This window comes from Neodiprion fabricii, chromosome 5 (genome assembly GCF_021155785.1).
Source record: "Neodiprion fabricii isolate iyNeoFabr1 chromosome 5, iyNeoFabr1.1, whole genome shotgun sequence".
Lineage (NCBI taxonomy): Eukaryota > Metazoa > Arthropoda > Insecta > Hymenoptera > Diprionidae > Neodiprion > Neodiprion fabricii.
The window spans coordinates 22,739,654-22,870,496 of NC_060243.1; the positions used below are offsets into that span (position 1 = coordinate 22,739,654).

The following is a 130,843-nucleotide window of genomic DNA, read 5'->3' on the forward strand; positions in this document are numbered from 1 at the left end:
TTTCATTCTAACATGTAATACACATTCATTTGACATACGTATGCATACATATGTCCACTCTGTGTACAATCATGTGTTACATGTACTGTTAGCGTTTGCAATTTGTGAGTATGTGCCTCTGTGTGTGTGTGTGTGTGTGTGTGTGTGTGTGCGTGTGTGTGCGCGTGCGTGTGCGTGTATGTGTGCATAGTGCAGTCAAACTTTGGGGGTGGGCATGTTACAATAATAAAGGTATACAGACCGGTTACGTACATCTTCCTAATAATACAAATGCATCATGACTATACAACGGAGCTCGATCAGAATCGAGTGTGTTATTTATTTATTTAAAGTTTTTATTATTTTTTTTTTTATTCAAATTTTATTCCTCTTATATATAAATATTTATATATTCAATTTCAATAAATTTTCATTAAAACGGTATCAGGACAACGGCTGGCGCGTTGTGTTTGGTAAACCTAAGCACATCAGACCTCCTCCTGTTTTGGGAAAAAGAAAAAAAACAATTACAATTAGTCATCAGATGCAAAATCAGACCGGAAAGGATGTTGAAATAAATGTGTGAGTACATACCGGCGCCTCTTACGAAAAGTAGCACGTTTCAGATACCTTAAGATGACTGGCATGTTGAGGTTTTCACCGTGAAAACAGGCACCTTTTGTTTTTCACCGCGTGAACTGGCACGTTTTGGTATACATATACTGTGAAAACTAGTACGTTCGTAGAATTAAAACGAATAATATTTCTATCTTGCGAAGTTTTATCATTCTTTGACTGTGTACTGTAAGATTTACAAATTACGTATTAAAGATATTTCGACGACGGGAAACCGTACAAATCTTCAGAAAATCCTTATTGCATTAATCGAAACATGACAGTTTCGTGGGGATAACCGAAACGTGCTAGTTTTCGCGGCAACAATTTGAACCTAGTATAGTTTTCAGGGTGAAAATCGAATCATCCTGGTTTTTCGTAAAAAGCCGAAACGTGCTGGTTTTTGTAAGAGAGGCATCGTCACGTGGATAAATGGTGAGAATGAAACTGCAACTTACCGATAAGAAGTGCGGCGACGATAAAGGTGGGCGCTGGACAATACGTGTCCAGCAGCTGAGCAATGACTATGTTACCGATTATCCCACCCAGACGGGCTGCCACCATTGAAATTGCCACGCCGGTGGCGCGGAGGTTTGTGGGAAATACCTCAGTGATCAGACAATCGAGGGCGGCGTTACCGCAGCTTATCACACCGCTGAAGAACGCTGATACGATCAAGTTGTGTGTTTTGTTCGTCACGAAGTATAATCCGGTGGAACAAAGACCGGCGGAGAAGGTACTGAAGACTGGAAGAACCAAAAAAATTTAAACAGATCAGTTGAATTCGTTCGTGCAGTTTTTGCCGAACAGAGGTTACTCGGTTCCTCGAGAATTCAACATTTTTTGACATTAAACTTATTTTTTCACCCAACACTGAGCTATTATAATTTTTGAGATTGAAATGACATCGAGACATCCAAATTTTTCGCGAAGAATGTTGTGAATCTGTTGGATAATTTGTATTCATGGGGTTCATTGTTCACCGATTTAACATGGAATCGTTCCAATTTGACATCTTAGATTCTAGATTTCAGATATTTCGTATGAACTTTTCATCCGATTAGACTGAGTTTTTCTAAATAATTATATCATGTTGGTCTGAGTATTTTTTAGCCCAAAATTTGGATCTTAAATTTGCAACCATACGAGCTGGTATTGATAACGATGCATGTTAAGTAGGAGAAAAAGACTAGGATCGAAACTCTACTCTATTCAAGTATTTTGTGCTGAGAACTATGACGTCACGGAGTTTAATAGAGGAAGGAACGGAACAGAGCTGAGGCTAGTTGTTGTATCTGCACCGAAAGATTTGTCCTGCGAATGAACGTATCGCTGAAAAAACGGAACAATCGGCCCTCGGCGCGTAATGAAGTGTATAATTCTTACCGAGGAAGAACTTGCGACCAAGACGGTCCATTCCAACAACAGCCAGGATATTAGCAGGTATTGCAGATGCGACGGTAATGAGAGACTCTTGGAACACTTGGGCAGAGATTTCGTTCGTACAAGTAACGTTTGATTCCTGTGTTTTATTATTGACAACGAAGTCCGTAACCTCGCAGATGCCTATCGAGGTGACATTTGGGTGGGCCGTTTGGTACTTGTCGAAACGGTTGAACAGTTCAGGGAACCACATCATGAGCCCGTAGTACCCGATGTGGAAGGTGAAGTTAATTATGATGGATATTAAAGTGAAACGGAGGATCGGTGAAATGAACAGCTGTTTAGTGTTTCCCAATATGTCACCGAAGAGCATTTTGCATTTGCTCTGCGGCTTGGTGCTCGCCTTTTCTGACCGATGCCTCGAGTCGTCGAATATCAGCTTTTTCACTGGGTACATTGTTCGCGATTGACCGGTGTTTATCGCGTATATGCCACGGAATATTTCCAGAGCCTCCTTCTCTCGTCCACGGATGAGTAAATACTTGGGGGATTCGGGCAGGAGCAGCAGAAGCCCTGCCACTAAAAAGGACGGTGCAGCGCAGATCAGCAGGAAGATTCGCCATGAGTTATACTTGAATGCGAGGCTGTCGAAACCGATCCCGGAAGGGATAATGAGCCATGCCAGTCCTGTAACCAAATTGAATAAAATTAGCGCTTGGCCATCATCTGAAAGAAAGCCAGTAGCTACTGGCATATCGGTTGTTTGCAACTATAAATAATCACGCGAGTATCGATTGGACTCGAAAAACGTCACCTTCTGGTACGAATAGAACCCCACTTTGTTCAACCATAGTGATACAACAAAAGGTACATTCGCATAAAGTTCAGCTGAAGTGACTTTACTTCTCTGCTGAAATGAGCAGAAGAATTGCCAACTACCATTAAAAATTGGCGATGATTTGAAAGTGGTTTGTTGGAAACTGCGGCGTACATCTAGGCAGACGGGCAGAGGGTATACACTTACCAGCAACAAAGAGGTTCCCAAGGGTCCAAAATGCCGCCATAAACGACAACATGGAACCTCTTTTCGCCTTCGGCTGGAATTCAGCAAAGTAGGACCAGATCACAGGTCCACTGCCTCCAAGGCTGCAGGAATGAAAAGGCTCATGATAATTACAGGATATCAAGCTTGCAATGACATGGCGGAGAATAAATCCACCAGGTGATAATCGATCTTGATGGATAACCTCCTTGGATATCTCTAGGATTGTTCGCCGCTTATTTCATGTACTCGGCTGCAATTTAAGTAATTCAGTGACTTACGCAGCACCGTTGAGAAATCTGAACAACAAGAAGTATTCATATCTCTGGGTGAAGCTGGAGGCGACTATGCAGACGGCGTTCATGATGGAGATGACGATCAGAACCTTGCGGCGGCCCAGGGCGTCTGCCACTGAGCCCCACGCGTAGGCACCGACCATCATCCCTATGAATATGATGGAGCTCATCCATCCCTTCCTGTGGGTATCGAGATCCAGGTCACATTGTGCACTCGGCAAAATGTAGGACATGGAAATTACATCCATCTCCTCGCTCGTACTGACCAACCCGCATACTGCGAGCAGGAAGTAGTGGAACTTGCCATATCCTGTGGACGATTGAAACAACCCCATCAGTTTCGTTTATTCATCCTCTATACATGGTATAGTTGTATTGTCAACGTTTATTGTTAGAGATAAAATGTCTTTGAGAAGATATTGGACTGCGATCAAACCATGAATTTATTTTTCGCTCATTCTTGCTCGCTTTAGGGTTATGGAATGCTATTGTGTGGTTATATATTCCATATATTTTTCACACTTTTTCATTGATTATTTTTACGAACTTCATATCAGTGACTATTGCAGAAGTACGGTCATAAACCTGATAATTTCTCAAAGAGACGAAGCGAAACTGCTCGTTAAAAATTTTCCACACCTTTTCTATATTTTTAGAAAATAAAAATTGGCTAATCAAGATCGCGGCGAAACGTAGTATGAATTTGCGAATGTTGCTTGTGGTGTTTATCCTTATTCAAAATTGTAAGGCTTCAATTACCTGAACCGATAAAAGAACCCCAACCAAACATTGAGCGTGTTGATACAAGTGTTAGGTATCGTAATGCGAGATCGGAACACCATTTCAGACATTGGCAATCATTTTTCTATAATACGCCTCAATTAAGTACAACATTTCAGCGCAACATGTGTACAAATGAACGGTATGTATGACTTAGTATGTACATAGTTGTGCGTACAAAAGAATGTTTATTGAAAACGTTGAAATACGATGGAACACGAAAAGCGTGCCACGTGTGTGGATACCATCTAATGCCTCGTCTTCGATACACGTGCACCGGTATGATAAACTTTGAGGAATTTACGTGGTACTAGTGCAGTTATCATATACATGTATATACCGGGTCATTTCGAGTACGCGTCCCGTAAGATTGATAGGACCAAGTTGACCGAATTGCCTAAATGCAGGCGGGTACGTAGCTGAGCGTATCTTCGGTTGCCTATATGCGGGCGGAATCGTCGTGTTGAATCTCCTATGACGCGCATACTCGAAATGACTCAGTATATATTTATGCGGATTATTTTTGACGACTGATTATAGTTGCGCAATTATCGAATTCATAAGATGGAATATTTGTATTGGTTTTTAAACGTGACGGCTAATTGACCTTATGTAAATGTTCAACCATTGGCCTTGCGTTCTTATTAGGTACAGAAGCTCAATTTTCAGTTGTTTTTTTCCCAAATAAATAGAGAAAGAAAAAGAGGGAAGTCAAAGGAACCCATTAAATCTGATAAATAATACATTTTGCTATTTATTAGTCTTGAAATTATAACCTCCGTATTTCAAATTTTTATGTAATTATAAAACTTTTTCACCAAATATGAACCGCGCACGGATAAATTTCTTTCATTCAACATAAGATTAATCACAGCTGTGTCTCACAAATATTTTTCTTTCAGGTTTGTACGAAACGTTGAAGAAAGTAAGAATTTCTCGACGACTACGATCAAATGTTTACGTATAACGTTGTGAAGAAATCAATTATATCCTCGACGTATCGATTTAGTCAAGTATGAGCGTTATTACACAAGTAAAAAATGACTGCTCAACCGCATGCAATTGTGCAACCACGGTGGTTATGACAAAACTAAATATATTGATCAAAACAGGTACTCACCGGTAAGTTCGATAGCCTTTTCGAAATCAGCTTTTTCAAAGGATCCTTTCTCGGGATCGAGAGTCTTGCCCTTTGTCCCTAAACCTGCGTGAGAAGAAATAAGTTAATCACTTTTATGGTTGTAAAGAATAAACAGCAACGGATTACGTATGTTTAAGAATGGTAAATAATTACAACACAGTTCTTCAATATCGTTAATACTGTACATTAAACGCGTGTCAAGAGATGAAAGAAACGGTAAATCGGATGCTGTGGTAACATTCAGCTTTAATAACTTCGTCATTTCTAATTATCGCTCTCTGACAGAACACCGTAAATATACGAGTTTTTTTTCATCCACAAGCAGCAGAACAATTACTTCATGGTGAAAATATACACTTGAGTTGACGGAGGCATATGTAACGGGACATTTCTGTGTTTTCTTGCCAAGAAACGGAGGTGTTTTTTTTTTTTTTTTTTTTTCTCAAATATCATTGAATCAAGAACAAAATTCATTCAACAGATTCTATACTGCTGGACTGATTCTATTTTTACGCGAGTGACACACTTTGTGTAAAAAAATGTCATCTTCCTTATTCCGCGGGGGACCAAGGGTAAAATGATTTTCAAGCCCCGCTACAAAGGAGAGAGATAGAGAGAGAGAAAGAAAAGGAAAAAACGATTCATTTTTAACCATTGGAAAACGCATAAGTAGGTATAACTTAACGCCAGTGACTTCAAGACTTTTGATTTTGAAACTTACGTGCGAGCTCTAGGTCTTTTGAACCACAGCCGTTTGGGCGATCGTCCTTTACATCACTCTCTGAAAAATAAAGTTAACGGTAAAGTTATAGAAAAAGAAGACGAGTATATGGGAAATGCAAACACAGATAAAGTTTGGTCAAAGTCGCCGAACTTGGTCCAAATTGAAAGGCTGCAAAGAGAAAAAATTGTTTGCTCTCACGTTTTAAAAGCTAATAACACATCTCGCCACGTTCCAAAAACGTACGCGTATCATCATATATATGCGTATATATACCAATATTAATAGTTTATTACCACGCATTCGGCGGATGTCTCGAGTTAAAAATATACACACAGAAATATCATCATATTTGACGTCAAGACTCGGCCACAAGAACTTTATATTCTTTTTTTTTAGGTGTATTTTTTGACAATATTATTATTATGAACGTGTTACACGTGTATGTATTGGGGCCGATTGCAGATCAAGTTCAGCAGAGGATAAAATTGAAGCAAATTGTTGCAAAAATGCCTGACGCATTTAAGTCAGATTATCTGCCAAGCTATGCGTAAGAAATTTACAAGGGAAATATTTTTTTATACATTATTCTCGAAAATAGACATTTGCGATTTTCTTTTTTTGTCAATCAAAGGTAAGAATCTTCCGATACGTTTCGCAGTGATGTTCTGTCAATTTTAATTGACAGTCTAAAGAGTATTTTCGATTTTGAATTCGAATTCAAATTCCTTGAGTAACCTTCGCCGCAACGCTCGCTGATTGTCTCGTGATACGTGAAATAGTCTGCGACTTATTGGATTGCGTTTGAGCGATGCATGAAAACTATAAAATTGCGATGTAGTTTGTTCCAGTTTTAAAACGAAACAAATGACGAATATATCGAACTATCGATGAGACAAGATACATCGCGACCACAGTTCAAAGATCAATTATTTCTCGGAGAGTACATAAATATCAATCACGCAGGCGAGCAAAGTACGAAAACGTTTAACTCCTAAGGTGTATCTTTGATTCATGTTAAAACATCGTGCGTATCTGGCAGGTGTTACGGATACGGTGTATCGGAGTAAAAAAGAAAAAAAGAAAAAAAAGAAAAAAAAAGAAGGAAAAGAAGAAGAGCAGCTGTGCAGAGTCTCGAAGGCTCCGAGCAATGTGCCCCGTTGTATAACGGTCGCGTCAAAACATTCGAAAACCGAAAATAATCACCGGCTAGAAAATAGTTCCAGTGCGGCATTCGCCGTCAATGATTTTTATTTAAAAATACTACTCGACAGCGCGACTTATACCTACAAGCGAAACATTCCCGATTATAAATTTAGTTTTTGCTCTACATCTTCGCGTAACCGGCCATCGTAGGTGTAAATGAATGTTTAAAGGTCCCGACGTTACTTTCTTTTATTATGCATCGTGTCACGGGTTAGTAATATACAGAGTGAATTCCTAACGACTGCACGTTCCATACTCTGTTGAAATTTAACGCGCATGCGCTAAAATCCGAGAGTGGCTATTTGCCAGGCTGACCAACCGTCTCTAACCTCAAACATTGACCACCGATACAACATTCGTGACATCTTCGTAATTCGCGTTTTATAGCGAAGGCTTCTTCTTTGATATACAGGGTAGGCGACAAAAAATTGAAACGATTTAAAACGTGATTTTCAGAAACTTTTTCGAGCTTCATATTAGGAGAATAAAACTTTTGTTTCGCGTTTGAAAATCCGAAGAATCTTTATTCCTTGCTGAGATATACGATGTTGAAAAACGGGATTTGAAAAAGTCACTGGGAGTATGAAAAAAGACTGATATTAAGGAATGATTAACTTAATTTTCATCCTTAATTGTGTTTCGAAGTTTGATTCTGGGGTAATATTAAAGTTCAAATTAGCACATTGAGGTTAAAACTCTGTTTTCGGGACATTGTCAAGAAAGTTCAGTATCAAAAAAGTCCGCTGTATACAATATCACCAAGTTAATCAAAATTGACAAGCATGAAGTAAGCGATCTGAATACTTCAGCCAACGGGCAATAAGAATTCTTTCATGTTGCAAGAAACGTTTCGCGTCATGTGAATAAAATTGATGAAAATTGCTAAGATGCCAGAATCAAACTACGAATCGCGATTCGAGATGAAAATTAAGTTGAACAATCCTTAACATATTTTTTTTTTCCTGCTCCCAGCGATTTTTACCAAAACCTGTTTTTGGCGAGCGTTTATCTCAGCACGGAATAAAGATTCTTTGAATTTTCAAACGAGAAACAAATGGTTTATTCTTCTCGATTCGATCAAAAAAAAAAAGTTTCTGAAAATCGGTCAACGCGTTCGCATTTCATTAACGTTTCAAATCGTTCCGGTTTTTTTTAATCCCACCCTGTATATCCATAAGCTATTAAATTGTTTTCGTTTTTTTTTTTTTTTTTTTTTTTTTATCGACAGCTACATAAAAATCCTCTCAATTACAATTTCTTATTTTCGGAATGATAAGATTGAAAAATGCACGAAGGCGATTATCGAAATTATTCTTCTTTTCACACCGAATAAATGTGATTATTGTGCCGTTTTCTACACGAATGATTATTAAACATTTACACAATACTTGATACATTTTCTCCAGAGCTCTTCTTGGTCCGTTTTAATATTTACCGTGCTGATATAACCGACTTGAGAGATATTTTTAACTGCGGTAGACTTTTGGAGGACACTTTTAATTTCAAGGTTCCCAGCAGAGCTGATTCTCAATCCTCAAGGTATGCGAAATATTAAATGCCACAGGTCTGAAAGGTATGCAAGTCAGGTTTACTGGTGCGCGGTACAATTTACACGATTTATCACCGTAATCGTAAAGCGATTTATAATTTATGCTGCGTATAAAAATACAATAACATAACGGGACGTGGTTGAAAGACCGTATCGCAGTATGAGAACATTACTGAATTGATTACCGTTCTGTATTGTCCATTATTTTACATAATGCGTGTACGTATTGTCTGAGGTTACACATTGCCATTGATCATTTTTAATTAATTTTTCTTTTACGAAGCACATTCCAATATGCTTTTAGAGAATACATACACATGCCTGTATCACTCATACGTGTATATATTATTATACGTGTATATATGGTATATGTTATATGCGTAACATGCTTGCAAATGTAAGCAATAAGGAGAAAATGGATAAAAATTGAAGATGTTTGTAATTTATGAAACATTGATTTCTGTCATTTTCGAGGCAGTCTTGAAACGGTTTGATAAGATATGGAATACCGATGCCTAAATGACTTATGGAATTACGTGTGTGAATATTTTCTATTTTAAAATAATTTGGACTTCGAAGTAACGAAAAATGTATTAAAAAAAAAAAGAACCGCACAATTGCTCTGGAAAATTTTTAACCCGAGAAGCGCAAATCTGTGACTGATCAAGTTATAAACTAACTTTTTGATGCCTCAGCTTTACAAAAAAAAGGAACAAAAGTATCGGTTAACCGTGATTACAATTGTGTGCGAATGTAATTATATTTATTAAAAATCGACCTTATTGTGAGGCGATTAGCAGATACAGCAGTCGTTTGTTAATAAAATGAACCGTCATTGATCCAATGGGTAGTGTTTTATGATTGCAAAGAGGAAAAAAGATAAAAATTCGTCGCTTGATAATGAAGTAATTTACTCTGTTGAAGTTACTGGTTTGAAAATTTTTCAATTAATCAAAGAACATGTTTCTGCAATTAAATTTCAACCAGGTTTGAACGATCTATAAATTATAATATGTTATTTAAAACCATTTTACGACAACGTACGTATTTGGTTCAACACTTTTCACCATCGAAGATATATTTCACGCATTGTTATAGTAATTTGTCAGCGACGATAAGAAAATTTGATCAGTGAATCTATGCGGCGAGTTCTGCACGGTTTCTTCCATCAGCCGTTCGCCGATAATCGTATCGACAGTGGAAAACTATTTAAACATTTGTTCTTCAATGCATGGTCTGTGGCATAATTTCCAGCGTCGATAAGTTTCACACATTTACTGACGTAAGTAGGTTTCGTTGCTGTTAAAAATATACGTGCGTATAACAGACTCGTAAAATTAACCTTAAAATATTGAAAAGAGGACGAGAACGCATTCGATAATAAAAATGAAATCAAGGACGTTGGAAGAGAAGACAGTTTCTGTAAATGATTACGTTCACACCTCTTCAGCCACCCTGAATCAACTTTTGGAAAATGTTTTTAATTCAAGGTTCGTGACAAAAAAAAAAAAAAAAAAACAAGCAGAATTTAACAAATTTTTACCAATACGAAAGGAGAGAGAGAGAGAGAGAAAAGAAAAGACTTCATCTTCCAGATTATTTCTGAATCGTCGCGGGAGTTTTTCGGACAGACCGAGAGACCGAAATTTTTCTAAAAACGTGTTTCTCCGATTCTAGTGTTTCGAAAACGTAAAGATTAGCAAAGTTTGTTCGCGTGTAATGAAAATCGAACGATTCGACGGCATACCAGCTTGTACGTCTCGCAATTAAAGGATTATATTTGTACTCACTACGATTGTGCTTTGAGTCGGGTTCACCTTCTACCATCCTACGATGTCGGCGCGGTGTTTAAATCTGGCTGCGGTAAGCGAGCTAAAAGAAATTACTCCGGTTAAGATAAGCTGGGAAACGGTTGGCTATGATCTGGCGTAGTCTTCCTGCTGATCCTGCGCTGCACTGCTTTTTGTGGGAGGGATTGGGTTCTGAACTCGCTGCCAAGCTGAAACATCACCGTGAATACAAACCGATAAGAAACTGTGACAATTGCGAAGGCAAGGGAATACGGGGCTTTCATTGTAAAGTTGACAAGTGATTTTCTTTCCAACCGCTAATTTGTTGGGATCATTCAGACGCGTCTTAAAACAGGTCTTTTTTAAAAATCTCAACGAGTTATAAAAAATTTTGTTTTTTATTTCGATCATTTTGACACCCGCCGCATCATGGTATTTTTTTGAGAATTTTCAAAACTTTGAAACACGGTGTTTTGTTTGTTCAAACTGCAAGTGCTAAAAAGGATAGAAAACAAAAAATCGTCCCATCGTGGGACCGGTATCAAAATGATCGGAATGAAAAATAAGATTTTTAAGAAATTTTCCAAACTTTCGAAAAAGGTCAGTTTCGAGATGATTCTGGATGATCGTAAAAAATGAACGATTGAAGAAAAAAATCTGAAATAATTCAGGAGTAAAATTATTGATCGGGTTAACAAGGAAAGCTCCATATACATGAAACGAGAGAAAAGTTAATAGATGTAACACACAGGTATAACAAATCACGAATCAGAAAACGTTAGTTTGAAATAAATTCCCTACGCATAAATAGACGACGTTGATTAAGAGAGAAAACATTTATTTTATTTTTTTTTAGCCATCAACAGCACGTATCCGTACTTTTTATTTTTCACACCCGTTATATCGTTCACATGAAAAGATGCTGCTGATCGAACTACGGACTTACCAATATCTGATCTACTAGTCGCCACTTTTCTTTGTGGACTTCTTTTACGTAATATTATTTTTCCCCGTTGTTTGGTTTTTTTTTTTTTTTATTTCAAATTTCTGACAGTGAATTGCTCGGCGATTGTAACGCGGTGCAGGGCTTGAGATAATTTGCGAAAATGAAACGAGGATGTAAACTGTGAACGAGGTTTTGGAACCCGCGGTCTTCTGGTCAGCTCATTCCCGAATAACAATTCAATTTCTTTATACAAAACATTAAATACATTTGAACTTTGTTGTACAAGCCCTGATTCTTGAAGCAGTTTCGTACGCGGGAGCGCAACGTGGACTATATTTCACTACACCGGGCTTGAGAAAATGATAAGGAGAACACTGAGCAAACCACGGGCTAGCAGCGTTGCCGAAATATTGACGCTCAAAGTTCAGTGCGCCTCGTTATATATAGGTATCCGTGTGTCGTACGTACGGAAGGTAAGATCGGTAACCACAATCCAGGCACGTGAAAAACATTGATATAAATATCTAAAACTGACACATCATCAAATGTTTTCTATTATTCGCATATTTTTTTACTTCCCTCTCAGGTGATCGTTGCTAATTTTAAGTATCTTTATTACGTTTAGATACACTTGTTTCAACAGAACCCGAACACGTACCGCATACACTTGAAAACCATAATTGTATAATCGAAGTGAACGTTATCTATTACATTCGCAGGCCGTGAAAAGACTGGTATAATTTCGGAGCTCGCGAAACGGAAAGAATGAAAAAAAAATATCATCCACGACCGTGACAGGACTCGAACCTGCAATCTTCGGATCCGAAGTCCGACGCCTTATCCGTTAGGCCACACGGTCTGTTGGGGGTGTTTCCATACCAGTAAATTTCACCCCTTACTAGCCTACTAAATTCCGTATGGATCGATACCTTTGGAGCGGATGTTTTCCGGACTGAGATTGCTTTAGTCTCTCGTACCGGTACAGCAGGGATTTATCGGAATAAAAATCTCGACATATTTCGAAAATCTAAGTTCAGTCAGATCGGAATTTAGTTTAGTTTCGACGGTAAAAATTCTTTCGTACCGGAATGAAACGACGGCTGACGATGAACAGAAGAACAGCAAATAACTGTGCGTCAGTAAAGCGACCGGACTGCAATAAACTATGTTGATAGGGAAAATAAAGTTCGACGTCAAGCGCAATGCACTAAAAGTTTTCCACGAGGATGGAGGTTGAAACGGAACGTAATTATTGACGACAATGACGAGATATAGTTTATTTCATTGCACTGCGAGCGACGCACACGCGCTTGTCTGTACCTTGTGTAAATATACTTATTACTATACTTGTAAGCGGGGTACTTGGAAACTACTTTTTGCGGAGGAGGCAGAGAGCTTCCGCTATTGCGGCATTACGTGCAGTGCCTAACGTGAGCTGCGAAAGCTCAATGACATAATGATAGGAAGGCTGACGGTACTGGATTTTGAGCTTGTTCCAGAAAACTGCGTTAAAAGAGACATCCGGCGGTAAATTTGCGCTAACCGAGTATCGTCACGCTGATCTTCGGTATGTCAGGTATTGCGACTTATACGGTATGTATACATTACACACATAGTATAACCTTACAGGTTCTTTCAGGCTAGCAGAGGATGCTCAAAGTTAAATGCCACTTTTAATGTCAGTTTTTTCACGCATGCGTGCGAGTGGTTTGTTCGAAATTCATGAACCTTACGTTTCCATTCTGCTAATTGAAATCGGTATTCTATTCCTCCTGCGCATTACGAAATTGCTCTTCCCCGTTGTAAGAATCTAATCACTTACAGAGTCAAAAAACGCGTTGATTCTTGATATAAACGTAGTGAAGAGTCTAATGGGAGTCACTCGGTTTTGTAATTTCATACTCAATCCTGGTATTGAAAATCTAAGAAGGGATAAAGATTGAGCAATCTGAACCTACTTGACGTATCATCGTGTATTCGAATACCTGCTCAGGCATCGCCGATCAGTGTGTTGTTTTTTTTTTTATTCTTATTCATTACCTTGCACCCGCCCTTGACCCGAGCGCAAACTCTTAGTATTAAATAAACAAGATTTTCCCCGCCTTTATTTTCCAAACTTCCAATAACAAGAGGCGCCGGCTAGGTGCCGCGATTATAGGTATATGGAGTTTGCGCATGAGTTCCTACACACTTGAGGTGATGGTAGTACGAGGCCTTGAAACTCAACCGAGCATATTACTACACACGCCTTAGCGTCTCGCGGAGAGACCCGTTATATTGAGCACAATTAAGACGTCTCTCCCGAATCAATCACAACTACTATAGTCATGGCTTGTTACTACGAGTCGGCAGGAAGAAAAAAAAAAAAAAAAAAAACTTTGAATGCCGCACGATGAGACTTGTGTGGTAAAAAAAAAAGAACAAGGAAAGAAAATATTCATAGAATGTGTGTGCGTGTGTGTAACTAGACAACATTTTTTCTGCCGATGCAAATATACATGTATGTACGTAGCAGGCGTGTACGACTGGTGGTCGAATCTAATCCAATATTCGAGAAATTCGAATTAATCGAAAAAATCAAATTACTCGACAAAAACCGAATTACTAGTGATTTCAAACGATTCGCACGCCTCTGGTACGCGAGTAGGTAACGGATACACGGAGAAGAATCGAAGCGATGACAAGGAATGAAAGAAGAAAGAAAAAAAAAAAGAAAAGAAAATAAAGTAAAGGAATGGAAAAGATGAAACTACGGTCATGTTTCCATATAAAATGCCACGTGAATTCTCGACCCCGAAATATTATAGAACGGTGCATTCGATGAGCGCGTTTGCTGTTGTGTAAACGAAATGATTCAGCTACGATCCAGGGTTCAATGATCAATTTATTAATGCTAAGGCCACGCCTGTGACTGTACATTATTCCGACAGTCGCGGTTATCTTATAGAGATTTTAGAATGCGTCGATTCGTGTTTATAATGCCGTTCAAAACGTGGCACGAGAAAGCGCCACTCGTGTTCTGAAATCCTGCTGTGAAATTACGTCACGAATGATGCGTGCGCAGCAGTCTTCGAGGCCGAGGTTCACCTGCGTGGACTCGAAACGTCGTCGCTCTGAATAATGGACCGAGAACAAGAATCGTTCTATCGGAAGATTAGAATAAAAGAGAGAAAACGGCTCTGGAGTAATGCGATGACTCTTGGTCGACGATTGAAACTACTCCGATTACACAGTTTTTGGAACCTTTAGCGTCTATTAGTACCATGTGTTTGATTGGAGGAAGCAATTTACATTGTGTTAATTGAGAACATTTGATTCACATCAAGTCACGTTGTGCCCGATACAACGTCAAATGCAAAAACAAGAACTCATTTAGTGCTGCGGTTTTCAAGTTATTCAAAAAGTCGTAGTCTCGGTTACTGATTGATGATCGAGCAATCCTTGATAAGTATGACATCTCCAAACGGTAATCACGCTACTTTAGGCAACGAAACGACAAGAACTCAAACATAAAATTCATAGGCCTAGTAGGTACAGACAATAATACATCAGTGACTAGAATCGCAATATAAATCAAACTCCTCGTTCCAATAATATCTTTTAATCAATTCTGACCCGAAAACGAAATTCTGCTGCAAAGAAACAGGTTCTTTTGCATTCTTCCCGTCCTAATCAATCGTCAGTAGTATTCATTCAGATTATGTGCATGCACGAAATATCTAATATTTGTATGTAAACTAGAGCGTTACTAAATAAATATAATCAGATACGTGTGAACTTGCACTGCACAACAAAGTCTCGTGATCATATTACGCCGGCAAATGCAACGGCACATTATTTAGATGCTTATCGCTCCGGGTTCTCGAACATCGTGACGAGGCCGAGAGTAGATTGAAATTATACCCGAGATTCTAACTAGCAATGACGTATCTGGCGCTTCGCTGATAACTTGGCTGTTACGAGCATCACAAGACGCATGGTGTTCCATGAACATAAATGTTGGAAATTTTGCTGGTCTTACCGACGATCCCAACCGTCCATGAAACGATAAGTATGTGCGTGGAGCTGAAACTTATTAAAGGATAGTCGAGTAACGCCAGGGCGCCACCATCCGCCATGTTTATTTTTCTGCTTTTAGCTTCAAGAGCACGCGATTGACGTTTTGCCAAAATGAAAATTTGCCAATTTTTCTATCCGTCGCTGGGCTGCTGCCGTGTTCAAGAAAACTGGGGTATTTACTCGGGAAAGGGTCGAAAATAATGTTGCAAAACGCGAGGTGGTAGACGGGGCGTTCCGTCGGCCCGCCATGCCTTTCATCGTCATGCAGAATTCATTACCAAGCTATTTTTACGATCCAGCCATAATTTTTCACTCGCGAGAATTATTATCAGCCGTTATATAAATCTTGTTAACTTAAGTTGTGTGTTGAACGCTACTTGAAAATTATTTTTCAACAATTTATTGCACTAAACACGCAGTGTGACTTCAATAACTTCGTATTACATATTCTCAGAGTTGATTATACGTCGAAAGGTAGACTACACAACAAGAAGGTTACTACAAAGAAACTTCGGGAGACGAAGATATTTTTAGAATTTGCTGTACAGAAATGGTACCTTGTTTTCCGTGATAAATATTTGAAATAAAACAAAGTAGGTCACGTGAAAGTTTGCAGGTCACGGCCGTGAAAAAAATATCCGTCAAATATTAGCCACTCGCATTCTAGCCGTACGGCATCGGTGGAAAATCAATATCGCATTGATCGTCGCAAAATAGCGGTTGAGTTTCAAATATTATACAACTATTTCCAGCATTCAACAATATCACTACGTTTTCAAAGCCAATATTCACGCATGAATGATTCAGTTACCATTTCAACTTCGATTGGAAAAACCTTAATAGTGAGAATACATCTAACGAGATCCATTGGTACCCAGTTACTGTTGGGCCTATCTGTGTAAGCGTTGAATTTTTTTTCTCGAAATTAACACCTTTTCGGAGCTTATTTTACGTCTCTTGTTTACAAAAACAATTCGCAGAAAATTGTTAAGCCGTAGGTTCAACAGATATTCGCAAACTTCATCTCCGTCAAGGTGTCAACAGGTCTTCGCAGATAAAAACACATCAAATGTGAGTCACCACCAGATGTTACCGAGGTCTGAGCACTCTTGTGACGCAATGAAGTGGAACTCCGCGATAACTACTGCAATCCCAAACCCCCAAAAATCGTTCGTAAATATCCGGTACCTTGTGGTTATTTTCAGTGCAAAATCGTTGTCAATGAAACGTTAAACTAGAAGTATTCATTTTGTACAAATTTCAAACTGTTGCGCTACGTGTAATTCGTACCAGTTGCGAATCGACGCTATATTTACTACGTCTACTGTTCCAGGTACGGTGAGTAGTCGAATCAGAGTTGTAGATATGCATCTGCGAATTGGTCGTTCACATCAGAGTGCAGTGAGTTCAATTAGCTGGTAGAAGTAACCCAAGTGGCCCGAGTGTAACTTGTAAGCCAGCTCTCTGCGCAGCACGCTTGGATCTACTGCGCATGTGAACTCTCGCACGTGAACAATTGTCCACCGCATCAGAGAATCGTTCGTTCGGATCGTGTGTATATATATATTTATTACGCCGCATCGCGAGAGATGTCAGATGCAAGGCTAAGCGAATTTTACACGCCTGTGAAAGGGCAGCCACTCGGTCCGCAGTCTCTTCTCGGCCGATTGATTGTAGCGTACCAATTTACAGTCCCACACTCGACACACATACACTTGCGCAAGTGAATATTCTTTCCTGCCTTAGCACAACATCGCCGGCTCCCAGAGTGCGATAGGTATGTATTGAATATCCGTTTACGTGGTACCAAATCTCCCGGTGTTGACTTACAGATGTCAGCCTGTTGGACCGACCGGCATACCTTGAATCGGATAGCCCTCGAATATGAGGTTGTTGAGATAAGAATCCCTGGTACATTAAGCTGATTCGAAAAGACATAACGAAACGTGGGAGACTGGGAACAGTTTCATTACTTGCATACCAGCCAAGTTCTGCTTCGAGGATTGTTCGATTCGAAACCTTTCGCCGCATTTTTTTTTACACGTATTTCACAGACTCAAAATCCGTACGCTATAGGTATTCGTGATATTTCGATAGTGTTTGTCCGCGTTGTTCGATCAAAGATTGCATTCAAAAATTGGTAATCGAATGGCTGTGAATTCGTAACAATAAGTCGAATTTTTTCAATACGACTGATGACCGAGATGCGAGTTGCGGAATTGCAGTGCTCGGTAGTTGGAACGCCGGAAGCTCGGATATTCTGCAAAGCGGACGGCAAATGGTGAATTGCGCAGCGTTCCTGTTCTGCTTATAAAGAAGTACTTGCTAATCTCGTCGAGAATTTATACCGCGAATTAAGGTTAGCTCATTCTACGTAGTACGAGATCAGCTGTCCTTCGCGCGGTGAATTGGATACTTGTACGAGATTCGCATTCGTCAACTCTCGAGTCTCGTGTTACATCGAATTCCAACATTCATCGCTCATCGTAGAACGAAAATCTTGCTTGATACAATTAACAAATCAAATTTTAATCGCTCGGATCCACGTTTTACTAGAAAATTGTGTTTCGACATGTTTTTCAAGTGGATTTTGAAGTACAAATAAACGATAAAGATGCTTTCGGAAGAGGCAGAAATTGACCGGTTCATCGCGTACGAACTAAATGTGGATAAATTCAACGAAGAAAGTTTGGTTATCGGAAAAACAATTCGATTTTCAGATGAAATGCGAACAGAGCAGTACTTCAATTGATATTCCTGACGTTGCCGAGATGTGTAAAGCTTTTAATTTTTCATTTTCCTCGCGCAATAAAAATTCAAGCTACGTTATCAAATTTGTCACTTTTCAACTGCGGTTAGCGAATCAAAAAAGTTCAAGTATCGTTAATCACTCATTGGTAAGCAAGAACGGATTCCTATTACGAATTTTAAGTCCAAGCTGAAAGTCCAACCTGCGTCTCATTCTATCATAACTTATCCCATACGTCATGAATCTATTGTCAAAGCGGTCAAGACTTGCCACCATAATAAAAGGAATGAAAAAAAAAAAAAAAACACTTCTAACCTTTTCTCTTCACTATTTACGTTATTAGTAAAGTATAATAAGAGGGACACTAACAAAAAGACATTGCATGTCAGTCATAACAATAAAATATATGCGACACGTATAGTGACATACATTATAGATTCAGCAAAACAAATATAAGTAAAAAATATGTACAGGCATAACGTTTGACATAAATGTAAAAAATTTATGTAGCACACGATATTAGAAACGTGGAAAAAGTGTGCAGTTCTTGGTAAATGTGACAGCAAATAACAATAGGTAGTCTATAAGTAACATATCTTTAGTGTCTATTTCGCTTGTTTTATGCTTCCGTTTGTATATATATGTCGGATACAATACACGACTCAATTATACGTCGAATGCTGCTCAAATACTTTCGTGACAGACGCAGGCACGATATCCTTCTTTTATCACGCACACGAACGTCGTACGAATGTCCAAACGCGAATACCGCGCCCTGATTTATGTCAACAAATACCACGCGCATACAGAGAAACGGGCAAACAACTTGTCGTGAGGTTCGTCCGATAGAAAGAGAGAGAGGGGACGTTGGCCTTGCCGCGACACGATAATTTTTTATCATCCCTGAATATTTGTATAAAACTTACTGTTAGTCGTGTTTACGGTAATATTAATATTTTTACCGATTCTGTCGCAGGTCTGCGTACGTGTGTATTTTTACGGTGATCGTGTCGAATGCATGCGTGTAAAATCGAAATTCTTTGGCGATCGTGCTTTGCGGACGGTCGAAATGAATGAAACCGGAAGTAACGTCGAGCCGCTTGGCTGCGACACGTCCTTGCATTAAACTGCTTGGGCTATTCGAATGAGGACATTTTTAAACGGTACGTATTCGAACATCGATGTATAGATTCAAGTATAGGCACTGGACACTTTCAAATTCAGGATGCAATTTTTTTGTTTTTTCATTACTCTTTCTTCCGGTCGAACTAGATCCGAAAAACAGCATGTGCCTTGCAAAAATTACTCCGGAAATATGGGATTTTTGGCGTACGTCTAAGAAGTGCCTCATAGTACGTGTGACTTTTACCTATTCGAATGACATCTTAAAAAAACATGCTTATTTCGAAAAGAGAAAAAAAAAATCGTAATAATCTTGACTGCCATCTCATGTGAATCTAATAGTCATGGAGATGATTGAATTACCTTCAAAAATTATGAGATCCTTTTTTTAAATTCGGGCAACCATGGAAACCAGATACGTATTACAGAATCAAGAATTTTCGTATCTTCTGTGCGGAATTGCGGAGAAAAGCTGACTTTCGGTGAAAATGTGGTCAGTGCAACTGTAGAACCGTACTGTGCACAGACGATCAGGCACCTCTAAGACTTGAGCTAAAAATCTTACACTTCGGTAGGATTTAATGTTCTGTAAAAACAATCGTTCAAATACTGTTCACGCAAAAAACAAGTAAAAGAACATCGCCTCAATTTTAAACAGTCTAATAACTCTCTTACCGAGTTCTTTATTCGATTTATTTTATTACTATTGTTTGTTTTTTTCAGTGTGCAGAGGGATTTTGCTGTAAGACACAAGCTAACAGATCGACAGAATAACAGAAACGTACAGAAACGGAGAACTGGTATTGCATATATTCTATATTTTGTTGGAAACGCCGTTACCGACAGGGTAATCCTTTAAACACGTAGACACAATAGTTAGACATAGAGCGCTATTGAGAACCATGCCTTGTGCTTTTTTTTTTTTTTTTTTTTTTTTTAAGGTCACAGAGCCGAGCGTCGATACTTGAGAGAAGCCAAGCCAATCCGTTTGCAACAATCTATCCTACAGTGAATACCACAGAATTAATGTTAAAAAGTACTTGACGTTTTTTCTGCTTCCAATCTCTAACGTATTTTGCCAGGGTAGCAAAACGCGAACGACAGATGAACTCGCGGGTCTCTGAGTGTAATTAATTTTGGATAAGAATATAAGATTTGCACTGCAGATTCGAATTCCGCAACGGCCGTTACCCCGTAACCATTTAACGCCCGAATTGTACGAGGGGATCGGGTGGCTTGACTTGATTATGTTAACCAGGCAGCGGTTACCTGACACTATAATTGAACTTACCTAACACGCTAAACGCGCGGTATATACGCGAGCGCATTACTGGGTAAGCGGTGTACAAGTATCGTATGCACCTTGATGCGATATGCCTTAAGTCTACAAAATTGTATCATTTAAGGAGGCTTAGCTAACGCAAAACACAATTTTTTAATGAAAACTCAGATCTGGCCACACCGGAACCCAAGCGGATTATTATATATATGTATTATATGTATATAAAAAAACAAACGAGCAAAAGAAACGTGTTTTCAACAAAATTCAGTATTCTGGATTAGCGTTATCGACTAAGAATACGTATATATTGTATTTACGTTTAGCATGTATTGTAAGGATGTGTTTGTGAATAAACTTTGACGTGATTTTCTTTATTTCTTCGTCGACGAATAAAATTCACCCCTTCAGCGGTAGAAGTTCTGGTCAATTCACAATCGTCAAATTTTTTTAGGTTAGAGACGGTTGGTCACCCTGGCAAAGAGCCAATATCGGATTGTAGCGCGTGCGCATTAAATTTCACCAGATGACGTACCATGCAGTCGTTAAGAATTCACTCTACGTGTATAACTATGTACGAATAAGCTTTGCCACAAACTGTAATAACTTGAAAATTGTAGATTTTATACCTGTGGTATAAAAATTACGAAAATGTATTGATACAATCGGAGCTTTGTACACAAAACAAGAACGGCTTGAATTTGATAGGATAAAGGAAAAGAGGAAATAAAATAAAAACCGACAAGCACTCGAAAATTAAGGATTTATGTTCATCTAATTGCACGTTCACCTACTTACGATTCGAATAGCGAGCCGTGCGTTCTTGTGATACCTATTATACCCATTACTAGATGCGTTGTGACCAAACGTAGGCCCGCGCGGTCGTTTCAATATGCTAAAAAACGCGTTCTTGTAAGATAAAAATACTTGACCCAAAACGCAACGCACTCTATATAACTACATAAACCACAGAGCGCGCGATCAGTTTACCCAACGGCTATGACACCGTGCAGCCGTTGGTGAGAAATATAAAAATAAATTCATTTCAAAATACGTCTGTACGTATACACGTATGATCGATTCAATGAGAAATTCGCAGCAACCAAAAAAAAAAAAAAAACGAACATAAAATCCATGAAATTTCATACCAATTACGATCCACCGACACGATAGACGCATAAAGATCAGCGTTCATGGAACATCAGGTCAGATACGTATTCCTGCCGAGATGCTCATGCAAGATGATTAAAACTTCTCACTAATTGAATAGTTAAATACCTCTAAGTGTACTGCATAAACATTCCCGACCATAATTCCGTGACACCATTTAGAAGCTGCTGCGGTGTTAACGCGCGTTTGCGGAAATCTATAGTAAGGCGTGACGATGGTTGCAGCAGAGAAAAAACGGAATAAGATATATGTATATATATATATATATGTGCATATGAAAACAACAACAAAAAAATTTACAATAAAAATTGATACGCCGTAGGATATATACACACACATACATACATTTCAACGGTTGTTATGTAACTCGTCTGATACGGTGTATTATACGAGAAACCGTTCCACCAGTGTAAAATAATCACGTGACATTAACAGTCAGTATCGCGGACTATCCATTGTCCTATTTTATTATTGTTTTACCAGTTGTGTTTTTTATTTGTTTTTATTTTTCTCGCCTTTGCAATTATTTTTTGTGCTACATAATATATGTTACGTAGGATTACGTATATAGATATATATATATATATATATATATATATATACATGCACGTGTTATTACACACGGAAAGATAGGTATTATAGATTAGTGGGTAATGTGTTCTACGTGCGGAGATAACTGTACAGGTATATTCATTTGAATAACCATTGTGATTATGGGCCGTTTTACGCACCTAGATCTTAATATTTATTTGTCTCATTATACACGATCTGTCATACGTTAAGTTATAGGTATGTATATTAATGCGTAACCGACCGCTATACGTAGGTATTATACATATGTATATGGGACGGGCGGCAATGGTTTTCTAAACGCACGTATTGATTTCGATCGATGAATAAAATCAATAAATCGGTAATTTATTAATCGTACGGTGAAACCGCGAAAGATCGGAGATATGCATGATGAAAATAATCGGCTGTGTCAACTATTCAAGCTCTTATCTGACGTAAAAAATGTTAAATCAACACCTACAATATTCATTTTATTCCATTTGGTTTCACTGATTGAACGGCAGAGACTTTACCGATTCAAAATTTTATTCGACACTTCTTTGTGTATAATAATCGCTAATTTTTTTCCCAACAATTTTGTTCGTTTGATATTTCACGCGACGTTCTCACAATCACACAGAATTAAATTATATCTATAATCACCTTAGGTTTTGATCGATTGAGAAATTTCGATCGATTAATATTGTAACAAATAAAGTTTTCGTCGTTTAATTATGCTTGTAATGTAGGAATTTAAAATCATCAAGCACGAATTATCTACCGGTTGGATTACTCACGAGTGAAAATCATCACGGGTTTCACGTTTAGTTTCATCTCCCGCATCCCTAACCAATTCTATTTGTTTACCAGTCTGGCCGATTATTACGGATAACATTCGCTTGGCTTACGATATTTTTTCTCCTTATAATTTAAAATATTTGCGGAGAAAACGCGAGGAAAATGTTCGGGACCCAAATATTTGACCACTGGAACTCGATTAGCGTGATTGTTTTTTCCGCCCGTGTACCGGAAATCCGGTATCGGATTCTCCGGTTCGTTATTTACACTCGAGATAAACGCGGAGGTTGTAATCGAGTATCCTTGACTCGTGAACTTTATCTACTCGATAATGGCGGTTGAGATTGCATTACGGATGAACAATGACGTTGATTCGAGAGCCTGCGTGAACGGCGCCGAATTCGTTGACCGACTAATCAATTACGCGTTTGCAAGCTCACCTTGTGAATGTTCCGAAATTAAAGTTTACAACAACGCGTCGATTGAATTTTCACGAACGTAGATCGAGATGTCGAATATTGCGTGATCGGTTGGGACGATTCTTTGGCGTCGAACAACTCGACTTTATTTCAATGTTTATATCGGAATAAAATCCACGATCTTGTCTAATAACTATCGTTTTATTTGGCACGAGAGTTTAAGGACGTATAAATTGATGATGTAACGAAGTAGGCCTCGCGAGGATTGTAATAATTCATAGATAGATCGCACGTATAGATCAAGTCTATAATATGTATATTATACGAAATTGACGCGTTTTACGGATATTATAACTATTCTAGACTTTTAGACTTTTAGACACTTAGATTTTATCTGGGAAGTTGACCGAACGCCGAATTTCATTCGTCACTTGAATTTGAAGATCCACTATCGTGTTGCAATACGTGTCAAGCATGCTGCGAAGATTATGCAATTTATACGTTATTTTTGCTAAGTCGTTTCATTTCAATCAAGACACATAAATATTCGTACATTATAGGTAACCGTGTATCTGCGATATTTTGAAATTGCCGAGATTTGCATCGGCAATTATGTCGCACGGGTATATTTAAAAATGTCGCTAAAAAGGAATAAATCAATGAAAAATTTGCACAATAACGAGTATCGAATAAAACGAGTATGAAGAAAGAAAGAAAGAATGAAAGAAAAAAAAAAAAAAAAACTTTTCCGCCTCAAATAACAACCTTTACCCAAAAACTGGGACTCGACGATTCTCAATTCAACGCATAAAAATATATTTAAAATAAATCCATCGTCCTTCCATGCGATCGAATTTGCGGTAAAATTCAAGTCGCAATAAAGAACGTCAACCGTATCAATGAATCTGATAAAAACATTGGAATTACTCGTACTAACAATTATCACCGCATACTCACCGCAGTGCGGTCGGAAGTTGTGCCTTTGGATCGGAAACTCAGTAGTAAGTCCTAATCCTTGGTGCGACGGTGTTGGGAGAGTTGAAGAAGGATAAGAAGAGAAGGTAAAGAAGTAAAAGAGACAGAGAGAAAGTGTTACTCTTGCTCGTTGAGCAAAGGCTTGAATAGAATCGGCGATCAAGGAAGGGATCAACAAACGATTTTTACACTCGACGTTCTCTTCTCCGTTATCACTTTGACGATCACAAACTGCAGCACTTTTCACCGAATAATTTGCCGCAGCTGGTTTCGGTCAGTTTGACGTTTGAAGTAGTGAAATTTTTAGCAAACATGTGAACTTCGTTTATACAAATCTTTTTTACGTTAAAAAACAACTTTATTTCTTTATTTATTTATTTATCCTCTCGTCGCGAATTATTTAATAACGAAGTTGCCTCGTCGCGTTACAACAGCGAACTTTAATCCCCGGATTATTTACACCGTAAAATCCGCCGTTAGCTGTACATGTACAAATACATGAACATGCCTTTAAATTGTTTATTAATTATAACAACAAAGGGCTCATTATCAGCTGCGACGAACGAGTCTGTGGTACAATATTTTTGCTTATTCGTATAAATAATGTGCGCGTGTAAAAGAGAGAGAGAGAGAGAGACAGAGACAGAGAGAGAGAGAGAGAGAGAGAGAGAGAGAAAGAGAGGGATTGTTTATATACACCAGCCGAGTGAGAGGAATTACTGTTTCATTCACAATTTGCGTTTATTATTTCCTTCGGTTCATCCGTAATTCAACGTTCGATTGTCTTCCGTTAATTTGTTTATACGTATATATTAGATATATATATATATATATGTATTCAATTGACGCGATCGTTTTTTCTTCCTCGGTGTACGACACAAGGTCTTATATTTTCAATTAAATTGTGTATTTATTGCGTGGAGTAAACGCGGTGTCGGATATCGCAAAGAGATTATTGGCGCTGCTGGTGATCCGTGAGAGACAGCGAGTCGAGATGAAGTGAGTGTCGTTTCGAATACTGCACACGTTTGTTCAACCAGCTAAATGCTGCCTACCTGAGCCGCACCTCCCCCACTATAATATCACGGTTATACCGATGTTGTGTACTCGTGCACGCCTTTATCGTACATACGTAGGTACGTAACTACACGTAACGCATACTCGAAGAGTGGTAGGAAACGTGTGTCGGAGAAGCCGCCTGCAACCCGCGGCTAGAGCACGATTTCCAGCGTGATTAACGCTCCGAATTCTAGCCTCCTTTACGCCCAGGAATAATTGCCCGAGGCTATCGCTACCAGCCGGCCAAAAACGCGAACCGGTATAACGTTCGTTACTCGTTTACTTCATTTTTTACACAGCCGTGTCGGAGCTCTTGTATCAGTTATTCTGTAATTCGCAGATAACGCGGGTCGACCCCGCAAAAAAAAAAAAAAAAAAAGAAACAATTATTTTCATCGAGTTTGTTTCATTGAGTTGAATAAATTTTGATTTTATATCGAATGATAAACAAAATCTTCGTTTAGCACTTCATGTAAAAGTTTGCGTTTCTCTTTTTTACCTTAATAAATAGTCTTGAAGTTTTCGGTTCATAGCTGTGAGAAAAAGATTCGAGACTTCTTTATCAACGTAAAAAAGACAGAAGCAAAATTTATAAGTAATAAACCAAGATTTTCGTTATTACTCGATGCGTAGAATTGTAATTTGTTTGTGTAAATATAAACTTCCGAAAAAAAGAAATCAGTTGACCTCCGATTAATTTTTAATTTTGAATATTAAATCCAAGTTTGTTTAGCTGTTGTTTACAGTAAATTTTTGAGAAGATGGGTTAATTTTCTTAAAATTCCAAATATCATTCCGGTTTCTGCAGAAGCAAACTTTATCTAATGAAACCGTTTTTTTATTTTATTAATCACGTGGAAGAAATGAAAATTTTGTCACGTAGAACCCAGACTCAAAATTCCCGTCGAAAAAATTAGTAATTAAAAAAATGAATTATTCCAATGACTAATTGACATTTCGCTACATTTAGTTCCGACAAATTGGTGTACGAAAGATTCGTCTACCAAGCACAAGAATAAATCGCAAATGACCCCAAAAGTTCGTTACAAACGAACCCGTAATTTTCTCTTCCATATTGCTTGGAAATATTGTTATACAATATTCGATGGAATCAATACACAAACGCATCATTAATCTGATTCATTTTGATTGCATCAATTAAATCATGAATCGATCAAATTATGTGACATAATTGAATCTAAACAAATTCGACTATAAGCCGAGATGTGGAGAATTTGTGACACGGTTTCACGACGAGGATGTTAGAAATGATCGAACCTGATGGTTTCGATATAATTCTACCGTTTTTCGACTTGTCTTGTTTACTTATCGATATCCAGCGACCGCGTGAAAAAAATTTAACAATTCAAAATTTCGTTTCGAGACATTGATTAATAGCGTTCCTAATTTTTTTCACATAGGTTTTCCTCCCCGCAATGCGGTTTCCCAGCAGTGTTTCCATGTTTCGCGCTTATAACGTCTGGTCTATTCATTCGTTTGTTTATTTCATTTTTTTTTCTCTTTATTTATTATTCAGATTGATGCACAATTTACACGCAGACACAGTGCGGCTGGTTTCGCAACCGCGTGAGCGATCTGTTTCTAAAAAAAGCATTTGGAGACTTCAGTTACGAAATGAAATTCGTCCGTGAATATGTAGCGCCATGAAATTGTGCTACGTTCGAGTCTCCGATATTTCGTATGTTACGGTACATAAAGTTCGATTTATGTATCTATTTGCTGCTTTTTTTCGCGCAATACTGTCTCAACATATTCAGAGGTCATTTCATTGATGTTTCTATTTCTGCGCCATTTTTTTTTTTTTTTTTTTCTTGTCACACCATTTCGCAATTCGGACATAGTTACCGATTTATGTCGAATTCTCAAACCGTCACGGTAATTGTCTAATTTTCAAACGGATTTTCTTTACAACCTGAAACTATGCGAGTTGGGAAATTTTCAATTTCCAACGCCTTCAAGTTTCCTCCTGTAGCACTTGGACTACATTTTGCTATAATTGCACGCGGTCCGAACCATGAATATCAAGAGAATTGTGAAATTCCAGTGAAAGAAAGTTGCAAAGTTTTATGTATCGCAATAACGAGGAAGAGAAGATTTCAATTTTCTTCGTCAAAAATATATATATATAAAAAAATAGACGACTTGCAGGCAAACGAGTACCCGGGACGAAGTAACGATACTGTAAATAGTGAAATTTTTGTTCTATTTTTTACTTCGTCCTAGAGCGAAAGAAGGTGAAATTTTTCAAACGATTTGAAAAAATCGCTTTCGAATCCGGAGAAGGAAGATGAGACCTATAAAATTTTCTCGAATCCCGAGGTTAACGACTGCATTTAATCGACGAAATCTGTTTACCGCGGCATATTCGCGACCTCCGAAGCCGTAAATTTGCACTCTCGTAACCTCGGCGAGATAAGATGTAGAGGACTGGGTGGCTGTCGGATGTGTACGGAGGTGAGTAGGCAGCGGTGTGGAGGGTATACAAGTTGCACGATCGTGACTGGCGCGAATTGTCGCAACTATTAAGGTCAGAAGACCATTTGCGCCTTACTCGGAGCGATGTTCGAGATCTCGGGAGCTCGCGAGGACGGCGTTCGCGATCAGTAAAGGCTAAATTTACGTCGTGACGCAGCCGCGGACCAAAGTCTGCAATAAACAAAAATATTTTCCTTCAATACCGTAGGCAAAAGTACCGGACGTAGGCGGATGATCGGTATTTACCGAAATCATCGAACCGCTTAGCGCTGCTCGAATCTACAAGTTCCGACCCTATTCACGTTTTGCGGAGTGTCGGGAATGATTATCGTTAGGAAACGGTACTGAGTTTTACCGGTTTTTCAGTCACGTTGGGTGTCGTGTATCTGACCCTTGATTTTTCCGATTTAGCTCACCGATTTTTTGTATTATTGCTTTCACTCTCGAAGGCGACAAGTTTTTACATCCATATTTTTTTAATCGATTTTAATTAGCTACAATTTTTCGAAGCGACGATATTGATCGACGCGATTATGAATATCTGAAATAATTCTGAAGAATTCTGTGTCGTGTATTCAAATTTTTCAGCACCGAGCCGGTCGACCGACTTTCTCATCGAATTTGAATGAAAATAAAATTTCTCGAAAAAACGTCAAGAATATATACCGAATTATTTTTCAAATCAGAAGGAAAGTCGGTTCATTTTAGCTTAATGCTCGAAAATTTTTACGTCTGATGTACAGTTTTTTTTATAATTATGTCAGATTTTCAAAACGTGTCGATCGGTATGGTTTTTTTCAAAAAATGATAGTTAATTCAAACCGATTCGGAAAATGTCGAAAGAAAACTTAGTACCTTCGAGAGTCAAAACATTCGTACAAAAAAATTGCAAGCCAAATTGGAGAGGTCAAGAGTCAGACCCAGGTCGATTTGTGATGGAATGCCCCTTACATTTCACCAAAATCAATTTATATTGACCATCGGCACTGTACTTTTATCATAGTACAAGGAATCACTGTCACGGTGTTTCGCAGAAAGTCAAAAGTAATTTTTTCTTTTATCAATCAAATACCTTCTCTTTCTCCATTGATATTTTTCCTTGTTTATCGTTATAATGAAAAAAATTAATAGCCGTGCGTGCGATTTGACGCCCGCGATATGTGCCTAGATATCGTGAATTGGTACGGACAATTCCTGCATTGACGATGCAGCTTCCACTTTCAAATAACTTATCCGCTTCGTATAATTTTATACAGCAGATTTTTTTACAATGCTGAATCAGCTTTCACAAGTAAACTGTAACAGCGATATTCCATAATTTATTAAAGTTTCGTTGATAACGCATAAGATTCCGGTAACTTATACTTGGATCGAAAAAAAAATCGCTGCCGCTTAAAATCAAATAATGCGGAAAACAGAAACCACGACAGTAAAAACTTGACTTTTAATTTTTATTTGAAAATCAGCGTACTTGATAATCACTTTTTTTATCTCTTTCTCTCTCTCTTTCTCTCGCGATATCTCGGGAACGTATCGCTCTCTCGATAGAACTCGAAAAAACAGATAATTATCGTTTATCTACAGCTGGTGCATGCACGAAATTCCAGTGTTCGCTCGATCTCGGTACGTATGAAAAACAATGCAATCACGATTCTATCACGTCTATTAGAATGGTGTATGCAAATTTTACGACTGCACAAAAATTACAATACACATACGTAAACCGAGAACGAAGAAACAGATATAAACAGAAAAATTGGTACATAAATATCGGGATTATTGTAGCACTTATTCGCGATAATGCATGCGCGCAGTGCGGAAAAGAGGCCTTTTCAGCACTCCGCGCATGCGCATCGGCAGACTCACTCGACCGTCGTAGAAACGGTTACTTTGTCTACGGAAAACACGTATGGAGAACCGCGTAAGACATTCTCGGGTTGTGTGAAAAAGTAAACAGGTATCGCGTAAAAACCCTCTATTAAAATTTATTTATCGTAGGCGAAAGTGATGAAGAAATGTAAAAAATGGAAGATAAAAAAAGAAAAAAAAAACAAAGTTAACAATTAATTACGATTCCCGTATACTTGCGTTTCAAAATCGATTGACGACCAGATGACGATGATCACGCATCGTTGATGATTATCGACACGCCGGTGATTTGATGAACGTGAACAGAGTCCTACGACTCTCTCTCTCTCTCTCTCTCTCTCTCTCTGAAATCTTTGCTTTCCAGCATGCGAGTGAATATCGCATGCGTCTACACGCAGTAAATATAAACGATAGAAAAATGGATTTGAAACAGCCTGGCAGACAGCTGCAGAGGTCGAGAGAGGAGACCTACGCAGGTCGGCCCTCGCCTCCTCGGCGGAAAATGATTCTTTTTTAAAAATAGGCATCGACCTTGAATACGCCAAGATAGGTATGTGTAACGCGGCTTCGGTCGGTCCAGACATAACAGTTTGTCAAATTCTTCCTCTCTTGTTCTCAAACTTATTTGTTACGCGTAGATGGACAAAAATTTATCGATTTTAGATACACAATTTCAATAACTACATGTCAAACTATTTGCCTGGGATAATATTTTTCAGTAGGATTTACCGTAATTGGACCGACTCGGTAATCAATGATAGTTGTCCTCCTTTATTATTTATTTTCAATAATTTTCATTGATTAATTATCGCTCATTTATACAATTTAAAGATGCGTCGGGATTAGTTATCAAGATTTTTAGAAACTTTGTCATACTTTTGAAATTGTGTAAACGCGTTCTTAAAATTGCATCAATCAGAGTTTGAATTCTCGCCTACAAAAAGGTGGAGAAGAATACGATCAACAAAAAATTCGAATTTGTAACGTTGGATGCGGTAGGTAAGGAAAAAAGTAAAATTTTAAAAAACGTAGCCAAAAAATATGAGTCGGTAAATGCGAATTGTTCTTCGAATTGTGAGTGTTCAGCGTAAAGTGAGGTTATGAAAATATCGAATGAAGTAAAGACAGAGAGTAACGCGGAAGAGTAAATAGCACATAAATTTTACAATGTCGACACGGAATATTATTATAAACAAGTTTCTCGCAAGCTGCCAATGTGCAGCATGTGGTAGCAAGTGATTAAATGAAACGAATTGTTGCCGAGGGGGGTCAACCGGGCATCGCAAGCAGCCATCTTTAATTGATATATGAGCTGCGAAGAAGCGGATCTAACCAGCTAGTCCCGATCTCTTTGACTTGACTGTATGAACGTATCAGTGTGATGTACTTATAAAATGATCGTCTACATAAGTGAGTGTATTGAATGGAGCAGAGAGCGCTAATAGCGAAGGAAAGTTACAATTAACCGTGCGTCGGGTATATTTTTCTCCAATAGCACAAGTACATACGAATCAATTACCAAAACGCAGCTAAAACTGAATTCTTGACACGATAAGGGCGATTGAAAAATGTCTACAGTTTTTATCGTTAAATATTTCTGCCGCGAGTCGAGACGCTAGGTCAAAGTCAACATGGCCGCCGTTTACACGCTTGCGATTATTTTTCGGTTTGGCGGAAGTTTTGAGATCTCATTGTGTATCGCATTTTATTTAACGTTGAACCAAATCGTGGCAGAAATAGTTCAGTTGCGTAAGAATATGTGTGAACCGTGAGAATAATTGAGACAAATTTTATAACCTGATCATAGGTACTTCTTCCCGTTCAAAAAATTTAGCTCTACGAGTGTCTGTACGATGCAAATTTTTCCGGTAACTGGTAGATAATTAGAAATAGTAAGTTCCAGCTTGTTTACTTAAACATAACGCAGTAATAGTTCGTCACTTATTACGCTTTACAAATTATTCAAAGTACATATTATCACCAGAAATGTGTGCTTAGAAGTATGCAAATATTGAAAATCGTAGGACCCTATAATGTATGATTATAAAATCTCGAAGGTCAGCGAAGTTGCGTTGCTAACAAAAATTCCGTCGCGTTGTTTTCGCCTTGAGAAACTTTTCACATCAAGGATTTTCATACTGACTCGTAATTTCTTGAAATCTCGTACATTTCGACGATATTTCTTAGTGAGAACAGAAAAAGCTAGTATTTTTATATTTACCGGTCAATTCGGAATTCACATACGTGAATTCCTGTTTCGAAAAGTTTCTCCATGGGTGGTAAACATGATTTAAGAAAGCTCGGGATACATTTTAATACAGGTGATTTTAGTGGTGTGTGTTACATTATCTGGTGGCGTTATGGAATTCTTCAGAAATAAAAGTAGATACATTTTTTTTTCTTGTAATAAAGTGCAAATATTTTTCAGTTAATTAACTTCTTGAATTATTTCGCAATTTTAAGGACTGTCGTTCTACGAGTTTTTCGATGAATCGTGCATAGCTCTAAATACATCTTATCAGAGCAAAAGTTATAGGAAAAAACCGTCGATTTGGACAAAGAAAGATTGTTTATATTTTTTTCAAATATCATTCGGGCTGACATTATAATTACCGCATAAATATAATATATTGCGTTCTGTTCGCGACAAGCTATAATTTTTTTCTTCATATTTTTTTATACTCATGGTAGGAAACGTGAACCGGTCGCAGAATGACGTATGGCAATATTCATTGAGCTCTGAATTCAGCATTATCATAATTTTGATAAAACCTCCGCTTGTGTTGTTGTTAGTCATCGTGGTGTAGTGATATTTCGTACTGCCGATGGTGTGCGCGTTGAAAGGAGATGTATGAAAACAGAATAACAATGTAAGCGTAAAAAAAAAAATAAAGTGCTATGTACGGATCGTGAAACTTGTTCAAAATAAGTGAGAATAAACATATCACCTCGTAAAAACGGGAATAAAAATACTTGAGAAATTAGGTAAATCGATTATACATAATTTACGCGTTGAATTATAAGCACAGTTAATTGTGTACGTAATACTCGTTCGACAAATAAAATTTCGCCTGTGGTATGCGGGCGTGAGTAGGGTAAGCTTAGGCGATTGTCTAAACTGCATAAAAACTAGTATAAATACGTGCACCGCAAGTAAAAATACCGCATAATATTAATATTTGACATTTAAATAGATGTAAATTATGCGCTGTGAAAGAGTGTATTCTACAAAATAACATTTGCCAGTGCAGTAATGTCACGCGTAAATAATTCATAAGCTTGTAAGATTCACGACTGTCTTGAAGCCTATCCGATAATTATATTAACCGATGGTCAATCGCGTTTCGTATATATTACTTGGAGTAATTTATTACTTCATTGACACTCGATTTCTGTGAACTTGTATCCGCAGAACGTGACGCTGCGAGTCGTTGGATATGAGTTTGTTGGGAAATAATCATGTACGAACGTTGTTCTAAGGCCTTATCACTCCGTGGTATCGTCATTAAACGCGTAACCACTTTACACCCATACTCCCGATTCCAGACAGAAGGATATTAATATTTACACAGTTGACTTCCGAGCTTGCAGCGAGACCACAAATTTGTCAGTCTTACATTTACGCTCTATAAACAAAACGTGCGGTTAATCAACGCCAGCTAACATCCTGCACAACGAGTCGTAAATGGCGCACACAGATAGTAGCCCAATTTGTACACATGATTTTGAAATTTTCCGTTCGTTTCAAAATTTGTTTTTTGCTAATAATAGTTACATAATTTTCTAAACCAACGCGAACGCTTCGTTCTCAAATGATTTATTAATATTTTATTCTAGCATCAGTTTGTAGATGAGATCGTGACGAATCCAACGATATGCCACAAAGCCCTATTTGAGTCACTTGATCAGGAGTTATCTTGTTTTTAACAATAAGCGCCAGAGCGGTGAAGCAGACACGCTTACCGTAGCACGCCCGTTCTGCGGACCATCATGCACTGGTCGAACGCTGCGCTGGCTGCGCTCTTACGCATTGGTACGCAATATTTCGGTATTTAGGCACCGGGATGGTACTTTGTTGGGTATCGTTGGATTCGGCTCAATCCCCGTTTCAACGCTGCTGGCAAGAAATTCGCCTATTTCAACTTTGATTCCTTTCGTTACACTTCTCCTCTCACCGAGTTTTAAAAATAATTGTAAGGTCAGTTTGGTGACATCTGACGAATTCCAGCGTTTTTATAGCCGCTTTGTGTCTGTGTACTTTTTTCTCTCGTGCTGTACAATTTACGGATGCATACGCAAGCGATCAACATGTTTTGTACGGATATCTCAAGTATCACCGGAGTTTAGTATAGCCTGTATACTTGGCCCATTCGAAGGAAGATTGATCGAGGATTTAACAAGCGGAAAAGATCACCGCACAATGCCCGTAAAATGAAATCATGCCAAGGTTTGATTGCCCATGTCGGTGCGAGACCCCGAGTATGCCTTGAATGAACTTCTATAATCGGCGGTTATTATATACGCTCGCGTAAACAAAGACAGCCAGGCTATCTCTCGCGGCGGCTCCGCCCTCGAGAAGGCTGCTCTGCAAGTTCAGAAGTGTAAACGAAAATATACGTAATAAATAACGGAAAATTTACAGGTGGAAAGAAAACCAAAGAAAAGTAAAATAAAATAATCGCGAAGACAGAAAAGGACGAGGTTATAGATACGTTATTTACGGTACCGGTTAAAAACGGGTAAATGTGAACGATAAAATGACAACGATGATGGTAATAGTATGAGAAGGGAATAAATTATTCTAAATGAAGCGGAATACAGGGAAAAATAAACATTGTGTAAAAATGTGAAAAAATTGAAGTTTGGAAGGAAATTTTTTTCGTTTTTATATACGGTCGTGAGAAAAAAGAAAAACTTACAGTGGTTCCGGCGTTTGCCAAGTCTCGGGAAAGTTGCCCGTAGGGGAACAACCAAAGTCTGAGAGAATGATCAAAGCTTTATATACAGGGAGGCGGCGCGCTGAATGTCGATGCGCCCCCACCACCGCGGCTAGCTGTGACCGGCTAACGTCAGCGTTGTTCTTCATCTTCGTCTCGGTACACGTTTTGTCGCCGATATCGCAATCCGGGGTTTAAGGGGTGCCACAAATCACTGCCGAGATATGGACGGCAGTTTGATTGCCGAAGGAGGCGTATCGCCGTTCTCCGTACGAAAGTCTCGAAATTTTAACGAAAAATCAAATTCCGTTATCGCGATAAGAGCGGACGCCATTTGCGCGCACACATCGCTGGGACGCGGAAGAACGTGCCTCACACACTCGCGCGGCTAAAATCGAACGAGCGAAAGTCGAAGCTGCCCGCAGCTGCAGCTACTCGCGCGCGCAGCTGCGCAAATCGTCGCCGTGCGCCAACGCGAGTTGCAGTTGATTGCGCCGACCTGCTGCAGCAGCGGCTGCAGTCCTCGAACTCGCAAGCGAACCGGACAAACTTATTGTGAATAACCCGTGGTGGGGGGGGGGAATCCGAGGGGCGGTAGGTATGCAGAATGCCCGCGCTCATCGCGGAACTGTCGTTTTCCACGCTATTTGGGAAATGCAGAAGCTCCGAGAGTCGGCGATCGGACGCGATCGCCTCGCTCTCGAGTGCAGAATTCCAAAATGGCCGCGCGTAGTTGACCGCCTCTTTCACGCCTGGCATGATTACGTGATTCTTGCCTCTCGTCACTGGTTCCGAAGAATTGTTGAATCAGCCGACTGGCTTCCGAGGAACTGGAGGATGACGGCTGTGGAAACCCTGGTGAACGGGGGACGCTGAAACCGCGGAATAAAACTGTGCCAATTATTGACCACGCGCCGTCTCTCTTCCTCCTTCTAAATACATTTCGCATTTGGTACGCGAGTCTCTGCTCTGTATCGCCCGTCTCGCTCTAAAGTTTCATCTCATTCTACATCTCGTTCTTCCCGCCGACCGAGATATATACATGTTTCTCCACTAAATATAGATCGAACGAGACTGCAGAATTGACTTCGTCGGAGTTATTCCGCCCGTTGGGAGGAAAAAATATGACGATGAGAAAAAAATTTCCATTCTCGATTCCTCTATCCTGCTCTTACTTTAGCGATAATCAAATAAGTATGATACTGATTGTAGTACTAATTAGGAAAATCGAACGAGAATATCTGACGCCTTAGCTTTACTGTGTGTGAAACACGTTTTCCGGTCCCTTCGATATTACTGTTCAGATTTACCATACATAATATGTTACGGAATATGTGTATCCTGAGTAATTAAGACTGATGACAATTCGGAATTTCAGCTGATCAATGAACTCGCAATGTTATGACGTTTTTTTTAGATGATTTCGAAACGGGAATGAAGCATGGGTTTTATATTTATTTTCATAGAATTGCAAAAATGATCCCATATCCCACATGGGTAAGCGATACGGGACATCACATTTTTAGCAAAAATCATCAATGTCGCAATTGATTACCGCACTTGACGAAAGAAAAAGACTCGATGAGCATTGACGACGTTTCAACTAGACACTCACGCATCGTTTTTTAAGAAGAAGAAGAAATAAATTTTCATAATTTGTGTGACGTTATGTTATCTGTTTTCATTTTTTACGAGCGTGAGTCAATTTCATGAGCAGTATTTCTGAATCCGCGGTACGTTAAAACTTGAATGTTTCCGCACAGTCCGCAAAATTATGAGGCACTCCTTCTATAATGATTCTTTCGATTCCTGATTTCTCTTTTGTTTTCATTTCCCGTAAAATTGGTCGGAGGAATTTTTAAACAAAGTCTAATTCTCCGGACCGGTGTTTATGGCATTTTTTGACAATATTCTGTCAAACCTTGGACTTCGATTTACGCGGATCATTATATTGTCTTCTGCATTTTATATCTACACCATCTTCGATCTACAGATGCTATGATACAATTTTTTCGTTCGAACTTCTCGGCGTCTCTGCAATCGTGTTTCAATCTCCACTCGACTGCGACCATGGTTCTGATTCCGCGATGCAAAAATCTTATTCAGCATTGAACTTGAATAAAAATATTTGCGCAAACAGAATTATATCAGAATGCAGTCAAATTGAGAATTAATCAAAAATCGTGATAGCAATTGCGTGTTTATACTAAACTGCGAAAATTCATTCCAAAATCGTTGAATTTGATTATTTCCATTTCATGTGCTTCTAGCTTTGCAATTTCTACTCCATCGTAGAAATTCACCGATACATGAATGAAAACGTGCTCAATTCATATTTATAATCCTGGATGGCATAAAAAAGGGTGAAATTAATTAAGATGTTTACCGTCTCAACAATTAACGGACTTGCGTAATTATACATCAATTAACCTAGCTAGCCAGCTACCACAATCGCAAGCAAAGTCCCTCGACGAAAGAACGACTCGTTAACGCCTTGTTTTTCAAGCCAATCTCTTTAAGTACATATTATTGCGCCTTACATATATTCGACTGTAAAAACTACTAGTGTATGCGTCCTATTCGAGAGCGCAAGGAACAACTGGAACATGGCATGTCTGGGTTTTTTCCAACCCTTACCGGACTACGCATGGAAGCACAGAAATCAATTTTCGTCGAGTGTTCGGCTGGTAATACATTTTTTAACGATGCGATTCATTGGGAACAATTTTACTCTCTTACACGAATGGAAAGGAATATTTGAGTCAAGTGATATATTCGTTTTATTTAACTAAAGGCTTCATAGTCAAATGCGCCGCACACAATGCTTACTTAATTCTGCAAAATACTTTTGTCGGACGAAACACTTGTACCGACTTTAGATAGAATTGAATCAAGCCTTTGAGTGTTCATGCTGACTGTCAATTTATTCAAGATAAGACGGCGCGAGTTCCTTGCAATAATATGAATTTTTTATCAAGACAATGTGTGATGGAAATGACTAAGGATTTGATTGAACGCACCTCAATCGTTTTGTTTAAAAAATATGATATTGTTGTAACAAAACAAATTGAGCTTGGTTTAAATTCACGTTTTGTTAAGTTACGCGTGTTCGATGGTTGAAACAGGCGATGAAACTTGTTGTTACAAAAGTCTTTTGCGTAGACTGAACATTAGAATCATTCAAGCGTAGAAAACTGAATTCTCCAAATGATATTTGATAATTTTTCTGTCTTAATATTTTGTGGGATTCACCCGAGATTAGTTGGGTTAAACGCGGAAAGTTGTCGTTGTTTACGCGGAAGTATAACATTCAACGGGTGTCGCGACTAGTTTTTGCTTATTTGTACTCCATATCAACTTCGATTACTCGAAACATGGCATAACGTATTCGTCGTGCGTATTTGATCTGACGCAAAACTTATCGTACAATGTCCGTAACCGGTTTTTCGGTCGACTACCCAGTCTTACAAGTATCTCTGAAGCTACTTCCGTGGCGAGAAAGTTCGCCGCCTAGCGTCAGTTTATAGTACTAGTGAGACGGCTGTAAGAAGGTTCACTGGTAGGGGTTTAACAGAGCTGACATAGCTGGGCGTTTAAAAGGGCGAACGTTACATGCCTCGTTTATCCCTGCCCAGTTTGCCGAATCGACACCCTGATTAAACCGAGGCAACTGTTCAATGCCCGAATTGGACCCACAACCGTACTAAATATCTATTCTGGGCGACAATTGGCGTAACGATTTTTAAAGACAGTTTGTTGTTTCAAGAAGTTGTCACAGCTGTTAGGCACGCTTTACGTATAAGACGCGTGACGAACAAGGCCTGTTTTACGTACGAGGAAAAACGAGGAATTGCGAATCTCGGACACGCACAGCGAGCCGGTAAAATTGAGTGAGTCATTGACAGGCTTGACGTCACAAGATGATGAGGAGCAATCAAGTGATGATTAGAGCGCATAAATACTTTTATGTGTGAGTATAATTGTTGTATTTGCGCGTCGGTTTTATTAAGATTACAGTGGCGATGAGAGTAGTCAGATATTTCCTGATATTCCAGGTATCACAGAAGCTTCTTGATTTTGTAGGTTTTGTTTTCGGGTTGATGGAAATTCGCCTATCAGAACAACACGAATTTGGTCACACCTTAATTATTTCATAATCAATTGTGTTCTTTTTTCTTGGACTAGTAAGAAAAATTTTTCACCAAAACGAGCGAAATTTTTATGCTTTTTCTGACGTTCTATTAAAAGAGCTTGTTTTTCAGACGCTTCTCCTTCTTTTTACAAACCATCAGTTCGGAAGTTCTGAAACATTTAGCAAGTTTTTTGAAAAACTTGTTTGCTTGATGTATCATCGTTTTTCAAACAACCGCTGCACCTTTCATTCCAAATTTTAGCACAAAAAAAATTTGCAGAACGATTCTTGTATAATTCTGTGATATGTTTTCCTTGAAATTCAAAAATTGAACCGGCATTGAGTCGTAATATTTCATTAAAAGAAAAAAACATTCATTCTGAAAAACGTGGCCATGATTGTTCTTATCAATTGACTTTGATTCGGTGCCATATATAATACGGAGAGGTGTTTCACGAAACCCAAGTCTAATCTCGCTTCGCTGGCTTTGTTAATTGGTCCGAAAAACCAATTTTTTCATAAAATAACAAGGACCCAAATGAATCTGTACTTCAAAAACACGTCCTTGTTCCCCCAAGCGAGCTAAATCTATTTCGATGTATTTTTTTTGGAACGAAGACGCGACAGTGACGAGTCGAATGTTATACGCTGATAATGATAAGGACGCTTACGCACGTTTATTCCATAAATCGGTCCATCAGTAAAATGAGGAGAGAGAGAAGAGAAATAAAAAACATCGAACAATAGTGCAAACAGTAGGATCTTAACAGCAAACCGTTATTGTTTATTTATGCATTTGCAGATAGCGAGCTGCGATAACGTCGCCGCAGTTATACATTCTAAAAACAAGTGCGCCTAACTTCGCGTTTCTCTGCTGTTCCCAGCTATTCGTATGGCTTGTACATAAAAATTTTCGTGTAACTGCGGCTAAGGCTCTTGAGTGAAACGTTGTAAAGAGTAGTTAGCCAATTAATACCAGTTATATTTGTACAATTTTCTGCGTACTTTATGGCCTTGGATACAGACCGGCTGAACTAAATTAGGCAGACTTATATATACCGAATAAGATTTCGCAATAATCCTTTGGCACACTCACCCGTGTGTATTACATGTATATAAATAATATGTGTGTGTATTCTTCCTTAATTTAAACAATCTCGCGATAAATTGTCACCCGTGGAATTAATTGATCTAATCTTCTATTTCGTTTTCGTTTTTTCAAGATTTTTCTAAAAACTTTTTAAATCGTAGCAAGTTCTTATTCGCGAAAAATGCGTTATTGTCGGATTCTTAGATTTGTTTTTTTTTTTTTCTTCTAATCACGTTGAGTGAAACAATACCAGTTTTATATTTTAGAGGTTGTAAAAAATTTTACTTGAATGATTTCGGGTGGACAAATCTGGGGATAACATTAACGCGTTGACCTAGAAATTTTGAACCCATGTTTCGATGACCGGTGTTGCGATGGATTTGTGTATCGTGATTCTAAGATACCCGTTTTGTTCATGGTCATTCTCGATTATGTAACGATGTAAACGGGGTTAAAAATATGATTGGGATCGAAAGAGTGATACGAAAAACGTGAGGACGACTCGTGATAAAATCTGACGTCATCATCATTTGCGGTGACGCAAATACATTGGGAGGAGAAAATGTTTCTTTCACAGTTATACGAAACAGACAAGAATCTTGTCTACGTATTCAAATTTTTCACTCGGTCTGTGATACAATTTTATCAGTAGAATTACTCGTCCGATCGTGACGTACATACGAGTAACTGTCACTAGAACCTAAATGGCGATTTTATATTCTATCCACTTAAAAATCACCAATTATTCCAGAAACTGTAGTTTTTCAAATTTTGAAACTTTGAAGATTCTATTATATGTTTCAAAAAATTTACTTCATTTTGTTCTCATGTCATTTAATTGGGTTTCACGGATTACACAGGATTTAAAGAAATTCAGCAAGATGTTAATAGAGTTTAGACGGACTTAGCAACAATTCGCCAAATTATGGAACATTTCATGGATTTCAAAATATTTTGGCAGCTTTCGGACTGAGTCTATAAGAGTTCCTGTGGTTTTCGAGAGAAAATCACATGTATAATTTTACGGAATTTCACAGAATTCCATGTGATTTTATGACTTTCGGAAAAACGTCAGAAGATTTCACAGATTTCGTCAAACTTTAACTTTTGTAGATAGTCTCAAATGAAGCATTAAAAAATGTATTGGTCGTCGCATATCAAATTTGAAAATTCTTTTCAATGTTTCTGCAAACATCGTATGTGTGAAAATTGGAACATAAATGAAAAATTTTCACCATTTTCCACGATAAGGGCAACCTTTGTCAATAAGTATGTTACATCAAGTTTAGTTCAAGAAACATATTTAGGAACGGGCTGAGTTTCTATAAGGCGTTGTAAAAAAGATTCTGAGAAAATTTGAGGGTCAGGTTACGTTTTCAGTCATGCAAATAGTGCCAGCTGATTTTCTTATTTTAAACACTTCATTTAACAGTTAATAATAAATTATTGATTATAAAAATAGATGGGTTATTTTACAACGACTCTGTATATCTAAGAAGCCCGACACATTTTCTATCGGTTATAAATTGCAGACACTAATTGTACGGAGATTGAGTAGCCATTTTAAATATTCCGATCAAGAATGTATAATTTTAATCATCGACGAACACTTGTGCTACTCTTTAAATAGATATTGAACATCTGCGGAATGTGTGACGTAAAAATTTGAACATTTTTCACATATTGTGTCAGTATCAATTTCATATATTATTCATACCAACGTTTATCTGGGCTTCAAACCTTCCAATCATAGCTTTCGCAAATATTGTGTGAAATTAAGTTGCGTATTTTTCCATCGACTAACAGACAGCTGTGTGAGAATGAGCTATGTCTCGATGGAGCTGAAAAAACTCTGTGCTGTAAGCTCTCGCCGCGATGCATGTACGTACATAAGTGTGCGAAGATAAGTGGTTACTAATGCTATTTATAGAAAACAGACCTGCTAAACACCGTCGTTAACAGTTTAAGTTTCCCTGATAATTGCAGAACAGCCCAACCTCGGTAAGCGTGATTATACCGCCCTGTACCTACTCTTCACGACTCGTCGTCAAACACATATGTATACATATAGAAAATTATGTTCACATTTTTGACGTGCAACGTACATTCCGTGTATAATATTCTATTTTCTCTCTCTTTAAATGGGGGAAAAAAAACAAAAAAAAAACAAGAAAACAAAAGACGGTCAGAGATGTTTGACGTTTAAGTAATTTATACTGAAAGTTTCATTTTTCATGTTTTCCAAAAGCTTTAAGGCATAAGTAATTTTTCGAAAAGAACATCAAAATTATTACCTTTTTTTATTTCTCACTACTGTCGTTATATTCGAAACCTTGTGCCACATAAGTGTGTATATTCGATATGGTAACGAATTATTTAAAATACACTTGTGCACCGATATTTCATCCACGTATAAACAATACTTTCAATCCGCCAGCGTTCAACGGCCTACAGCATATACATACATACATACCTCTAGGTGTATTTTCTGTAACGAGCTAGAAATACACATTGATTGCGATAGTGAGAAAACATCTCTCTGATTTAACCCCTTAGCACCAGCGACTTCTAGTCACCGTCGACAAATACAGTTCGATAATACTTATCACGTATAGCTACAGTGAAGTATACTTGATTCATTCACCACCCCGATCCACATTTTATTCCCACAATAATAAATGACAGTATAATTATAGTGCCTCAAATATAACTGCGGATAGTGCATATCGTATTTGCTGAAGCGAAGAATGAGGCTTCAATTTTTAGGAAAAATGTATGACTTAAAAAAAGTTCGAGAAACTGGTAAAAGCATGAAACGGAAAAAGAATATGTGGTAAAAAAATTCTTTTTTTCGGACTAATAATCATCTGCTCGATTCCTTGTATTGACGGAATAAGTCTTCGCGCGTGTAAAAACTAACCAGGCGATTAAACCTGACGAGAGAAAACGATGAAAGTTAGCAGCTGATTGTGAGTGACCTCTAACGTGCATGCGTAAGATAATTGAAATCTATCGGTGGGCGAGTTCATGCCGCGGCAATATTTTCATCCGCATGAGAGATATACCAACTTACACTTAGTCAAAACGAGGTATGAGCTGTCAAACTCTTGGGCGTAAAGCAGCGAATTGAGGTTATGTTGTTACGATGACTCGTAGCGGTCATCGGATGATTATGCCTGATTGCTCAGTTAGCAATAAAACTTTGCAAAGCACTGATCTCTGTACTAACTTGATGACTGACTCCTATGCTTTCAGCGCACGGCATCTTATGTCGATTAGAAACTCCAAAAACCGACACTAGCGCCGCAATACCTGAAGTTGAACTAACGAGTCACGTGGGTAATAGCCCGTCATAAACAGACTTAGTCACATGGTGCAACGTGGGAAAGTTTGAATTCATGCGCCTCGTCTACAAAATGACAATGTCTTTCCTCTTTTCATTAGATACTTACTTGAAAAAATGCATTGACCAATGTATTTTCTCGATTTTCATACAAAACCAACAAGACCCCGTTTCTGCAGGAACGTTTACGTGCTGTCAGTTCTGGCGAGTCACGTGACTCGTTAGTTCCATTTAAGCTATTGAAGCGCTGGTGTCGATTTCCTCTGCTTCTAACCGACTCAGGACGAGGAGGCTAGTTTAACATCCAGTTGTTACAGAGACCAGTGTCGCGAAGCCTCCTCTAGTCACTGCATCGATTACTTGAGAAATTTTTACTCCGAAGAAATTTGCAACGTCTTTTAAATAACCTTTGTACGACGAGTGTGGTAGTTGAAGTTTGCGTTGGCCAGCCTGCATGACCAGACGACAAAACCTGCGCGCGCACATCCAATCGCTCAGCTTGTTTGACTTTCACCATTTATATTACATAACCGCGCATAACCGGAATGCAATTCGACAGAATTATTATTATTATAAATATGAATATTGTTGTATTGTTGTTGCTGTTGTAATAAATTATTGCCATTTTTTTACCCCCTGGTAGTTTTTCTTTGTTTAGGCTTTTTCTTTACTTCGGTTGTATAATTCTCCCGCAGCCTTGACCCGTTCCTTGACAACAGATGTGGTCCACAGTTTTAACGTCAGGTTATCATACGCTAGTATAATACATACCGTTATGCAAATAAATGAGAAATTTACATAGCATGGCTCAATAGAACACAGATGATATAGATAGAATTCTCGAAGAATATGTTGCAAGCATCAGGTAGCGGCCAATCGCTCGGTATTACAAGGTATAATATATTGTATGTGTACATTGAACGTCGGCTGATCTGAGGCATTCGGCATATACCTACCTACATATATGGGTAAAACCGTTATGGTTGTGATATGAATGATTCTCTTCTTTTTAATACTGCAAATGGGAACAAGAATGGTCGCTGAAAAGAAAGAATTTTAACATTGTAATGCGATAAACTTGAAGGATGAGCCTCGTCTTCTGATTTCCAAATTTTCCAACATTTTTGGACATTCTTCTTACCATCCTTAATATAATTTTTGTTACATCTCTACCATTCGATCATTTCCGTCGAAATAATTGATGATTACCGTTGTTGTCTTGTTTCACGTCATTTCCTTCATTCATTCTTGCCCTTAACAGTAAACTTTTTATCCTTTGCATTTTTTCACCATTTCAAAATTGTTCATGTAGATTGTATTTATTATACCTTCTCGAATCCTATTTTTACAAGCTTTACGAAAATTCATTTCACACAACAGTTGAAAATTTTGTACTTTAAATATCATCAATAACATCATCGTGGACCAATTTGCGATTGCTAACGTTATTCGCATTCAAGTTAATTAACATGTGATATATGTGAGTATGTAGCTATCTATATTAGGAACGAGTTGTCATCACTCATATGCCACGCATTAAACCGGGCATTAGACTAATCCAGTCAAAATAGGTCTGTATTAAAAATATTCGGGATATAACTGCAAAACAGCAAAGCTTGACGTTTTTTGTGTTTTCCTCAAGAATTGCTATTCATAGATGAAAAATGATTTGACGATCGTGCAGAGTGGAAAATTCTACATCGAATTATGTCCTCACATATCGGAAATGGAGTCGGATTAAAAAGTTAAGAAAAATGACATTCTATTTATCGACGGTATCTCGGGAATTTTGGTGAAATAATTTTTTTTTTCTCAATTTCTTATCCAACTTCATTTCCGACATATAAGAATATAATTCGTTGTAGAATTTTTCGCTCTACGCGACGGTCAAATCATTTTTCGTCTACGAATAGCAATTTTTGCGAAAAACGCAAAAAACTTTAAATCTTGCCGTTTTCTCTAACGCCGGCTATGCAGCTCAAAAACCCTTGTACTCAAAAACGCAGCGACATCCGGAATATTTTTAATTCATATCTATTTTGATCGGACTAAGATTCTGCGAGCGTCGCTTGAGAAATTACTATTTTTGTCAACGGATGAGTCAGTACTTGACACATGGATTCTTCCCTACCCGTTATCTCTCCGTCGATTCCATCGTATTTTTTAGAATCTCATAATCACGTTGTCATCTGATGCAAACCTCTCCGCGCAGTTCTGCAGAATCGAGTCTCTCTTATCTTCCAGACTTCGAAGCTAACCGCGATCTCTACACCCAGAGTAAACGTCCTCGTGCGCGAGATTCACGTCGCGTGTTTGTACAGCGGATGTAAAACATACATACTTAGGTGTTAGGTGAAATGTACGAAAAAAGAACGGAAAACAACCCAAGCATCAAACTGTTACGACGTAGTAGAAAGTATCACCTAATATGCCGGTACGCGTAGTATCACTGATATTATACAGCTGGTTCGCAACTGTTGCACAATTTCTCAGTAGGTACCCAGTTACTCCAACATCTGGCAGTTGCAAGGTATTATTATATCTGCTATCGCAAAGCTGGTATTCAATAGGTCTTTGCACTGTTTATAACACAGCTCGCGAAGAAAAAAGAATTTTTTTACTGCCTTAATTTTGGTGTTCGAGAACGTAGAGTTTATTAATAATATCATGATTATATCAGATTGGCTCTAGCTTTTATCTCATTGCAGAATTATAAGAATAGGGGGAGATGGGATAGTTTCGGTAGGTTTTGCAAATGAACACGGAAGGTAGATGTTGAAGCTTTCGCCAGGATTTGAGAGTGATGTAGGAATGATTTGCTTCAGGGTCGGTGGGATAGTCACGTGACGGGGGATTACTGCTGGACTCTGTAAAGTTATAGGTCCCAAAAATTTTATAAATCAAAAGCTTATAAGAGAAGTTTCTGAAAAGCGTTATATTGTTTATATTCTCTTCACTTTTGTATGAATAAATTCAGTACGACAAAAGTCATTGATAGTATTTTGTTCGTAAACTTTAGACATTAAGAAAGATCATCAAATTTTGCATCTAAATATCGCTTTTTCGCGTCATGTACGAAAATGTCGATAAAATAAATAAGTAGAGCGAATTTCGAAAAATTACTCTTACTATCGGGGTCGATGACATTAAATCTGTTTAAGACCACTCAATATCGAAGCCAATGAAACCACTGTTGATCGGTATACCTAATATATTATAAATTGCAGCGGTATAGAGACTTGAAGAGTCGGAGATGAATTGGGCGTAATTTGGTCCAATATTTCACATTGAACCAATCGGATTTTTCTACCTTTACTTAAGAATGGCGCAACTTTCGCGTCACAGCATTTTCCACCCTTGAATATATTACAACGGTTCTCGATGCTAAGGGTACGCATTTTTGCAATTTAAAAAAAATATCTAGCAACTAGACGTTTTGAAAAATTACGTCGAAAAATGTAACCACTTATGTTGAACCTCAAATTTGCAGGTTTGAAAATTGCAACTTTTGCGCAAGACCGTGCAAAATCTTAAAAAAATATTGATGGAATTTTTAAAACGCGATGTATAGTTTCATCTGCGTTCTCTTGGCTATCGTGATGCGTTATACGAGGCCAAGCGCGGTCGCAAGCTCTTCACTTTCAATACCAATTCGCCCCTGACACTCTGGCCCTAACACGCACGTTTCAACTGTCCATCTAGATTTAAATCCTGAATTACTTGATTACTGCGGGGCAGTTGGTGACGGCGAGTAAAGAAAAGGAGCAAGAAAGAGAGAGAGAGAGAGAGAGAGAGAGAGAGTGAGAGTGAGAGAGAGAGAGGTGGAAAAAATGACCCAAGAATGGTTTTATCACGTTTTGTCTCCCAAGTTGATAATCTTCCGGTGACAACTTGTGTGTGCCCTTTAATGAGAATTCACGTGACTATCAACCGGGCTTTTAAGCAGTGATGAACAGGTTGGAATGAGTTAAGGTTTTGAGCGAGAGGAACTGCTAAATTGATAAGGTGATCACGTAGATTTATACGTTCAGCTTTTTGACACTTGAGACGAATAACCGACTCGGATCACATTTCGTACGTGTAAAAAATGCACAAAATTTAGTCATCAAACCGTCTTCTCGAACGTTGAAAAGATTTTCACCTCCGAAATGATTCCAATTTGTAACAAGAAAAATCTGTGCGAAATAACAGTTCTCCATTTCAATAGAAAATCGTGGTTGCTAGCACAAGATGAATTTTTTCCCCCAACATTCACGTTTTCGATTTCATCATTTTTCGAAACAGTCTATTTGAAGTTGAAAAAAAAAATCAGATCTAGTGCACAAAAAGTGCGATCAATTGTGTATTTAAAAATTTATGTTTTAGTACTTGAATTCTGATCATAATTTAGAAATTTTGCTATCGCGAAAAAAGAATTTCCTTCAAGGCGATTTTGTTCGTTGGGATTCCGAAGCAGTAAAAATCGAAATATTCTACGAAAAATATATTTTCACACGATTTCGTTCTGAACGTACGAAGTTTATTCCTCGGATACGCGTAAGTTGCGAATCATCATGATTGGGAATGAACAATTTTGTTTAGATGTTTCATGATTTGAAGCCAGTAAGATATTTCAAAAACGTTTCAAGTCTTGCAATTTCCTGTTAAAAACCTGCACCCGTCAGGGTGAGTTTGATAAAAAAATTGTTTTTCTAATTATACGAGAGAAGTAAAGTCAGGCAAAGGATCGCGTTATTCTGCTGAAGACTAAGTATCGCCACTTCCAAGAAATCGTCGCTAATTTTTTATAATCAGAGGCCTCGTCAAAATTTTCGTTGATCGAATTGTAGTTCGATTTCACGAGAAAAAAAAGAAGCATTCGTTCGACTAAATGACTGAATAGATAACGTGTCTCGATATGTGTTTTCCCCTATTTTCCAAAGAAAATTTAATTTCTTCCGGCTTCCAATTAAATTCAGAGAATTGATTAAAATTAGAGGACCGACGTATAAGAAATGAAAACGTATAAAAAGGAGATAAATTGACAAGGTGAAGCTAACAGCCAGAATTAGCAGCGAAACGTCCTAATATGCATTCACGTAAGGTAATGAAGTACGAAAGTCAAAATCTTGCGAGAAACCTTGAACCCTCGACACTGATGTAGAATTATGATGATAAAACCGAACTGCATCGGTCTATTTCCAAAAAGTTTAACACGTTTGGCTGTTAACTCTGGCTGCAAGCTTCAGCCTCGTGTGTAAAGCGGCTGTTTAAACGGGGCTCGAGGCTACTCACCTAATCATAATATCTTGCCTTGAAGGGATAGTACTGTAGCAGAAGCTCACTCATAGAGGACAAAGGGTGCCTCGATAGGTAGATTTCCGTTATAGAGCACACTTTCCCGACGTGGACAGCCTGCGACCTGGCAAAGCGTCGATAGGTACCGTACGTGGTGACTAAATAACTGAAGGGGTTCGGTCGGTTCGCGACAAGAGCGTCTGTCAATCTGGTGGCCGAAGCCACCTCTCGAGGACGTCAGACAGGGCCGGCGGCTTGTCGGCCCTTCGAAAAGCCCGCGCGGCGTTTGAATTGCGTTCCGAAATCCCGCGCGGTCTCCTCAAGTGGCGGCGTCGAGCCTCGAGTGACTTCGGAGGGTGTTTTCTCACCGCCCGATTCCCGCGCTTTTTCCGTTTCCGCCGTCTCAGGAAGGAGAGAGGCAGGGCTCCCATAGGCGCAGCCCTGAGCCCCGCTCGATTTAAACTAGTGGCACTGTAAAGGCTTTATCCACTTTAGTCACTGCCCGCCGCGGGCAATCATTCTATTGCTGCATTATCGTATCATGAATGAGACGGTAAGAAAAGTAGCCCGAATCCAGTGTCATGAGCTCCCCTTAAATATATCGAACGCTGTTTACGCCCGGATGACGATACTTTTGATTATGCGTATCCCTTATAGGTACCCCTCTACGACTGGAACATCGACGCCCGTTTTTCACATCGCCCTAAGGACTCTCTCGTAATCGCTGATGATCCCTGGGTTGTCTGTCGGCCTCAGGTAAGGCGACCGCTCACGATGCGTGGGTGGTTACAGTTTGGCCGGAAATCTAGCCGACTTCAGAGATGCAACCGACGCAACCGGGCCCAATTTTGGCGACACATAATACCTGTATCTAGAAGAATATTGGAAAATCATGAATCTTAATTACGGTGGCGCAGTGATGAGTAATTAATTAAAAGAATTCATCAGATTTTTTTAAACGATCAAGTATTCTCGTCGTTGTTATCTGGAATGAATTGACGGATCGTGCTTTTTATGCCGTCAAGTGAGATTTAGGTGTATCAAAGCAGTGTTGGAACTTCGTTTCAGTAATATTTTTCTCAGTGTACAATATCACGTTGTAAGCATAAAGGAAAAGTAATTTCTGATTGATTTGATTGCAAAATTTTGACGTAGTGTGGATGATAAATGTAACACCAAATGAATCCAAACGCGATACTGTTTTCAATACAGTCTTAAGCATGTGTTTAATGGTTTGACGAGCTTATTCGTTAAAATTTATTCTAGATAAAATTTCTTTTTCAGTGAATTTAGTACCTGCTATTCCACAGGCTGATGAAATGGACATTTTTTTCTTGGAATCGAGAAATTATTTTTATCGTCGGTCTCGTAGGAGACTTGCATCCAAAATTCATAGACGTCTGTAAAAGAAGTTAAAAATTTACCGGAACAAATAAACTTAAAGTCTCCTGAATTTTCAGACTTTCCCCACAAATGACAAAGTCCAACATTTCGAAACTGCAAAATTGGTTAAATTAATCAGGCCGTCTGTAGGAAGAAATGAGGTTCCACAAGGAGGAACCGGGGAAAGCTCATTTCAGAAGAATCCGGATTTGGCACAAGAAGTAAGTCATTGCCGTTACCTCGGTTGAACGATTTGTCGAGTAAACAAAAAATGATGTTTTTTTTTTTCTTTCTCAATACATTACCACGAAAACATTCGTGTCTCGTGGGTATGATTTATTTCTGAACAAATTTCCCGAACGGTTTTGCCAAAATATCTGCGATGTGAGATTTGCAGAAAAAATTTTCACACAGGTGTATAATATATGCGACCATAACAGCACCGTGAAATTCCAATTTGTTTTAGGTACGTACGCGATGACACGTCGCACGAGTTGACTTTAAGCACTTAAATATTGCTTTGTAAATTATCACTGTGAATCCGGCGTGGTTCAACTGTGAGTTAGTTAATAAGCCAATTATATGTCATTTACACGTTAGTGACTCATTTCATCAATTTATCCATGTCCGGTGGTGAGACTGCAGATACGAATACGTACCTATAGGTATCCCGAAGAGACAGACTTGGGTATGACGACTCGGCTTTCCGCCCGCCCCATTCCGCATGCGTTGCCATGTTTGCGTTGTAGTTGAAATAACAAGTAATGTTAGACGCATTGTTGCATCGACGGATTGAATATTGTCGAGAATATGCAAAAATTGGATGCTGGTAACCGTTTAATTTGACTATAGTTTTCGTAACTAAATTTTCTGGACACGGTAAGGTTAAAGTGTCTGATTCGGTGCATTTTTTTCACGCAAATAAACCCTCGAGATTAATTTGCTGTCGCACCAACGTGAAGTTATCGCAATAGTTACAAGAAAGTTTGGTACGAATTGCCATAATCAAGAAGATTAGTCATGTAAATACGTATGTTGATTTTCCGATTACGATTGTACTGAGAGAAATTTGTTGGTTTCGGTTACCGCTCGGTCCTCAACTTTTTTCATTTTTTACTGTAATCGACAAATATAGTTTTAGGTACGAAATGAAAATTATATGCTATTCTTTCTCATTACGATCACTGTTGCTATATTTTCTTGTAACTGTTGCGAAAATTTAATGCTTGTGCAACGATAAATTGACGTTAAAGCCTCGTTTAACTAAAAAAGTAGAGTAAACCTCACAAACTGATTTTGCGTTGCAATTACCAAAAAAGGATCGACAATAGCGCAAAATGGTTACGTGTACCTCGTTTTTTGTAATTCGAATAACATTCAAACAGTTTGTTTTTTTTAACGATACCTGTTTTACTGAATTTTTCTAGTTACTGTAAGAAATGAAATTTTTTTCAGTGTGCAAAACTAATTTTCATTTTGTACTCGGAACTATATTTTTCAGCTGTGGTGGAAAATGAAAATACTTGACTGAATATATAATAACTTTCAAATGATTCTTCAGTTTACATTGCTAAACGAATTTTCGATAGCAATTATCGTTTTTCCGTAAGTAAGCATAAGTCGATTGTTATTTGCTACCTTTTAAGTAGTAAACTAATTACATTTCATTGATTTTGTGCAAATCGTATGCATTTGCCGTTGAGAACATCGTAAAATACTGCAGTTTCTTAAAATTTTTTTAACAATAAGACATCGCGGTTGGAATATTGCAATTAAATACTTTTTCACCTGAATTAATTTTATCTCTAGTAATTTCATTTGACCTTTCGAACATTGTTTTATCTTGTTTTGTGCCGGCCGAGTAATAATACGTGCAGTTAATTCGGCAATTCCAGCATAAACTGGCCAATTTGCGTAAGCGGATATTCACTGACAATCAGGTTTGTAGCCATTGGTACACGATTGCCTTGCGAGCAACGCGGACAAATTATCTCGAATGAAATTACATTTAACCATTGCAACAAGCTCTATTTCGCGTTATTTTCCACGCAGAGCTCTATATCTAAGAGGCTGTATTGTTTAGTGCTTTTCCTGAAATAATTATCTTTTCATTACTAGTATGCAAACAAGGCAATTTGCCTTGAGTTTCAATAAATTGCAGGATCTCATTCACATACGCCTGCACTTCCAGTATTGGTGTACATAATTATTATTCACATATGACCCGCGGGCAAGAAGTTGAAGTGAATCGTGCAGTTCTCTGTCTAAACATGTCGTGCGTATAATGGCGTAAGGTCGTAAGCGTCACTTTACGATCCTTTGCTTCTGAGAAAAGGCAAAGGGGCGTATATGTTTCGTTTGATCGTATCTGGACTTAAACCATGAAAATATGATTAGAGACGTTGACATTGAATAATAGTTTAATGAGGAACAAAAGGTCTTATGTACTGGTAGATACGACCTTCTGCTACTGATTCAACTTAAGAAATCTATGTCGACCAATTCTGTAAGGTCGTATGTGTGACAAAGATCATTTTTTTTTTCACCTTTCTAGGGTTCAAGTATAAATTCATCGACTCAAAGCAAAAGGTCGTATGTGCTGGTAGATACGACTTTTCGGTTCCGATGAAAATTGAAAAAATTATCTACTACGATAATTACGTAAGAGTGTAACCGGCACAAATTATTGTTGTTATCGTTATCTCTCCGATACTTGACGATTTGAATAATCGACATTCAGAAAATCGAACAATTCATTTGTTTTTTCAAGGGTATTCAGCATTATTTACGATTTCAGAATTTTTTTTTCTAAAGATGTCTGAAAATTCGTGGCTTCCAATTCATTTATGCGTTTCAATGAATTTTAGAACGGTTTCAGAAAAACAAAAGTGACGGTTACGACCTTCTGTTTTGACCTTTTTTTCCACCTATGAATGGAAAAAGGTTGTATCTGCCGAACCTACGACCTCTCGCTTTTATATTTTCAAACGCTTGATTTCAATCAAACTATAAGTTTTCATCATTTTCAGAGTGAATGGTGAAAAATAAAATTATACGCCCTTTTGCCACTAAAATCGCATTTTTGGTGGTTACAACCTTATGCCATTAGACACGCGATATTTTAACATATATCCACATATTCCGCACCAAAAAAACGAAACGTTGGCGTATTCGAGCCAGCCTGTTCAAAGTTAACCGTCGAAACTTGATACACAGACCCTTTTTTGCAAAAGCCTTGGATATTTACAATTTTACCTTTGATTGAGAAGTTTTGCGTTGCCAGTTTTGTATGCTTCGAAGTCGCCAACGATTCAATGGTGTGATACTGTTCTTCTTACGATACTCCTATTACTTACTATTACTCACGTGTTTTTGTAATACCTACGCATGACTCAGGTTCTAGTTAACGCGATCAACTTGTTTCACACACGAATGAAAACTGCTTGGAGCACTCTTGAGTATGATGCAAAATTCTCGTTTAACTTGTTTTAGTTCTGTAGTGCCTGAAAGTTGTTAAACTACATTTGTTAAAAAATAAATAAATGATAAATAAGAAAAACCCTAATCTACATCTGAATCATTCCCTCTGAGATACGAGAACTGATGTTCAGTTGAACTCTTCTTTGATTTTAATCTACGGTTGATTTCACGCATGAAAATTACATTTCATTAAAATTTTTTCTATCTCAAATGCTGAAACTACAGTTATATAACCACTGAAACATTCGACTATAAAGTCCATGACCACGAATCACTTGCATGATTAGTATTAACATTTTATGGTTGAGAACTTCCAATTTCATCAATCAATCATCTTTATTAGCATAGAATTGCTACAAATAAGTTGTTTCGTTGTTCCAGTGTATATATGATGCTGCAACCATAGCCACCGTTGTATATTTTAACAATTTCCGATAACAGCACCGTTAATAAAAATTTCCTGCCAAACAACGGTTGGCAACTCGGATGTCGGTAAGATATAAAACATGGACCGGATATAAGACGACACTCGCAATGTCTCTGATCTTTTGCTGCTGTTCTCACAGTTACCGCCAGTCGCAAAAAGCAAACTATTTCAACGTCGCGGTTTTCATAAGCTCGCGAGCTTTATAAGTCGGTATTGCCATTAGTCGATGTGTGTTCAATTTACTGAGATTAGCGAAACACAAAGGCAAGTGGAGAGTTCTTTACGAACTGCTCACTTATCGTGCAAGTGAAAATTTTCTGACGATCCGTAAGCGAGCAGCCTGGCAGTCGCTAACGTCTTGTCTGCTGGTAAGGCTTCTCTGCAGATCCCTGCAAAGTTTCGAGGCATAAGCAACTGCCTGAGGTTCTTTCTCGGTCGACTGAAATTCCCTTCATTGGAGTTTTACCTGCAACCATTACACGTCGAACAGACGTGGAATCGACTTTTTTTTTACCGCATCAGATTTTTTATAAATAAAAATAGAATCGATTCAGGCAAAATTTTCGGAAGAACATCAGTGTACTTTGGAAAGAGTGTAAGTTTCCGGTATTGACGATACGGAAAAAATAGTTCACTTCTCGTTTCAATGAATGGCTCAGCTTCGGCGCACTTTTTACGAATAATAAGATATCAGCAAAAAAAGTGTCACGAGATTTCGCGAGCTATTCCTTCCGCAATCAACTGTGGTCTCGAGCTATCAATGATTCGTATCTAACGAGTAGAAGGTCGCGTTAAGCTGCCGCGCAGCTTTCGCATTCGGGCTTGGTTACACGATAAAATTGTAACGTAAGCTTAGACCTGGATTCCCATCCGAGTTAATAATGCCGTCGCTCTTCTACCTCCGTGCCCAGCTTTGACTGATCCAATACCTGCTTTCGACAAATCTAATTCTAATGTTGGTATCTATGACAATGAAACCTCAGTTATACGTTTCGGACTTGTATGTTTTTCTCGTTTATAAGTTAAGATTTATTGGTTCTAAAAGTTTCTACCTATAAACCGTATGAAAATATTTCACATTTACGTTTCTCGTTTACACGTTTTTTGTACTTATACGTTAATACTGCCAGATCCCTTGAAAAATATATAACTGAAGTTTTACTGTATCTATTCTGTTTGTGGCAGTTATTGAAGCAAAGAATGAAAGGTACTATTTATCAAAATTGTGATAAAGTTAAATTGAGCGTGGTACTAAAACTTTGCAAATACGAAGCCCTTTGCTCCTAACATTTTATCTTACAACCTTACCACATCAAAATTTGCAGGACATTACAGGTCCGGAAATTCAAGTAACACCTCACAGATTTGTGGTTTGAAAGAATCAATTTCTAGTCAAACGTGCGTATACAATTGTTTATAATTCACACGCGCATCGTCTACGAGAAAATTGAGAAAAGAAATGTCAGTTTGCTTTCTGTCGTGAGTAAAGAGACGGTGAATTAAGAACTTACCCTTGGATCATCCATGTCCATTCTCCTGGTCACTTGGGAGTCCATCTCTGCGTGGAAAATGCGTCCAGAAAAATTATCCGCATCACCACGTGGATACCTCGACACGTTCTTACTCGACTTTTATTATGGAAGGCCTGTATTCGCCTACAATCGAGATGTGGTCAACGTCTTCGAAGCGTCTTAAATGCTAGTGAAAGCGTCGTGCGGTGGTGAAATATTACGTTCATTAGTTCCAACGGTACGATCGATCGACAAAAGGGTCAGTTACGTTCGGAGAGCGAAAGGTTGGCTTGTCTATCGGTATTGACCGATTCGCAAATTTTCTTCCCTCGTTTATTTGCAATCAATTGCGAATGGAAAAATAAACGTAAGCGCACTGGTTCGTTACGCACGTTCATTGTAGATTTATCAGCGACTCAACGATCGCACTTTTGCGATGCAACTTTTTACAAACGTTTATTTCATCGTCGCATCTTGCCAAAATGATATATATTTGTTGGAAATTCGTTATTCTGCTCTTAAAAAACTTGTGCTTTTAATATCTTGAAAATTGACCGTCGAGTTTAAGTATATAAAAGTAAATTTTTTACTTCGGAACCTTGCTTGGCTGGTTGGTTCATCACGAGTACGATGACGGTTGTTATTCATTTCTGGTGTTTTGAAGATGATGAATTTTCACCACAACGAAGACGCAGCCTTCTCCTCCGAGAGGTCGGTACAAGAACTTTTGAAAAACAGGATCGACTGTATCGCCAATAACACGTAATTAACGCTGTCGTCACAGATTCCATGAATAATTCCCGGAGCTAGGCGACTAAACAACCCTGCGGTATCCCTCACATCACAGGCCATATTGAGCATGCATGAATTTCTTATGAAACCGAACGGGCAGGTGAAAATTAAGGATCGAGCTTTGACGACGTCCCTTGCGAAGCCTTCGGCTTCGTTGTTCTCGGCAGAGGTTGAACCCGATCCCCGGGGATACGATGCTCGACTGTTGCTTCGTTAGGGTAAAAGCACATCGCACTGGCCGTCTATTGAACGGTCTCTTGCTTACGGCACGATCCTGACCACCTTATTCCGCATAGATGGTAAGGCGTGGGTAATTGCCAATATTGGTGGGTCGGTTTACCCACTTTAACGTCTCTGCAGAAACGAATATCGTACTTGCTCAAATACTCAATACGGTATGCTCTGTGATAAATATTTACTCAACGACAGTCTCAGTTTCGTGAAATTACGATTTTAGTGAATACGTCTACATTGTGCAGCAAACAAATTCTGAAAGAAGTTAACCTAGGCCAAGAGAAACATGGAATATTGATAAATAGCTCGCTGCTGCTGCTGCTGCTGCCAAAAAAAGAATATCTCTGTTTCTTTACGCGGCCATTCTGATACTCGTGGAATTCTTTCCATCGATTTACACCATCGTATTTTATAGATATGATACGAATATACGGTATAGCGATGTAAGCAATGTGCCTGTACAGCAAACGAAGAAAACAAATCGAATAAAATTGTCGAAGACGATTGATTAACTTGCGTGAAAAAATCTGCCTACGTAGAATTCAAGCTGAGAAACCGAGTTCGGATGTTTTTCGCGGTATATTCCTGAGTTATACATTATACGTGCATGCGAGAGAGACGCATGCACGATTTTCGCGCTTTGCTGGCCCATTAAGCGTTTTTTATTTGTTTCAAATATGTTTGTTTTCCTGGTAAAACTGATGAAAAAATATTTACTCAATCCTTTTCTCTCAAATAAGCGAAATTATTTCAAATAATCTAATAAATATGTGGCTACTGTGTCAGAAAACATACATATCAGCTCCGCTTAATATGCCAAATAAACGCGAAATTCTGTACGTGCGTTACAAAATATATTGTTTCATCATACGAAGCTGAAAACCGGATTTTACGCCTGCTTAGGATAAAAAATATTGTTCGCATTACGGGCATGATAATTTACGCCCTTGGTACGAAAATAGCTGATTCCTTCATATTTCATATATCTATTTGCGGGCGCAAAGCTGAACTTTACGCCCAGTAGGCATAGAGTAATGAATTGTTAAAATGCGTGATTTAACGTGAAAAAAATGATTCAAAGAAATAATTTCAAATTCAAATGAACACGACACGATCCTGACGCGCGTCGTACGATAAAACGACCGTTCGTGTGTTGCGCATTTCGCGTCACAGAGGCATAGCATTAGCTTTTAATTAGTCATTTTCGCGATTCAAAATAGTCATTATGAAAGATCAAAGTGTAGACAGCGATGACGTCGTCCCTCCGAAATCACTCGTGGCTGTCGATAAAAATATGATTATATTCAACAAAATATATTTTCGTTCGATACATGTATATTAAACATTTTTATTTGACTTATTTTTATTCACTCGTTACTTCTTTCTCCAATGTTGCACAGAGTATTTTCGTCCAGGTGCGTTAAACAACCACGTGCACCACGTCGAACAACGTGGCTGATTATATCCCAAATCTTCGAAATCGATATCAAAACCCATCGGATTCATCGGAACGCCAATAACACATGGTAGCTGCTGCCGTATTCGAAGCATACGGATGAGTTATTTTCGATTTATTACCGATTTTTTAATTCTTCCCGATGTCAAAAATAAGAAAAAACGTAATATTCCGACGCTTATCCCGACGTACCAAACTTGATTCTCACTTACGTGTTATATGTGATAAATTCTGCGGATGTCACAGCGTACTTTGATGCGTGTACGATTATGCGACGTATGAATGTACGAACGTATAATTTTGACTTTCATGAATACTACCGATTGAATTAATGCGCGAGTCTATTTTCGTCGAATATTCCCGATAGATATTGCCAATTGTGAATTAACGAAACAAATATACTGATTGTGTAAATATACAGGGTGTCCCAGAACTAGGTGACCAAACTGATAGGGTTGATCTGAGTAAATTCGCGTTCGCGAGATACGACTGGTTGAAAAATCGTCTCGTAAAGACTGATTACAGTAATGATATTTGATTTAGGAAATACTTTCGTTCGGAATTCTTAAATCTGAAACCGTTATCCATTTCCATCGTACGTCCTCGTCGTTGTGTTTGGCAAAAAGTCAATGTCAAGAGTGTTTTCGTTTGAAATTCGTAAATTTGAATTCATTTATCAACCGAACGAATCGAATCAAATTTGAGAATTTCAAACGGAAGCATTTTCCAATATCAAATTTTATCACAAAAACCAGTCGTTACAAGACGAGTTTTTAAACCAGTCGTATCTGGCGAATTTGATTTCGAAGAACATGTGTTCTTCAGATGTATTTACTCACTTCGATACCTTCTGTAACTCCTGTCAGTTTGGTCACTTGGTTCTAGGACACCCTGTATATGACTGACGAAAGTGAAAACTTGATATCGAATCGAATGACTGATAAATAAATAAAATGCACACGTTAACGGTTGAAGCGACTATTCTGACATTCGCTGCATAGAATGCTGGCACATTTGACCGGGAGTTGAAAGTGATCGCAGTTTCAGTAGACGCTGAGTTCTCATGGCATGGCACGATGGTTTTTTACCAACGTGCTAGGTGTACAAAAGTTAACGAATCCAGTTTCTTTGATTCACAAATCGTAGGAAAAGGATTCCATCACCTGGAGTTGTGCAGTGGAGGTTTCACGCGAACTCGATTCATGATTTACTGGATGGGTGAGGGAAGTGGCTTTGAGAAACTAATTGACGGGAATCATAGTAAAAGTAATAAAAATCAGTCATTTTCAGCGTTTGATCACTCGCGAGCAGAAATACGCACGTATCACAAATTTCCTCTCCACGCAGAAAGATGTTTGATCCGACTACAGAATTTCTTTTGGCACGCAAGATGGTTTGAGCCGCTGCAATGACATCACGTACAGTGAATTTCATGGGTTGAAAAATATCAATTTCTTACCGCTGACGGAATATTCGTGACTGAATTAGTGTCAATTAACTCCGAATACCGCGTTAAAGAAATTCTGACGCACAAGGATCGAACGATAACTAGCAAGCTGCTTGCTGTACCTCTGATTTCAAAGGCAAATCGGATTTCTATGAAGCGCATCAAGTGACTTGAGGTGTCCCATTGACTGATTCTGTGTGAGCGATAAGTAATTACTGGCCTTGAGTGGATAGTGGGAAGAATTTTCAATGATTCTGGGGGGAATACGTGTTGCGTTGTTTCCCGACTCTATAAAAACGGTGAATCCGAACTCAAGTTCCACAGATCATTTCAAACCGCGCGAAGACAGGGATCTTGTCTACCCTCAGCCTGTTGTATATTATAAGACAGAAAGGTGAGTTCAGTGAGGACAAACAGAGATAGGCGTTGCGATACTACAGGCCGATTTCAATGAAATTTCATCGACGCATTTCGGAGGAAAATAAAAAGAGCCGTGTTTTCGCTGAATCGCAGGATGGACCTGTTGACGGTAGCCATGCTATCGGTGGCATGCTTCGTGTTGTACCGGATAATCAGCTTTACAGTCAAGCTGTTGAAAGTTGTATTACTCTGCGAATATCCGCCTAATGCCGATGAACTGCCGAGTCTGCCTTTCGTAGGCCATGCATACCTCTTAGTCGGTGGCACTGAAGGTAAGCAGAATCCTGTTTTTGTCGAATTCGTTGACCAATCTTAAGTAACGAATAATATTATTCTGAGGCTCTGTCAAATGTGCAATTTCAGTTATCTTGAAGAGGATACTTGAACTGGGAAAAATTTATCCTACGTCGTTTCGATTTCTGTTTGGTAACAATTCGGTGTACATCACAACTTCTCCTCAGCATATAAAGGTAAAGTAGTCTGATGATAATCGGAAACGGATGAAATTTTGAGATCTGAGTTAATTCGTCATTTCAGGAGATACTCCTCAGTCCGAAGACCATTGAGAAAAACTACTTCTACGAATTCGGGCGACCTTGGATGGGGGACGGATTAATCACCGCTCCTGGTAGGTGAAGATTGTCACTTTGTTATCTGATTTCATGTGAGATATCGGAGTCAGGAAAGGATTGCCTAAATCTCACGAAATTCTAAATCATGTTCAATATATCGGAGTGAGATTTGTCACGTAAAGTCAAGATTCTTCACAAGTCGATTCATATCTCAAGCAAACGGAATGACATGATTCTTACTCATGGTCCTCATGTCCCAGTGAAGTTCGTCGAGCTAACAAAGTGTGCGATATCAAAAACGAGTGACGCGAAATCTCACCTCCGGTTTCTCGAATTGCTTTCTGAATTCATAGATCATACGTTGGCTCAAGCAAAAAACTTTTGTTGCGAATAGCCTAAATTAAATTCTAGTGAACAGTAGTAACTTCGAACTTATTACCGATCCGGCTGCACGCTTCGCTTCACATACGTAAATGACAATGCGTGTCTCCTTGTACTTTCATACAAATTTTTCCAGCACATTTCACCATATTTCGTAACGGTACTGGTAGACCTCATCTGTTGCAAAATTGTGATAATAATCACCATGATTACTGACGTAAATCATCAGTGTTTCTGCGTCAATGCGTTGTTACGATTATAATCACGTTTATCAGATCATTTCTCTCAACATCTCAACATCTCAATCATCGGCATCGTCATCATGGTAAATTCGTTTTGCTGCCAGGGGTGGAAGATCGAGGATGAATGGGACGTAGAATCAGGTGACAAACGTGTGCGATCGAAAACATCGTAAAGAGAGTTAAACGGGGCAATTGAAGCTAATCAAGTTAAATCTGATTCAAGAAAGTCTTTGACAGCCAGACGACATCGTTTTGTCTCTAAATTTTAATTATGAATACATTGTTACTAAGATCGTTAGAGAAAACGTATTGTTCAATTATTTTTCCACTAGAAAATACGCAATGTTCTTCACGTTGCATTTGAAAGTAGCTCGTTTTATTCGCAAATCAACTTCCTACAAATCGTGTCAGACAGATTCTTTGTTCATTGCGTCACTTGGCAAGGAACTTCCGGTATATGCAACCGTAATAATTCGCCGATGGTAACTTTGTGTTTTAATAAAATATACGTTACTGTTCATTACCATTTGACTAATTGTTAGAGAGATTAATTGAGAATTCGTTTGCGAATGAAATGAGCTATTGTTTATTAGAATAAGACAAGCATTATGGACTTTTTGGTGAACCAATACTAGGATACTGAGATTTTTACGATGTGATTGAAATTATCAGGTGAACGCAGTCGAATTTCAATATTTAAACATTTTCTCTGCCATAGCGGAAACCTCTATAGTCGAACATCACTCATTTCCTCACATTAGTTAGCTTCGGTGACACTGATTCAAATCTCTGTTTTATCACGTTTTTGTTTCCATACTTCTTCAACCTTACTGTACGACCCATTCGTTCTTGAGGAAAATGGAATTCCATACGTCGCATATTGAAACTGAAAACTATCCATTGTTCGTCGCATGTGTGATCAGACTCTCCAATTGGTCTAAAAATTGGATTTCACAATTGAGAATAGTTGACCGGTAAATGTATTCAGCCGTGTCTCTAAGGAGATGCATCTCTTGGGGGACTGGTCCGCGTCGATGTACGAAATTGTTGCCGAATACTCTAGAATCTTTCATTACAGCCTCAATATGGGAAGTGCACCGGAAGCTGCTGCAGCCGTCCTTCAATCCCGTGGCCCTCAAGTCTTACGTCAAAACATTTGCCACTCAATCAGTGATAATGACCAAGAGGATGGACCAGCAATTGGACGGACCAGAATTTGAAATATACAAATACATTTTTCTGAATTCATTGGACACAATTTGCGGTAGGTCGGGTGCAATTCGGGGAGGCTCAATCATACCTATGTAAACGATACATTTTTTCTGACCCAAGGCTAGTACATATCTATTTTCCGTGTCACAGCGACGGCTATGGGCATAAATTTGGAAGCACAGGTGAACGAAGAATGTCAGTATGACGAAGCGATACGGAAGTAAGTCGATTGAAGCGTCTTTTACATGTTGACACATCAACCTCTCGCTCAAATACACCTTGTACGCAAAACCCGAAACCTAACAACTTTATTTGAAACACAACGCCGTTTTAACAATTCTACCACGATTACGGATTCATATTTTGTTAAAGTCATCAATGCAAGCTTTCTGATTGTGCAATGATTCTGTTTTCACAGGGTGATGGCTGGTTTCACCGAACGAGCCGTTAGCCCTTGGCTGTACCCAGACTTTGTTTTTTACCGTACGCCACTTGGCAAGGACCTGATGAAACAGGTCGATTATTTGCACGAGTTGACGGACAGCGTAAGTGCGAGATATGTTTATTAATAAAATTACGGCAGGTACTGGATGAGTTATTTTGTGGACGAATTATTTTGTGAAAGTATCCCATTACCCGAATTCTTCGCACAGTACTTGAACAGGGAATTAGACGGGATTACTTTCAGGGCATGACGATCTAGCGTACGGACACATCATTCGCCAAAAATTCATTTCTTTGATATGTTGAGTTGCGAATTTGACGTGGCGTAAAATGACGATATACTCGTAGGTGATGATAATACTTGAAGATGGATTTGGATTCAGCACTCGTTTCTTTCGGTATTCTCATTTCTCATTATTTCCGTTCCTCACATTTTTGTTCCGGGATTGCAGACTTTCGCAGTAAATTTTTTGTCGTAACTCGTCCGCAAACATAGTGTTTGAGCTGATTCGAATGGTAGGTTCATAGATCAAATGGAAATATGACATTCTTCGGTAAGTGTAACGATTCATGACGTCTGAGGTGACTTTTTTACGCGGGCTTTTGCCGCGCTTGACAATCTCGAAGAAGTTGCAAAGCACTCATCCCGCGCGTGATATTTCGGCGACTCGCGACGATAGCTACAACGACGAAATTGACTTGACGCTTTGTTGCGAAACTCAGACAGCGGCCACCAAGCACAGATAATGGCAAGCGTCTCTGACGTGCAGTTTTTAGCACGCAAACTTGAAGATGGCTGACCGTTCTTCGACACGCCGTTACTTCGTGTCTCTCGCAATTCGATCACTGGAAATTGAATAAGCGACAATTCCGTTGTCGGAGATTTCTCGCGACTCACAAATTAGGCAACTTTTGGAATACTGGTCTGTCCCACTTTTATTTTTCACTATTCGATCCGAGCTTTCGTTCGGAGTCAAGCGAAGAGCTACGCTGTGTTGATCCAAAAGTTTGAAATTCAGGCGATATTATTCGCGGTATTGCATGATTCTTATTGGCTGTTGGATCTTAAAATTCTCAGATTCCAGCGTGACGCACCGATCGTCGCTCGCTGTCGCGAAACGCTTGTTGGCTGATGAATTCGTCGCTTTTCCGTTTTCGGAATTCGCGTCGCGGTGTCTTCCCGATGCCGCGATAACTACGGATTTTCGCGGGGCGACAGCGACGGAAATCCCGTCCGCCTCGGTGTCCTTTGCTGTAGAGCTTCAAGTCCGTGCTCCTTCCGTAGCCTCACAGAGTCGGAAAGGTGAAGGCGATCGGACGAGGAGGAGTGTCTCGCTATCGGAAAGAGAAAGAAGTTGGGTTTCACCCTTTATCAGGAACTTATCACGGCGCGTCTGTGCATGGAGGGTTTCTCAGTGGAAAATGAATCGATGTGACAGACACAGAAAACTGACACGCGGTAGTTTTCGGAGAGCGCGCAACGAGCTGCGGTGGACACGCAGAGCTGCGCACGGCGAAGTGCCGAGTTTTGCTTCGGGTATATTTATTTCTCAGATGTAGATTGGATTATTAGCATCAGTATTATTTTCGGCATAATTCTATTCAATTATTAGCAGAGAGCGAAAGGTCGTGGTCTTACATTTCATTTCTCTCTTCCAACAGGCCGTAAACTTTCTTAGCCGCCTTTCCTCCTCTATTCTTATTTCTGTAATGCTTGTCGTCCTTCTCTGTTACAATCATCGATCGATTTTCGAATCGTCCTGACGTATTCGTCACGTGACCATGCTGACGTCACCGTTGATCCTTTAAAAAGAAACAAACAACAACTTCAAAGTTTTATTCATACACCTGTCCTCACAGCGTTTCCTCTCAGAGTTTCAAATTAGCAACCATCGTCATAGAGTACATTTTTAGTTTGTTTTCAATCGTTACCACGGATTCCCTAGCGTAATTGGGTTCCCGTTCAGGGTTGAGGGAGTCGTTTGTAACAGGCAGCCTTGATGACGCGTTGCTCGTTACACACGACAAGAATATTGGGGCAATTGTACGTTGTTACCTAGAACACGCATGAATACTCGGTATCTGAACTTGCTCTTTAATCGATAGATATCTGAATTGATACGTACGTCTAAAATAGTTGGGATAAGCTTCGTACAAGTTACCACCTTGTATTGTTTAATTTCAGGTGATACGACAGAAGAAGGCAGAAATCGTCCGGCATGGTGATCAACGAGTATCAGCCGATGAAGAACGAGATGCAGATGGCAAGTATTACAGAATCCGGATGCGGTCGTAAAGTGCCACGATAGAGTTTTTGTTTCGTAGGAGTGAGTTGCACTTGAGGCCTTCTGCTTTACACTTTTGATGAAATGCATACGGAAACCCGAATAATTGTAGATTTCCGGGGTCATTTGTGCATGATGTAGACGTGGTAGCTGTCTTTTTTTTAATTACCTAATCATTCATGTATCAGATGATTCCACAGCTGGACCTCAGATACTGATAGAAAATCTCTTCAGACTGTCCGACGACAACAAAACGCTGACGGATAAAGAGGTCCGGGATCATGTTGATACTATGATCGTAGCTGTAAGTATAACGTACTTAATACTGTAATTACGGCGCAGTTTTGTAAAATTGTTGTATATGTAAGTTTTGTAATTCATTAAGAACGGAACAGTAGGTACACGCTACATCATTGTCAGCTCGCAATAGGAGGCATCAATGAGTAATTTTACGATTAAATGTACTCTCTTAGGGCAGCGATACAACGGCCATCACGATGAACTACGTGTTGTTGATGCTGGCATCACATCAAGATATTCAGGTGTGTTTGTCATTCAACTATACGTTACGTAGTGATCTTACGGAAACAAGCATTGTGTATGGTGCACCTCTTACAAGGCTCTGCTTACAATTAGTCGCTTTTCTTATAATCGGGCAGGAAAAAGTGTACCAGGAACTGTGCGACATCTTCGGAGAACATGTATTAAACGACGACAGTGAAGAGTTGCACATCACGATGGACGTCTTGGCCAGAATGGCGTACATGGAGAGAGTGATCAAAGAAACTATGCGCCTGTTTGTCGTTGGACCCGTGACCTTCCGGAAGACGACGGAGAATCTGGATTTAGGTTTGTCAGCTTCCGTCAACTAATTCATTCTTCTGACATTGAATGTTTCTGAGTATCGCCCGTGAAATTAAGTTACATGTCATTTGTAGAAGGTGCATCAAGTCACTTCTCAAACGATCACCCATTTTATAGGTGGGCATACTGTGCCAAGAGGAAGCTCGGTCATGGTCAACGTTATGGGAGTTCACAGAAGTGAGAAGTACTGGCCCGACGCTCTTAAATTTGATCCAGACAGATTCTTACCTGAACGGTTTGCAAAACAAGAACCGTACTCCTACTTGCCGTTCAGTGGTGGTCGAAGAAATTGTCTCGGTAAGGGAAATTGTGAAGTTGACAATGATTTTTAATTACTGTTTTCATGATTCATCGAAATTTTCCGGAATCTTTATTCTGTTTCATATTTACTGTATTTTTCAGTGAAAAAATGTTCGGAATGACATGAATATGAAACTGAATATATGAAGAAACGAAATAACTTTTATTGATTGGTCGAGTTCTTTTTCATTTTAGGAGCGAAGTACGCTATGATGTTCATGAAGACAATGACCGCAACGGTTCTCCGAAAATATGTTTTAACCAAGGATAAAGTGGTACCAGTCGAAGATGTGCGGCTGAAACTTGACTTTTTACTGAAATCTGTCCATCCTGACACAGTACGGATTAAGAGACGAGCAAAACAGCATGCTTCTTAGGAAGGGAACATTGCCGGCGAATATAATACTTTTCACAAAAGGAAAGTGATTTTACTTCGCGCTGATGCGATTAAATAAAAATTCCGCACTCGACAATCCTACCAACGTTGAAATTGTATGATTTCACTCCCAATCAACGGGGCTTTCTAAACTTATAAGTCATCAAATTCTGGATATGATCAGTCGTGTGGTTGTTGTTTTCTTGTTCTTGTTTTTAATATTTTGTGAGAAATGTTCTGTTTTTCTAAGAATTTCTCTGAACAACCGCATATTTTTCGAATATTTAATACTCAGCAGCACGCATACATTCAAGCAAATACTGTACAAGCTATGATACTTGTGGCTGCAGGGTCCAAACTTTCATTTCATTGCGATATTGCTGAATAAAAATTGATCAATTGAAAGTGCAATGTTGAGTAATTTAAAGAACAAATGAAAAAAAAAAAGAAAAAAGAATGGCTCTCGAAATTTATTGATTTCCAGTGAATAAATTTGTTGTTAAAATATTAATAACTGATTTAAATTCATTCATTATAAATAATAATTCATATAAATTGTACGGCCGCAACTGCTGGCATAATTTCATAAGGCTAAATTACTGTCATTGTAAAAATTAAATGCTGAAAAAAATATTTTTCATTATCCGACCGGAGCATGATTATTAATATTTCTTATCACGATAATGTCTCTATCTTCGGAAATATCGACTTTTTCATTGTTTTTCGTGTCCAACACTTTCCAAACAGTTTCCCAACCTGTTTCCAAACACGATGTTTTTCAACTATCAAAACAGAATATTAATCGATCTTGTTCCACGTTTACGGAATTATTTACAATCCACTGTTCAAATAATCAGCGCCCTCGTAAAAATATGTGAAATTCATTTTCACGAACAGGCAATCTGTATATCATGTATGCAGATCTGTTTATGCGCTTAGAAGTAGTTCAGTAATTATCTTTCTGCCAGAACGAAGTAAATTAAAATGCCAAACAGTCATTCCATGGATAATTACAATGTAAAATCAATTGCCGTGGTAATGATTAGTGGGTTTCGAATCCATTACTCATTACTTTGGTAATAGATAAAGCATTGCTATTTGAATTATCGTACTTTCGCAACCTTGGTCCCTTATCTTATCTCATTATTCCGAGTAAGTAGAATAATATAATCATCAATCCGGACACCACTGCAGTACTTTTTAAGGACCTCAAGACATTCGAACGGCTCTCATATGAGAGGAGCATCACAGAGAGTACCAGAATAGGTATAATAAGGGGTCCAAGTATGAAAGAAATAGCTCTCTCAAGTTTCCGAACAGGACGTAAGGACCAAAAAGTACTAAATAATGCTCTGTGTAGTACCCACAGGCTTATGGAAGGCTCTAAATTTTGACTTGGGTGAAAATTGCTGCTACTTTTTGACAATATCTGCGTTGAGATGCTTTTCTTCTTCCCGTTTCGACAAACGACATTTCTTCTCAGCTGTTTGCTTATTCTTTTTTCATTTATACTGCCTACTTCTTTTACTTATATTTGAACTCGTAGTGGTAACTTCTGATGAACATTTTTTAGGATCTGGTTGATCGATCATTTCAAGATTATTCGTCCTGTTTCTGTTGAGTCATTGAATAGGATGATTTGCGTCTTTATTTATAGCTGCACCCATTGCCAAAATCGAGCCGAACCTGGCTGCTTTCTCACGTTGGTTTCCGAATTATCCGATACGTCGAATTCGTTGATTCTTTGAACATTCGCAAAATATGCGGAATACGGACGATGAAGCGATCGTGAACCCGATCCTGACAACGAGCCGGTCACGGTCTTTAGTATGGCTTGGTATTTGTAGTTACGAAACGCGGAGCGATAGACAAGCGTCGCGGTGAAATTGGGTTCAGAATAACCCGTCACTTGATTATTAGCGGAATTGACGTGACGCGCGATTCTGGACTGATGTCTGTATCGATTTAGGTCCAACTTTTCACCTAATTTCGTGCCAGTATAGACTACTGACTCTCGTCTACGACGACTGAATTGCTCACGACTGGCTATGAACAGAATTTCCTGCGTGAATACGACGATTCTCCGTGAATACGTTTCGACAATGAATGAAGTGGAAGCGGCCAAAGGTTTGAGGGTGGAAAATGATACTGTGCTAAGGATCTGGGGGACTCTGTTGCACTAAGAATTAGGAGACTCCCAAAAACGCATATATTCCACTGGGACAGCGTTTAAAATGCGTGATTTAACGTGAAACAAATGATTCAAACGAATGATTTCAAATTCAAATAAATTCAACATTATCCCGACGCGCATTGCACGATAAAATTACCGCTCGTGTGTCTTCGCATTTCACGTCACAGAGGCATAGCATTAGCTTAGTTATTTCCGCGATTCTAAATAATCATTGCGGAAGATCAAAGTGTAGACAGTGATGACCTCATCCCTTCGAAATCACTCGCGGCTGCCGATGAGCTTATGAATTATATCCAATGAAATTTACTTCCGTTCCATATAACATGTTTTTATTTGACTTATTTTATTCTCTCGTTACTTTTTTTTTCAATTGTTCACAGAGTACTTATGTCCAGGTGCGCGGAGTTCCGTCCCCCCGCCATCATGACCACGAAGCTTTCCTTCTTTTATTGATTTGAAATCATGTTCCACCAAATTGACAATGCATACGTTAACAGTTGCAGCGACTATTTTGACATTCGTCGCTTCGAATGCCGGCACATTTTACCGGGACTTGAGGATGATCGCAGTTTCAATTGTCACTGCGTTGTGAGAGCATCACACGATGATTTGTTGAAACCGCGCTGGGTGTACAATAGTCAACGAATCCAGTTTGTTGATTTGACAAATTGTAGAAAAAAGATTCTATTACCTAAAGTCATAAAGTGGTTTATTTCCTTCCGTATTGTCAGCTGAGTTGCGATAATACGTGCCAATATTTTCTATACGACGTACATACATAGCGATTGAACAAGATCTTGGATGTCTGCCGATGCTTCCGATATGCAAGATGATTCAATACGCTGTAATTACGTAACCCTTAATAAATTTCTTGTCTTGAGGGATATCAATTTGTTACCGCTGACGGGATATTCGTGACTGCATTAGTGTCAATTAACTCCGAATACCGCGATAACGAAATTCTGACGCACAAGGATCGAACGAAAATTAGCAATCTGATGGCTGTACCTCTGATTTTAAAGGCAAATCGGATACTCGAAAGGCTTCGAGTAAATTCAGGTGTCCCAATCACTGATTCTCTCTAAGCGGTAAGTAATTACTGGCCTTGAGTGGAAAGTGGGGAAAATGATCAATCTGGGGGTAATATGTGATGCGCTGTTCCCCCTCTGTATATAAACGGCGAGTCTGACTTCAGGTTCTAGAGATCAGTTCAATCAGAGCGGAGACAGGAATCTTATCTGCCTTGTAATATTACCCGACAGAAACGTGAGTTTAGTGAAGACTAACAAAGACAGGTGTTGCGATACGACAGGCCGATTTCAATGAAAGGATCCCGCAGAATCCTTATGGAAATTGACTCCCGCTCGGCTTAGTTGGATTTTCAGTATATTATAGTACTTATCTTCCCGATCAAAAGTTCGCACGCACACAAGTACCAAAAATCAGTAGTTTCCGAGGTATAGGCTTCGGAAGGAGGGGTTAATGGACTTTTCGATGTCTACGGATTAGACGATCTTTACGAATTACAAAGCTTCAAGGGGGATTTGAAATCGAATGCATTATTCAAAAACTGCACAGCCGATCCGTAGAGACTCCGCACAGGCGTGAAGAACAGGACAAGTCGATTTTCGCAACAATCGGAGGGTCTCGCTCTTCACGCGAAATCTGACGTTGCATCTCCTTCCAGTCAACCAACGAGTTTATTAATGGAATCAATCATAACTTCCTGCCTATCTTTGAGAATCAATCGTCAAGTTTTTTGAGTGATTTGTTTCATTTCAAGTCTTCTTGAAGCTTTGGAATTCATGCAACTCACGGAAGCCGTAGACATCAAAACCGTCTGGGCACCTTTCTTCCGAAGCCTGTATCTCGGAAATTACTGATTTTTGGGACTTGTGTCAAGAAGAACTTTAAATGAAATCCAGCCAATAAAACGGGGAGCCAATTCCCGTAAGGATTCGGCGGGGTCCTTTCATCTCAGGGAAAAATGAAAAGAGCCGTGTTTCGGGTTTTCACTGAATCGCAGGATGGACCTTTTGACGGTAGCCACGCTTTCGGTGGCATGCATCGTGTTGTACCGGATAATCAACGTCGCATTCAAGGTGTTGAAAATTGTATTGCTCTCCGATTTCCCGTCTAATGCTGAGGAACTTCCAAGTCTGCCTTTCGTAGGTCATGCGTATCTCTTCACTGGCGACACTGAAGGTGAGCAAAATCCTTTTGCTGTCGAATTGGCTGTCCAATCTTGAGTAACAAATGACATTATACTGAGGCTCTGTCAAATATGCAATTGCAGCTATGTTCAACAGGGTTATTGAACTGGGGAAAATTTATCCTACATCGTTTCGATTTTCGTTTGGTCACAATTCAACGTACTTCACAACTTACCCTAAACATATAAAGGTAAAGTAGTCTGATGATAATCGTAAACGGATGAAATTTTGAGATCTGAGTTAATTCGTCATTTCAGGAGATACTCCTCAGTCCGAAGACCATTGAGAAAAACTACTTCTACGAATTCGGGCGACCTTGGATGGGGGACGGATTAATCACCGCTCCTGGTAGGTGAAGATTGTCATTTTGTTATCTGATTTCATGTGAGATATCGGAGTCAGGAAAGGATTGCCTAAATCTCACGAAATTCTAAATTATGTTCAATATATCGGAGTGAAATTTGTCACGTATAGTCAAGATTCTTCACAAGTCGATTCATATCTCAAGCAAACGGATTGACATGAATATTACTCATAGTCCTCATGTCCCAGTGAAGTTCGTTGAGCATGGAAAGTGTGCGGTTTCAAAAATCTGTGACGAAAAATACTATCATTGTTTTGCGGAATCGCTTTATGAACTTATGAATATTACGTCGACTCGAATAGAAGACTTTTATTGCGGACAACCGAAATCGAATTGTGGTGAATAGTGGTAACTTGGAACCTGGGAGTGATCTGGCTGTAAGCTTCACATGCGTAAATGAAGATACACGTCTTTTTATATTCTTATACCAATTTTCCCAGCATATTTCACTTCATTTCATACTGCTAGTATAGTGCACCTTATCCGAGGCAGGATCGTGATAATAATCACCATAATTGCTGACGTGAATCGTCGGTGTTTCTACGTCGATATAATGTGACGACGATAATCACGTTTATCAGTTCATTTCTTTCAACATCTCAATCGTCGGCATCATCATTGTGTTGAATTTGCTTGCTTGCCAGGTCTGGGAGATTGAGGATGTACGAGATCTGTAGTCAGTGGAAAACATAACGTAATGAGAGGTGAACGGAGCAACCGAAGCTAATCAAGTTATATCTGATTCAAGAAAGTCTTTGTCATCTAGACGAAATCGTTTCAACTTTGAATTTCAATTATGAATACATTGTTATTACCAACGTTACAAAAATCATAATCAAAATCATATGGCCATGTCTCGCTATGGATATGCATCTCTTGGAAGACGGGTCCGCGTTTGATGTCTGAAATTGTTGCCGAATACTCGAGAATTTTTTCATTACAGCCTCAAAATGGGAAGTGCACCGGAAGCTGATGCAGCCGTCCTTCAATTCCATGGCTCTCAAATCTTTCATCAAAACATTTGTCACTCAGTCAGTGATACTGGCCAATAAGATGGAGCGGCACTTGGACGGACCAGAATTCAAAATATGCCGATACGTTTCTCTCTGTTCATTGGACACAATTTGCGGTAGGTCGGCTGTCATTTGAAAAAAATCAACTATACTTATGTGAATTTTACATTTTTTCTGACCCAAGGCTAGTTCATATCTATTTTACGTGTCACAGTGACGGCCATGGGCATAAATTTGAAAGCACAGGAGAGCGAGGAATGTCGGTACGACGAAGCGATTCAGAAGTAAGTCAATTGAAGAGCCTTTTACATGCTGAACACATCAAGCTCTCGCCTAGTTAGACCTACATTGCAAAACTCGAAACCTGATGGCAACATTCGAAACACGACGCTGTTTTCACAATTCTACCTGAATTATGGATTCATATTTTGCTAATGTCAATAATGTAAACCCTCGGATTGTGTAATGATTCTGTCTTCACAGGGTGATGGCTGGTTGCGCCAAACGAGCCGTTAGCCCTTGGTTGTACCCGGACTTTATTTTCTACTGTACGCAACTTGGCAAGGATCAGACAAAATACATCAAGTATATGCACGACTTGACTGACGAAGTAAGTGCGAGACACCTTTATTAATACAATCATGGCAGGCATTGGTTGTGTCGGTTTGTGGACGAAAAGTATCCTATAGACCGGATTCTTAGCACGGTACTTCAACTGAAAATTAGACAAGATTACATCACGGGCAACTTCAATCTAGGGCACGAACCAATCATTCACCCAAAATTCATGTCTTTGGCTTATTAAGTAGCGTATTTGATGTGGTTCAAAAGTACGATGTAAGTGATGATCAAACTTGACGGTGGATTTGGATTCAACATTACTTGCGCACAAACCAGTCTGGTATTGAACATCTTTACATTCAACTTTGTGTCACAACTTGCCGGCAAACATAGTGTTTGAGCTGATTCGAATGGTAGGTTCATAGATCAAATGGAAATATGACATTCTTCGGTAAGTGTAACGATTCATGACGTCTACGGTGACTTTTTTACGCGGGCTTTTGCCGCGCTTGACAATCTCGAAGAAGTTGCAAAGCACTCATCCCGCGCGCGATATTTCGGCGACTCGCGACGATAGCTACAACAACGAAATTGACTTGACGCTTTGTTGCGAAACTCAGACAACGGCCACCAAGCACAGATAATGGCAAGCGTCTCTGACGTGCAGTTTTTAGCACGCAAACTTGAAGATGGCTGACCGTTCTTCGATACGCCGTTACTTCGTGTCTCTCGGAATTCGATCACTGGAAATTGAATAAGCGACAATTCCGTTGTCGGAGATTTCTCGCGTCTCACAAATTAGGCAATTTTTGGAATACTGATCTGTCCCACTTTTATTTTTCACTATTCGATCCGAGCTTTCGTTCAGACTCAAGCGAAGAGCTACGCTATGTTGATCCAAAAGTTTGAAATTCAGGCGATATTATTCGCGGTATTGCATGATTCTTATTGGCTGTTGGATCTTAAAATTCTCAGATTCCAGCGTGACGCACCGATCGTCGCTCGCTGTCGCGAAACGCTTGTTGGCTGATGAATTCGTCGCTTTTCCGTTTTCGGAATTCGCATCGCGGTGTCTTCCCGATGGGGCGATAACTACGGATTTTCGCGGGGCGACAGCGATACATAGAGTACATATCATAGAGTACATTTTTAGTTTGTTTTTAATCGTTACCACGGATTCCCTAGCGTAATTGAGTTCCCGTTCAGGGTTGGGGGAGTCGTTTGTAACAGGCAGCCTTGATGACGCGTTGCTCGTTACACACGACAAGCATATTGGGGCAATTGTACGTTGTTACCTAGAACACGCATGAATACTCGGTATCTGAACTTGCTCTTTAATCGATAGATATCTGAATTGATACGTACGTCTCAAATATTTGGAATGAGCTCCGTACAAGTTACCACCTTGTATTGTTTAATTTCAGGTGATACGACAGAAGAAGGCAGAAATCGTCCGGCGTGGTGATCAACGAGTATCAGCCGATGAAGAACGAGATGCAGATGGCAAGTATTACAGAATCCGGATGCAGTCGTAAAGTGCCACGATAGAGTTTTTGTTTCGTAGGAGTGAGTTGTACTTGAGGCCTTCTGCTTTACACTTTTGATGAAATGCATACGGAAACCCGAATAATTGTAGATTTCCGGGGCCATTTGTGCATGATGTAGACGTGGTAGCTGTCTTTTTTTTAATTACCTAATCATTCATGTATCAGATGATTCCACAGCTGGACCTCAGATACTGATAGAAAATCTCTTCAGACTATCCAACGACAACCAAACGTTGACGGATAAAGACGTCCGGGATCATGTTGATACGATGATCGCAGCTGTAAGTCTAACACACTTGATACTGTTATTACGGTGTAGCTTCAAATAATTCTCATACTTGTCAGTTTTGTGAGTCATTGAGAACGGAACAGTAGATACAAAATACACCATTGTTAACTCGCAATTGGAAACACGAATGCGCAATTGTACTCTCTTAGGGCAGCGATACAACGGCCATCACGATGAACTACGTGTTTTTGATGCTGGCATCCCATCAAGACATTCAGGTGTGTTTGTTATTCAACCATACGTTACGTAGTGGTCTTACGGAAACAAGCATTTTGTGTGGTGCATCTCTTACAAGGCTCTACTTATAATTAGTCGCTTTTCTTATAATCGGGCAGGAAAAAGTGTACCAGGAATTGTGCGACATCTTCGGAGAACATGTATTAAACGACGACAGTGAAGAGTTGCACATCACGATGGACGTCTTGGCGAGAATGACGTACATGGAGAGAGTGATCAAAGAAACTATGCGCCTGTTTGTCGTTGGACCCACGACCTTCCGGAAGGCAACGGAGGATCTGGATTTAGGTTTGTCAGCTTTCGTCAACTAATTCATTCGTTTGACATTGGATGTCTCTGAGTAATAGCCGTGATATGAAGTGATGTATGATTCCTCAAACGATTACTCATTCCATAGGTCAGTGTACTTTGCCAAAAGGGAGTTCGGTTATTATTAACGTTATGGGAGTTCACAGAAGTGAGAAGTACTGGCCCGACCCTCTAAAATTTGATCCAGACAGATTCTTACCTGAACGGTTCGCAAAACAAGAACCGTACTCCTACTTGCCGTTCAGTGGTGGTCGAAGAAATTGTCTCGGTAAGGAATATTGCGAAGTTGACAATGATTTTTAATTACTGTTTTCACGATTCATCGAGATTTTCCAGGATCTTTATTCTTTTTCATATGCAATGTATATTTCAGCGACAAAATGTTCGAAATGTAATGAATATTGAATCGACTACAGCGAGATGGTTTGATTTTGTTTTTCATAGTTTAGAACGGGATTACGAGATGCACCAAATGAAATAACCTTCAATAATTGACCGAGTTCTTTTTCATTTAAGGAGCCAAGTACGCTATGATGTTTATGAAGACAATGACCACAATCATTCTCCGGAAATATGTTTTATCTAAGGATAAAGTGGTACCGGTCGAAGATGTGCGGCTAAGAATTGATTTTTTACTGAAATCTGTTGAACCTGACACTATACGGATTAAGAGACGCGCGAAACAGCATGCCTCTTGGAAAAGCAGCATTGCCTGCGAATAATCCTTTCCACTAAAGGGTAGTGATTCTACTTTGTTTTGTTTTATCAGCTTATTTGTTGTTATTTACTTGTTCTTGTTTTCAATATTATCCAAGAAACGTTCTGTTTTTTCAAGAATTTTCTCTCTTATATTTTTCAATTATTTGTCACCCAACAGCACATAGATATTCAAGGCAACATTACCGTAGAATTCATGATACTTGTGGCTTAAGGGTATAAGATTTGCATTTTATAGTGATATTACTCAATTCAAACTGCTGAATTGAAAGTATAGTGTTGAGCAACTCAAAGCGTACCAAAAAGTAAAAAGAAAACAATCAAAAAAGAATGGTTATCGAAGTTTATTGATTTTGAATGAACAAATTTCTTCTAATTATATTATTAACTGAATCTAATTCATCAACTAGACATAATAATCCATATAAATTGTATAATCGCAACTGCCGGCACAATATTTCTTTATATTCAAAATATATTCTGTAAATCCAAATCATTTCCATTATAAAAGTAAATGCTTCAAAACTATATTTAATTTTCCTATAATGACCATTCGGTGAAATGCCATAACCTAAATTCCCTTAGGTTTGGCCAAACATCAGACGACAGTTTTTTGTTGAATATGACTGTTTTTATCTCATGACTTCTCCTTCTAACAGAACAATTAGTCGTATTTTCTTCACCGTAGAAGCTGATCTTCGCGACGGCTTCCTATCGCAGAACGGAGCCTCGGCCGTAGCCGCTTTCAGAGTGGCGCGTTTCACATTTCACTTTGGAAAATCGGATTTCTCTCCGAATTCTCGTCCGATGTTGAGGGATGAGATTGAGTCTCGACTTGACAAAAATCATTTTCTCTCCGCATAATAGTGTAGCTACTTTTTTAAGAACATTTCAACTCAAAGCCGACGTCGAATACTCAAACTTTGATTCTCAAAATTGGTCCTAGAGCCTGTTTTACGTCTGTCGAAAAAGATACAAGTCGCTTCAGGTGACGCGGCGTTACGGCGAATTATGGCTCGGAATAATCAGACACTTGACACCACGAGTCAAAGAAAATGATACTCTGCTATGATCTGCGGACCATGTTGCACTAAGAATCAAGAAACTCCCAAAAACGTATGCATTTTACAGGGACAACATTATCCACGTTACAGTACTCGGACAAGGGTTGAAGGTTTCGTATCATTCATTGCGGCCAAGCATATTAAAAATGTCGTCATCACCCTCAAAAATACTTTACCTGATAAAATATGTAATCATGTAATTACCTCGTACGAAAAAAGATCCAAATTATATACTGCTGCCAAGTACATCTCTGTTAATTCACAATGAAAGCATGATTGAAACTGAACCTTTAGCTTACACATCCCTCTGGAATTACACAACTGCCACACTGGGGTCAAACTGAGACGTTAAAAGCTAATGAATCCCCATTCTTCGTAGTGATCACATAAATATCTTTATCAAATTTACCGAATTTAAAACGCTAACTTCACCCTAATCATTCATCGGTAATAAGCAACGTGTCATCGACGAATAAAAGAAAGTCACACATTCGACCGAAATTGTAAAGTTAATAACCTGTTGCGTCATTTGTTGGATAAGCCGCCACGTATACAACATAAAAAAACAAACGTGGCTGTGCTAATCGAGAATTTGCGAGAACGAAATCAATATCCATCAGAGTCGTTGTGAGGTCAGTAACACCAGGCTAATCAAACTACAGAACTGCTGCCATAACCGCAACATATGGATGAGTTCTTTCTAATGTATATCCTCTTCTTCAATGTTACCGATGTCATAAAAGACAATGTAATACTCTGACATGTTTTTCCCCATCTACCGAACATGAAATACCGATTATGTGATCCTTGATAAATTTTCAAGTATATTCTGGTGTATTTTAATGCGAGTATGATTTTATAAAAAATGAATGTGATTCTGCAATTTGATGTAACGAATGCTGTTGTTTGAATCAGCGAAACGGTTTCTTTATGATATAATATAATTTATACCGAATATCCGCTACCAATATCTTCAAATTGAAAAACGTAACGGAAGAAATTTTCTGATAATGTGCATGTATGATTAACGAAAGTAAAAAATTGACATGCTACTGAATGATGGATCAAAGAAACAATTTTTCTCATTGTCAGTGCAGGATTTCTTTTTCTTGTATGTTTAATTTACCTAATTAATTCCGTCCCTGTTACCCATGTATTCATTACTGTTTGTGTCTTTTGTAATTCCGGCAAATTCATTGTTTGAAGTAGCGATGTAAATTCGTAATCCTTCCCTATTTATATCTGTCAAATCAAAAAAAAAAATATTCACAACACTGACCCTAAACTTAACCAACTACAAATGATAATTAGATATGAATAAAAACAAGATAACTCATACTGACATAAAAATACTGACGGGATATTATTGACTACATTAGTGTCAAGCAACTCCGAATACCGCGTTAACAAAATTCTGACGCACAAGGATCGAACGAAAATTAGCAATCTGCTGGCTGTACCTCTGATTTTAAAGGAAAATCGAATTCCCGAGATAGGCTTCGAGTAAATTCGGCTGTTGCAATCACTGGTTCTATGTGAGTGGTAAATAATTACTGACCCTGAGTATGCAGCGGGGAGAAAGTTTTATCATTCCGAGGGCACTACAAAAAGATACTGTATATAAAGAGTGAATCTGACTTCCGAGCGGAGACAGGAATTTTATCTGCGCACACGATCGGTTTGTCATATTACATTTAGAGATAGAATTTGGAAACGATCCAAAAGGGAGTTCGGTTATTATCAATGCGACATCTTCGGAGAAAATGTATTAAACGACGGCAGTGAAGAGTTGCACATCACGATGGACGTCTTGGCGAGAATGGCGTACATGGAGAGAGTGATCAAAGAAACTGTGCGCCTGTTTGTCGTTGGACCCACGACCTTCCGGAAGGCGACGGAGGATCTGGATTTAGGTTTGCCAGCTTTGGTCAACTAATTCATTCGTTTGACATTGGATGTCTCTGAGTAATAGCCGTGACATGAAGTGATGTATGATTCCTCAAACGATTACTCATTCCGTAGGTCAGTGTACTTTGACAAAAGGGAGTTCGGTTGTTATTAACGTTATGGGAGTTCACAGAAGTGAGAAGTACTGGCCCGACCCTCTAAAATTTGATCCAGACAGATCCTTACCTGAAAGATTCGCAAAACAGGAACCGTACTCTTACTTGCCGTTCAGCGCTGGTCGAAGAAATTGTATCGGTAAGAGAAATCCTCTGGTGCGAAAACCTTTTGCCAAGTACATTAAAAATGTGGTCATCACTCACAAAAATATCTTCTCTGGTCAATAATGTATGCACGTAATCACCTTCTACAAAAATAAAAAACCTCTCACAAAAAGACATCACACATAAATATTTTCACCTTTTGTAAAAAAAAATTTTAATCACATACTATTGCCAAGTACATGTCTGTTAATTTACAATCAAAGCATGATTGGAACTTGATGTGACTGAAGCGAAATAGAAACAGTCTATACTTTTGACGCCCAACTATAAGTGTGGTAGCGAACCTTGCTGCCATTGCGTTATTGCAAGCAAAGGCATGGCAACTGCTATCTAATGGAATTGAAAATCCAGGGGAAAAAAAAATAAATCAGTTCGTGGTACTTGGCGGGCTTTTTTCAATTTCGAAGGTGCTATAGATTGTCAAAGTTCACCCGATTACACGAGTATAAACTTGCTGTTCTCACAGTTGCCGCTAGTCGCAAGAGAAAAACGTTTCAATATTACGGTGTTCATAAGCTCGCTGGCTTTACAATTCGGTGTTACCATAAGTTGATGTAGTACGTTCAATATACTGAGATTAGCGAAACACGAATGCAAGTGGAGAGTTCTTTACAAACTGCTCACTTATCGTGCAAGTGAAAATTTTCTGACGATCCGTAAGCGAGCAGCCTGGCAGTCGCTAACGTCTTGTCTGCTGGTAAGGCTTCTCTGCAGATCCCTGCAAAGTTTCGAGGCATAAGCAACTGCCTGAGGTTCTTTCTCGGTCGACTGAAATTCCCTTCATTGGAGTTTTACCTGCAACCATTACACGTCGAACAGGCGTGGAATCGACTTTTTTTTTACCGCATCAGATTTTTTATAAATAAAAATAGAATCGATTCAGGCAAAATTTTCGGAAGAACATCAGTGTACTTTGGAAAGAGTGCAAGTTTCCGGTATTGACGATACGGAAAAAATAGTTCACTTCTCGTTTCAATGAATGGCTCAGCTTCGGCGCACTTTTTACGAATAATAAGATATGAGCAAAAAAAGTGTTACGAGATTTCGCGAGCTGTTCCTTCCGCAATCAACTGTGGTCTCGTGCTATCAATGATTCGTATCTAACGAGTAGAAGGTCGCGTTAAGCTGCCGCGCAGCTTTCGCATTCGGGCTTGGTTACACGATAAAATTGTAACGTAAGCTTAGACCTGGATTCCTATCCGAGTTAATAATGCCGTCGCTCTTCTACCTCCGTGCCCAGCTTTGACTGATCCAATACCTGCTTTCGACAAATCTAATTCTAATGTTGGTATCTACTATAATGAAACCTCAGTTATACGTTTCGGACTTGTATGTTTTTCTCGTTTGTACGTTAAAATTTCTTGGTCCTAAAAACTTCTGTATGTAAACCACGTGAAGATAATTCACTTGTACGTTTCTCGTTTATACGTACTCCGCGCCCTATCGCTATTCTTTGTTGAGTTACACGCAGTTAGAGCTGATTTTTTAGTCGAATCTTCCGATTTGACGTTCGACTTGCCTACCGCTAGTTAGCACGAGCGTTCTGATGTTTCGTGTAATTATCTACCGCTGGATGGCGCAGCTTAACCTATGTGCTCGTTGCTGTCCCAAACACGTTCTGGCAAGTTCAGGTCAGCGTCTCGTCTATGGAAAAGTGAATCTCCACTACCGTCACTAGATTAACCTTAACCCTTTGAGAACACACCTGGTGTTTCGATCATGGAGAACACTTAGGGTCAAAATGATCCTGGCCCACTTTTGATGCGTTACCATTCCAAATGTATGAGTCCAATCCACTTGAAAAAATTTAGGTCTGTACTTTCACTATCTTAGAATGCGATAGTGTAGTTCAGAAGTATACATATAAGTCGTGAACATGGATAAAAAAAAATCAGGTGAACGGGAACCGTATGAAGAATCACTGTTTCGGAAGAAAAAGGTTTGGATCAGAATGACCTAGTGTAATCACGAAGAGTTAGCCTAGCGCGCGCTACGGTGAAATGTTGTGATTCACAGTATCAGTCGACTTCGTTACGGTGAATGAAATGACAAGATGATACCTATAAATCCACTGAAAATTATGCATTTTTAATTTTTCAATCATGAAGGTTCGAAATATTTAGATATTTCATTTCAACGTTATTCTTACTCATACGTCAATATTACAATATCATTTGGAAAACGTGTAAATGACGTTTCACCGTATCTATTCTATTTGTAGCAATGCATGAAAATAATGAAAGTTGATATTTACCAAAATTGCGATAAAGTTGAAGCCAGCATCATACTAAAAGTTGACAAATACGGAGACCCTTCCCAGATAGAACACACGTATGTATAAAATTTAAGTGACCGTCTGAAATACGTATAATATCCGTAGAATACGTTAATTACGGGTAATATAAATATTATAGACGGTCATTCAGATATTATCTATACGTGTGTTCCATCTGGGTGATCTTTACGTTTCAGCTTTCAAAATTAGCACATCATGATTTGCAGAACATTACAGGTCGAGAAATTCAAGGAATCAATTTGCAGTCACACGTATATAAACTAGATTGAAATTTACACGCGCATCGTCTGTAAGAAAAGTGAGAAAAGAAATGTCAGTTTGCTTTCTATCGTGAGTATAGAAACAGTAAATTAAGAACTGGACTATTACCCTTGAATCATCCACTTGAGAGTCCATCTCTGCATGGAAAATGTGTTCGGAAAAATTGTCCGCATCACGTCTACATGACATGATGTTGAAAAGGTCAGTCCGAAACGGTTCCATGTCACGTGAATACCGCGACAAGTTCTAACTCGGCTTTTATTACGGAAGGCCTTTATTCGCCTATAATCAAGATGTGGTCAACGTCTTCGAAGCGTCTCAAATGCCAGTGAAAGCGTCGTGCGGTAGTGAAATATTACGTTCTTCAGTTCCAACGGTACGATCTATCGACAAAAGGGTCATTTACGTTCGGCGAGCGAAAGGTTGGCTTGTCTGTCGGTATTGACCGATTTGGACATTTTCTTCCGTCGTTTATTTGCAATCGGTTGTGAATGGAAAGATAAACGTAAGCGCGTTAGTTCGTTACGCACGTTCATTGTAGATTCATCAGCGACTCAACGATCGCACTTTTGCGATGCAACTTTTTACAAACGTTTATTTCATCGTCGCATCTTGCCAAAATGATATATATTTGTTGGAAATTCGTTATTCTGCTCTTAAAAAACTTGTGCTTTTAATATCTTGAAAATTGACCGTCGAGTTTAAGTATATAAAAATAAAATTTTTACTTCGGAACCTTGCTTGGCTGGTTGGTTCATCACGAGTACGATGACGGTTGTTATTCATTTCTGGTGTTTTAAAGATGATGAATTTTTACCACAACGAAGACGCAGTTTCTCTCCCGAGAGGTCGGTATAACAACTTTTGAAAAACAGGATCGACTGTATCGCCAATAACACGTAATCAACGCTGTCGTCGCAGATTCCATGAATAATTCCCGGAGCTAGACGGCTAAACAACCCTGCGGTATCCCTCACATAACAGGCCATATTGAGCATGCATGAATTTCTTATGAAACCGAACGGGCAGGTGAAAATTAACGTCCTCTGCGAAGCCTTCGGCTTCGTTGTTCTCGGCAGAGGTTGAACCCGATCCCCGGGGATACGCCGATGCTCGACTGTTGCTTCGTTAGGGTAAAAGCACATCGCACTGGCCGTCTATTGAACGGTCTCTTGCTTACGGCACGATCCTGACCACCTTATTCCGCATAGATGGTAAGGCGTGGGTAATTGCCAATATTGGTGGGTCGGTTTACCCACTTTAACGTCTCTGCAGAAACGAATATCGTACTTGCTCAAATACTCAATACGGTACGCTCTGTGATAAATATTTACTCAACGATAGTCTCAGTTTCGTGAAATTACGATTTTAGTGAATACGTCTACATTGTGCAGCAAACAAATTCTGAAAGAAGTTAACCTAGGCCAAGAGAAACATGGAATATTGATAAATAGCTCGCTGCTGCTGCTGCTGCTGCCAAAAAAAGAATATCTCTGTTTCTTTACGCGGCCATTCTGATACTCGTGGAATTCTTTCCATCGATTTACACCATCGTATTTTATAGATATGATACGAATATACGGTATAGCGATATAAGCAATGTGCCTGTACAGCAAACGAAGAAAACAAATCGAATAAAATTGTCGCAGACGATTGATTAACTTGCGTGAAAAAAATCTGCCTACGTAGAATTTAAGCTGAGAAACCGAGTCCGGATGTTTTTCGCGGTATATTCCTGAGTTATACATTATACGTGCATGCGAGAGAGAAAATTCAACTTCCGTGTTTCCGTTGTATGCGCCCGCCTTTATTACATTTGACGCGTATATGTAGGTACGTTCGGTGGCGAAGAAGGGGGATGAATCGGGAGAAATTTAATCAGGTAATGCCCTGGTGTAGAAAAGAACCACCGTAACGTCGTGGAAACAAGCGATATTAGAATCAGGGCACAGGTTTCGCGGACCAGCCGATATTCTCCTCTCTCCAACAGCTCGCAAAAGTTATGCCATCGTCGATTGATAGAAATACGTGTTTCGTATATTGGTGCAATTATATCCTTGGCTGAATATTAAATCAAGCTCGTAACAATTCATGTTTGAGTACAAAATAGTGGACGAAATAAAAGGTTCGCGATTTGTTTTCATGTTTTTACTCCCTTCTACGGGAAATGTCCGGCTTTGTGCGGATATTATTATCGAGACTGCAATGATTATTGTCCTGCATTATTGACGTCACCTAGGTATAATATGGGGTATAATATTTTAAGCACACGGATCGTTTGAGCGAGTGAATTAGCTCTGGTATTCACGTGGGGTACGTTTTGAGGAGGTTGGTTGACGGGAAGTCGAGACTTTTTATTGATTTCATTACGAGATAATCGTGCATTGAGTATTTATCGAATTATTACATTCGTAAGCAACGAAGATTTCTTTGAAAATGCAAGTGGAGAAAATATTATTGTAATAAACGAAAACTTGTTGTTAGATATCGAACCTCAGCCTAATGCAAGATGGAACTCTGAACAAAATCAACGGATCAATCACTTTTCAGTAATTTGAAATGGATTTGAACTTAGGCATCGATATTGAAGCTCCTTTTGTTATCACTTCAGTAATTTCATATTTCAAAGAGACGTTCGTAACTGACGAGTATAATAATATCATAGATATTTGATATCCAACGATCTTCTAACATGATTAAGAAAAATTATTCCTAAAAGTCAGTCCTCGGGACGTTTAACCCTTTTTGTCATACAGCGGTGAGCATTCTTAGCACCTATTTTACATTCATTTTGTGGATATTCAGAGAACTTTGAAAACATATTTTTTTGCGGTGTTTTGCTATTTCTGATAGTTCTCAATAATCTAGAGTAATTATTGCGATATAATGTAAATTATTATTGCTAGAAACAAATTGATTGGAAAAAAAATCGTGAACATTAAAAAAATAATTCATTTCCGAAAAAATTACCCCTCTACACATACGAATGTTTTGTATGAGTTGTCAGTTTTTGGGGTCGCTGATTACGAATCTGAAATTAGATATTGAAAATTAAGTATAGCGATTCCGGTCAGCGACTCGAAAAACCCATGCATAGAATTTTTTGACCGTATTCGATCAAATTGAAAATTTTCGTCCACGATATCGGATCCACCCTCTTGAATTTTCAGAATCTGATTTCAGATTCGTAATCAGAGACCCCGAAAACCATGAAATACAATCAAAGAGTCAAGTGGGGAGTAATATCGGCAAAAAGGGAGACAGAGACAGAAAAAGGAAAAGGAAAGGAGAGAGCAGTTTTAATCGCTCTGATTAATGACGCTCAATCAATATTGCCGGAGTTGAACAAAAGTTATCCAGCAGTTGAGGCTCACGTACGAGGTGTCGTAAATTCTCGGCTTGAAGTGGTCGACCCTTTGCCTCTATTAGCCTACCAACAGCCCCGATCAACCGATCCCAAGTTGAGACAACTCTGACATATTAATTATCAGTCTGGTAAATACGGCGCGACATCGTATCAAATATCCAGACTTAATGGTATCAGATATCTACGTCTGCATATTCCCTTGATTTCAGTATATTCAGTAAGGACTTGGCAGTTCAGGTTTCTACGGAAATTTCAAAGACAGTAATTATATGATTGTAATCCCAACGTTTGATCGTTCCAATACTTCTTACACTGATTGTGAGAGAAATTTTTAGTTCCGATTGCCGCTCAGTCCTTAAATATTTTCATTTTTCACCACGATCGAAAAATGTTGTTCTAGGTAGAAAATGAAAATTAGTTTTCTAGCTGTTACCGGAAAGTCTAGAATCCGTGACTATTCTTTCTCATTACAACAAATGTTTCGTCAATTATGAAAAATGGTTCAAGAATTTTAGCCTCCTTGGCCGGATGTTGAAACATGAGAATGATTGGTTGAATATTTTGAAAACACCTCACGAATCTCAATCGGATCGTGCGATATTGTCAAGTTTAATTGCAGGGAATTGGAGCATAACGTGCGAATGTTCAAGAGGGCGAAAAAGGTTCAATGGAGTTTTGATCTAACCTTAGCTGGTTCAAGCGGATATACGCGAAACAGTGCGAAACGGACTAATTAATAACTCCAAGTTATTAACATCGCGATTAGATTGTTCGAAGGCTTTGCCTCTATACACGACCGAATCACCCCTCAGACATTTACATCGTTTAAACGTTAATGACAGAAAGTGATGAAAACCGTCATGGTGTTAATTATACAAACACTTGGGGGAGAAACGGTTGAGAACTTCGGATCTCTCTTGCGCTTTGCATTTCGCATTTCGTCGCGTCGGAAAATACATTCTTTCCACCGAATTAACTAAGATTTTGCTAACGCTCTTTCAAACATTAAAGAGCGTCGCGTAATGTGTTTCGGGAACAGGGCTTCGTTTAATTTCATTGTAATTAAATAAATAAATCCTCATCCTACTTCACTTGCGAGAAAAGATTTTTACGCCTCACGGAGAGCCTTCAGCCGCTCGTACAAAAAATTTTGTAGTTTCACGATCGAACGTATTATTTGAAAGCGGTGATCAATTGGTATTAGCTCTCATGATTTTGTAAATTTGACTAATCTTTATCTGGTTGAATTTACCAATAGAGAGTAAGTATTCGAATATTCTGATAATGGCACAAAAAAAGTATTATTCTATTAAATTGATTGAATGAAAATTAAAATTTCATATTTATAAGTATATTTCATTCAGTCAAATCTTTTTGTGATATAAAAACAATCATTTCATTCGTCTTGGTATTTATAACAAAATATTGCGTTCCCACAAGAAAATTTTCCACGAAATGCATATACAAATTGATTCGTTAAAAAAAAAACGTTTTATGTGTGTATTTTTTCACACTATTCATGAGTAGAAAAACAAATAAAAAAAAAACTACTCGAAAACGACAGGTAACGATGATTAAGAAAATAACAAAAATTACTAGAATATGGAAACTGTCGTTAAGTGGGTTGTACGTTCTGTTCAAAAAAGTGTCAACAGAAATTCAAATCGTAATAATTTTATGAAAATTTTCCCTACACGGATGCAATAAAATGTTTTAAAACCATCAGATTTCAATTTGAAAAATTTCATAGGCACTAGTTAATTTGTACATACCTTGGAATTAGTCCTAATCTATAATCATCATAATGTCAAATCTACTTTTCAAGAATTATAGCTCATTTTGTCGACAATTAGTGAACTATTTACAAATATTTAAATATAACATTTCCCTCGTCTTGTCAGCTTTCCAAAAAACTGCGGTATATGTAAAGTAATGACAGATCATAATCAGTATAATATAATTAGAATCGTCAAGTGAGATTTGTACGTTTTTTATTCAATAACGTTTGGCGAATAATGCTTTTGGAAATGGACGATAAACTTATTTATACATTCACTTTTAAGGTAAGAGTTTTAAATGTATCGCGACTAGAACTTCGCATTTATCAAAGGACGAAGAAAAGAATTCTTCAAATAAAATATCTTGTCGCATATCACATGAAAACAGAATTCCTTGACGCCGATGAAAGTTGGTGACACGTGTTTCCACAATATCCCGAAAAATCATTCGACGAAAGACGGTCACCGTGCAATTTTCTTTTTCATCTTCCGATTTCTTACCTATTTATCCGCAAATGCCAAAAACGGACTTCCTGTCAGAAACGAGAATTTAATGCGACAAAGCAAAAGAGACTGCGAAGAATATGGATTGGTCAATCGTGTCGGAAGCATCAGATTTTTCCGTGAAAATTGTCACCGAGAAACCGAAAACCGTTCATTTTTCACGTACGAGTGAATGGGCAAAAATGTTACAGCGAGAGGTAAGATGAGATAAAGGTGAAGTATAAATTTGCTTCCGTTTCCGGAGAAAAAATTTATCGAAGCTTGCCCAGCGCCGTCTATATACCGATATAAATATAGCGTACACATACACAGGGGTCTGCTTTTGGGAATATAGGAATTCAATTTCTGTCATACCTTGAAAGGTTGAGCCCTTATTCTTGTTCTTGCGTGGCTCGAGGGTTCGAGGAGAGTGGAGTTAAAAAGCTGCGAAAGATAGAATAGGAGAGGAAACGAAGAGAGGAAAAAGGGAAAGCGAAAAGTCCGGTCATCACGCACGAATTCCACGCTTCTTCCTCTTCTCCCCACACAATCAATTTCGTACCCATCTCTCGCGTTTCCTCATCACCCTTTTCCCGTTTCCCTTCCCCTCGTTACACTGGCTCTTATTTCTCGCAGACGCGCTGCTGACAAATTAAAGAGTAATTTCCTCCCCCTCTCTTACCAACTGGCTTACCGCGTTCATCCTTACACTTCGGCCAGCTTCGGTAGGAAAAATAAATAAGAACCCTCACGACGGTAATATTATATAGAGTGAATTTCTAACGACCGCATGGCCCGTCGTCTGCTAAAGTTTAATGCGCGTGCGCTATAATCCGAGTGAAGCTGCTCACCAGGGCGACCAGCCGTCGTGAACGTAACCTAAATATTTTTGGCATTTGTCGTTGGAAGTTGTGCGCAACCCCGACTAGTGCGAAAATTTTTGAGGTTACGTTCGTCACGGTTGGTAGCCCTGGCAATCAGCCGCTCTCGGATTGTAGCGCCTGCGCGTTAAATTTTAGCAGACGACGGATCGTACGGTCTTTAGAAATACACACTATACACGTGCAACATGTCAATAATCTGCGTACACCGAAGTGTTCCATAAAAACAGAGTAATATAGAGTAAAAATTATATATTTCATGAGATTGAATGAATGAAGAAATATTCGACGGATACACTTCTCAAAAATTAACCGGAGACTTAATATTACAAGTGTGGGTTTTCCGCAGGAGGAAAATTAATATTTTCATTAATGTAAGCTATAAAAAAGATTTCTTCAACAATTCCTTACGAATTCAAAGAAATGTTAAACAAGTGAAAAATCAAACGAGGACGATCTTTCACGTAACATAGAAAGCTCACATATTTCCAGAATCTTTCTTTGAACCCAAACAAACTTTTTAGAGAATGCCACGTTTGAAAATCCGACATTATTTCTTTCTGAAAACTGAATTGTTTTCTCCTGTTTTGCTATATATTCTACGGCGTAACCCTTTCCACCACCGATAGCTCGCCTCGGTCTTTAAGCTCCCGCTTTACGTGACTCGGCTTCCTAACGATTCGGTTTAAAAATTGCGGGCAGATGTATAGCGAGTCGCCAAATTACGAGCTACAGTACCAGCTGCCGCTGTTCTCTTTTTCTTACCTCTTGCAATGTTTCGTTTGCGTTTTTTTTTTTTTTTTTTTTTCTTACGCTTTAAAGTCGACGTTTCGCCCGGAGTTTGTCACGTGGAAAATTATTTATTTACTTACTCGCACCGTTGAAAATAATTTCTGCAAAAGTTGATGAGATCTTTTTTTTTTTTTATTTCTCAAAGCCACGAAGGTTAAATGTTTGAACATTTGAGAAGCGTACAGAAGACCCTTGATCTTTTTCGTTTTTAATTCTGAAATTATGAACAAGTTCAAACTGTTGTAAGACGGTTCGACTGATTTTTGAATCGATTCTTTTCGCAGGATTTAACGAAGCTCGTTCGAGTTTCTCTTCTCATCTCTTTTTCGCACCGAATCTACTGCTCTTTTTTTTTTTTTTCTTTTATTCTCGGTTGACGTATTTTCCGGTTCAAAATTGCCCGTCGATAGACCGTTAGTTAAGAATCATGCGTGCCAGCACGAATATACCGAGAAAATCGGGGGACGTGCTCTTCGTCCTGACGCTTGCAGATGACAAACGCCAACAGCAGGGTCAAGTTTATAGCTCACGGTAAGTTGGAAAGAAGAGGCCAGCAGCCAGCTGCGAGGGTGCTGCTGGTGCAGGGAAGGAAGATGAAGAAGAGGATCCGGATGGGAATCGCGAGCGACAGAGAGACGAGAGAAAAGAGCGAGATGGAGAAGCAAGGCAAAAAAGATGATGAACGGATGAAGAATGAGGAAAAGGTGGACATGATATCATCCTTGAAATTCGTGCAATCCGTACAAATAATGTCTAACAATTTTTCACTACGTACAAACGTATAGCTCACGTAATTCCTATCAAGCTTACATAATATTTAAACTTAACTCGATCATCCAAAATATAGAAAATTATTATTTCAGGAAACAATTACGCTTGGAGTTGGTAAGGAAAAAATGATTTCCTTACATTCACGATCAGTAAATGTATCGTAAATCTGTAATTATCTTGTTCGTATGGTATATTTTTAAAATAGATTAGGTTTTCGAACAAATTTCTTGTCGATTTGCTCTCTTTTTTCAACAACCGAGTTGGACGATTAGAAAAATTTCAAATAACGTGTCGTATGACAATTATTTCACGAATAAAGATTTCTGTATTTCATTCGCTAGTTTCAAGGTATATAAATCATTTTAAACATATCATTCCTATACATCAAACGATGTGACGACGTTTCAATCGAACACGAGCATTTATACGTGTGTCTGTGTGTGTGCGATCGCATATCTCGTACAACATTATATCCCATGGAATACCGCGTTATTCACAGTATAAATAAATACGCGTGTATTCTTATTCGTTGTGTAAATTGGTCGTGTATTTTAACACGAAAAAACTAGAGATTATACACGGATACGGACGTATGTACGTGTGTGCTCGTATGTACCTAGAGGATTAATTAATCTACAGGCAACTATAGTATATATACCACATTCTATGTATACCGTATATACCGATCGAGCGTTAATGGAGCGCTAGGCAGTAGTTCAACGCTTCGAAACTACGCTATAATTGAAAATACAGGTACACGTATAAATACATATATGAGGCATTCCACTCCAAATCGACTTACGTCTGATCCTCACCATTGGCGATTGTCTTTTTTTTTTGTTTTTTTTTAAGTACAGTGTAGAGCGTTCAAAAATATCTTTCTTTGAGTTTTAGATTTCTTGCACCACGGTCGTTGATTTTTATTCCTCCAAAAACACGTAAGCCCAATTTTCGAATGGAATAATATACCCCGATCGATTCGGCTTCGAATTATTCTCACAAATTCTTCGTTAAAAAATGAGAATTTTTAAATCAAGGTTACTTTTTATCAACAAAATCTGATGTTTCTAAGTCGTTAGCACGTTAATTTTCAATGCGGAAATTTTTTTTTTTTAGGCGCACACACCGTGCGGACTACTAAATTGCGTCGTGTGTTAAGAATCGTCACGTTCATTACTGGAATTAAACAGTTCAAATGCAAAGTCTAGAGAAAATTGATTACCTTTTTTGACAAACTGTGAATTGTCGAAAAGCTAACTTTGACCACTGAATGTAAATTCGTGAAATATTACCAAATGCTTTCACGTACTGCGACTTTCGAAATAATTCAAATCCAAGAGAAAAAAAAAAAAAAAAAATTGCTTAGCGGATGACAATTTATTCGCAGAAGATGTTTTGAAGAGAATAGTCGTAGAAGGTGGAAAAATTCAATACTTTTTCAAATATCAAATCAATAGAGATCAGCATTTTCATGTACTTGGCGGAAGGTTTTTGCACCCGAGGTGGAAATTTAGGGGAATTATATATATATATATATATATATATATAGATACGGAAGAATGCAAATGAAATGAATGTTTTGTAAGGCCAAGCAACGAAATGAGGCGTTTTTTTTTTTTTTTTTTTATATAAAAAAAAAATACATTTTGGTAATAAATGGTGCTTCAAGGTTGGCTTAGAATATGAAATTTTGAAACACGCTAGCCTCTAAGATATTATACGAGTGATGCAATAAATTCTAACACGTATACGATAAAATTACCGATACGAAGGCAGAATGCTTTGAAATCGGTTTAAAATTCGTGACTTTGATTTCGAATTTTCCGCTACAGCCTGCCGCATGCGGAGAAGTTGCAAAATTTTTTTCAACGAAGAACTGACGTTCAAGTGACAAATATTTATCCAATAATTATAATTGCCTAGTACATCGTTGAAAACTTTTCGTGAAAGCCAGTTGTTAAGGTTATTCTTTTCGGACGCAAATAAAAACGCGGCTAAGGTAAATCAAGGAGTTCCTTTCTTTGGGGACAAGTCTTTTCGGTTGTTACTCTCGCTCTTCACCGGAAATAAACATCGCGCCAAAATCGGGCAGAGAAGCTTTGAATATATCGGCCACGCGTCACCGTATATAAATAATTACGTATACGCGGAGAAAAAGTTTTGTTACTCGAAATTTTCACCCGGCTTCGGGAACGCTGATTGGAGCGATTGTTGTTGTTATTCAGTACGATGAGTTTATAACTCTGTTGAATATTTATTTTTTTTTTTGAAATGACATGGAAAATATGCCACGCTGTTCAACAGATATAATCGTTCGTGCAATAATTAGCCGCCCCTGGATTCAAATCACGGTCGCCCGAGTTCCTGGAGGTAATACATTATAATTACCTGTCTGGTAAAGCAATGCGGAAAATTTGAGCTTTCAGCTCGTTCGTTGCCGGTATTAACCAGCTGCAGAATGTTGCGGAATGCGAGCGGTTAATTACACACGCGAGGACAATAATTATTCATCGAGGGGGGATCCATTTTCAACAAAAAAATTCTCCCCAACTTCGTTATTAGGCGTCAAAAAGATGAAGAAACTACAAGGATAAGATCGGAAACATTGGCTGAAAAGAAACCTACGTTAACTATTACAGTCTTGCTAATAATAATTGACGGATTAACTTCGAAAGCTGTATATGAACATCGACAGCTTTGAAAATCAATAGAAAATCTGATTGGACGCTTCTGGGAATGATATTAAAGCCGAAAGACTAGTTAATTATCCAATAATTCAAATTTCACTCCTTGTCGAAGCATCGAGGTATTGAGACTTGAAAAAAATGCGAGATACATGTATTCAAGGCATATGTTGAACGATTAAACGAATCGCTCAAATCGTTTCAAGGATTTCAATAGCATTCTGATATTTTTCAATTAAAAACATTCAGCGAGTTGGCGGGGGATAAAGTGGCAAATTTTTTCCCACCAAAATAAATCCACTTTCAACATAGTGCGGTGATTTTGCCAAGAGAATAATGACGTTCGTATGAAACTGGAAGTACAGATCGTGCAGCTGGCAAGACAGATTGTGTGTTCAATCCGGCGTCAGAAACGACATTAACCAACCCATACCTGCCTGCATTAGCTTTCATCCTTCACCCCCGAAAGCTCGCACGCCTCGCGTCCCTTTCGCCTCCCCCCCCTCATCCTTTCAACCCCAGGTTGATATCACCATTTTACCGAGCACTTGTTTATCGAACAAATTATTGAAATGCCATGCAAACGGTATGCGCAAACATGTACTAACAGAGCAGAACAAAACTGAGCACTCCTCTCTCTCTCTCTCTCTCTCTCTCTTTCTCTCTCTCACACACATACCGATGATCCTTTCTTCCTCCCTCGGTGTATTTTTTGTGTATCACGTTTACCACTCCAAGTTTTAACTACGTTCCCATTATGCAAAGTGATTGGCAATTCATGCCGAAAATAAGTAACGCAGACACGCAATGTTCTAGTTCGTATAAAGAATTACAACGACTGTAAAAATGAACGTATTATGTCGATATCTTGATGTGATTTTTTCTTCTTTTTTTTTTTTACCATAGAACTATAGAATAGAACAATATCGAACAAATTCTCTTTTGTTGTTTAAACAAGAGATGGCGCCCAATGTTTGCAACCAATTTGTAAACCATTTCGATAGACTAAAAGGCTTAGGTTTCTTTCCACCTTTGCAAGACCGCATAATCACATTCGTAGCCTTCCAAAGGCACGAATTCTTAGGTTTCTCATTTGCAAGTAAGTAAAAATCAAATATGAGAATGAGCTTCCCATGAATTGATTTTCCATTATATCACTGTGGATTTCAAGAATACGCGCAAAAAAGAAAAAAAAGAAAAAAAAAAAACAACCATAATAATAATTCGCTGAAAATGAAATCGATAAACGATTTGTAGTGTAATTTGAGTCACGAAACTTTTTCGCCAGTTTGAAGTTAGCAGCTTTAACGTAACGAGACATTGAGAAAGAAATCGCAAAATTACAATTTTAGAATAAATTTGGGTGAGTTGAGACGGGCTTTTGCCAAGTGTGAGAATTTTTTATTTTATTACGGTTCCCTGATTTTTGGACAATTTTTAGAATGTGATAATACATTTTTTCAGCCCCATGTAATTTCACGGATCACAAGCGGCTAACCAGCGGCAAATTTAAGTACTTGTCACTAACATTTAAATTAAAACTCTGTCTATAATTTCGACAACAAATGAATGAAAATATGAATGAAAGTAATAATTATACGTGTACCAACCGTGGCTGTGATTCTCCGGCGAATTCTTTTTCATCGGGCGGCTCGATCGTCTCGATCACTCATTACACAGCCGCAGGAAAGATCAAAACGATCATCGAAACGTATGAAATCGAACCAATTCAAGAATTACTCTAAAAATCAGATGACTGTCACTGTCAGTTCGGTTATAATCGTAAGTCTATGGAATTAGCGTTAAAGAGAGCGATTGTAATTTTGACGACAGTTATGAAGGATTTGACTACGAAGATGGAAAATCTGATCGAGAATTAATTAGGAGGGATTTGAAGATCGTCTCTCGGGAGAAGTCGCGCACCTCTGAGAGTTGAGAAATAAAGAAGACGACGTGAAACTCGAAAGTGGGAAAAAAAGACACGAAGAACCCTCAGCTGGCACGATAATTATGCAAAACTCATATTGCTGCAGAAGCGAGAATAAAAGAGGGCAGAGAGAAATTAAATCGGCAGGTGGTCTTCTAATCGAATACGTAACGTGCTTCTTGGAGAGAATGAGAAAAGAAGCCGGAGATAACGATTAGTTACATCTTCGACTCCAACTTTTGAAAGACCAACGATGTATGAGCACGCGTCATAATATCTTTTCACGAGACTATGGATGAGAGAAAAAATATTCATCCGTTACAAGACAATTAACACAAATTTGTGATTAACTATGTACATGGATTGGGAATAATTCGTCAGCTACAGACACATTCTCATAATGAGAATTAATATTTCGCCCTTATACTTTCTTCGTTCATTATTCCCCCCCCCCCCCCCCCCCCCCACATTCCTTGCTCATATTTTCTCTTTTTTCATTTTCAATCTTTGTTCAAAACACATACCTTATATTTGCTCATTGTACGGTGGAAAAAGGTAATCGCCGTATATTAGCAAAAGTCGAAATGAGAAAAAAATTCACACAATATTCTTTTTAATTTATTATATTACAAGGAAACTCTTTTAACCTTTTGTAAGGTAGCTCATGCCTGTCACTGATTTTCGTTGAATGATAAAATTCTGGAATACAGCGAGATGGAAAAATAATCAATGTTTGTCAAAAAATAAGGATTTGGATTTTTTTTTGTTGGGTGCTTTATGAAAATAAATATTTGTTCTGCTCATTCATCGCGATATTAACCTTTTGTACCGGACAACTGATTCTCTTAGCTTGCCGCGATGACTCGTGCTTGCAGAAAATCGTCTCGAGATGCTGGTTTATATCAGCGAAAAGGGTCTCGAGTGCAAAGGGTTAACTTCAGATAAATCCACACGAAAGCCCGGTAGATCATCATCGGAAACCGGAATTTGAAACTGGAAGAGTCGTGCCATAGCGCAATCGTACTAGTGAAATGAACGAGAGAGCGATAATCCAAAATCCATTAATACAAAACAAAAGGCAGTTGCTGAGGTACGTGTGAAAGAGATGATATTTAAAAAAAAGAGAGAAAAAATAAAATACCTGAAGATTCAACGGTAGCTAGCAATAAGATAACAGAAAGTTAAAAGCGTTCTTCCCCTCGCGGGTCTTGGAGAAAAGGATGGAAGATAGGAGGCGCTGTTGTTTGGACTGGAAATAAGATGGCCGCTAGATGGCCTTACAGGGCTCCGCGGTGCTCAGCGATTTTGCCTTGTCGCTGTCGAACTTTCTACGGGCTACGGAATACTTGGTTAGTCGCGAGGTTGAGCGTCTTTGGAACAGTTGCGATACATCGTCGGTAGATGGAGCTGATTTTCAGATTACCGAAGAGAAGGTAGCGAACGTATCCACAATATGCGTAAATCAAACTCAACGTTGCAATACGTGCGTATAGAACCGAAGTGTGGAACAGGGAAGGAAAGGGAATGAAATTCGCAACTAATTGAAATGCAGAAATGATCCGAGTGGAATTTCATCCCGATGAAAGGAATGCGTTTATTACATAACTCACACCGTTCCCCGCGCCCCAACGTGTTCCAGAATTCCTTCGATTTTGGTGAATATTAATAATAAACTGCCGCGTCACAGCGTTCGCCAAGTTAAAAATATTTCCATGTATACGAGGTGTTAACAACTCTGCGATTCGTTTAGCTGGCGAAAAAGAATTTTTGTCACAGCAATTTTCAAACATCGGACTGATCGAAACTAACATTTCATTCAAATTGTTAGACAAATTGTTGTCAGAGGAATAACTTAAATCACGGTCGCGTGGTTCAAATGAGATAAAATAAACCTTTCTTTTTATTGTAAAACGTAAGTGCTTACGAAAGTTTTTTCTGCAGCTAATCTTAAATTCACTCGTGACAAGATTTGAAAAAAAAAAATTATTGCCTCTGTACGACGAAACTTAATTATATTTTTCGTCGCAATTTTATAATGTCTCTAATTGGTTCTAGAAGCATTAGTGGATTTAAAATACGAAACGGAACATGACTGGCAAAATAGTTCGTTCGAAATTACGTATCATTAGAAACTGAATATTCAGTTTGCTCACTTTATTTCAAGTTGCATAAAGTTGTTAGTCAAGGAGTGTAAGCAATAAAATTAACTTGGATATGTGATGACAAAAAAAAAATCAGATTTCGCATACAATCCGTTTTGATCCTTTCTTTTTTTCTAAGCTTTCAACCCTTCGTATTCACACTACCAAATAATTTCATGGTAATGACACTGTATCGATTTTACGCAATCGGTTAAAAAAAAAAAAACATGACCGTGAGACAACTACCGATTCGGTGTGGATAAAAAAATGACGGTACACGCTTTAAATATTCTGAATTACGTACGAAAAGTCGGTTTATAAAAATCTAATGGCAACGTGTTAAAAAAAAAAAAAAACCATACACTAAAGAGGTCAATGCGCTAAACGGGTACTTTTATTCAAAAAATCATAAGTTTGTCAATTTTTTATAATTTTCACTAAAATACGGAGATGATACTCCTTAGATGTGATACTTTGGAGAAAAAAAAAATAGTTGCATAGTGCGCGTTTCAAAAAAGGTTTTTCTTCTTCGCGCACGGTGCTGCTTGATCGGCTGTCAGGTGAACACCGACGCTTGATTCAAGTGACTAACGGTCCGTACTTAAAGGGGATACTTTAAACCCCAGGCACATGGCTACTGAAAACTCGTTTCAAGCCAAAGACTATTATATATCAAGGCCGAAAGTTGATGGACGGATCGATTCTACCCGGTGTGACTACGAAGGGTTAATCTAGATTCATATTATAATTCAGAATCGTTGTTATTATTTATTTACAAGAATATTACTGGTTTCTGACATGAATATAATAATGATATGAAATTACGTAGCTAGTACATGAAAATGTTTATCTGCGTTCCAGATCGTTCTCTTTCCGAGAGTGATTCACAAGGTTCTTTAGTCACGAAAAGCAGCGCTGATCCTTAACCGCGCATACATCACGGTACACCATTATAATAATATATTGTTTAACAAGGAGGCAAACTTTTTTCGGGCCGAGTGTAAATTTGCAATACGAGTCGTAGGTGAGCCGAAGACTAATATTGCAAGTACGCGAGGCGAAAAAAAACGTTGCCTCCTTGTTGCGCGCGATTCTTTACATAACGAGCGTATGTTACGCGTTTTTTGACGAAGCACGAGGTATCAAAGAAACGGGTAATTTCTGCACGGATCTCGTTTTTGTTTCACGGAAATAAAATTTAGTCCGTTGGGTAAATTGAGGCTTTCCATAATAAAAAAAAAAAAAAAAAATGAAAAGAACGAAACTGAATTACATACTTGTCTTTGTTTGATGTTGCCATTTTTGCCCATTTTTTCAACAGTGGCCGACAATCGCAGTAAAAATATTCGACATTTACGGTGAGAAGGGTTTGATTCGACGCATTCTGGTACGTAGCTCAAATGACTTGAGTGTCGTTCGATTTCGTTAAGCCGTTCCCCGCGTATCCGCGTTGCGGAAATCCGAAAGAGCGACAATGGTTAAATTACGACAATGATAATTTCAAGTAAAGATAACAACAATACAAGATATAATCTTAATGAAAAAGAATCGCAATGAAAACGGTAATAATATGAATAATGATAACGAAAGTAATAGCAGTGTCACATCTGTATAAGGGCAATTTCAAGTCAAGCAGGACAGATTTTGAGCTTTGCTGAAACTTTTTTTTACGCAAAGTATACGTGAAAAAAGGTGACGCGTACTTTGTCGGGCGTCCGAAAAATTTTACTTTCGAAAATTGCTGGATAATAAGTTTTTTGAAAAAGATAGCGCACAGTTTAACTTGGTAATTGATATCCCAGATTTCATCCAAAATAATTAAGAATTTAAAAATTACATATTAATCGTTCACTTGTCGATAAAAAAAAAGAAAACGAATATTTGGTAATTTTTCGAGAAAAAATATTTCAGAGGAATGAAGAAATACGTTTCTGCTTTCGTCGCATTTACTTCGTTTGAAAAAAGTGTTGATTGACTTAAAACATGCGTGGTAAATTTTTATTCGGTTTCACGACGAATTGCCCGCGAGCGATAAAACGTGAATACGGTATGAACAATATAGTGATGAACTCATGTAATGCATTTACAGCGTTAATGAGCCATTCGGGGGTTTCAATTTTGATTTCAAAACCCGTCGTACAAAGCTCGTTAAATATCGTGCCTCCAAACTATCGACTTTTTTTTTTTTTGCTATACGTATCTCGTATTTTTTTATATTGATAAATCCTGAAATGCGATGGCAAAATAACGAAACGGTTTGTTTGAAAATGCAAACTACGACACAGTATCAACAACCTTCTGTTAAAGATGTTTGCTTTTCTAACATCGGTCCATTTTAAATTACCATTTCGTATTTGTAACGGAACAATTGCAAATTCTATTTGTTACGTACTTCAGCATTTTTTCAACCGTCGAATGATTCTCATCAACTGATCCGGAAATTTTTTGATAAATATTCCGATCAAACCAGTTTCAACGATACGTATCAAACACCTCAAACTTGTGCTAAAATCATACAGCTCCCACTCTGCTAAAAATATGCATTATAGCGAATGAAAGTTAAGGTGGGATTTCCATCTTTTTCAATATAAAAAATTTTGACTACATTTTCTCTGGATTTACGGTACAGAAATTGTGAAACGACACTTTTTTAGGTTTTTACAGAGTTATCAAAATAATGTTAACGGAGTTGTGAAAAAATAAAATATTTCCAATTGCTTTTATTAGCTGAGAATACATTGTTTCAACCAATATTAAACGGTCCACAGTGCCTACCTAATTGTGCCTAGAAGATTAAGACGTGGATTTTTTGGATGACGAGATTGCTCATTGACTGTGTAAAAATGGCAGGTAATTCACTTGATCCTGGTTCGCCACGTGGCGGGTAACCTTGACGTAGGATGGATATGTGCGTAAGGTGGGCGGCACAAGCGAAACGGGATATTTTCACTCTCGGCAGTGGCCATTAAGTATTTTTGTAACCTGGCAGCAGCTGATGTCGTTGTATAAGTCAATTAAGTACGTCGTCGTTGATAAACGTAGTTTTACGTACTTCTCGTGCGCACACACCTTGTGTACATATACCGGGTTATTTCGTGGAAACGACACATCGGTAATTCGGTATGAAATAAATCCATTCGCATTTATGCAGTTCAGGTTAAATATGACAAAGAAAGTATTTCTGGCTCTCAAAATTCAGGCGTATTTTAGTAAAAATGTGTCCTAATTTGCATAAATGCAGGCAGATCTCGGTAAAATGTATCGCGAATTGCATAAACGTAGGCGGACTTTGGTAAACATGTATCCTGAATTGCATAAATGAAAGCGGATTTTGGTAAAAACTTGTTGTGAATTGCATATATGCAGGCGGCTTTTGTTGTAATGTATCACGAATTGCATAAACGTAGGCGGACTTTGGTAAAGATGTGTCCTGAATTGCATAAATTAAGGCGGATTTTGGTAAAAATGTGTTGTGAATTGCATTATCAATGTATCGATTATATTTAGCTCAGCAGCCGTCGCTGTAATAAAAATAAATACTTCATCCCCCAGTTTGTTTCAGGTTGTAAGATTTTGCAATAGGTTGTCGAATAAGGGTCCTTTACTAAAGCATCGAGTGTCAACCCGCCGGGTTGAATTGGACAATAGAGTACCGAGCCTGTCGTGCCTAAGCTCTTGAGTACGAGCTTTTCAACCTAGAGACCAGGACGTCAGTCGTGACTGTCCATCAAATTCGGGATCGAGATCTCCAAATAGATGTCATCGTACACGGATGACTCGGTGCCGTAGACATTTATCTGTTTCACCGTTGCTGTAACTATTTGACACTATTCGAGCTTTATGAAAATTAATCAATAGTGTCGTCAAATAATTTTGTTTGACTCTAAATTTAAATAAAATAAATTGAATTCTAGCCCTCTGGTTTCACACATATTTGTGCAATCAAGAAGTATAACGCAAATTGATGCGAAGAGAAAAGAAATCATCACGGAAACAAGCGAAACTAAATTTTACATAATTTATCGTATAATTTTTACGTACATTACGACTCTCTGTAAACTACGTGATTCCTATACTTTGAAATTGTATCTTGTATACTCGTAGACAATATAGCGCGATCTTATCAGTCTATACGTCAAATAGGCGAATTAACGACTACGGTAGACGCGAAGAGAAAAGGCGCGGGGGGGGGGGGGGGGAACAAACCTGCGTAGAAAAACTGAGAAAAAGGCGAAAAAGAAAGTACAAATAAAGGCCCCACACCCTAGAGTCGCAAAACGCGGGGACCAGTTTTTGTTGCCAGAAAATATCCACCGGCCATAACCAGATCCGCGATCCCTTGCACGCACTTCACGTTAATGCTGTAAAAATGTCTGAGGATCATGCAGTGCCACGCCAAGAGAATTGCCTAGTTTTTTGCCACTTGATACATGTACAGGGTGTCTGAGTTTCTGAATCGTGTTCAGTTTGAGCATCTCTAGGAGCGGTAGTAATTCTGTACCGTTAAAATATCGTCTATCCTCACAATTCTACCGTCGATAATGAAAACGTGCACGAAAATGTATGTTTCGCTCGTGTTTGGCAAAAATTTAACGATTCGTTGTAAATTTATTTGAAATACAGTAATCTTAATTGCAAAGGAAAGCCATTTACTTGAAGAATTATGTTATTTCCCCGGCTGAGTACACTGAAATAATTACTTTCGTAGACTTGACTTTTTTTCTTTTAAGCAACAGAGTAGAGTATTGACAAATATCGTCAAGATATCGTGCATGAATGTGCAAGACCCTTTTTTAAAGTCAGTTTACACAATTTGAATTTCAACCTTTTACAGTTTTGTCGCGCTATTTATACCTAACCCAACAAATAAGTGTTCGCTTCAAACCATTACGGCTAGAATTCGAATATCTCTTCACCGAGAGAAATTTTTATTTCCGGTTACCGCTCGGTCCCCAAATATTTTCATTTTTTACCACGATCAAAAAATATAGTTCTAGGTACAAAATGAAAATCAGTTTTCTAGCTGTTACTGGAAAGTCTGGTATCCGTTACTATTCTTTCTCCATACGATCACTGTTGCTATATTTTCTTGCAACTGTTGCGAAAATTTAACGCTCGTGCAAGAATAAATTGACGTTAAAGCCTTGTTTAACTAAAAAAAGTAGAGTTAACCTCACAAACTGATTTTGCGTTGCAATAACCAAAAAAGGATCGACGATAGCGCAAAATGGTTAGGCGTACCTCGTAATTCAATTTTTTCGTAATTCCAATAATATTCAAACAGTTTTTTTAAAGATACCTGTTTTACTCAATTTTTCTAGTTACTGTAACAAATGAAATTTGTTTTCAGTGTTATATAATATCGAACATGTGGGTAATTTTATTCTATATTTTTGAAATGACTCGTGTACTCAAATCAACGAGTCTCATTTCGGGACACCGTGTACGTGTTTTTTAGAATACGGTATTTACGCGAGTAAAATTGGCTACCTGATAATATGTCCCCGCAGAAACGTCTCTGCTTTTATTACTGTCTGTGTGTGCGTGAGTTGAATTTTTTAACGACGAGTGGGCGGGAGACTTGAACGTCGTACTTTGCGTCATGTCCTTTAATATGATGCGCTTTCAGTTTATTGGAGTCCTCGTCAAACGGACTATTTTTAATTTTATATCATCTCCTCTACAAATATCACGCCATTCGTGCTCTTACGTTTTATTTCGCATGAATTCTTACACGTTACACGTATGACGGAAACTTACATCTCTTCATTTTCGTGTCATTTCTTCTGTTTCGAATGAATAATGAATAAATATGAAAATGTTTGCAAGGAGCTGGTACGAGGTGAGTTCAAGAATCAAGAAAATGAGAACAAAGTCGATTGTACAGCGAGTGTTTTTCCACACTGAGAAAAATTTCATTTGTTACAGTAACTAGAAGAATTTAGCATAACAGGTATCGTTAAAAAAACTGTTTGAATATTGGTGGAATTACGAAAAACGAGGTACGCCTAACCATTTTCCGCTATCGTCGATCCTTTTTTGGTAATTGCAAAATTAGTTTGTGAGGTTTACTCTACTTTTTTATTCAAACAAGGCTTTAACGTCGATTTATCGTTGCACAAGCATTAAATTTTCTCAACGGTTGCAAGAAAACATAGCAACAGCGATCGTAGTGAGAAAGGATAGCAACGGATACTAGACTTTCCGGTAACGGCTAGAAAACTAATTTTCATTTTCTACCCGGAACTATATTTTTCGATCGTGGTAAAAAATGAAAATAGTCAAGGACTGAGCGTTAACCGGAACTAAAAATTACTCTCAGTGCACATATCTCACCCTTCAAGTTAACCGAGAAATTCAATCGCTTGTCTGCGTCGAGCAGACTTTTGTTTAATTAAATTCATTAAATTCAATTAGATTACCCGAATTCGTAGCTCCCGAGCTTTGATTAAACAATAATTTTTCCCTTTCGGATCTAATTTCTTTCAGATTCCACATCGGTATTCCCATTCATGCAAATACATCCCGCACAGGAATTCGTTCCGATTGAGTGATCGATTTTTTCCCAACGTTCATCCCTGTTCTACACATCTATTTCAATGTTTGAATAATAATTTATCACACCGCTTCGAGAAAACGAAGAGGCTGTTCGCTTTATCGCCTTCCGAGATGCGTCCATGTATACATGGCTGTACGTATGTGGCGTAGAAAAGAGCCTGAAAGGCGATATAAACATTGGAATACCTGCTGACGCGGTTAACGATTATTGCAGGGAAAATTATTATCCGACATTTACTAGTATTCCCATTTTCATAAAGTTGCCTCACTGTCTACTCCGAGAGGCTGGCGTGTTAAAATATTATTAGTCGTAAAAAAAATAATAATTAAACGCCGTTTTACTCGACCGTTATAACCGTCGCGATATTGGTAGCAGATGTATGACGTACTCATATATATATGAATAGAATATATGCGATACACACGCGATGCGATATTGCGAATCTGAGACCAAGCTTTTCAGAAGCTTTTAGACACTTTTTGCACTCGTAACGAGACGTTTGATGCGGTTATGCATCTACAAGTAGTCGTGTTTACACCGAAGTTCACATCCGGCCCGTTGAAAATCTCATTTTGTCTCGGATTTGCGGCTTTCCGTAAGTTTAACCCTTTGAGTCATAGCCGTAAGTATTCTCACCACCTATTTTACATCCGTTTTTTTGTACATTTACACATATTAAACATCGTCGTGCTTAAAATTGATTTCCGTTCCATTTTAAGTTTCACTTAATGAAAAATTACTCGTCCAAAATTCTGAAACTCGCCTTTTTCGTCATCCCTAAAAGCAGAGATTTTTCTGGCTCTTGAACAATTTTCTTCTCATACTCGCAGGAAAATTTTTTTATTCAACCGTATCGCGTACATTTGAAGCAATATTACAAAATCTCTGTACAAATTTATTTTTCTCTACTGATCTTGTTTCACTCGCGCGAATGTTTTCTTTTTAGATGATAAAAAAAAAAAAAGAAAAAAAAGAAGTCCGTTCTAACTCCGAGAACGTTATAATTTTGCGAATAAATCGATCCAAAGGTTGAATAAAATTTAATTACGCACGTATAAAAAGAGCCGAGCAACGCTTTTCTCGACTCTCGGATTATTTTCGCTATACGGCGGTGCTTCCGTTGTCTTTTTCAACCACCGCTCTCCACGTTTCCTTCATTTATTCTTCCCCGTGTAAACTCCATTTAAAATATCTACGTTAAGAGCAACCGGAAACCAAGGATTCTCAGTTTTGTTGTGTCGGTCGTTTTGCTCTCGGAAAATCCTATGCGCGGTGGTCCAGTTGGTACGCGTCTTCCGCAGACCGGCATCAACTTCCGGTCGTCTCAAGAGCCTCGCGGTAAGTGCACGATCGTTTTGCAGAGTTATTTTAAACGGCGGTGGAATTCGATTCATCTTCACCGAACATGTTTCTCGAAATGTTTTCTTCCCACTGTTTCGATATACTCGGATATAGATATTTGCTTAGATATTTGCGTAGAGAATAATCTAAATATTTACAAAACCATTGTCAGGCCAATGATTACTTACGCCTGTCCAATTTCGAGTTTTATGTCTACGTCGAACTTCAACAAGTTACAAAATCTTTTCACAATTAATTTCTGAGGTTGATAGAAAAACTTTGGAATGTTCACGCGAATTAGTGAAATCCATAATTATATTAATTTATGCATATTAATGTATTCTCGGTATAAACAAGTAATGTATATTGTGCACAATGACCATTGCAACTGCATTATCATACTTTGAAATATCTATTTCCTTCGATAAAACATCCGATATGTGTCTACAATCCTAGATACTAGCGGAATATGAAAATAGGAAAATAAGTATAAATTGGAGCGACTTGATATTGCCAAAAAACTGTAAAGAAGTGGATGAAACTTCGACAGAATAAAAAAAAAAAAAAATGGTCGACCTGAAATTGAGGAAAAAAAAGTGATGACATTGCGATATATAAATGCCGTAGCAAGAAAGCTCGGGATAAGTCTCTTGGGGTGATTTTTGAAGCGTCACGAAGTCTTGCGCGAGTGTCAGTTGGAATAATCGAATTCGCGACTCGTCCCGCGGTTGAAGTTCTGCAAACCAAAGGTTGATAAAATAAAATATAAAATATAATATAATTTATATAAAATAAAATATAAAATAAATATGATAGAATTTTTTTTAAATTTGCAAAAAATGAAATTGAAATAATTGTAAATAACTCAAAGCATGTGATTTATATTCACAGCAATAAGCTTATGTTTGATGAGTAAAAACAATGCCTTATGAGATGATGAATGAAAAAGGCGCCTCGCTTTGCGTCTCGCTAATAATTTTCAAATAATTGCCGAGTCCGTGAGACAATAATACATTAATTCAAGATAACGAGCAAGGAGAGTATTCAAAATTGCCGTGAACCTTATTGGTGCTCTTTTGAACAAATACAATTACCTTTCGGTAACGGCAAACACTGTAAACGACAGAGAAAAATATTTATTTAAGATTTGCGTGTCGGCGTTTTAGGTTTTTCAAAGCAAAGGCGGAGAGAAAATTGATAAAAGAAACTGGAACGATTGTTCTTATTATTTTTATTGTTATTATTGTTTTCGTTATTATTCGTCTGAGCGAAGGAGAATCTACCAGAAAGCCACAGATATTCATCAACGTTTCTCTAAACTCTGTAGTGGTATTCCCAGCAATTCCACAGTCAGACAACAATCCAAACTATTTCTAACTTCTAGTTGTTCAACTGTACATTCGAGTTTCCTGTGATTCACAGCCTTTTATGCACCCTGAATTCAAAGCGCGCTTTGTGCCGTTATTAATTATGACCTAATTGTGTCTCGGCGTTACGTTACAGGCGCAACATATACGAAGAGTTGTTTTAGATATCGAGGCGCCAATTTGCAATTGCAATCACGATTTAGTCTCAACCTTACCACGGAGAGCAATTTCTTCCTTCTCGAATTGTGCTTTCTAAAAATTGGCGACGTTGTGTAGAAAACAGTGAGAAGAAAAAATAAAATCAAACAAACATGTTCAATTACTGTGAATAGAATTTTCCTTTTCCATTTTGTCAATAAACTTGTTCGTTCTATTTTAACCTTTCTACAATTCTTTCGCTTCGTTTTTTTTTTTCTTTTTTTTTATCGTCAAGCACCAATCTCCACTGCCAAATTGTATTCTCTACGGATATAGTCACGAACGATCCGAATAAGACGCAATAGTGAAAAAAACTTTCAGCACTTTTCTCACACGCCTGAGAGTTGGATATGCTACAATTCTAACATTCAACTTGCACTATTCTTTAAAGCAATGAATTTGAATGGTTTAACAATGGAATCGATTTTCAAATGTGCCGGTAGATTTATCTTCGATTTAGAAGAACATGTTCACTTGAAATTTATCAAAATTTCGAATCCCGAAGAGAGCTGAACGGATGAGGAAACGGAAGAAGAAAAATTGTGCTAATTTTTATAGAATCAATCAATGTCCAACGTCCCGTATTGCGAAGGTTTAAGATCCTTCATTTCACCTCGTGAAAAAAAAATAATTATATTTTTGCTATAACGAATAAAACGAGCAAGTGCGATAATGGATTGAAAATTGAAAGCGAACGGCACATCGTTCCCAAAATATCCACTTTCATACTATTGTCTTGTTTTCAACGTTTAAGAAGCCGGATTGGGAATTAGATGCAAATAATAAAACAAAATAAATCGAAAAACATAAAAGACAGAGTGGCTACGGAGGTGAAATATAAAAATCCGCGACGGGTGGAACGAATGGGATGCGACATGTTTCTGCACTTAGAATATAACGACGGTACTTTGGATCATGAATTGAATATATGCTAATCAGGGAGGTTCGGTAGGCAGGCTGTAGGAATGAGTTGACGTACAGAGTCTGAGTAAGATGGGACACGATGAGGAACGAGTCATTTGCAAATTTAAAAATCAGCTCAACTCTTCTTTCCCTCTCTTTGTTTCCCCCTCGCCATCTTCCGGAACTTTGATTCGTTGTTTTTCCTCGTCCGTACGAATAAGCGCATGTCAAGTTTTTTCCTTGTGTGCGAGTTACGTGAAAAAAAAAAAAATTACCTCCCCCCTCCCCCCCTCGCCACTCCTGTGAAAAAAAATTAACTGCAAGACACTCGTAAAATCGTACACGCTTTTACTCATCCCCTACCATATTCTCTTTAATTATTTTTGTCTGTGCCTATAGGAAGGAAAGAAAAGAACGCGAAAGATCATCTTTCCAGGTACAGGAAACCCTAGAAAAAGTTTTCACTTGCAAAGCTTCCGTTGCAGCGGATGAAAAAAACTTTTCTTTGTACTAACAGCGCGAAGATTCGTTCGTAAGGGTGAGTCGAAGAAAAAATGAAGTTGTGTAGATACTGTTCAATTAAAACTTCAAAATTTGGGAAATTTTGTAGGTCTTCAATTATTGGGAACGTAGATTATGTGATTGGTGAGAAGCCAATTTTTATTTCACTAATTTATCGAAAACTTTTCAGGGGAGTAATTTAAGATACATGGAAGTTTTTGGAAGATCCAATTTTCAACTTTCGCATGACTGGTAAGAATCGATAATAACAGGATGGAAATGTATACAGAATATTATCACGAGTTTTACACTTTACATGTTCAAAGAAAAAGTTTCCGATGTCATTGATGTATATCGTTAAAATTTCCCCGAGTATCTTTTCATTTTAACACGATCGGGCAATTAATGGAACACGATTCTGTCATTTAAATCCTTGGCACGCGTGCTTCTACATTCGTTATTTCGTTTCGAGGTGAAAGAAGACACAGAGTGACCGTACACTTGGAAAATCTGGAATACCTGGAAGTGTCAGGAAATTTCAAAGGGGTCGCGGAAAACCTGGAACTGTCAGGGGGTTTTTAATTTAGTCATGGAAAAAAACTGAAAATATCAGTTTTTTATTATGGGAGTTGGAAATTATTATTTAAGATAACAAGTTTCCATTTTTCGTCGAGAAACTAAATTAGCTCAGACTGGCTTTTTTCTACAATATGTTTCTATTCAATTCGAATTGAATTCAAACCGAATACAGAGTTAATAAGCTGAACGATTTAAGTTCTAGTAACTTACTGTAACTGGGAAAATGTCGGGGAAAAGTAGGTTTTAGATCCTGGAAAACTTAGCAACGTCATGGAATTTTGTTACAAAAAATTTCTGGTCACCCTGATTAACTGAACAGTTTCAGCGAATTAACTTGAATTCAAATATTGACAAGCTGCTTGCAAACAAGTTTCGAAAATGGCATGAAAAATTTCACGATCAATTGACTGTCAAAGTTGCGTCGGAAAATATTGACTCTTGAAATAATTGTACGAATATCGTAGCGGCTGAATGAATAAAACGAGTTTACCTCGAGGCGTTGACTTCGAAGACCGAGAACTAATTTACGGCAGTGTTTTTCGATCCGAATAGTACTGTAACAGGAAGGGTAGTTAAGTATCCGGTTTTCTCTTGCTCAGCAGTTCTTGGAAGAACTTTGAATTCTGCTGCATTTACGGGAATATTCCGTAGGGAGAGAAAGAAAGTTCGAAAGTCCAGAAGCCAGTCAGGATTCTTCGGGAAGGGTGAGAGAGGCAATCGTTCGATATTGCGATGAGTAGATTAGTCTACCTGTCAGCCGATTCGAGAAGTGATCTAACATCATATTTCTTTGTCGTTGTTCGATGCGGCGCTTAATTCGTGCAGCACAAATTACAATCGAACGATCATTTTTTTTCAGTCAACACAATTGAACAATCGTTTTTCTATCTTTGCAAAATAATTTCACAGACAAAGAGTACGGTCCGATTTCGCAATCGCAACAGAATCTACGGGATCGCGGTGCCAAACCTTTTCTTACATACTATTGAAACAATTTTTTTTTTCACAACCGTCGATAGATTTGACAAATTACTGTTTAACCTTCTAGATGACATTCTAATACAGTATTGACGTAATTTAATATAAGTTAGAGCAACATATTTCTGTTATCCTTTCCGTTTCTCTAAACAATGTCCGTACAACGCTGCAACTATGTCTTCTTTTGTTGATAATTTTCGTACAAAGGGCTGTTTTGTTCGATAAATTTTAATTCCGAGGACATCCCTCCCCCCCCTTCCTGTTCTTTTGTTTTTTTTTTCTTTAAACAAATGACCGAGGACACCGGGAAACACCGTAAATTTTTATCCAAAGTTTTGATTTAACACGCAAGATGATTGTCCCACAGGAATTTGTTCGGAGAAACGGTTGAAAAATCGGCGGCAAGATGAGGAAGGACTGGGTGGATCTAAAGGGGGAGGGGAAGGAAGGCACGCGGAGATTTGAGGATTGGAAGTAATGATTAGAAGGGTGCGTTTCCGCGGGCAAAATGAGAAGGTAGTTCTCCGCATGCTGAGTAGGCGGAACCGGTGATTGTCATTCAGTTCGTCCACTGCGGGTAATCGCACCTCGCTCATCGTCGACGCGACGAGTCGCCCTCTGATCGTCAGGATTTCATCCCCCAAGCTTTCGCGCGCTAACGGATTGCTCGGTCATCCCCAGTTTCCGGTTTTTTCGCGTGTGATTTTTTCCATTTTTTTTCTCTCTCTCTCTCTCTCTCTCTCTTTTTCTCTCTTGTTTCACTCTTATCGCTATCGTACCAAATATTCCTGCACAGCGTTGCGCGGAGCACATGATTTTGGGGTATAACCGACCTCGTTGTACCAACACGACGATGCAACGTCGCGGCGCCCTTCAACTTTCTTATTACATACCGAGAAAAATTTCATTTGTTACAGTGACTAAAAAAATTGAGTGAAATAGGTATCGTTAAAAATACCAGACGTTAAGGATACCAGACTTTCCGGTAAGGGCTAGAAAACTAATTTTCATTTTCTACCTAGGAATATATTTTTCGATTGTGGTAAAAAATGAAAATAATCGAGAACTGAGCGGTAACCGGAACTAACAAATTTCTCTCAGTGCTGGATTAAGAAGGTCCGTACAAATCTCTCTCATTGTTCAGCCTGTCACGTCTTTGCGAGGCTGCCACTGTGGCCGCATTGCGAGGCACATTCACTCTGGAACCGAATGGTCGGCCGAGTTAGGGCCACTAATTTATGCACCTGACTATTAATATGCGAGCTGTTACGTTTCGCGTGGCACAATGCCGGGTTCCATCCGCCATGCGTGTCGCTTCTACGCGGATTCAACGCCGGCCATGGTCATTTAATTACTGCCGTTAGAGGGAGGAGGAAGAATTCTCGAACCGACGAATTAGATTTCGTCCGGTTTCTTTAATCTCTGTATAAGACAGCGTTGACAAGAAATGTCGAGAAAACAAATCGGTCAGTTGATAGCGTTTGGAATGGGATGGACGCTTACCTGATTACAGGATAGATTGGTTCTATTGGGTACGAAGGTCAGGTGTCCAAAAAAAATTTTTATCACCTTGCCGAAACGTTTTGTTATTAAAAATAAAAAAACGCAATCTACTGCGAAGGAAAATTATCTACCGCCGAATCAATTTCCGTACATGCAGCCATATTTCGTCAATCAATATCAACGTCCTGCAATTTTACGTCAATGCAATTGTGAAGTGTTGCCATTTTATTTGCAATCTATGATACGAAACATAATCGACACCCGTATGCGGGTAGTAGTATGCAGTTGCAGTATGCAGTATGCAGTTGGCTCAATGAAAAGCATGTTATTTTACGCGTTGCTGAATCCTAATTGTGACAGGATCAACAGATTTCAGTAAAGTATCGAACGTCAGCCGCAAATCTTCGACCGGTATTACTTTATCCTTAGTCAGAACGTAGCGTCGGAGGATCGTTGCGGTGATCGTCTTTATCAACATCATAGCGTACTTCCAACCTGAAATTGAAAGAAACTCGTTGAAAGTCATTGCGTCCGTACCTCTGTAATCCTGTTTCAAACTCTGAGCCATATTCTTCGCTTGAAAATACACCAAACATGAAGACTAATGATGATGTCGGAGGATCTCATTGAAACAACAGTATACTAATATGAGATCATTGTCAACTCTTTTATTTTTCTTACCGACACAATTTCTTCGTCCCCCACTAAATGGTAAGTATGAGTACGGTTGTTGTCTCGCGAATCTTTCGGGTAGGAATCTGTCTGGATCAAACTTCAGAGGATCGGGCCAGTATTTCTCACTCCTATGGACCCCGAAAATGTTAAGAACGATCGAAGTCCCTCTTGGAAATGTACGATGACCTGTAAAACCAGTGATCATTTGAGATGTGACCCGATGCACCTTCTTCGAACAATATACCTATCACTTGCTTTTCAGGCCAGTACTCAGATACGATAGCAGAGAAATGGATAAAATAACCGAAACCTGCGAACCTAGATCAAAATCGTCCGTTGTCGTCCGAGCCATTAGGGGCACAACCGGGAACAGCCGCATAGTTTCTTTGATCACTCTCTCCATGTACGTCATTCTCGCCAAGACGTCCATCGTGATGTGCAACTCTTCACTGTCGTCGTTTAATACATGTTCTCCGAAGATGTCGCACAGTTCCTGGTACACTTTTTCCTGCCCGATTATAAGAAAAGCGACTAATTGTAAGCAGAGCCTTGAAAGAGGTGCACCACACACAATGCTCGTTTCCGTAAGATCACTACGTAACGTATAGTTGAATAACAAACACACCTGAATGTCTTGATGGGATGCCAACATCAACAACACGTAGTTCATCGTGATGGCCGTTGTATCGCTGCCCTAAGAGAGTACAATTGCGCATTCGTGTTTCCAATTGCGAGTTAACAATGGTGTATTTTGTATCTAATGTTCCGTTCTCAATGACTCACAGAACTGACAAGTATGAGAATTATTTGAAGCTACACCGTAATAACAGTATCAAGTGTGTCAGACTTACAGCTGCGATCATCGTATCGACATGATCCCGGACCTCTTTATCCGTCAGCGTTTGGTTTTCGTTGGATAGTCTGAAGAGATTTTCTATCAGTATCTGAGGTCCAGCTGTGGAATCATCTGAACCATGAATGATTAGGTAATTAAAAAAAAGACAGCTACCACACCTAACTCATGCACAAATGGCCCCGGAAATCTACAATTATTCGGGTTTCCGTATGCATTTCATCAAAATTGTAAAGCAGAAGGCCTCGAGTACAACTCACACCTACGAAACAAGCACTCAATCGTGGCACTTTACGACTGTGTCTGGATTTTTTGGTACTTGCCAGCTGCATCTTGTTCTTCGTCGGTTGATAGTCGTTTATCACCAGGCCGGACGATTTCTGCTTTCTTCTGTCGTATCACCTGAAATGAAACATCGGAATTCGGTAATTTATTCTTCGTAGCTTATGCTAATTGTCTTGAACATTCTTATCGATTCAGACGTCTATCAATTGTTGCGCAATGCGAGTACCCTGTTTTCATGCGTAGTCTAGACAAGAACCAACAATTGCTTTAGCATGCTTGTCCTTTATAACTTGTAACATGTGGGTTGCCCGTGATAAACGAATCCTTGAACCCTTGACGGGAACCCAACAGTACTCACACGGCACGAAATATGTCGGAAATATTTCAGAAATGTTCCAACATTTCAGATTCATTACATAATCTCGGGAATATTTCTGAAACGTTTCTGATGTGCAATATAATATTTTTGACATAATGAATATACTTCTGAAATATTTCAAGTAGAATGTCATCACTGAAACTCTCGGATAAGTTTTAGTAATACGTCAACTGCAACGTAACACTTTGCATATATCTGAAAAGTTTCAAAGATATGTCACCTGTAACATGACATTCTGATATTTCGAAAAAACTTGAGAAATATGTTATTTCAAATGTTAGGCATTTTCATTACTTTGGACAAATTCACTTGAAACCACACTCCTGTAATATATTATACATTTAATATACTGTGCGACTAAATTGAATTTTTTTTTTTTGAATACCTAGTTACTTTATTATTGGTGAATTTCATTATTGCTTGGGCAGAAATAATGAAGGGAAAATTGAAGAGATTTTCTAAACGCTAGTATAGCGTGTAGTGGTTAGAACGTGCGACTAGTGATGCGAAAATCTCGGTTAAAATCCCGAGAAGGACATAAAAATGCAAAGTATCACAGAGAACTTTGAATAGGCATTTTATTCGACATTTGGGACCATAGATAGGTTAGGGTAATTCAGAAAACCTGCTGTTAATTCAGAAACACGTTCTTCATTTCCCATACTAACCAACCGCATGACGGGAAACACATCATAAATGTTTTAGAAATATTTCTGCAACGTGTCGAGAATGCGTCAGATACGACATGTCCGTATCTGCGTTTGTTACTTAGGAAATATTTACGGGGAATATTTCGCAAATTACGTACGTTCAATATCAGAACGAAAATGTGCGCAACGGTAAAAATGCGACATCAGATTACCGTTGGAAACAAATGTCGAATCTAAATTCATGGTAAACTGTTAACATCTCGTATATCAGACTTGTCAGTCACGTCAAATTTTCTAATCAATATGTCGAAGAAGTGAATTTTGGACGAATGATTGTTCCGTAATCCGAATCGAAGTTACCCTGCTGCTATTATTCTTGGCTAATTCTCTGTTGAAGTACTGCGCAAAGGATTCGGGTGTTACGGTATACTTTTCATCCATAAAATGACTCAACCAATGCTTAATCACCAAACCATGATTGCATTAATGAAGATGTCTCGCACTTACGTTATCAGCAAACTCGTGTATAAACTTTATGCGCTTCCTTTGGTCCTTGCCAAGTTGCGTACGGTAGAACACGAAGTCGGGGTACAGCCAAGGACTAAAGGTTCGTGTAACGAAACTAGCTAACACGCTGTAAAGACAGAATTATTGCACAATTCAAGGGCTTGCATTAGTGAGTTTCACAAAATATGAATCCGTGATTAGGTGTCGAGCTTTGCAAACAACGTGGAATCAAGCGAACCATGTGGAAGACATTTCAATTGACTTACTTCCGTAATGCTTCGTCGTACCGACATTCCTCGCTCTCCTGTGCTTTCAAATTTACGCCCATAGCCGTCACTGTGACACGTAAAATATGTATGTATGTAATCGTACCTTAGGCTGGGAAAAATGTATCGTTCACTTGGGTATAATTGATTTTTTGCGAAATCACAGCCGACTTACCACAGATTGCGTCCAATGTACACAGCGAGACGTATCTGTGTATTTCAAATTCCGATCCGTCCAAGTGCTGCTCCATCTTCTTGGCCAGTATCACTGACTGTGTGGCGAATGTTTTGACGAAAGATTTCAGAGCCACGGAATTGAAGGACGGCTGAAGCAGCTTTCGGTGCACTTCCCATATTGACGCTGAAAGGAAGAATTCTCCAATATTCGGCAACAATTTTGGATATTAACAGGAAACCACCTTCCACGTAGAAAAAATGATTTTATTTTTCTAACATTTTTAACAACGAGTTACTACTATTTACCGTAATTTGATTTCGGTTGTCCGCAATAATAGTCTTTTACTCGAGTCGACGTAAGATTTATAAATTTAAAAAGTGATTCGGGAAACCACTAATGAAATTTCGCGTCACTCGTTATCGAAATCGCACACTTTGCTAGCTCGACGATCTTCGCTGGGACATGAGGCCCGTAAGTATTATTCATGTTAATCTGTTTGTTTGAGATATGAACCAACCCCTAGCGAATCTTAAGTTTATTTAACGGATTTTCACTTCGATACAACAGACACGATCGAAAATTTACTGAGATCAAGGCAATCCTTTCCTGACTCCGATATCTCAGATGAAATTAGATAGCAAAGTGACATCGTTCACCTACCAGGAGCAGTGATTAATCCGTCCCCCACACAGGGTCGTGCGAAGTTGTAGACGTAATGTTTTTCAATGGTCTTCGGACTGAGGAGTACTTCCTGAAATGACGAATCATTTCAGATCTCACTGTTTTATTTGCGTTCGATTATCATTAGGCTACCATACCTTCAGATCTTCAGAATGAGTTGTGAAGAACATTGAATAACGTCCAATGCAGAGTCGGAATAATGCAGGATACATTTTCCCCAGTTTAATTACGTTCTTTGATATAGCTGCAATTGCACGTTTCATAGAGTCGAAGTATAATATTATCCGTTACTCGAGATTTATTGACCAATTCGACGGCATAAGATTTTCACTCACACTCATTGCTGCCGACGAAGAGATACACATGGCCTACGAAAGGCAGATTTGGCAGTTCCTCAGCAGTAGGGGGGAATTCGGAGAGCAATACAATCTTCAACAGCTTGACCGCGATGTCGATTATCCGGTACAACACCACGAATGCCACCGCAAGCGTGGCTACCGACAAAGAATCCATCCTGCGATTCGGTGAAAACTCGAAACACCGCTCACTTTGTTTTTTTAACCAAATGTGTTCAACAAATTTCGTTAAAATCGTCCTGTCGTATTACAACACTGCTCTGTGTTAGTTTCTACAAAACTCACTTTCCTGTCGCATAGTGTTGTGAGTTGAGGGCAGATAAGATTCCTTTCTCCGCTGGTATTCAACTGATCTCTGGAACCTGAATTAAGATTCACTGTTTTTATACGGTTGGGCAATAACGCATCATATATGTTACCCCCGGAATGATCGGACATTCTTCTTCCTGTTTGACCATGGCCAGTAATTATTCACCAGTTGCATAAAATCAGTGAATGCAATATCCAAATTTACTAGAAGACCTTCGTAGAAATCTGGATTGCTTTTAAACTCAGAGGTTCAGCTAGCAGATTGCTAATTTGCATTCGATCCCAGCGGTAACAAGTTGTTATCACTCAGACAAGAAATTCGTTGGCCGTGACAATTTTTATTATTCACACCGTGATTCTTATCAATTAGTTTCTCAAAGCCGCTGTTGAAAAATACTTCATTCTTGTCATTTCCAACGACGGCTATATTTCCCACAACCGTTCGGTAAATCGTAAATTGAGTACGCTTGATAACTCCACTGCGTGACTTGAGGTGATGGAATCTTTTTTCTACAATTTGTCGATCAAACAAACTGAATTAGTTAATTTTTGAACACCCAGCACGGTGGTAACGAACTATCGTATGATGTTGTCGGAACGAAGTGACCACTGAAACTGCGATCACTCTCAAGTCCCGATGAAATTTGCGGTCATTCTGTGCAGTGAACTTCGGAGTCGTCACTGCAACCGTTAACGTATTTTGTATGAAAATTGAGATATACCCATTTTAATAGCTTTACAAAGGTCAAGTTTATTCATATTGTTTCGTATCGCCCCCATGACGGGCTTCCAAGTTTATATATATTATAGATGATTGCCTTGACGATCCTTTCGATACTCTGTCTTTCTGCAAAACTAGCGCATTTTCTTGCAAAACAGATTGGTGGAAATTGACCGACCCCCTCCCATGCAGAGGGTGACTAATAATTATTTTCTCACGACTACCACGTTCCTACGACTCCTGCATCGCCATTCAAACTCTTGAAGGAACTCAAAAGTCGCTTCGACTAATGTCTAGAATGACAAATCGCGAATCCAAGAGGTCAGTCATAGTGTAAAACCCCCCCGGCTTGCTCATAACTTAGTCCAGTTCTGTACAAACTCAAAAGGAACTTAAGGTTAATATCACGTTAGAAGAGCCTGATTAATTACATAAAAATCAAAAAATTGAGACAGTATAAAGTAATGCGGCTTGGCACGGAGAGGTCTGTGAAATAAATAAATAAATACTTACATATCCTTGATTAACCGAGTCCGGTTCATCCGGAATGCAAATTAATCGCAACGATTTTTTTTTTTTTTGTTTTTTTGTTTTAAATTATAAATAGACATTTCAGCGTGGAAGGCCTGACCACATGTACACTGAATGAGTCTGCCGAACATGTGAGAAGGTGAATCGAAACCAATACTCGAAGGTTTTTAGATCCACTCAAAATATATAAAAGTTGTGTTTCTTTTGAGCTATACAATAATGATTCAATGGTCGTGAATAATACATTTTTAATATATGAACTGTAGTGATTACTTGCAGAGTCGTTAAAGCCTTTTTTCTACATTCAGCAATCATGTAATATTCCGTGTTCGGATGATCCGATGATTCCGTACTTCCGGTTCGCTACCGATTTTGTCCTTCCCGGCTGATCGAGGTTCTGCTGTACTGCTATGAATGCGGGATTATTTCAGTAGTCATTGTTGTTACGATTTTTTAATAATCGTTGATATTTCAGGGTTCCGTACCTTGAAAGGAAAACACGGAACCCTTATAAGATCGGTTCGTTGTCCGTCTACCTATCCGTGTGTCAAGACATTTTTTCTCAGGAACGCATAGAGATATCACGTTGAAATAAATATTAAATACTACGGCATGCGCCCCTTCAAGGTGTAAACTATCCAAGCTTCCAAATTAACCCAATCAATAGACACGGTTATTTGGAGTTTAAAAGCAATCCAGATTTCTACGAAGGTCTTCTAGTAAATTTGGATATTGCATTCACTGATTTTATACAACTGGTAAATAATTACTGGCCTTGGCCAAACAGGAAGAAGAATGTCCGATCATTCCGGGGGTAACATATATGATGCGTTATTGCCCAACCGTATAAAAACAGTGAATCTTAATTCAGGTTCCAGAGATCAGTTGAATACCAGCGGAGAAAGGAATCTTATCTGCCCTCAACTCGCAACACTATGCGACAGGAAAGTGAGTTTTGTAGAAACTAACACAGAGCAGTGTTGTAATACGACAGGACGATTTTAACGAAATTTGTTGAACACATTTGGTTAAAAAAACAAAGTGAGCGGTGTTTCGAGTTTTCACCGAATCGCAGGATGGATTCTTTGTCGGTAGCCACGCTTGCGGTGGCATTCTTCGTGTTGTACCGGATAATCGACATCGCGGTCAAGCTGTTGAAGATTGTATTGCTCTCCGAATTCCCCCCTACTGCTGAGGAACTGCCAAATCTGCCTTTCATAGGCCATGTGTATCTCTTCGTCGGCAGCAATGAGTGTGAGTGAAAATCTTATGCCGTCGAATTGGTCAATAAATCTCGAGTAACGAATAATATTATACTTCGACTCTATGAAACGTGCAATTGCAGCTATATCAAAGAACGTAATTAAACTGGGGAAAATGTATCCTGCATTATTCCGACTCTACGTTGGACGTTATTCAATGTTCTTCACAACTCATTCTGAAGATCTGAAGGTATGGTAGCCTAATGATAATCGAACGCAAATAAAACAGTGAGATCTGAAATGATTCGTCATTTCAGGAAGTACTCCTCAGTCCGAAGACCATTGAAAAACATTACGTCTACAACTTCGCACGACCCTGTGTGGGGGACGGATTAGTCACTGCTCCTGGTAGGTGAAAGATGTCATTTTGCTATCTAATTTCATCTGAGATATCGGAGTCAGGAAAGGATTGCCGAGATCTCGGTGAATTTTCGATCATGTCTGTTGTATCGAAGTGAAAATCCGTCAAATAAACTTAAGATTCGCTAGGGGTTGGTTCATATCTCAAACAAACAGATTCACATGAATAATACTTACGGGCCTCATGTCCCAGCGAAGATGGTCAAGCTAGCAAAGTGTGCGATTTCGATAACGAGTGACGTGAAATTTCATCAGTGGTTTTCCGAATCACTTTTTAAATGTATAAATCTTACGTCGACTCGAGTAAAAGACTATTATTGCGGACAACCGAAATCAAATTACGGTAAATAGTAGTAACTCGTTGTTGAAAATGTTAGAAAAATAAAATCATTTTTTCTACGTGGAAGGTGGTTTCCTGTTAATATCCAAAATTGTTGCCGAATATTGGAGAATTCTTCCTTTCAGCGTCAATATGGGAAGTGCACCGAAAGCTGCTTCAGCCGTCCTTCAATTCCGTGGCTCTGAAATCTTTCGTCAAAACATTCGCCACACAGTCAGTGATACTGGCCAAGAAGATGGAGCAGCACTTGGACGGATCGGAATTTGAAATACACAGATACGTCTCGCTGTGTACATTGGACGCAATCTGTGGTAAGTCGGCTGTGATTTCGCAAAAAATCAATTATACCCAAGTGAAAGATACATTTTTCCCAGCCTAAGGTACGATTACATACATACATATTTGACGTGTCACAGTGACGGCTATGGGCGTAAATTTGAAAGCACAGGAGAGCGAGGAATGTCGGTACGACGAAGCATTACGGAAGTAAGTCAATTGAAATGTCTTCCACATGGTTCGCTTGATTCCACGTTGTTTGCAAAGCTCGACACCTAATCACGGATTCATATTTTGTTAAACTCACTAATGCAAGCCCTTGAATTGTGCAATAATTCTGTCTTTACAGCGTGTTTGCTAGTATCGCTACACGAACCTTTAGTCCTTGGCTGTACCCCGACTTCGTGTTCTACCGTACGCAGCTTGGCAAGGACCAAAGGAAGCACATAAAGTTTATACACGAGTTTGCTGATAACGTAAGTGCGAGACATCTTCATTAATGCAATCATGGTTTGGTGATTGAGCATTGGTTGAGTCATTTTGTGGATGAAAAGTATACCGTAACACCCGAATCCTTTGCGCAGTACTTCAACAGAGAATTAGCCAAGAATAATAGCAGCAGGGTAACTTCGATTCGGATTACGGAACAATCATTCGTCCAAAATTCACTTCTTCGACATATTGATTAGAAAATTTGACGTGACTGACAAGTCTGATATACGAGATGTTAACACTTTACCATGAATTTAGATTCGACATTTGTTTCCAACGGTAATATGATGTCGCATTTCTACCGTTACGCACATTTTCGTTCTGATATTGAACATACGTAATTTGCGAAATATTTCCCGTAAATATATCCTAAGTAACAAACGCAGATACGGACATGTCGTATCTGACACATTCTCGACACGTTGCAGAAATATTTCTAAAACATTTATGATGTGTTTCCCGTCATGCGGTTGGTTAGTATGCGAAATGAAGAATGTGTTTCTGAATTAACAGCAGGTTTTCTGAATTACCCTAACCTATCTATGGTCCCAAATGTCGAATAAAATACCTATTCAAAGTTCTCTGTGATACTTTGCATTTTTATGTCCTTCTCGGGATTTGAACCGAGATTTTCGCATTACTATTCGCACGTCCTAACCACTACACACTATACTACCGTTTGGAAAATCTCTCCAATTTTTCCTTCATTATTTCTGCCCAAGCAATAATGAAATTCACCAATAATAAAATAACTAGGTATTCAAAAAAAAAAAAAAATTCAATTTAGTCGCACAGTATATTAAATGTATAGTATATTACAGGAGTATGGTTTCAAATGAAGTTATCCAAAGTAATGAAAATGTTAGGGAGCACCTTAAATATGTATAAAATATTTCAGAAATATTCAATACGGTATGTTTGGATCGTCAACTGTTTAAAATATTTTCGAAACAATAAAACTGTTTCATTTGAAATAACATATTTCTCAAGTTTTTTCGAAATATCAGAATGTCATGTTACAGGTGACATATTTTTGAAACATTTCAGATATATGCAAAGTGTTACGTTGCAGTTGACGTATTACTAAAACTTATCCGAGAGTTTCAGTGATGACATTCTACTTGAAATATTTCAGAAGTATATTCATTATGTCAAAAATATTATATTGCACATCAGAAACGTTTCAGAAATATTCCCGAGATTATGTAATGAATTTGAAATGTTGGAACGTTTCTGAAATATTTCCGACATATTTCGTGCCGTGTGCGTACTGTTGGGTTCCCGTCAAGGGTTCAAGGATTCGTTTATCACGGGCAACCCACATGTTACAAGTTATAAAGGACAAGCATGCTAAAGCAATTGTTGGTTCTTGTCTAGACTACGCATGAAAACAGGGTACTCGCATTGCGCAACAATTGATAGACGTCTGAATTGATAAGAATGTTCAACACAATTAGCATAAGCTACGAAGAATAAATTACCGAATTCCGATGTTGCATTTCAGGTGATACGACAGAAGAAAGCAGAAATCGTCCGGCCTGGTGATAAACGACTATCAACCGACGAAGAACAAGATGCAGCTGGCAAGTACCAAAAAATCCAGACACAGTCGTAAAGTGCCACGATTGAGTGCTTGTTTCGTAGGTGTGAGTTGTACTCGAGGCCTTCTGCTTTACAATTTTGATGAAATGCATACGGAAACCCGAATAATTGTAGATTTCCGGGGCCATTTGTGCATGAGTAAGGTGTGGTAGCTGTCTTTTTTTTAATTACCTAATCATTCATGGTTCAGATGATTCCACAGCTGGACCTCAGATACTGATAGAAAATCTCTTCAGACTATCCAACGAAAACCAAACGCTGACGGATAAAGAGGTCCGGGATCATGTCGATACGATGATCGCAGCTGTAAGTCTGACACACTTGATACTGTTATTACGGTGTAGCTTCAAATAATTCTCATACTTGTCAATTCTGTGAGTCATTGAGAACGGAACATTAGATTCAAAATACACCATTGTTAACTCGCAATTGGAAACACGAATGCGCAATTGTACTCTCTTAGGGCAGCGATACAACGGCCATCACGATGAACTACGTGTTGTTGATGCTGGCATCCCATCAAGACATTCAGGTGTGTTTGTTATTCAACTATACGTTACGTAGTGATCTTACGGAAACGAGCATTGTGTGTGGTGCACCTCTTTCAAGGCTCTGCTTACAATTAGTCGCTTTTTTTATAATCGGGCAGGAAAAAGTGTACCAGGAACTGTGCGACATCTTCGGAGAACATGTATTAAACGACGACAGTGAAGAGTTGCACATCACGATGGACGTCTTGGCGAGAATGACGTACATGGAGAGAGTAATCAAAGAAACTATGCGGCTGTTCCCGGTTGCGCCCCTAATGTCTCGGACGGCAACGGACGATTTTGATCTAGGTTCGCAGGTTTCGGTCATTTTATCCATTTCTCTGCTATCGTATCTGAGTACTGGCCTGAAAAGCAAGTGATAGGTATATTGTTCGAAGAAGGTGCATCGGGTCACATCTCAAATGATCACTGGTTTTACAGGTCATCGTACATTTCCAAGAGGGACTTCGATCGTTCTCAACATTTTCGGGGTCCATAGGAGTGAGAAATACTGGCCCGATCCTCTGAAGTTTGATCCAGACAGATTCCTACCCGAAAGATTCGCGAGACAACAACCGTACTCATACTTACCATTTAGTGGGGGACGAAGAAATTGTGTCGGTAAGGAAAATAAAAGAGTTGACAATGATCTCATATTAGTATAGTGTTGTTTCAATGAGATCCTCCGACATCATCATTCGTCTTCATGTTTGGTGTATTTTCAAGCGAAGAATGTTGCTCAGAGTTTGAAACAGGATTACAGAGGTACGGACGCAATGACTTTCAACGAGTTTCTTTCAATTTCAGGTTGGAAGTACGCTATGATGTTGATGAAGACGATCACCGCAACGGTCCTCCGACGCTACGTTCTGACTAAGGATAAAGTAATGCCGGTCGAAGATTTACGGCTGACGTTCGATACTTTACTGAAATCTGTTGATCCTGTCACAATTAGGATTCAGCAACGCGTAAAATAACATGCGTTTCAGTGAGGCAACCGCTACTGCATACTGCAACTGCATACGACTGCCCGCATACGGGTGTCGATTATGTTTCACATTATAGATTGCAAATAAAATGACAACACTTCACGATTGCATTGACGTTAAAATTGCGGGACGTTGATATTGATTGACGAAATATGGCTACACGTACGGAAATTGATTAGGCGGTAGCTAATTTTCCTTCCCAGTAGATCGCGTTGGCAATGAAGAAGTTCAGGCCCGTAGCACGCCGCCCGAGCGGTAAGCTTCCGTGTTCTTGTAATGTGTTCTGTAAATAATGACCCCGCACCGTCAAGGGAGAAAACGAGACTGGAAGAATAACTATCTCGTTTACAGCTATAAAGTCTAATAAAACACTGGTGAGTTTGTCACGGAAAGAATTGTGCATTTTTTGGACCTCTTGAATTATAATCAGTACAGGTGTACAAAAGTTATGTCGATGCGAACAACGTCTCAGGATAAAACATTATTGCAAAGTGCAAGTTTGAAGATGAAAGGAATAAATATGCCTAAAAATTAATTAGGATAAAAATAATCAAAAAAAAAAAAACCATTCAAAATTTCATAACAGAGAAAGAAGTTTTCAAATGTTGACTAGTTTTTTATTTCATTTATTATGTGTGAATTGAAAAATCATTTCATATGGTTATTGGAAATTGAAAGATCTTTACAAGAGGGAGTTCTGTAAGTAAAACATCGATGATCGCAAATGTAATGTAACAATGTCAACGAAATTCTACTCTTGAAACAGCAATGCAAAACATTTCGCGGAATGAAAAAATTGGTCCAGCTTTAGCAGTAACTTTATTTATCACGTACAGATACGATATTTATACGCAAAAAATTGTCAAAGTTTCCGATACATTCTCGTACATTTTTGATAATCTGAGTGTCAGTATCAACATTAGATATTTTAATTACGCGCGTTTATTGGGATACAGATCGAGGATCTTTTTTGTTTGATCGAAATACTTTCTGGCTAGACTGTGAGCATGACTTGGAAAGACTTTTAAAGTTTCTTTCCAATGTTCCTATATGAACAGTGTACACGTATACACGCGTATATGTGTATGTATTATATACGTAACCTCCGGTAAAGAGGACTACATTAATATCATGCTGCAAGCATACGATAAGTTTTCCCGCGCGTCAGCTCTCAACCGGGTAACTTTTTTGCTTCATCGATTTTCATGAAGCCCAAAGTATGTTGTAGACGAACAGCTTGTCGAGTGTTCCTAGTCCAAAACTATTAAGACTCGCGCTGAGCATGCGTCTTATTCAACATATTTCCTGATCGATATGCGGCGATGCGTATATTTTATTTGAAAACCTGAATCATTGTGCGCTTCGCTAACTCGATTTTTGTGGAATCCGGGTGCAGCGCCAGGTGCATTGACGTGGGAAAACGATCAAAAAAAGACTGAATTAGATAGATTAACAGAGGATCGAGGAGGATACTGCACTAGAAATTTCGTATTACAGCGCAGGGAATTTTTAATCCTCATAAGCACTGATAATCGTTACGAAACGGTATCCAAAACTTTCAGAACGTTTTCTCCTATTTCATTTTTTTGTGCATTTTGGCACGATTTCTCGAAAATGGAGCTTCCGATTGATCTGAAATTTCAACAACAACTTCATTATTTGCGTCATTTTCGAGCCATGCTCGAAAGTTTCCGAGATTGCAGGGTGCAAAAAGTTTCCGGTTGAGATGTCAGCAGATAATACGTTAAAAAAAACTTATTTCTTCCATCAGAATTAATCAGTAGAATATTTTTCACAAATCTTTTTTCCAACGAGTCTCTTAACAGAGCGCTAATTAAAACCATGATGCGATTTAACTCAACCAGTCATCCATGCGAATTTAAAGCATGCCAGTTCTGCATAATATTGTAACACACGATGTGAACTTACGACTTTTTAATGATTTCTCGCTCAAATGAATAATCGTCATCAGAACAGACACGTGCATTTCCTCTTCTCCATTTTGATTTCCTCAGCCGGCACGCGCGAGTGCACGCATCCCCTGTTTGCAATTACAGGAATGACTTGGGGCGCATAAATGCGGCCACGTCGTAGTCCCTCAAAGAGAGCCAGAAAGCCAGAAAACTATCCGGTTACCTACAGTGAGATTCTGACGTAGGTAGTCACGTTCCAACGTCAACGACACATAACTGGCTTCTGCATGCTGCAGCTGTCGGCTTACACCGTGTAAGCATGGCTTTTGCTGTGAGTGTCCAAACCCATGCCCCCCATGCCAGCCCTCGGTTTCAGTAGGGGAAAATCTCTGGGGGTGTATTTATAAGCGGAATCCATCCACTAGAGGGATTTTTCAAATAATTATTCTTCGTTTATTTCTGTAAATGTCTGTACGTCGCTCGTGGCTCCTTCCAGCTATTCGAATATTGGAAGGGAGATAAGATAACGTGGTTGAAAGGAAATAGACTCGTAACAAACACATGAGACATCCGGAGATCAGACGGCTTGGACCTTTTCGAGGTAAGTACATTGATTCGCTGAAAAAAGCTGACCACGAATGACGGTGTGCAGGTTTATGTAGTGTTGATTGGGCAGTTTTAGTCCCTTTGATGAGGATGGTATCGAATCTGCATCACCGAATTTCCGTTTTTTTTTTTTTTTTTTTGGATAGCGGTGCAGCCAATTGTTGGACATCTGTGAATTTTGTGAAGCGCAATGGCGAGTGATTAATCAAACTCGCATATATTCCGTACTTCGGAGAGCTTTCACGGTTTTACAAATTCACAAACACTGAGAGGAAATTTTACCGAGTATAAGAACAAACGACAGTGTCAAGTAAGAGTTGCAGGTTCACCGGAGTTCTTGAATACCGTGCACAGTACAGGTTAATGAAACAAGCTCTATGGTTTTTGGGGTGAAACATAGTGTCTGAATAAAGCAAGAGACGGCGGCGGTTCCAACAGTGAATCCAATTTAAAAACTGAACTAGAATCAACGTGAGAAACGGCTGAAGTTACGCCCCACCGCTGCTTTGCGCTTACCGCAGAGACAATTTGCCCCTAAACGTACCCACCGTAGAAGGGTTTTCAACCATGGACACTTTGAGCGCACGTGTTCATGGCTATCCGGCAATATATGTACGTGTTTCGGTTCTAATTAAGGCAACAAACGAATGAACGCTCGTTCTACAAGGCGAAACAAATTACAGGTGAAGCCTAGGAGTTGGCACTGAATACACCACAGACACGAAGTCCGTGCCTTTGCACGTGTGTGAATCACGTGTGGGCACCACAGGAGTTTTCTCTAGTGTCGAGCACCCCTTCGTTTTTCATTGACGCGTGTTCACCCCGCGCAAAAAGTACTTTTCGCGATGTCAACTTGCAAGTGTCTAAATTTTTTACTCGCCTTCACGATTCTCTTTCCGGTTGTCAGGCCTGCACGACGAATTATTCATCGGCCACTGTATGTTTGATTACCATCGGCTGTCGACAGTGTCAAAGAATTCATCATACAGAGTGAATTGCTAACGACAGAATGGTCCGACATCTGCTACAATTTAACGCGCATGCGTTATAATCCAAGAGCAGCTGTTCCCCAGGGCAACCAACCCTCATGAACGTAACCTCAAAAATTTTGACAGTTATCACTGGGAGTTGTGTTCAACTCGGCCAGTTGTAAAAATTTTTCACGTTATACATATCGCGGCGAACTGTCGTCTGAATTTATGACGGTTGGTCACCGTGGTCAACAACTACTCTCGGATCGTAGCGCATGCGCATTAAATTGTGGCAGAAGCAAGAAATTGAACATTACTCTCACCACCCTAAGTTAATCCAGTAATCTCAAAGGATTTTTTTCGCCATATTTCTTTTGCGAAAAATTTAAAAATTTACCAGGATACGCATTTTTTTCTAGCCCAAATTATATGATTCTCACATGTTAAATAAATGAATATCGTAAACGCATCTGACCGTTCTAGTCGAGGCGCGCTGAACGATGTAACGTTGAAATCTCGGAACACGTGGATCCCAAAAGAAATTGAATAAAACTTGTCGGAATTACTTTGTAATACAAATATAAGTAAAGTTTACCACCTGAAAACACTTGCTTATTATTGGGAATTAAAAAAATTTCACGAAGAAAAATGTTCAATTAATAAAAAGCAAGGGCATATGGTAAGCTTTGATTCTAATTCGATTTCGAAGGGATTGCGAAAAGTTTCATGAAAATTATACGAACAGACGGTGAAAGATTTGCATCTTCCGTCGTTAAAAATTATTGAGACTTTGCTCAGGGTTACTTAAGGTTATCCTTCAATTACATGGGTGTGTTTTGACTTTTTGATCCGCCAAATTGAGTGCTTTGGCAATATCCCGAAGGAACAGTCGTTGCGTGGAAGTATTGTGGTGAAGGCTTACCTCGAGTAGGCTTCCGTATACCAATTTACAGTCTGAGCAACAATGAACACGACACGCATAAAGGAATACACCTTTCATTCCAAGTCCCTCCCAGGGGATTGACAGTGTCCTTGCTTTTTGCTCTGCGTTGATCACAATGACAGCTGCAGTCTTGGACGAAATTGACACAACCACAGTTTGATGTTGCACTTCGAAACAGGATTTTAAAAAGAAAGTTAGCGTTGACTCGAGTTCACTCCTTCACAGTTACACTTTGGAAGGATGTGGTAGTTATAGAAGGTGTGCATTTACTTAATTTACTGTTAATATTTACAAGTGCATTTATTATTTCACCACTTTAATTAACGGGACAGAAACAGAACCAACTGTGACAGCAACACTTGACAACCAAAAATCACTATTACGAAAAGCAGCAAGTTGCCAATACAACGACCGATTCCGAAGCCCGTCACAGATCAACTGATCTAGGTCAATGCTCGAGCTGTCGAACTCGTCTGTGTTGATTCCCCCACTATTGCCGGCCTTATTTACATACTTCCCTCGAAGCGATCAGCTGATCGTTGGTCGTACGGCCATATTGATACAATGACACGGAAACTTCCGAATCAAAAAATCAACAATCAATATCGTATCGCTTGGGTATTATCCAAGATTTTTTAACGCTCATTGGACGATATTTTTTGGGCCAGAATGTGATTGACCTCACTTCGGTTCCTGTTAAACGGTTAAGATCATTTTATTTTCTACTCCGGGACATTAGAGCCACCGCGACCAGCTTAACGTAGCCATGGCAACGTCGAGCTAGAGACGAGAATTCAGCTCGGCAGCTGATCCACGTCTCTAAAATCTCTTTTTCTCTCTTTTTTCCTTCCTTCCTTTCGTGTACTCACTCGCTTTCCATCTTCCGCTTTGCCATTTCTACATTTGTTTCCTTCTCCATCATAGTTCTCATGCCTTCAAAAATCCCGTTTCATTATCAAATAATTCACAACTTGTAGACTCAAAGCTCTGCTTTCGATCAGAAGCCATCGTAGAGTAATCGATTTACCGATTTGTTACAGGACTTCAAAAGATACACCACGAATAAATACATCGAAAGTTTTCTGGGACACTTCTTTCGTTGTTTTATTCTTGTCATATTATACTCGAATATTGGGCAATATTTCCCTAATTATATTTCGAACGCTTATGTGACTGCTCTTTGACAAATCATTTTTCGTTGACGGGATGCTTGGAAATAATTGCTGTTAACACCGTTCCTTGAAATAAAGCAAAAAATATTATCTTGTTATTCAAACAGTTTTGACAAGATTGAGAATTACGAGATATTCCTTTGTGGGCACATGTCTTGAGAATGCAGATTCTACGACGACTTTTACCGAAGTAGCAAGATAACTAACGTAAAATTTTGCGAATAGTCTTTTTTTCGATGCATTCTAATATTACTTTCTTCCTTCTTATTATTGATTCTTAACCCGATATTTATACTGATTGTTGTGGTATAAAAAGAGCTTCGTCTCAATTTTTGGTACTTTTTAAAGTCATCCGGGATTTAAAACGACAGTAATATTTATATGCAGAATAATGAATAGCAAAATATTCAGGAGATTATTTTTGGAATCTGATAATTGCAGATAAACTGTCCTCCAATCTGATCAGTACTACATGAATCGCCCTTCGAAGCAATATCGAGGCTGCTTTCACACTCTCAGATTCAAAGACGTAAATTTTCACGGTTGGTTGATAAATGCCCGGTCTGATCAAAACACTACATTATGATGAAATTCTTCGCAGGTTGCCTTACTTTGCGTCAGGTTTTCTTGCTCCTTAGAGTTCCAAGTAACGGGCATACATGGAAGAGGAAATGAAGAAAGACTTACCCGAAGTATGTCGGAACCGGATTCCCTGGGGGTTGTAAGTTCTCTTCAACAAATTTAATACACGAATAGGTAACATACTCAGAATATGTGTTTTCTCCTTCTTTCGTATCTTGTTTGTGAATTCTGAGAGACAGATTTCATCCCTGCTTCTGAATTAGCTATTTTACTGATACGAGTGCTGAGTATCGAACGCGGCCGATATGGACACATTTTCTGGGATACGTAAAGACTTCGGTAATCGATAGTAACAAGTATGGCGATCGAAAGAACGTTCCTCAGAGATTTATTCAAAAGGTGATTGGTGGTACACAGTCGAAATCTTTTTCACCAAAGCAAACACATCCATGGACGCGTTGATTTTATTGTTTGTATCGGTTGATACTTAATTGTTTTCTCGCCAAACACGAAAAAAAGTTACTGCTGCAAATTACTTCTTCAATTCTTGTAACTAACTGCAACTTTTTTCTCATTTGTTAATTGGAACGTCGAGCTACAAGCTTGGAGCATTTCTGTAGTAACTGTACAAGAAAACTACGGTAGCTTTGAGAGAAAACTGCGCGACTCTCTGATTTTGCCGGAGTTACCGTAAATTTAAGAGTAATGTTTTTCCGTGTATTCCAGTAATCCAGACTTTGTCGCATTTTCAAGTATTCGTTACGTTTGAAAAGAAAGTTACAATTGCAAGTATACACGGTGAAATCTTATTTATACATGTGTGTCAAGTGTTATGATAATTATAATGTATAATTCCAAGTAACGTTAAAGTGAATTTTTTCTCAAGACGTCATTCATTCTCAATTTTATTTTTCTTGCGTGTAAAACGTTACTTAATAGTCCACTCTATTCAATCTTCATTTATTGCTGATTGGTTACATACGTTATTCGGTGAGTTTCTAAATTTTTACCAATATACGGAGAAAAATTTATTGCAGAACTTATATGATAGAAATAATGGAATGTTGATTTAAATCAGCGTAACCATCCACCACAAGTTTTTTTGTTTTTGGAATAACACCAAAAGATCAAAACGAATTCGAAGCATACTATAACCAAAACACAAATTTCAATGTCACGTAGTATTTAAATATTGTAGGATTCGCTATTATTTCATTCGATCAGTCCTCGATCTATGTATCTAATTTACATTTCGACTGTAGCTTCTGAGATAAATTTAGTAATAGGCATATGAAACATCAGAACGCGAGGCTCGATTGAAGGATCAGCTGCGTTAAATGTGTAAGTGAAAATAAAGGGTGTGAGGGACCGGAATAAATGAAACTTGAGTGTTAAAATCGTATGAATAAACGATTGACGTACAAATGCAAATAAAACTTTTCAACCCTGTTTTATTGGCAAAAACCTCCGGGACTAGAATAATTCATCGTCCAAACAAGAAAAACGTACCTACAAAGCAATCTTAAAAATGACTGTGAATTTACAGCACATTTACCGTACCAAAGAGTTTGTTAATTTACGAAATTAGGTTGCAAATTTACAAATTCGGTGCAGTGACGTAAATTACCATATATTTGACTTGAATTAGCAATGAAATATTTTGATTTTACTAAAATTTATAGGAAAATTGCAAAACAGTACTTTGAATGTACTAAATAGTGTAATAAATTTGTTATGTTTGTAAATGAAATAAACAGTAAGTATACGG

General features: G+C 38.6%; 4 protein-coding genes, 2 long non-coding RNA genes and 1 other non-coding gene across 16 annotated transcripts; 4 read left to right on the top strand and 3 right to left on the bottom strand.

Annotated features, from left to right (window-relative positions):
* Positions 1-353: 353 nt before the first annotated feature.
* Positions 354-48,956, bottom strand: LOC124183988 (synaptic vesicle glycoprotein 2C). 3 transcript variants are annotated; one of them, XM_046573250.1, is made up of 9 exons: positions 48,772-48,956; positions 10,503-10,711; positions 5,958-6,017; positions 5,216-5,299; positions 3,301-3,625; positions 3,002-3,123; positions 1,981-2,664; positions 1,053-1,340; positions 354-479 (listed from the first exon to the last, which is right to left on the bottom strand). In XM_046573250.1, exons 2-9 carry the CDS (start codon positions 10,537-10,539, stop codon positions 424-426), a joined length of 1,656 nt encoding a protein of 551 aa, XP_046429206.1. In that variant the 5' UTR covers positions 10,540-10,711; positions 48,772-48,956; the 3' UTR covers positions 354-423. The 3 variants fall into 3 exon arrangements, with proteins under 3 accessions (XP_046429206.1, XP_046429204.1, XP_046429205.1); XM_046573248.1 differs by lacking the exon at positions 48,772-48,956 and adding an exon at positions 34,915-35,327; XM_046573249.1 differs by lacking the exon at positions 48,772-48,956 and adding an exon at positions 24,554-25,178.
* Positions 12,235-12,307, bottom strand: Trnar-ucg. The gene has a single exon. It is a non-coding gene; the product is annotated as a tRNA-Arg (tRNA).
* A 262-nt stretch (positions 48,957-49,218) lies between the features above and the next one.
* LOC124183989 lies at positions 49,219-50,675 on the top strand. Its single transcript, XR_006871108.1, has 3 exons — positions 49,219-49,530; positions 50,235-50,378; positions 50,624-50,675. It is a non-coding gene; the product is annotated as an uncharacterized LOC124183989 (long non-coding RNA).
* Positions 50,676-59,737: 9,062 nt separating this feature from the next.
* Positions 59,738-76,570, top strand: LOC124184070 (cytochrome P450 4C1-like). Of its 7 annotated transcripts, none has more exons than XM_046573446.1 (13): positions 59,738-59,898; positions 60,018-60,196; positions 60,288-60,394; positions 60,462-60,552; positions 62,198-62,383; positions 62,482-62,551; positions 62,750-62,876; positions 64,961-65,039; positions 65,249-65,364; positions 74,931-74,999; positions 75,117-75,306; positions 75,416-75,595; positions 75,844-76,570. In XM_046573446.1, the coding sequence occupies exons 1-13, from the start codon at positions 59,753-59,755 to the stop codon at positions 76,047-76,049; spliced, it is 1,746 nt and encodes a 581-aa protein (XP_046429402.1). In that variant the 5' UTR covers positions 59,738-59,752; the 3' UTR covers positions 76,050-76,570. The 7 variants fall into 7 exon arrangements, with proteins under 7 accessions (XP_046429402.1, XP_046429403.1, XP_046429401.1 ...); XM_046573447.1 differs by having other exon boundaries at positions 65,261-65,364; XM_046573445.1 differs by lacking the exons at positions 64,961-65,039; positions 65,249-65,364 and adding exons at positions 74,370-74,448; positions 74,658-74,773.
* Positions 76,571-78,909: 2,339 nt separating this feature from the next.
* LOC124182006 (cytochrome P450 4C1-like) lies at positions 78,910-79,399 on the top strand. The gene is made up of 2 exons (XM_046568782.1): positions 78,910-79,021; positions 79,131-79,399. The coding sequence occupies exons 1-2, from the start codon at positions 78,910-78,912 to the stop codon at positions 79,397-79,399; spliced, it is 381 nt and encodes a 126-aa protein (XP_046424738.1).
* Positions 79,400-114,050: 34,651 nt separating this feature from the next.
* LOC124184079 lies at positions 114,051-114,991 on the bottom strand. The gene is made up of 4 exons (XR_006871119.1): positions 114,745-114,991; positions 114,437-114,622; positions 114,262-114,331; positions 114,051-114,122 (listed from the first exon to the last, which is right to left on the bottom strand). It is a non-coding gene; the product is annotated as an uncharacterized LOC124184079 (long non-coding RNA).
* Positions 114,992-117,917: 2,926 nt separating this feature from the next.
* Positions 117,918-122,891, top strand: LOC124184074 (cytochrome P450 4C1-like). 2 transcript variants are annotated; one of them, XM_046573462.1, is made up of 13 exons: positions 117,918-117,985; positions 118,080-118,291; positions 118,383-118,489; positions 118,557-118,647; positions 119,125-119,310; positions 119,416-119,485; positions 119,625-119,751; positions 121,272-121,350; positions 121,560-121,675; positions 121,833-121,901; positions 122,019-122,208; positions 122,341-122,520; positions 122,707-122,891. In XM_046573462.1, exons 2-13 carry the CDS (start codon positions 118,114-118,116, stop codon positions 122,874-122,876), a joined length of 1,563 nt encoding a protein of 520 aa, XP_046429418.1. In that variant the 5' UTR covers positions 117,918-117,985; positions 118,080-118,113; the 3' UTR covers positions 122,877-122,891. The 2 variants fall into 2 exon arrangements, with proteins under 2 accessions (XP_046429418.1, XP_046429417.1); XM_046573461.1 differs by having other exon boundaries at positions 117,923-118,291.
* Positions 122,892-130,843: the final 7,952 nt, after the last annotated feature.

Coding starts and splice junctions, on each gene's coding strand:
- LOC124183988 (XM_046573250.1), bottom strand. CDS start 10,539: ATGGTAGAAGGTGAACCCGACTCAAAGCACAATCGTA. Junction 6,018..10,502: donor CGACTCAAAGCACAATCGTA/GTGAGTACAAAT, acceptor TTTATTTTTCAG/AGAGTGATGTAAAGGACGAT. Junction 3,626..5,215: donor AAAGGCTATCGAACTTACCG/GTGAGTACCTGT, acceptor AATCGTCCACAG/GATATGGCAAGTTCCACTAC.
- LOC124184070 (XM_046573446.1), top strand. CDS start 59,753: ATGATTCTGGGGGGAATACGTGTTGCGTTGTTTCCCGACTCTATAAAA. Junction 60,197..60,287: donor CTTAGTCGGTGGCACTGAAG/GTAAGCAGAATC, acceptor GTGCAATTTCAG/TTATCTTGAAGAGGATACTT. Junction 60,395..60,461: donor CTTCTCCTCAGCATATAAAG/GTAAAGTAGTCT, acceptor TCGTCATTTCAG/GAGATACTCCTCAGTCCGAA.
- LOC124182006 (XM_046568782.1), top strand. CDS start 78,910: ATGGACGTCTTGGCGAGAATGGCGTACATGGAGAGAGTGATCAAAGAA. Junction 79,022..79,130: donor GACGGAGGATCTGGATTTAG/GTTTGCCAGCTT, acceptor CTCATTCCGTAG/GTCAGTGTACTTTGACAAAA.
- LOC124184074 (XM_046573462.1), top strand. CDS start 118,114: ATGGATTCTTTGTCGGTAGCCACGCTTGCGGTGGCATTCTTCGTGTTG. Junction 118,292..118,382: donor CTTCGTCGGCAGCAATGAGT/GTGAGTGAAAAT, acceptor GTGCAATTGCAG/CTATATCAAAGAACGTAATT. Junction 119,486..119,624: donor TACGACGAAGCATTACGGAA/GTAAGTCAATTG, acceptor CTGTCTTTACAG/CGTGTTTGCTAGTATCGCTA.